This window comes from Xenopus laevis, chromosome 1S (assembly GCF_017654675.1).
Source record: "Xenopus laevis strain J_2021 chromosome 1S, Xenopus_laevis_v10.1, whole genome shotgun sequence".
Classification (NCBI taxonomy): Eukaryota; Metazoa; Chordata; class Amphibia; order Anura; family Pipidae; genus Xenopus; species Xenopus laevis.
In genome coordinates, this window is record NC_054372.1 from 181,326,719 (window position 1) to 181,470,897 (window position 144,179).

At 38.5% G+C, this 144,179-nt stretch overlaps 1 protein-coding gene across 1 annotated transcript; it reads right to left on the reverse strand.

The window, feature by feature from the left end:
* Window positions 1-15,869: 15,869 nt before the first annotated feature.
* Window positions 15,870-99,096, reverse strand: itga1.S (integrin subunit alpha 1 S homeolog). The gene is made up of 30 exons (XM_041580575.1): window positions 98,528-99,096; window positions 73,611-73,731; window positions 71,572-71,678; window positions 69,910-69,998; window positions 69,711-69,825; window positions 67,597-67,724; window positions 64,941-65,089; window positions 64,087-64,237; window positions 63,421-63,586; window positions 52,653-52,726; window positions 51,507-51,651; window positions 48,125-48,267; window positions 46,536-46,679; window positions 45,369-45,626; window positions 44,671-44,801; window positions 43,089-43,255; window positions 42,864-42,997; window positions 40,582-40,692; window positions 35,758-35,843; window positions 34,555-34,690; window positions 32,228-32,308; window positions 28,076-28,152; window positions 27,115-27,204; window positions 26,002-26,104; window positions 25,458-25,571; window positions 24,456-24,557; window positions 21,262-21,366; window positions 19,747-19,839; window positions 17,664-17,780; window positions 15,870-17,126 (listed from the first exon to the last, which is right to left on the reverse strand). Exons 1-30 carry the CDS (start codon window positions 98,604-98,606, stop codon window positions 17,082-17,084), a joined length of 3,561 nt encoding a protein of 1,186 aa, XP_041436509.1. The 5' UTR covers window positions 98,607-99,096; the 3' UTR covers window positions 15,870-17,081.
* Between the last annotated feature and the right edge of the window lie 45,083 nt (window positions 99,097-144,179).

A 144,179-nucleotide genomic window follows, 5' to 3' on the forward strand; every position in this document is an offset into this window, starting at 1 on the left:
CTTCAGTACCTCATTCAGTGGAAGGGCTTTGGCCCTGAAGAATGCTCCTGGGAAGGACACCGTGATGTTCACGCTCCTCGTCTGGTGAGGGAGTTCCATTCCAAGTTTCCCCAGAAGCCAAGTCCTGGTGGTCCAGAGGCCCCCCGTGAGGGGGGGGGTACTGTAACGATCGCCGCCCGGAGCAGGCCCAGGAGCTCCGGGCGGCGCGTCCATCTTCGCCGGCGTCGCTCCCAAATGGCGGCGCCCATGGCCGCCACGTGGGTAGCGGCGCCGGGCGATGACGTCAGCGCGCCGACGTCGGCGCAAGAGCGTCAATGACGTCAGAATGGCGCCAAATTTGAAAATAAAAACTCCAACTAGACGCCAGAATGGCGCCCAAGAATAGGATTACTTTCCTGAAGCATATCCTGGGTTTCCTGTGTGCCTTATTGCCTAATATTGTTCCTGCCTTGTATCCTGACCCTTTGCCTGGACTTTGGACTTTGATTGTATTCTGCCTGCCTGTGAACTCTTGCCTGATCCTGACTATTCTCCGTTTAACCCTTTGGATACCGCGACCTTGTTCCCTCAAGAGGGCTTCCTCCTTGATCCAGACAACCTCCCTGGAGGGAGCTCCCGGCTCCCTGACAGTCTATTTATAATATACAGTTGGTCAGTGATTTAAGAGGGATGTTGGCAGAGCACTCCAGCAGCTATTTATTTAATGGGGAACTTGACTAAACTACAAGTTGTTACTAACACTGAAATTGTATTCCAATTTGCAACTGGTCTTCTTAAATTAGCTTTTTTTTTCATTTTGCAGTTTGAGTTTACCCCATGCTATCTGGTTCCTAGGTTTAGTAACCTTAGCGACTGGCAGTGTTTGCATGCCAGAATTAACCTGGTTGATTTAGTTGATCTCACACCATCTAATTTTTGTCTGGTGTTGTACCTATCACGTTAAACATTGATCAAATCAGTAGAATGCCTTACATGTAGATTTTTATGTATGGTGCAAAAAAGTAGCATAACACAACTTTAACCGTGTAGGTCTTTGAGTGCAAAGTGCAGGGCAGGGTACAAAAGTGCAAACAAAGTAGTTTGAGCCTGTTCTTTGCACCCTGCTCGCCCTTTGTAAATGATACCCATATAACCTCTGCAAATGTCAATGAACTTGAGTGTGATCTGATATGTCACCCAACTTTGCCCTTTGCTTTTGTGAAATGCTGATGTGTCCTTATTTTATCCCTGTGTCCTTCCAAGTCCCCTCTGTTGCTTTACGTGCACCTTTTATCATTGTGTTTCCTATGTTCCCTAATGTGCCATTTGTTGTCCACTGAGATTTTTTCCGTTCCATCCTCCCCTTCCTTGTTATTAAAATGTGCCCCTTAAAGGACCTTGCTTGTTTCTCTGTTATCCTAAATGATCCTCCATTATCACTGTTCCCTCTCATTGACCCTGTTTCTCTTTTGATTTCCCTTGTTACTCACTTCTTATAGTTTCTCATCATTGACACAGGCTTTCTAATAACTATATTCAGTAGGGTTGAGCTCTTTCACTCTGGAAAAACAACTTGTCTCCTTATGTATAATATAATAGATGAGCTTGGAGGCTTCAGTCTGGCAAATGCCAGAGGGGCTGCTATAAGGTCCCATAGTAAGTCAATATTTAGTGGGCTGATGGGGGCTGTTTGGGCCTCTGTGTACCTGAAATGCCAGGGCCTATTTTAATTCTCAGTCCGGACCTGCATGACATGCTACATTATGGATGAAAGCACATGCATTGTTAACCACTCTATCCTTGGAGATTATTTTTGAATAAAATCCACAGTTTCCAAACTTGTAATAAATTCATCATGATTAACTCTGGGCATTTTCTCTGTTTATCAGTTATCAGTTAAAACAAGCCTATCAAAATTCCATTAATCTGTGGGGTGAGGGTCCAGACCCTTTTGGGTAAATAAGAGTAGTTATCATCAATATAATTGACTTCAACAATTGTATTCTAGTAGCTGAAATGCTTTTAAAATAATCTTTTTTAAGCTTTACATTGCCATTGTCACATGGACAACAATGTTCAACACTTTATAAACCAGAACCTTTGTGCTTGTGAGCACTCTCTAGATACAATCTTGACCGTTAGGCAAGTCATACAGTTGCATGTCATACTTATGTAGTACACGCAAATGATCAGTTTTTCAAAGAGAAAGACTTCCTTGCTCAGGGTCACATGTAGTTCTTCAATTCTGAAGAGAGAAATGGCACAGGGAGATCAAATGTAGATGGACATGGTCATGTTATTAATGATGTTATAAATACTCTTTATTTTTGTGGCCCTTGTGGAGTCCCTGAATGCATACGTGCCTATTTCATACGTAATTCCTGCTTATCCCCAAAGTCTAGTTTTGATGGGTTCATCTTGAACCATTTATACTAATAGGAAAGCCCTCTATTGCTCAGGGTTACATGCAGTTCCCCAAAGTCTACTTGGAAATGCTTACAGTAGTAGAAAAGCCCTCTATTGCACAGGGTCACATGTATTTCCTGCTCATTCCCAAAGTCTAGTTTGGATAGGTTTCTCTTAAACAACATTCAAGGTTATAATTGAGCAACAGCTAAAGAGCCACAGGTTGTAAATCACTACACACTACAAAGATTTAGTTTATCTTCTCTTTCTGGTAAACCCTGACATGGGGACATGCAGCCATTGTGAGCCCCAAGGGCTCTATCATAGACCTATAATACTGAGATCAAAACCACAGTATGTGCTATGATTAAAACACAACCCCTTCAACAATCAGTTATAAGGAAATAAATGAGAGTTGGCATTCTCTAAAAATTCTTTCTAACAAATTGGAACAACTCATTGGACATCTTCTGAGACCCAACAGTTAGTTTGGCTGGAACATGCACATAAAGTACACGTCTTTCCTGCATGGATGAACAGTAGATTTAAATTCCCTTAATTCCCTAAAGCGTTTCACTCTGTATAGGTATCAAATACACCATAGTTTTACATACTGTATTCACTGATTTCATTTGCAGACAATTATACACCACCACCTCACTTATTGATATGTACTGCCCTTTTTGTCTGCATTCAGCTCCGACTCACAGTTTCCCATATGTGAAACTATTGCACGCATCAATTGGAGGAGAAAGAAACAAATCAGCTAAAAATATATATATTACAACAGTTCTTTGGCCCTTACCAAAACATCTCACACTAATACTTCATGAACAGGAATATTGGACAGTGAATATATTGAGGAGAAGTGATGGGTGAATTTCTCCCGTTTTGCGGAAAAATTTGCAAATTTCCTGCAAAATTTGCAAAACGGTGAAAATTTTAGGAAAAATTGTAAAATCGGAAAGTTTCACAAAAAAATCGTGAAAATCAGATTTTTTCACAAGAAAATCGTGAAAATCTGACAAATATATTAAGCCCTGGCAAATTGATGCCTGTGTCTGAGCTGAATGTGTATAGAAAATGGATCCGCACACACACTGGTTAAGGGCGAAAATTCCCACGAAAATTCACCGGCGAAAACTCACCGTCATCAGGAATTTTTTGGACGCACGTCAGAAAAGTCACTTGCGTCAAAATCGACACGCGTCAACACTATTCGGACGCCCATTGACTTTAACACCAGTGTCAGCTTAGACACAATGTAATTTCTCCTACCGCACACCTGTAGTTCACCAATCCTGCAACTGGTGGTGCGTTTCTTCCGTTGACACGGCCGGGTCCCTTAGCAATGAATGTGTATAGAAAACGGATCCGCACACACACACACTGGTTAATGCAGTCGGGGAGTATCCCCTTTTATTCAGCCACCATACATTCAACGTTTTGGGGGGAACACCACGTTTTGGGGGGGGAACACCTACCCTTCATCAGGTGATGAAGGGTGGGTTCCCCCCCGAAACAGGTTATAACAGGTATGGATGCTGTAATGAAAAAACCAATATGGGTTCCAACTTTAATTTGCAAACAACTTTTGTTATACAGCTTTTTATGTGTAGGTGACAGGCCCACTTTAAACCAGCCCCTCTATGCAATACAATTATGTTGGTGGCATTTTCAAATATTGTAAATTAAATTTATTTAAATGTGTTTGAACCTGCACATTTGAGTAGAATATGGCACTGTGAATTTATATGTCCATTATTTAAAGCAGTCATTAGCATTGTCATTATTATTATGATTATTATTTTTATTGAGCCCTGGTGTTATTATAACAAAAGTACAAATGTTGCTATTTAGAAACCAACTTCTACATAGTTTCCTTTTATTCTGTTACTTTCAGCCACAATTCCCCTCTCAGAACCAAAAGATTCTCTGCAGAGACTGACTCAGTCATTCCAATGGAACTTTTTCTCCCCCTAGTGGACACATTACATCACACTGTATTCACCAGACTGAAATTCTAGCTGCTTAAATGTCTCCAAAGTCTATATAATTAAGTGATTTATTTAAATGATGAAACAGTGTTTGAATTTTTCTGTGTATGGTTTGCGCACGTTTTTCTTTCTGAAACATCTGCCCCATAAAAGACGCAATTACATAATGATGTTGTACAGCTATTTCTTATTATTGTGATGGAAGAGTCAATCAGGCGGAAAGAAAGAATTGCTCATTTAAATATTGCCCGGAGGGAAATAGCTTTGCCAGTTTTTGAAATATTCCAAACCATGGGTTTTTTGGATAAAGGATTCCAGATTGTATGAGGAGTAATGATGTACTGCTAAATGATGTATCACTGATGAAAGTATTAAACATATATGAACATGTAGTATATTCTCCCATGTTACTAACTTTCTACATGCCCATAATCTGATGGACCCTCTGCAATCTGGTTTTATGGCCTGCAGACTCTACTGAGACTGTGTCGTGCAGAGTTTAAAATGATCTTCAGGTTGCCAAAGCTCTCCTGATGCAAATCATATCAATGTCACTGCCACTGCCACTCTTACACAATTTTGCCAAAATCCATCCTATTCTTTCACCTGCTACAGCTAATATGCTCAAGCCTGCTCTTATACTATCCCAAGAATATTCCTGTAACCTTACACTATCTGACCTCACTACTCCTATAATAATTCTCATAATACCTGAACTGGGAGCTGGCGCTTATAAGGCAGCGTCACCCACTGTAACCAAAACTACTTAAAGGGATCCTGTCATCGGAAAACCTTTTTTTATTTCAAAACGCATCAGTTAATAGTGCTACTCCAGCAGAATTCTGCACTGAAATCCATTTCTCAAAAGAGCAAACAGATTTTTTTATATTCAATTTTGAAATCTAACATGGGGCTAGACATTTTATCAATTTCCCAGCTGCCCCTGGTCATGTGACTTGTGCCTGCACTTTAGGAGAGAAATGCTTTCTGGCAGGCTGCTGTTTTTCCTTCTCAATGTAACTGAATGTGTCTCAGTGAGACATGGGTTTTTACTATTGAGTGTTGTTCTTAGATCTACCAGGCAGTTGTTATCTTGTGTTAGGGAGCTGCTATCTGGTTACCTTCCCATTGTTCTTTTGTTTGGCTGCTGGGAGGAAAAAAGGAGGGGGGTGATATTACTCCAATTTGCAGTACAGCAGTAAAGAGTGATTGAAGTTTATCAGAGGACAAGTCACATGACTTGGGGCAGCTGGGAAATTGACAATATGTCTAGTCCCATGTCAGATTTCAAAATTGAATATAAAAAAATCTGTTTGCTCTTTTGAGAAATGGATTTCAGTGCAGAATTCTGCTGGAGCAGCACTATTAACTGATTCATTTTGAGAAAACATTTTTTTCCCATGACAGTATCCCTTTAATATCCCCTTATTTGTGTCTGTAAGTTACCCTCCGATTTTGATTGTAAGCTCAATGGGGCAGGGCATCCTCTTGTCTGCTTGACACTAAGGGGCAAATTTACATAGGGTAGAATATCAAGGGTTAATTAACCCTCGATATTCGACTGCCAAATGTAAATCCTTCGACTTCGAATATCGAAGTCGGAGGATTAACCGCAATTCCTACGATCGAAGGAAAAATCTTTCGATCGAACGATTAAATCCTTTGAATCGAACGATTTAGGCTAACATTGGCCTCGGTAGGTTTTACTTGCCGAAGTAGGGGGTCAAAGTATTTTTTAAAGAGACAGTACTTCGACTATCGAATGGTCGAATAGTCAAACAATTTTTAGTTCGATTCGAAGTCGTAGTCGAAGGTCGAAGTAGCCTATTCGATGGTCGAAGTAGCTAAATTCGACCATTCGAAATTCAAAGTTTTTTTTTTTCTTCTATTCCTTCACTCGAGCTAAGTAAATGGGCCCCTAAGCTCTTAATTGTAACATACTTTGTATTTAAAGTATTTTATTTTGTACTTATTTGCATTTATTATTATAATGACTCCCTGTTCTACTAACTTATTGTTCTATTGTACAGTGTTCGCTCTCAAGTAGCAAAATATAAATAAAAATATACATATAAATATATATTCTGTACATACAATACTGGTATTGGTTAGAAAGACATGTTGCTACCACTGCACATTGTTATTATTGCTGCAATGATCTCAATTTGTGGGCATAGGAATATACTTGCACTCATTTATATATATGTTATAATAGCAGAGGCCTACCTTTGCAAGAAAATTTCAGTGCCTCATCTGCAATTTTGTGTTGGGAAGGTGTTGCAGGTGCCCTGCGATTTTACTCCTGTTGTGGGTCACCCATGACAACTTCGCCAAAAGGTCGCCTTTCCCCATATACATTCATTACACATTTTCAATTGTTTTTTTTTAATTTTCGTGCACAGATCGTGAACAGGATCCCGTGTTTGGGGGAAAAAAACCTTTTTAAAATAACTTGAGCATTAAATGAGTTCCACGTGTCTTATGTTTCTGGTTTTTGGTTATCACATTCTTGTTTTTTGGACCCCAGCGTGGACTGGAAAACTCCAGGCTTCTTGGGACGGGATTCTGGGAGTTGTAGTTTAATTAGATCAGGGGAATGTGATTCTGGGAGTTGTAGTTTAATGAGATCAGGGGATATACAGGATGCTGGCATTCTCCTATACTGTGCGTCTATTTCATGCCAGATCAACCCCCCCCCCCGGGAATGTTTGTATACCCACCCTCCCAAATGCCATGTGGGGTTAAAGGTCTGGAGAACAGATGCACAATATGAACCGTCTAGTTGATATAGTTACACATAAAAGGCACAGTCAAAAGTCCATGAAATGCTGCAGCCTCTCATACAAAAGACAAGGCAAACAAAAGCACTAGAAGTTTAGCATTAGCAACACAAGTCAGTGAATGAAACTGTACTACGACAGCCAGCATCCTCAAGAGAAATCTCTATTTATAGCTATAACTATAGTGGTAGCGACAATTCAGCCGCCGGCGACAATTAAATGTCGTCGAAATTGTCGCCTGCATCAATTTTGATGCCCGAATATTGCCACCGGCGTCAAAATTTCAGTTTCACAAATTTTTCGACATTTCACGAGTTTCGGGGGAAAGCAAAACAGGAGAAATACGCCTATCACTAGCACTTGATTTTAAATGCACGACATACTTATAATTGTCACGGTCGGCACCCAACACCAGAACAAAACACCAGGCACCCTGGTCTCGGCTCGTGCTTCACCAGTAGTGTGACCGCCTTTGGGCCTCGGGAGGAGCCCTCGGCTTACTTCGATGCCACCTGGACTTAAACGAGAGGTGCAAGATGAGGGTTCTGGATAAGCAGAGGGGCACGACAGTAAAGCAAAGTCTTTGGACAGAAGATCGTAGTACAAGGCGTTTAGGCAAAAGAGTAGTCAGATCAGGCCGGGTCGAGGCAGGCAGAGAATAAACGTTATCAGGCAGGCAAGGGTCAAACCAGGAAGTCAATCAGAGGGTTAATCAGAGGAGGTAGTCGGTAATCAGGCAAGGGTCAGAATCCAGAAGTCAGAATAGTCAAATAGCCAGGCAGGGGTCAAAAACAGGAATCAAACAGGTTCAGAATATAGCACAAGGCTCAGAAGCACCAGGAACAAAATCCTATCACGGGCAATGTGAAAAATCCAAACTGTGCCTTTAATACTTTTAAATTTCGCGCCACTGCGCGCTGAGGTCACACGCCAGCGAGCATGCGCACATAAATCAGGAAGAAATGTGCCGCGCGCGCCCTAACCATTCCCCATTTGCGGCCCAGAGGAGCAACGTGGCGTCCCTGCAGACCCCCTCCCGCTAGACCACCAGGTAAGGTTGTTGCAATAATACTCACAAATAGTGTAGGACTCACTTTTTGCAATAAACACCTCATTTTTTGCAATAAATATTTTTAAAGGCAAACTTTCTCTTTAACTTGGCCGTAGGAGGCCTGTAACCATACTGGTCGCTGGACAGAATCCTCCCATGAATTCCAGTGACAGTGTTGACCCAAAACAACCTTCCCAAACCTAATAGGTTCAATAGTAGTTGTAATAGACCAATATGTGAGACATATATGTGACCAATATGTGAGACATTCTTGAATGTTGACATATAGGCAATGGCGGTGTTCCAACTCTACTACTAACTTCCCAAACTGCTCCATTAGCTACTCCTTTACTTTTAATACTTCCTCTTAGAGTGAACTATTACAAGAGTAGGATGGGCTCTCTGTTGCTGGCTCTCCTTATTATTAAGGCCTTCTGCGTCAGGATCCCAGCTCCACACACCACCCTTTTATGGATTGGAATCAGACATATTTATTTTTTTTCTGTGTTCATATAAGAGAAGATTTTTAAGAGGGTATAATTAGATCAGGGGCCCCCAACCTTTTTTTTTTTTTTTACCTATGAGCAACATTTGGATATAAAAAGAGTTGGGGAGAAACACAAGCATGAAAAATGTTCCTGGCTGATGCAAAATAAATGCTGTGAATGGCTATTTGGTAGCCCCTATATGGACTAGTAGAGGCTCAGTTTGGCAGGACACCTGGTTTTTATGCAACAAAAACTTGCCTCCAAGCCAGGAATTTCAAGGGTTTGGTGAGCAATTTGTTACTCACAAGCCACTGGTCGGGGCTCAATCCTAGGTTTCATTTACCTTCCAGTTCTAGTTATTCTCTTTTTAACAAATCACAGTCGTAGCTAATCCTAGTTAGTTAGGGAACACATGAGCCGTGTTTATATGTACACATGTGAGCTATGAGTATGGGGTTTAGCTTTCAAGTCTTTCTCTCTGAATGCAAGTCCTTGACCAAGTGCTCCTTGCTATTATGCCGCCTGAGGCAGCCTTCTTTCGCTGTCCCCACCCCTCCCCACGCCACTAACCTTCATAGCGCCGGAGAGGGCAGGGGCGGTCTGCGACGCTTATTGCAGAGAGCGCAATAGCTAAGCTATACCCCTGCACCATCAGTCCATTTATTAGACAATGAAACAAAAATGTTCTTTCGAGTCACACGGACCCTTTCTCAAGTGTCACACTTGAGAAAGGGTCCGTGTGACTCGAAACATGTCATGTGTACAATAAAGCACTAATGCAGCAGAGCTCTGCAGTCTATGGCTTCCTTCACTATTCTTCTTTTAAATGTTATTTGAGGTCTATACGGTGTGACCTTTGGAAGGAGTGCCTACTATTGCAAGGATTGGGGATACGCTGATAATTCGTTTGAAGGAGAAAGACTTATTAACCTTTGCCAAACACATAATAGTAGGCTGGCCTGGAGAACAGGAACTTTGGTACATTTATTAGAACATGGCAGGTAACACAGCCCTGCTCCACACTTGCTCTCAGCTTAGACAGGAAGAGGGGAAAACAGGAACAGGAAATTAATCATAAGGCAATGGCAAAACAGTAGGCATGTCCTTAACCAAAATGTCCACAAAAGCTGGTTACTACAGTACATACAATATGTGATCCTTTACCCCATGCAGCCTTCAGCATACCTGCTTTGTCCCCCATCTTAACACTATAAAGGGTTAAAAAAGTTGAAATGTTGAGCATGGGGCAGGAATGCAAACAAGTGAATAAATGGTTCCCCTGAAGTAGTAGCAACCTAAAGTCGGCCATTCACAAGCAAATAAAAGCTGCCAACTCTGCCCCTCCAGACTCTATTGGCAGCTAATCGCCCATATACGAGGTGCTTGAGACTGCCTGCTGATCCGATATCTGTTTGAAAATCAGGCAGATATATTTTAGGTAGATTTAAAAATCCCATTGGGCAAAAACTGCACCTGTGTGTTGATGGGGTCCTTATGTCTGTTTGTGTAGATTTCCAAGTGTGTTTAGGGTCATTGTCTTGTTGGAATATCCAACCCCTGCGTAACTTCAACTTTGTGACTGATGCTTGAACATTATCCTGAAGAATTTGTTGATATTGGGTTGAATTCATCCGACCCCTGACTTTAACAAGGGCCCCAGTCCCTGAACTAGCCACACAGCCCACAGCATGATGGAACCTCCACCAAATTTGCCATGCAAAGTGCTTTTTGTTATGACCAAATAACTACATTTTTGTCTCATCACTCCAAAGCACTTTGTTCCAAAATGACTGCGGTTTGTCTCATTGAGCTTTTGCAGACAACAAGTGACTGTTTGTAGCGTGAGTGCAGAAAGGGCTTCTTTCTCATCACCCTGGCAGACAGATGTTCTTTTTCTGCAAATTGTGCTGAATTGTAGATGTTCTTGCAGGTCTTTGGAGGTGATCTTTGGGTTGTCTGTAACCATTCTCACAATCCTCTGCATATGCCGCTCCTGTATTTTTCTTGGCCTGCCAGACCTGGGTTTTACAGTAACTGTGACTGTGGCCTTCCATTTCCTGATTACATTCCTTACAGTTGAAACTGACAGTTTAAACCTCTGAGATAGCTTTTTGTAGTCTTCCCCTAAACCATGATATTGAACAATCTTTTTTTCAGATCTTTTGAGAGTTGCTTTGAGGATGTAATGCTGTCACTCTTCAGAGGGGAGTCAAACAGAAGCAAATGGCCACCTTAAATACCTTTTCTCATAATTGGACACACCTGCCTATGAAGTTCAAGGCTTAACAAGCTAATCCAACCAATTTGGTGTTGCCAGCAATCAGTATTGAGCAGTTACATGCATTCAAATTAGGAAAATTACAAGGGTACCTGAATGTTTGCACCACCAGTTTTTCCCATTTGATTTAATTTCATACAACTGCTTCCCTAAAAATCTTTGTTTAGAAAACACCCCAGTACTCAGATGTTCCTGGGAAATGAAAGACATATCACTGTTATCTTTTTCGTTGAAAGTGGAGTAAACTATTATGCAGGCTGAAAGGGGTTCCCAAACTTTTTTTATATGACTGTATTACTAGTTATGTCAGCAGCATGAAGGAACCTTTAGTTCTGAAATACAGAATCAGATGAACCCTGAGATCTCTGCTAAATGGAAGACCAGAGAAATAATACAGTATTAATTAGACACAACAGAAATATTTTAAGCAAAGAAAAATCAATGCACTGACCAGATTGTGTCAACAAATATGAGAAACCACTTACTGGCCTTTTTTTTTAGAGTGAGTCCAAGAAAAAAGGCAACTAAGTTGGTATAGGATATGGAAAGTCTCAGAAATGAAGAAAGACCGGCCAAGCTGGGGTTGTTCACAGTGGAGTGTAATAAGGTTTAATAAGGTGGACCATGCTACTGTTTGACCTGTCAAATTTAGATTATTTACTCCCAACTCCTTATATATATATATACATTAACAAAATCCATCTTCATTCATATGCCTTTATTTAGTTACTTACTGCAGTGACACACATTTGTTATATAAAAGATAACACAATATTTCATACATTTAAGTGGTCTCAAATTGAAATTATAAAATAATTCTAACAGTGAATTGCAAACAGTGCTATTTTTTCTTTTTTAATATTTACAGCTTTACACATAAATAATATCATTCAGCTTTGCTGATATCATTTTACTTTGAAGGAACAGTGGTTATTTCTCCCTTTTAATATCTGTTATCCATATACAGTATATATATCCCCTTTTATTACAAACGCCTTCTTTTCCCAACACAAAACTCTCCTCTGCTTTTTTTTCTGGAGACCTCTTCTATTTAAAAGGATCTGATCACTTTGCCTTTTTGCCAATGTAACTGCATTGTAGTTAAAGGTTCAGTAGCATGAGAGATTTGTTTATCATGAGGATAAAATATCTGCCTCTAATGTTGGATCTCAGATTAGAACTCAAGTTCAGACCCTTTCAGCAACTTCTTGGGGACCTGGACACATGCTAGTGTGCTAGCATACTACTGTATACTATAATGCCTGCAACGCACTCCCACAGGAGAAAAGTCTTTGCAATTAGACATACAAATATACATATTTCTGATTCAGCTAACTCCTACATGAAATTCTGTAATTTAAATGTAAGTATGCAACTAAGTTATAGACATAAACAATGGAAAATCATGATCCATAGCTACAGCTCCATGGGTCCTGATACAAAAATTTAGTGTAGGGTCCCATCTAAAGGTGCCCATACACTGAGAGATCCGCTCTTTTGCCCATGTTGTCAAACGAGCGGATCTCTCCCCGATATGCCCACCTTGAGGTGGGCAATATCGGGCTGATCCGATCGTGGGCCCTAGGGCCCAACGATCAGATCCTAACGAATACCAATGGGCGGTCGGATCGCGGGACCGCATCAACAAATAGATGCGGCCGCGATCCGATGGGATTTTTTTGTCCCATCCGATCGAGATCTGGCCGACTTTCGGCCAGATCTCGATCGGTGAAGCCCGTCGGAGGGCCCCATACACAGGCCAATAAGCTGCCGACACGGTCTGTCGGCAGCTTTTATCGGCCCGTGTATGGCCACCTATGTCTATGTCTACGTCCGCTTCCATCAGATTTTGAATCTAACCCACTTGGGTACACATATGCCTCACCAACTGCTTGTTGGATTGGAAAAAGGCCCCTTTACTATAGATGAAAGCTGTTATCATTTCTGCTCAAGGGTATCCCCAATATCCCGGGGATTTGATCCAATCAAGATCACAACCCTGTAGCTAAGCCCATGAAACCCTGAGTTTTACTGTATGTAGATATGTAGGATTGTTGATCTTGCTGAGTCTTTTCAGGCCAATAAGCCTATCTAGAGCCATACTATAAGGAAGTAGTGATCAGCGAATAAATTCACCAATCGTGAATATGCAGCGAATTTCCGTGTTTCACCGCTGGCCAATAAATTGGCAAAATTGACGCGGGCGTCAAAATTTGTATTTATTTAATATTCTAATACTGTTCAGGATTTGAGAGTGCCTTTATTAATGATGGGTGAATAAATTCGGCAGACACTAATTCACCTCGAATTTTTGTGATTCGCCGCAAGTGAATTAATTCGCAAAGCTGCAGCCACAATTCATCAGCGAAAAATCCGGCACATCAAAAAAAAAAAAATTGTCATGCAAATAAAAATCGACGCACCTCAAAATTATTCGGACGCTCATTGACTTTAATGCATTTGGACCAAATAGTCGCGCGTATAAAATCTTTTCGATCGTGTCAAAATTGATGCGCATAAAAATTATTTTGACACCCATTGACTTGAATGCATTTCACTAATTTTTCGACGTTTTGCGAATTTTGTGGTAAATTCGCAAATTTTCCGGCGAAGCGAAACTGCACGTTACAAGCCTTTATTCTTTGGAAGCACAAAACTTTTTCTTAAAAAGATAAATAAACATAAATAAGATTAAAAATTCATCAAATAGAAGATAAATATCTGAATTCACTGCTAAACCTCATTTTAATTGGTACCTTCTGTGAACTGCTGCATTTCTCGCTGTTTAAAAGTGTATGCATAATATTTTCGAATTATTATAGTTTCATATGTATATAAGCTTAAGTGTAACTGGATGGCAACAGAACAGCACCAAGTGGTCACAAGAAGAAGGTAATATTGCCCCAGTCTTAGCAATGTAGCTGGCCTCAACCCAGTGGCTATCCAAGTACTGAATGTAGACCTCCAGAGTATTTTCTATTGTCTATGACTTGCTCTTTGGATTTTTTGCTTATTTTGTTCCACAAATCCTTGGTATAGAAAAATTAAACCATTTTTCTTTTAGTTACATAGCTGTTCTTTTCAACGCTATGTGCCTATATACACAGGAGCAGGAACTGTCATATGAACTGTCATATGATATGGTAACCATACAGTATATATGGCCAATTTTACGCCCAAGAGTTAGGGCTTCCAGGGGTTCCTAGATAGAATCAAGCAACATTTTTAAGGTAAAAAAGTAGTAGTTATGTGCAGGTCGGCCCAAAGCCCATGGGAACTGCGGTTTTACCAACCGGTCAGGTGGATTCGGGCTGACCTCCAAACAACCATTGTGGTGCACGGGCGTTACCTAACTAAGCCCTGCTTTAGCCTCCAGTGATGGCCTTTCATAGTCTTGCACCTGCATACCCCACCCCTTCCATTATGTCAGAAAGGGACGGGTCAGACATGGGTGTATAAGTACCAGCAATCATTGGGTTAGGGACTGGTGTGGGTGCCAAATTGGTGGGTTAGGGTTGGTGCGGGTCAACTTTTTGTCGACCTGCACAACAATAGGGTACAATAGTTAACTTTTATGTTTCCTACAGCATTTAAATATGGTACCTAAGATGCCCCAACAACATATAGCTTAAACATGTCTACAAGGAACACATTTACTGAATGTTTATGCACAACGATAATCAGGCTGGAAATATGCAAATACCCTTTTGGATTGAATGTGTGTTTTATGTAAACAGGCGAGTGAGACAATAACCAAACTATACATTCATCTAAATTTAAACCTATACATTTAAAACCACACATTTTTTATACAATATACTTTATAAGGCAGTTTTTGCCCTGGAGTCTAAATCACTTTGGAAAAAACTGCTACAGCTTCACTAAAATGTTACTTTCTGCTGCTGCACCTCTGTCTTTTCATTTCATCACAAGGGAACGTAGAAAAATACAATCTGAATTGCTGCAAGAGTAGCAAATCTCCAACTTTCCCACTGTTATTCTACAACAGCCAGATTTATGGTGGTCCAAGATCATCTGAAGTTAGATATTCTTACTTGGTTAAATTTTTGGGATGTTTGCCCTTTCTGTATTGCTATGGGCATATCTTTTCCTACTCTGGGTGAGTTCTCTTGTTAGGACCCCAAAACAGATGTGAAAAATAGTGGGTTGCATTATTTTAAAATCATGATGTGATACTGTTCACATTCATCCAGGTCATGGTATATTTATAGTAATAAGTCAAATCAACTGGACTTGCTATATTTTCTTTTTCCTAGAAGGCGTTTCACTAGTCATCCAACTGGCTACGAGAAAGTCGGTTGGATGACTAGCGAAACAGCTTCAAGGAAAAAGAAAATATAGCAAGTCCAGTTGATTTGACTTATTACTATACAGTATACACGATGTGATACTAATACTGTATGCCCCTCGATCCCATGGCCAGAGATTGGGCAATAAAAATAATTGAATTGACTCATCCAGCCTATGGGCTTTCAGGTGGACAGCCTAGCTCTAGATTATTTCTACAGGCACATGTGAATATTCTGTCTATAATACACAAAAGCCATGAATATCTTGTAAATTATATCCTTATAAACGGTGAGTTCTGATGTCATTTCAGTCACATGACTCATTGAAATTTGTGTATTATAATAAATAAAGTACCCCAGTTGTAAAATATGAGGATATTAGAAGTTACTCCATATTAGAAGTATACTCCATATTAGAAGTTACCTCGGAGTTCCATGACCTGTATAAAAACTCATTGAAATTTGTGTATTATAATAAATAAAGTACCCCAGTTGTAAAATATGAGGATATTAGAAGTTACCTCGGAGTTCCATGACCTGTATAAAAACTTCTAATATTAGAAGTATATGGTCATGAAACTCCTCGGTAACTTATAATATCTTTATATTTTACAAGAGGGGGTACTTTATTCACTATATTACACCAAAATATAATCAGTGCAAAATTTCATAATACAGTAACAATATTTGTCACAAAACTAAAATGAGAGCTGTGCTAAATCAGCACCACAAATTAATATTGTGTTTTAGCTAAAGAAATTCCTGGTAATGTCTGGAAGGCAAGATTTTTTTTGTGTTTATATTTATCCATCTCTCAGGAGTAGTGATGGGCAAATTTATTCACCAGGCGCGAATTCACAGGGAATTTCGGCATTTTGACACTGGCAAATACATTTTCGAAATTGCAGTGAAAATTTGCTGGCAAATTTTCGCCGGTGTCAAAGCTTTTTAACGCCGTCGACAATTCTTACACCGACGACAATATCGAATACTTCAAAAATTTACCAAACGCCCATTGACTTTAATGCAATTGGATAAAATAGGCATGTGTCAAATTGTCGCCAGCATTGGAATTGTCAGGTTTCGCAAATTTTTCGCCGTTTCGCCCATAACGGGACAAATTCGCACATCACTACTCAGGAGGGATAGAGAATCTGCCTTTTCCCTAAATTGTTAGCATTCAGTTTCTGATGGGAGTGAGTAGACATTTCACCCCACCCAATTTCAGAACAATCTTCTGCTTATTAATTATGGTGCCACATACAGAACGCAACTCATGAAATAAGTATAAGATCTCCAGTAGTAGTAAACCAATACAGATTTCGGTTCCAAATGGATTCCTCTTAATGACAGTATAACCAACATCCAAAAACAAAGGAAAAAAATTGAAAACATGGTCAACTTTTCTCTTGGCCTTGTATCACATCACTTTCCAATGTTATTTGTTTTTGAAATAGTCCGACATTCATTTTTTGGAGACACGCCTTGATTTTAGCACTTAATATAATATGATGGCATCTTTGTATAAACATTAGGGTGATGCACAAGTAATCTGCAGAACTTGCTACGTGCCACCTCCTTTAACAACTGTTTCCAACAAGTCATTGCTTATGTTGAAGTTTCCTATAGATGCTGATCTAGAATGGTTCAGCAACTTCCAGATTTAATCACTTTCTGTCAATGATCCAAACACTTTTCTTAGATGTCTTCTATCTTTTATCCTTGTCAAACATTAAAATAAATGTAAGGATCCAACTATGTTCAAGTATGACCAAAAAGAAATGCAAAAATGTCATTCTTCCATCTTTTCTTTTAGCGGCCTTTTGAAAAATCCAGCCTACAAAAGCAAACAGAGGAACCCTTTGTTACTGCATTTATGTTAATGAATATGTTATATATAAAAGGATTGATGGTTATTTACATAAGGAATTAGCTTAATCTCTGTAAATGATTGTCTAGAGCAAATTTTAAAATGTGGACAGTGTACAAAATCCCTAAATTGCTTCTTATAACCCAGAGCTGTTTAAGGGGTCTCTGAATAGGAACCAATGTCCTGGATCTATAACATGGTGGCAGGTTTAACAGATGGCAGAAGGATACGATGGTTTGACCATCAGCCCCTCAACTGTTTTTGAAGTACAATTCCCAGAGGCAAAGTAACAATAACTGGTATTGTTCAGATTCATTACTTCATATATCTTAAAATATTTGCCAAATGATTTCCTTGAGTGGATGTTTTCTCATGCATTTCTATCTTATAACGAGAGTCTGACACAAATGCACATTACTGTATATGGAATTATATGATATCGTAGTCATACAATGAGCATGTCTATTCATAGCATATCTGCTTCAAATACAAGAAATGTTTTACCTTCCACATTGCAAATATGATCAGGGCTAATACCAGCAGGCCAATGATAATGCTAAGAGGAATAACCCAGAAAGGCACTCTTCCTTGCTCCAGTTCTTTCGATAATTTAATCATTGTCTATAAAGAATATAAACAGCAGAGTTAATGAACGGGGATGGCAAGAAGCATGGTGCAACGTGAAGCCTCACAATCAGGGAAATTTAATAAAGGGCGAATCTTTGCCTCGGAAGGCTTTGTCACGCTTCGCGCCACTGCGTCAGACATTAATTCATAATTAACCGAAATTCAAAGTTTTGGCAGACGAACGCTGGCAAAGTTTATCAGTGGAAATTCGTCATTGCGAGCATTTAATAGCGACCTTTTGCTAGCGTTCATTTCTGCCTAGCGAAACTTCGTTAACACACTTATGCTTAGGTCAATTTAAATAGACGGGTACTTATAGGTCTTATATATGTCTTTATTAGTGATATAGGTGCAAATGCTTGAAGTGGCCACTTAGTATTAAAAATGTCCAAGGAAGCAAAATAAAGACAAAATAAATCCTTTAATGCCCTACACATGAACCCACCCTAAAACAAATCTGGCATGACCTTCAAATGGTTAAAAAAAAAAAATATATATATATATATATATATATATATATATATATATAGTGGTGGGCGAATTTCGCGAAACGGCGAAAAATTCTCGAAACAGCGCCGGCTGTTTTTGACGCCGGCGTCAGTTTTTTTCGATGCCGGTGACAATTTTTTTTTTGAATTTTCCCGGGTGTTTCGTGAATTTATTCGCTGGCGACGAATCGCGCAAATTTGTTGCGAATTCGCACCTGGTGAATAAATTCGCCCATCACTATATACTGTATATATATATATATATATATATATATATATATATTTTAACAACTTTTAAAAATAACCTCAGACAGCTTTTTAACTTTGTTTTATGACTTTTCAGCATACAGGATATGATGTCCCTGACAAAAGATTGAGGAAGATGTAGCTTCATCTAATCATTTCCCCAGGTATAACCTGGTGAAGGAAACTCTGGCAAAAGGGCTAACGTAATGGAAAATTTAGCTTTTTAGTGAATTTGCATAATGAGTAATGATCGTTCGCCAAGGCGAAAGGGCATGAAACTTCATTAGCGATGAACTCATTTGCTAGCGAATTGTCCTCTACGCCTGTTAGTGAATTAGCGATGTCCCGGCGGCTTGGATTTCTGGAAAATTCTTGATACCAACGGGCACTTTGCAATTTAGTGAATTTTCCCCAATATTGGCTGCAAGAGCACTACTTTATAAATCAGTGCACAAGAGACCTCTAGTGACCAACAGAGGTAATATATCGACTACAAAGAATACTTACTCATGCAACTAAAAAGTAAAAGAAAAATCACATTTATATTACATCAAGTTAAAATACAACTTGAAATGTGTCAGTGTCAAGGGCACAATGTATGTAAATACTGTTACATGTACAACATAGGTATCTAAATAAATGATTATCCAGTAGAGTGAAACTAGGGTATGTATACTTACTGTATTCAAAACTTGCCTTGGATTCTTCACCTGTTATTATTTTGTCTTCTCTGTCTGCTTTCCCTCTTTTCCTTTAATCTTTTTGTATTTAATTTATTTTCATATCAACCTTCCACATGGTCTTTTCAACCCCTTAACCTGTTCAGCAACTGTTCATGATGAATCAATCGCCCCCAGTGCATATACAGTTGACTATATTCCTATTTGCCTCTATGTGACCAAAGTGGAATTTAAAGCTTTTCCTAATGTTTTTAACTAAAGGAAGTCTTACATTGCAAGATCCAGATCCCCTTTATTAGAATAAAGAAATACTGTTATATGTAATTGGACTGCATGAAATCTAAAATTACATTTTATTGTGAAATGTCAGAGAAATTCATTTCATCTAGCTACAACTTGGAAATATCATTGAAACTTTCAGCTCAAAATAAATTTGCCAGAAACTTAAGATCATCAAGCCAAAAAATAATTGTTCAGGTTGGCAGAAAAGGAATAGATGGGCAAATATAACCGTGCATATTAATGAATAGCTGTCAATGTACTTACCTCATAATTCCTGCTCTCAGGGTTTAGGATCAGCAAGGAGCTCTCACTTTTAAGCTTTGCATTCAGCACAAGGTTCAGATTGTGAATACCGGCCTAAAATTATTTAAATTGGTCAATTTTTTTTGTATAATGATATACAATTAGAATTCAGTATATACTCGCCTTAGTCCTTTTACATAACAATTATTAAAGCTTGGGGAGGGATTGGTTGCGTCCTGGCTGAATCCAATGTCCAATGTGGAAAGGTGGAAAGAGGGGCCTCTGTGTACTTGAAATGTCTATTAGACTGGTCCTGTTTATAGTCAAAACTAACACACTTCTAGCTGCCTTTCCTGGTAAATTTGGCTACCTCACCTACCCTAGCAACCAGGTAGCGGTTGGAAAGATAGAATGCAAGATGAATAGCAGAAGAACATTAAACCATAAAAAGTAACAATGCAAATACAGCCAGAATACAGCATATAGTTATTCTGTTTTGGTTTCCTTGTCCTTGACCCCCAACAACCAGATAACAGTTTTTTTTACAAAGGCAGAATGGATCAAGTAAATAATTACCCCCCCCCCCCCCAAAAAAAAATTACAAATATACAAAAAAGGAATAGTAGTTTAACAATTGCTAAATATAAGGGAAAAATGTACCCCCATTGGGTATTATACAAGTTGCGGGCTGAACCCCCTGCTGCTCCCTAACGTACACGGTATTCAGTTGAGCGACTTTGTGCTGTGAAATGAGGCTCAGAGACCTGCGGCCATCCTTCAAGAGAAGGGGTCCCCAACCTTTTTTACCCGTGATCCACAGCCAAATGGAAAAAACTTTGGGGAGCAACACAAACATGAAAATAGTTCCAGGGGGTGCCAAATAAGGGCTGTTATTGACTATTTGGTAGCCTCAATGTGGACTGACCTATAGGAGACTCTGTTTGGTAGTACACATGGTTTTTAGGCAACCAAACTTGCCTCCAAGCAAATAATTCAAAAAGAAGTGCCTGCTTTGAGGCCACTCGGAGCAACATGTTGCTCATGAGCCACCGGTTGGGGATCACTGTTCAAGAGCAACACGTCTATTGTGGCCTTTTTTGCACTGTGCACACTATGTGGTACATTGTAAATGAGCACTGGTTATACAGTGAATAAAGTAGCCCCTATTGTAGTATATATGAATATTATGTCACCAATGAGTTCCATGACCATATAAATACAGGTCATGGAACTCAGAGGTGACTTCTAATATTCTGATATTTTACAATAGGGGTTACATTATTTATTATAATAAACACGTTTTAGTGAGTCATGTGACAAAAAAAACATCACTAAGCTCTTTTTATAACTGATGACATCCCTAAGAGCCGTTTATAAGGATATCATTTATAGGATATTCATGGCTTTTGTGAATTATAAGGGTATATTTTACAGGTTATTCATTGCTGTTGTGTAATGGGAATGTATTATAAAAGTTTCATAAAAATAGTTCACATGTATAAAAATGAAAGATAAGACAGGGATGAGACATATTACCTTTATAAATGTTGCTTTCCATACCCTTAGTGACACATTGACATAAGTTTCATTGGCTGGATCTACAGTGCAGTCAAATGCGCTACATTGGTTTCTTTTGCAGTCCTGTTAAGAAAAAGGTTTTGATCAGAGCAGTGATGGGCGAATTTGTCCTTTTTTTCGCTTTGGCCAAAAATTTCACGTAAAACGGTGAAAAATTTGCGAAAAGCATCGAAGTCAATGGGCGTCACATTTATTTTGATGCGTGTCAGTTTCGGCACCCGCAACAATTTTTATACATGCGACTTATGGCGACTTTTTTGTCTCTGTGACTTTTTGTCCAAATGCATTAAAACTAATGGGTGTTTTTTATTATGGCAAATTTTAAGGAGCCAGAGATGTTTTTTTCCCATTGAGGCCCTGGGCCCCTGAAGTTGCGCCCCTGTATATAATTGGTTGATTGATGAATTAAAATGTGTGTATGGAGGCTTTGAGCATATTGGTGACTACCTAATACACATGAATTTATACTGCATGGAGGAATTAAGTCATTGCTGCTATAAGCCAATGAAAGGAACAATAACATATTAACAGAACCTTTTTAATTTGTGCCTTAAAGTGCTATAATACCTTTATTTTATAATTTTTCCTTCTGGTAACTGTCCAATTGAATTCTTGAGAGTCAAATGTACTACTATTTACCGATGAACTTTTTGCCATTATCTACTTTAATTTCACTTATATTATCATTGCTCTCCTTGTCGTTGCTATGGTTTATACTGGTGAATGAATTTGCTTAAACCATAGTTATATAAACCAATGTTTCTAAAATTTATGTTTAACTTAATTTTATGTACTTATTTATGTATCTGATGTTTCAGTCTGGCAGCTCAATAATACAGGTGCAGAATATGAGCCGTTGCCATTATCTACATTAGTGGATACATTTCTCAGCAGTATCTGTGGAATATCAGCAACTATTGTATCAATTCTAACAGCTGCCTTTAATGGAACTCAGGGATTCTGCTCAGCAGGGACAAAGATAAGAAATGTATCAACTCAGGGGCCCATTTACTTCGAGTGAAGGAATAGAATAAAAAAAACTTCGACCTTCGACTACGACTTCTAATCGAACGATTCGAACTAAAAATCGTTCGACTATTCGACCATTCGATAGTCAAAGTACTGTCTCTTTAAAAAAAAACTTCGACCCCCTAGTTCGCCACCTTAAACCTACCGAAGTCCCCATAGGCTTTCTAAGTATTTTTTGGTCGAAGAAAAATCGTAAGATCGATGGATTAAAATCCTTCGAATCAAACGATTCAAAGGATTTAATCGTTCGATCGAACGATTTTTCGAACGATTGAACAAATATCTCTAAATCCTTCGACTTCGATATTCGAAGTCAAAGGATTTAACTTCGACAGTCGAATATCGAGGGTTAATTGACCGGCGATATTCGACCATAAGTAAATTTGCCCCTGTATGTATCATTTCAAACAATTATAGAGTTGCTTCAGAAAGACAGAAATGTTTTTCTTGATAATGGATCTTTCTGTAATTTGAATCTTCATACCTTATCCATTTCCTATTGGAAAATCATGTAAACATTAAATAAACCCAATAGGCTGGTTTTGCTTCCAATAAGGATTAATTATATCTTATTTGGGATCAAGTGCAAGTTACTGTTTTATTATTACACGGAAAAAGGAAATCATTTTTAAAAATATGGATTATTTGGTTACAATGGTGTCTATTGTTGACTGCCATTCTGTAATTTGGAGCTTTCTGGATAACAGGTTTCTGGATACCAGATCCCATACCTGTATTTGAAAAGTTGCTACATATACTAATTGAAAAAGTTTTTATTTATATTGAACTACAACTGAACTGGAAAAAGTGTGTGAAGGCAGCAATATCAGCCATTTGCAGGCAGCTTTAGATAGAGAGGGGCCCTGATTTCAAATACCTCATTAGAAAAAAAAAAATTAAAAAGTGTACCACAAACAGACACCAGATGGTGCATGGCTGTATACATAGGGTCAGATTTTCAAATGCAATATTACTTCGATTCGTACGATTCTAATTGATCGAAAACTGACCGATTCGGCCAAAAAAAACTTTGATTTAATTTTGGTTGGTCTTTTTAAATTCGAATTTCGACGTTTTTCAAATTCGAAATTCGGCCCTTGATAAACCCCATAGTATATGTAGTCTATAGATAGGAATACATCATTAGCTGCCATTAAAAAGCAAAACAATTGCCTTGGAACTGTTTTGGATTTATATTTGCTTCTGTATAAAAAATACCTTTATAATAACTGACACCTAAGAAAGATATTTAAAATATATATATATATTTAAATATTTATATTCTGAGCAGCATCTCTGGGATGGGGGAGAAATGATACTCAATGGTGGGATTCTGAATAGTGATAGGCGAATTTATTCGCCAGGTGTGAATTCGCAGCGAATTACCGCAATTTGTCAAAAAAAAAAAATTGCTGCCGGCGTCCGTTTTTTTGGACGCCATTGCAATTTCGGCAAGAACGGACCCGGCATCCAAAAAAAACCTGTTTTGCGAATTTCACTGGAAATTCGCACATTTTTGTCAAAGCAAAATGCCCCAAATTCGCCCATCAATAATTCGGAAACACAAATAGGGTAAAAGCCTCATTGACACCATTCAGGTATTTGCGCCCAAACTTGCTCCCTGCATTTGCAAATATTTGTAAAGAGATGAACATATTGAAACTGCTGCCATAACTGCTACAAACTTCCGCCAAGCAATTCACACAATAAAGTCATTATTTAAGCTGCTCATATTGGCGCAGCAGATGTTTTGTATTGGCGTATTCAGTACATTTGCACCAGAAGTAGCGTAGAATCCATCTGCTTTTATATTGGTTTTATATTGTTGGCTTGTGGGACAAAATGTGTCTGAGCTTGGCTCTCTTCTAACTAAGACTCTAGGTTCCACTCTTAGTTGGAGGAAAGATGGCCTTTGATTAGTGATGGGCGAATCTGAAAATTTGCCAAAATGCATTGAAGTCTAAAGGCGTCATTTTTGCGGCAAAAGATTTTGCTCATCCCTACCTCTGATATAATGAGATTAGGATTCATTAGTATGAGTGGTCAGAAGAAGGGAGCAGGGAAGGGAAGAGTGAGTGAGGGACAAAATAAATGGCTAAAAGGAAAATGACTTCTGGACCTACCAATATTGTGTCTCTTAAATTCTCTTTAAACTCCGGCATCACATATGTTTTTCCAGAATTTATGCCCAGTGGGTCCAGGAGGTCAGTGCTGCAATTGACATTCTGTGGACAAGAAAATATTCATGTTATTCACTCGCTGAATCGTGGACATAGAAAGCCAAAATAAACATTAAATAAACCCATAACGAATGTTTTTGAAAAAGTGCTTGAAAATTGAATTCTGGCAAACCATTACACATGTGAAATTCACATGGAATGTCCTACATGGGTCTAGTATCCTTATTCCAAATAGGGATGCACCAAATCCACTAATTTGCATATGCAAATTAGGGGTGGGAAGGGGAAAACTGTTTTTACTTCCTTGTTTTCTGACAAAAAGTCACATGATTTCCCTCCCCGCCCCTAATTTGCATAAGTTTGGATTCGGTTCGGCCTGGCAGAAGGATTCGGTCGAATCCGAATCCTGTTGAAAAAGGCCGAATCCTGGCCGAATCCCGAACTGAATCCTGGATTCGGTGCATCCCTAATTCCAAAACATGATACAGGTATGAGATCCATTATCCGGAAACTCATTATCCAGAAAACTCTGAATTACGGGAACGCCAATATCCCATAGATTCCATTCTAATTAAATAATTCAAAGGTTTATAAATGATTTCCTTTTTCTTTGTATAAACAAAACAGTACCTTGCACTAAGATATAGATATAATTAATCCTTATTGGAGGAAAGAAACTATTGTCTACTGTATTTAATTCACGTTTCAATTATTTTTTAGTAGCTTTAAGGTTTGGGGATCTGAATTTCTAAAATACCCCCTTATTCAGTAAACCCCATGTCCCAAGCATTCTGGATTCCAGGTCTCATATCTGTACCTTGTACTTGATGATAACCAAACTGTATGAATTCATAATAGTGGCAAAACAATCCTGATAGCATTTATTTAATGGTTAAATGGTTTTTAATAGGAATGGAAACCCAAATTACAGTTTACTATACTCACTTGAGAGGAGGACACATTGGTGAGATAAAGGAGAATATTATTGTCTGGTGTTTTGTATGGAAATGAAAGACTGAAGGAAACCTCTGGCATTGGAATAAAATCATTCTTCTTAATCTAGAATAGAAAGTCAGTTATTGCATTTTTTTTAACAAATGCCCTGGAAATGGTCAAGGCAGATATTCTATTCCCTTTTGTTTCCCTGGGAAAATTGTGAAAAAAAGTTAACATTTTTTTAAGTGCAAATAGTTTCCCTATTTGTGAAAAGTCACGGTGAAAAAGGTTTGCTTTGGTGTTTCCATGTTCAGGTGGCATAAACCAGTGGGATAAACTGCTTCTGCTTCTTTTCAAATGTGAAAAAAAAAAAATTTGACAGTAAGAGTAAACTGGGGGAAAAAGTAATTGATATTATTATAATCACTACTACCACTAATATTAATAAAGTGTTGTACAATAGAAGGGTGTGTATATCAAACATAATGAAATACTAATCAGTGCAGACGGTATTTATCTTATAATACGTATTTCAACAGTTTCTTTTACTTACCACATAGTTTATGATCACTTCGGCCCCAATGGATTCAGTGGAATTGATGGCTGTTGGTATAGACTCGTTTGCAGCAATTGGAACATGAAACTCTTTTGTAGAGCTGAGGAGGGAATGGATAGTGTTAAAGGGATACTTTATTTCAAAATGCATCAGTTAATAGTGCTTCTCCTGTAGAATTCTGCACTGAAATCTGTTTCTCAAAAGAGCAAACAAATTTTGTTATGTTTAATTTTGAAATCTGACATGGGGCTTGACATATTGTCAGTTTCCCAGCTGCCCCAGTCATGTTACTTGTGCTCTGATAGACTTCGGTCACTCTTTACTGCTGTACTGCAAGTTGGAGTGATATCACCCCCATCCCTTTCCCCCCAGCAGCCAAACAAAAGAACAATGGGAAGGTAACAGATCCTTGACACAAGAAAACAGCTGCCTGGTAGATCTAAGAACAGCACTCAATAGTAAAATCCAGGTCCCACTGAGACACATTCAGTTACATTGAGTAGGAGAAACAACAGCCTGCCAGAAAGCAGTTCCATCCTGAAGTGCTGACACTTTCTGAAAGCACATGACCAGGCAAAATTACCTTAAATGGCACCTACACATAAATATTACAACAAAAAAAATTACAGTTGCTGGTTCAGGAATGAAATTTTATATGGTAGAGTGAATTATTTGCAGTGTAAACAGTGTAATTTAGAAATAAAAACTACATCATGACAGAATACCTTTACTATCAATGCAGTAAAAACATCAGCGTTACTTTTATTTTTCTACTGCAGGTAGAATAATGTTAGTAATTATCAGTTGCTATGGAAGTTGCACTGGGACTAGTTTGCATTAGTGATGGGTGAATCTGTCCCGTTTCGATTCAACGAAAATTTCACGAAAACATTTGCGGGTGGCGAAATGTGGAAATTCGCCGTGAATCCATGCCTGGAGAATAAATTCGCCCATCACTAGTCTGCATAGTTTCATTGAAACAGCCCCAGAAATGCAGCACTTTAACCTGTGCAAACCCTGTGCCCCGGGTACCCTTGGAGAGCATTTTTAAATCCCAAATATTTTAGTGAGCGGCTGCAGACGGAGCACATACTATGTCATTACACATACCTTACAAATGTCAGCCAGGATTCATATGTCACTGGAAACGTAATGTTCTTCCTATTGTTCATCAGAGTTTCGGTCTTCTCTTCACTGTCACTGAACATAACAAATTACATACTTTAGCTTCAGTGCATATGTACTAAAATAACTATGTACTTGGCAGATCTAGAACTAGGATTAGGTAGAAGAGGCACAGGCCTAAGGCACAGCGATGGGGGGGATGGGGGCTGCTGCTAGACACATCAGCAATTGTGTATTTCTGATTGGTCAGAAGCATTAAGGGTAATGCAAGCAAAATCTGGATTGGTTATGCGTTACTGCTTTTGAATACATTTTACACTAATTTCATAATGGCACATTTGTCCTATTCCGTTCGCTCTTCTGAAATGTTGAATCCAACTGTCCTACAGTATGTCAGGGAGTAAGAAATGAGGGGCCTTGACGTGGCACGTGAGCTTACATATTTTGGAAAAAGTGTGGTACTTACACCTAATTTTTTGTTATAATTATTTTTAAAGGCAAACAATCAGATTACAATGATGAAAATAGATGCCTAATGGATAAGGACCACATCAACTAGCATGTTCTCAATCGGAGGGGAAAATCGAACCTGCCCAATTGATGTCTGGCTGATTTTTGGCAAGATACCGAGTGGGGAGGCCAATCAGAAGACCCCAACACACAGGCAAATAATCTGTTGAATCAGAGGGCTTCCTGTCAGCTTGGCCCGACCCTGTCCAGGCTGCCCACTCTGGGTACCATTCAGGTTATGTTGAGGCCAGGATACTGGACAGAAGGTTCTGATTTGTTAGTATTGATAGTGAGGGGGGGTTATCCTCAAAGGAATGTGAATACGCAAAGATAAGAATATAGATATTGCTGACATTGGTCCATAATTTGGTCATCACAGCATATTGATATAGTGATTGATATAGCGATATTATAAATATTATAGTTGATCTCATACCTTGTTGCACTGACAAATATGAAAGCAGTATCCAAAAGGTGAGAAACGTTGAACTGGAATGTAATTTTAAATGCAATCTAAGGGGGAGGGGGGATAAAAAAGAGACAGGAAAATAAATTTTCAAAACATGACAACATTTGCTTATCCGTGTATGTTTTGTAGGAGCAGATTTGTGTTATTATTGATTAGTATAAGCCTTAACAGTACAAACGTTTATTATTTATTTTATCTGGAATCTATTCATCCACAATGATCTCAAATCAGTTCAATCCCTTTTCAGTATGCCCCCTTTATATAGTGAGAGTCTCTTGAGCTAAACAGGACATCTGAAGCCCCTCCATGTTTGGTCCTTGCAAGGTAGGTAATTAGATCCCCAGTGCCCAGATCAATAGAAGGCCATCATGCAGGAGAATTGCCTTTGGAACAGAAGGTGGCAGGTGCTCCTCCTTATTTCCTTGGTCACGCTAGGCTGGGGGTGCAGCAATCCTTCCTAAATTGGAGTAAAAATGAAAACAATACTCTGGCCTTTACTGTGGGCATTAAGCAGAGTTAAGGTGGCCATACACAGAGAGATCTGCTCATTTGGTGCTGTCACCAAACGAGAAGATCTCTCCCCAATATGCTCACCTTGGGTGAGCGATACTGGGCTGATCCGATTGTGGGCCCTAGGGCTCATAATGAAATGTATACGGGTGGTCAGGATTGTGGGGCAGTGCTCCAACGGGATTTTTACCCCTGCACAATTGAAATCTGGCCGACTCTCAGGCAGATATCAATCGGAGAAGCCCGATGTTGGAGGGCAACATACACGGGCCAATACGCTGCAGACTCAGTCTGTCGGAAGCTTTTATCAGCCCGTGTATGGTCACTTTTAAAGTGTCAGCTGGGATGGTTTGGGGAGTTACTTTTCAAAAAAGGGATTCTTTTTTATTAATGTTAATATGTCCCTTAACACAGCATTGTGTCAGTATCGATATATAAAGGGGAAGTATAACCTGTGGGCTGATGGTCAGACACTATGCAAGGTCCGCCCATGTGAGAACACCTATTCTAATAATACCATCACTGGAACTTCAAAAAGCAAAATACAGTTTTTTAAATTTTCCATTAGACAAAACCATGGAGAAAATAAAAATTCAAGGTAAAAAAATTGAAATAATGACTTAACATTGTTCAACTACTACATAACATTAAGTGGGAAGAATCGCAACATGGCCCCTCCGCGTGTACTGAAACGTTTAATCTGTGGTTCATAAGAAATTTTTTGGCATAGTAACTACATTGTAACCTGGAATAAGTCTACATTCATCAGTTCCAGAAATATTTGGAACTTGCACAAGTAGAATAACTTCATGTTACAACTCTGTCCCCCTGCCAGAAAATTCCTGCTCAGGAAATACAGAGCAAAGTGCTCAGCTCACAAGATAAATCTTCCCTCTCACTGTGGAATGATAGGGAAATCTCTTTCTAGGCAATGGAACATATCTTGACGCTCCAAGGAAAGGAAAACGTGTCAAGTGTTTGGAAATGTTTGGAAGGCTGCTCTCAGCAAGAAGTATTTCATCAGAAATTCAATACTTGTTAGTCATGTACTATTTTAATTAAAGGGATCATTTATATTTAGCACTTTGGGGCACGTTTGTTAAAATTCATTATCACATTTTTTTTCCACACAATCAGAGAAATTCACAGGAAAAATCTGAAATGTTTTTTCGAATTTTCTAAATCTCAAAATGAAAATAAAAATTGACATCCAAAACCTAGCGAGCTTCTATAGAGGCCAATGGCAGGTGTAAAAGAAATATGTTACTCTTTGGAGTTTTTTTTTAACAATCGAATTTGTAAAAGTGAAGGGGGCAATGCGAACCAAGGAATAAAAATCACCAGTAGAGTAATTGTGATGTATTTTTCCTTTGATCAAGTTTTGAAAAATGTTTAATATAAGAATTAAATCAGTCTCTTTGAGTAGTGGTTATGGTGGCCATACATCACACCATGTGCTGCCTAGAAAGATGTTTGTCCCATAGGACAGCACGCTGGTAATGACATAGTTTCTATTATCTATTCTATTATCTATTGAACTTAAAGGGGAACTAAAGTCTAAAATAGAATAAGGCTAGAAATTCTGTATTTTGTATACTAAACATAAACATGAACTTACTGCACCAGAAGCCTAATCAAAAAAATGATTTATGCTTTAAAAGTTGGCCACAGGGGGTCACCATGTTGTAACTTTGTTAAACATCTTTGCAAGACCAAGACACATGCACATGCTCAGTGTGGTCGGGGCTAAGCTTAAGGATAATCATAAATTAAAGCAGCACAAGTCAAATAATTTCTGCCATAGAAGTAGATACAGCAAGACTGATTAATAATCAGAAATTTCAGATTGCACTGGGTTGTCATGTAATCTGTGGATTTTTATAGTTTTTGTAATGTTTAATACAAGCTCTCTCCAAGTCTCCAGAACCAGTGGCTGCAGCAAAAAAATCCTCCAAATAGAATCTCAGTTTATCTGTTTAAACCTGGCTCTGTGATCTTTGCCCCTGCAACTGGAGTTGGAAATAGTGATGGGTGAATTTATTAGCCAGGCGCGAATTCGCGGCGAATTTGCGCGATTCGCCGCCAGCGAATAAATTTGCAAAACGACCGCGAAAATTTGCCCAAAAAAATTCGCCGGCGTCAAAAATGAGATGCAAATTTTTCTGCCGTTTCGCGAATTTTGCGAATTTTACGGCGAAGTGTAACGGTGCAAATTCGCCCATCACTAGATGGAAACATTAAAGAGAATGTAAAGGCAAAAATAAAATACAATTTTTACTTTATTAACTAAAAAATAAACCTATCCCCAATATACTTCAATTAAAAAATCACAGTTTTTATAAGAAACCTGACTGTATGCAGTAAAATGCTCCCTTCATTTACTTGCTCTGACTGCTACAGATATGAATCTCTACACAGTCGCTGGCTGCTCTACAGGGAAACAAACAAAGCTGCTCGTGTTCTGGGAAGTAAGGTGGGGGGCTCCCACGGCTGTTTGAAAGTATGATCATTTCCCTGCAGAGCAGTTAGGGACCGTCTGAAGTTTCCTATCCACAGCAGTCAGAGAAAGTAAATAAAGGGAGAATTTCACTGCATACAGTAGCTATTTTTTAATTAAAGTATACCAGAGATAGGTTTCTTTTATTAAGGAAAGTAAAAATTGAATTAAAACTTTTTGCTTCTACATACCCTTTAATGGGTTAATAACTTTAAAATCCCATTCTGATAAAAAGCCATTTTCTAATGGGAGTGTTGGTGGTTGAAGTTTTGGATTAGTCCTCCTTGGACTTAGACAATATCATCCAGATAAATGGCTTATAAACCACAGAAATTTATGTCTCATAGTGTATTTTTTATTTTATTATCATTTACCATTTCCTGTACATGACATTTTTGCAGTTGCATATTTATCTAGGCCCTTCCAAAACATACATCTTATAAAATGCTAGTGCTAATACTGCTTATAGAAGTAAAAGGATTTTGTAGCACGTTCTGCAATGATGGTGCAAATCTCCCAGACATAAACGCCATAAGATCAGAAACAATAGATAGTAGTAAGGACTAGTAAAGACTCCACAACTGATGCCAAAGGCATTGGGTTTTCAACAAGGATTTGGCAAAGGGAGATACACTATTTGGTATCAATCAAGAAGTTTTTTTCTACTCTTTTCTACAAACTACAGGTATGGGACCTGTTATCCAGAATGCTCAGGACCTCGGGTCTTCCTAAAAACTGATCTTTCCGTAATTTGGATCTTCATACCTTAAGTCTACTAGAAAATCATGTAAACATTAAATAAACCCAATAGGCTGGTTTTGCTTCCAATTAGTATGAATTATATCTTAGTTGGGACCAAGTACAAGGATCTGTTTTATTATTACAGAGAACAAGAAAATGATTTAAAAATTTTGCATTATTTGGATAAAATGAAGTCTATGGGAGACACCTTTCCATAATTCAGAACTTTGGATGACGGGTTTCCAGATAACAGATCCCATACCTGTAATAATAATTACTACGCAATTAATTATGTGAGCTTGAAATATAAGGGTGTAATACCTGCTCTAACATTGCTTTACAAAGCAACACTGGACAAGGCATTGTCTTACCTTTTCATTCTCCTTTAAGAAAGGATATCCTATTTTGCATATAACATCGTGATCCGATTCACAGCTCACTTTCTGCTTATCCTGTAGAACACAACCATGCTCAGTGAGTGACAACATCCCTAAACCTGTAAGGTACAGTACAAACCAGGGGTACACAGCACAGACAAGACCAGTATATGGTGCAGGATCACAGGGAAGAGCATTGGGTTTCCCTGCACCTTTAGTGACAAATACATTAGTACACAAATCAAACTACACACAGAGGCATTTGACATGGGATATTTGACTACAGCTATAGGCAGCCTAGCCTGGTAATATAATGTAGCACCCACAAATCTTAGTGACATGCAGAAAAAACATTGTTTTCTTCTTGTTCCCATTTGTTGCACTGTATTTTCTGCTGGTATTTAAGCATTTAGAAGGAATCATATGATATGCACAGAGATGCCTTATGTCTGTACAGTCATTAGTCACAGAAAGGGTCAATGCACCTTTATTGGGAAGACATGTTGATTTATTTTAGGTAACAGCTGGATAAAGACAATTAGAACCTTAGATCAGTACCAGCTGCAAAGACATAAAGTTGTGTTTGGTTTACAGTGTAAATATACTGTATTAAGGGTGAAATTGAAAATTCGAATTTGAATCTCTTTGAAAACTCTTAAATTCGAATAGTGCATAATATTTGAATTTCAAGGTTTATCCAATCTTGGGCCTTTAAAAATTCAACTATGGTGAACAGTTTACCCATTTCAAACCTAATGATCCATTTACGTCTTGGTAAATGGATCATTAGGTTTGAAATGGGTAAACTGTTCACCATAGTTGAAATTTTAAAGGCCCAAGGTTGGATAAACCTTGAAATTCAAATATTATGCACTATTCGAATTTAAGAGTTTTCAAAGAGATTCAAATTCTAATTTTCAATTTCACCCTTAATATATCTGCCCCTTAGAGTGACAAAGAAAAAAAAATTTCAAAACAAATATTTTTTTGTTTCTGAGTTGATTTCAACCTCCATGGATATAGGCAAATATGAATGCCTGAGACCAATAAACACACTAGGAAGTAAGATTTGGCAATACACGAGCAAGATATGTGGACAGTCTGCTTACAATAATATATGCATTATCAGTCATTATCAGAGATTGTGTCTACTGCATTAAGTTTAATGTAATGGATTGACATAATCATTGACTGTAGGATGAACATTATCTCTGCCTTAACTCCCACCCTCCCTAGACGTGTACGGCTTTCCTTAGAGCTGATGAGTTGTATTATTGTTCATTGTTATATCTGGGTTATAATTTCTTGGTTGCCACAGCTTCATTTGGGGACTGGTGAGCTTTTCCCAGCATGGGAGTAGACTATGGAATGGGGAAAAATTCTCAGTAGCCTACCATTATGGACAACCCTTAGAGACTACAGGATCTGTAGCTGGAATATGTTGTTATAAAGCAGTGATTCCCAACCAGTGGCTCACGAGGAACATGTTGCTCACCAACTCCTGGATGTTGCTCTCTATGGCCCCAAAGCAGGTGCTAATTGTTAATTCCTGGCTTGGAGGTTTTGGTTGCATAAATACCACATGTACTGCCAAATAGAGCCTCATGTAGGCCACCAGTCCACATAGGTTTTACCAAACCACAACACTTACTTGGCACCACCCCAGGTACTTTTTTAATGACTGTGTTGCTCTTCAACTCATTTTACAATTGAATGTGGGTTAAAAAAAAAGGTTGGGGACCCCTGTTATAAGGGATTTGGGATGTATTCATAAATCCAAATCACCACTCTGGAGAACCAATATCATCAATCAAGTGATCATTTATTTGGTGGCACTACATGTTTCGGATCTATCTGATGCTTCCTCAGGTGCCAGTGTTCACACACTGGCACCTGAGGAAGGATCAGATAGATCCGAAACATGTAGTGCTACCAAATAAATGATCACTTGATTGATGATATTGGTTCTCCAGAGTGGTGATTTGGATTTATGAAGACAAGGAGAAGTGGCGGCTCCTATGCTCTGTTTGAGGAACCTAACACAGTGAGGATAAAAAGAGGGTCCTTTACCTACACCTGATCTAACGATTTGGGATGTATCGATTTCATCATGGAGTGGGTTGCATGGGTGGCCACAGCCCTCCTTGCTCATCTAGTCTGGCAGCCTTGGGAAAACACTTGCTGGTAAATGCTTTTAAGCAACGTAAAGGTAAATTGCTCACATTGCCTATAATTGGCAATCCAAATCAAGAGATTACGGAATTCTAGGCATTCCTATTTGATTGAGATAAATAAGCTCAAAGTCATTTTAAATCACTTACCTCAGTTGCAGCCAATATAATGTTTTGAGAATATTTCACAACCACCCTGGCATTATAAGCACTCTTCTTCATATTCTTTATCGTCAGAGTCAGATTGAACTTGTCCTTAGTGGATTTCACAATGGCTTCATTAAAGCTGTGTAAATAAATGACACTTTTACGATGCTTTGAGGGAAAGCAGCTGTACTATATACATGTATACATATATACATATATACACATCATGCAAGCAATCACTCCCAATATGGATATCTGGCAGAACTGACACATACCAGAGAGATCAGTGCTTTAACGGCAATGTCCTGGGAATCACAGTGATTGATATTCAGTAGTATAGAAGCAGAAGTTCACTTTTACTTATCTTATAGATGGACCTATTCTAAGCAATGTTTTATTTTGTTGCTAATTATTGTGTATGTTTTTTTAATCAATAATCTTCTGGTTAGTGAAATTTTTCCCCAAGTTTCGAAAATGATGGGTGAAAAAATTTGTCGCACAAGATTAAATATTTTTTCGCAAATTTTCGGCAAAGTGAAACAGATCAGATTCACCCATCACTACTTCTGGTTTCTTCCAAACTGTGGCTGGTTCCTGTGGTTTTTCAGGATCACTGTTTCCAACAGCTAAAAAAGTAAACAAGTCTTCATTGGATCATCCAGTTTGATTTCAAAATTACTGTATGGTTGTCAGGGTAATTAACCCCTATCAACCAGATAATAGTTCAATGAACAGTTTAATGTTTAAGCCTGAGGGCTGCAGTACAAACAAATGGGCCTGTAACCCATTAGAACCAATCACATACTTTCTAATATTTCACAATTGAGAACCAAGTTTTAGGCAACGCCCTCTGGTCTGTCCAAGCATCTGGGGCCCACCAGGAGTGAGACTGAAGGGCCCTCTTTCAGACGCCCAGCATCCAAATTAGAACCAATTACGCGCAGTATATCTCCTCTCCTTTGCCCTTATAGGGTCTGGGCAGGGGAGAGGTTGGGATGGGTTGCCAGGGCCAACAAAGTTTTTATTCTGGTATCCCATGGGCCCATTTCAAAAGTGTGTCCAGGTCCCATCCAGTGATACCTAAACACCTACTGATCCACCCACCTGAGAAATTACCAAATTACCAAATATGTGCAAACCATGAAGTTAATAACAAGCCCATCACAAGCACATCCTCTTCAGTGTGTGTTTAGCCAAATATATTACCTGTTTCCATCTATATGTATTTCTGCATCTAGGACTAAGTCAGTAATACATTTTTGTTCTAATCCGCAGTCCATCGTGAAAGGAATCTATTAAAAGAATAAAGATACATTTAGAATTTAGAACTGTAAATGGTTCTTCACAATGGAACCAACTGTAATGTTTTTTGACTTTGGGATATAACCCATAGAAAACATCAACAACACACATAATTCTGAAAGAATATGAAGCTAGCAACTTGAGGCAGGATATGTTTATGGTGAGTCAAATCGGGCTGTCCTATTGTTTGGACCACAACAGCTCCATTTGACCTTGACCCCACATCATTTTCAAACCTAAACCTATATATATATATATATATATATATATATATATATATATATATATATATATATATATATATATATATATATGATTGAGGTGGGTGATTACATAATCACATTTACTTTACAGTTCTACGCAATATGTTGGCGCTATATAAATACATGTTAATAATTACATTTACGCCAGTAAATTGTGCTATAAATCTAATTTATTTATTAAATTGGAAAACTGGACTGCAAACTGGAAAATGAGGTTCACTGTTGATAAATCCAAGGTTATGCACTTGAAATTATTAGAAATAATATAAATGCAAATTCTAACTCGGAGTTTCCTTAACTGAGAAGGATCTATGGTTTTTTTTGTAGATAACAAGTAGTCTAATTCTGGACAGTGTCATTCTGTGGCTACTAAAGCAAATAAAGTTCTGTCTTGCATAAAAAAGGGCATTAACTCAAGGGATGAAAACATAATTCTGCCTCTTTATAGGTCCCTGGAGAGGCCTCATCTGGAGTATGCAGTTCAGTTTTGGGCTCCAGTCCTTAAGAGGGATATAAATGAGCTGGAGAGAGTGCAGAGACTAAGTGCAACTAAACTGGTTTGAGGGATGGAAGTAGGTAGACTGAAGGTAGACCTGTTAAGGTTGGGGTTGTTTTCGCTAGAAAAAAAGGCGCTTGCGAGGGGACATGATTACACTTTACAAGTACATTAGAGGACATTATAGACAAATAGCAGGGGATCTTTTTACCCATAAAGTGGATCACCGTACCAGAGGCCTCCCCTTCAGACTAGAAGAAAAGAACTTTCATTTGAAGCAACGTAGGGGGTTCTTCACAGTCAGGACAGTGAGGTTGTGGAATGCACTGCCGGGTGATGTTGTGATGCTGATTCAGTTAATGACTATAAGAATGGCTTGGATGATTTCTTGGACAGACATAATATCCAAGGCTATTGTGATACTAAAATCTATAGTTAGTGTATGAGTATATATAGTTTATGTGAGTGTATGGAGGGGTCAGTGTGTGTGCGTATGGATGCTGGGTTTTATTTGGATTGAACTTGATGGACTTTGGTCTTTTTTAACCCGATCTAACTATGTAACTATGTAAAGGCAATTGTTTAAAATGCTCTAACTCCTTGCACTTTCATATACAGTAGTTGTGCTTGTGCTTGGAGTACCGGTGCACTAGTAATTAGGACACGAGAGAGAAATTTGTAGCCCTCTCATCATCTTATTTTCCTGCTTTTTTGCACAAAATTGGCCCAAGTTAACAATTGTTTTTCTTGTTTAAACCTTTATTTAAAAACAAGCCGACTTGTGCACGCGGAGTTAAGGAAACAGTTCTGCTTTGTTTTTTTTCCTGTGCACAGTGAACTGAATGTTAGCTCAGTACAAATGAGCGACATGACTTCATCCTGTGCATTGGTTCTAAATATTATTTTAAATAATTTCCTCCAGATTAAAACAATGTCTGGCTGAAGGAAAATATAAAAAGCACTGGGGAATTTCTTTAGGATATCACAACATATCAACATTCAGTGAAAGAAACTCTAATGTAAACTCTTTGCACAGTACTCTTGGGAAGTTATTTATTAATGTCCGATTTTTTCTGGTCACACTTTTAAAGGGGAAAACACAATTATTTTGTAGAAAAAAAACCCTCAAATTATTTGCGATTTATTAAACCCCGATGGTGTTAAAAGTCTGAATTAAGAATTACTCCATCTTAGACCTGCTGAGTTCATGTAAAAGTCAATGGCAGATGTTCTGTTTACAAATGGAAGATATCCTGAAATCACTGGGTTTCATTTAATAATTTCATGGTTTTCAGGTGATAATCTGAAAAAGTCGCAGTTTTCAGCGACAAATCCCAAAAAAATGTTACGATTCAGATTTTTTCACAATTTTATTGAGTCTTGAGTTAGGTTAAAAAAAGACACGTCCATCAAGTTCAACCTTTTATCTCTATCTTTATCTCTAGTCTTTTCCAGCACCAGATTTTTTTCAGGAAAATGTATTGCTAAATACGACAATAAAGTGTGTGGGTGTTTGGTTGGACTGGCTTTAAGGAAATAGTAAACATTTTCGGAGTTTAGTAAATAACCCCTCTGGTTTTTGTTTTACTCGGCCCAGATGCTAACTCAGAGGTCCGCATATATTATTATATATTGTGCTTTTGACTGTGGCAATTCCCTGGAACATTTAAATCTTAGGGAGGTCCATTTTTTAAAGGTTGAGTGTTTATTTGAGCAGGATCTTTTCACTGTATACCTCCAGTCTGCAGCTGCTCTTGCTGTACACTTTTTTTCCTTTGAAAAGTTCAGTTTCTTGTATCCTTGTACAAGTAATTACAAGTAATTTCAATTACTTGTAATTGAAATTGCCACTGGTCACTATGCTATGAATTCCTGGAGGTATTATACATGGAATTGCCTCTGTGCCATCCTGCTATGAGTTCTGGCGTATTTATTAGTGATGGGCGAATTTGCGGCGTTTCGCCGGAAAATTTGTGAATTTCCCGCCAAATTTGCGAAACGGCGAAAGTCCATTTTTTCCGACGCCGGCGGTCGTTTTTGACACCAGCGTAGTTTTTTTCCGAATTTTATTTGACGCCGGTGAATTTTCGTGGGCGTTTCACGAATTTAGTCGCTGGCGGCGAATTGCGCAAATTCGCCGCAAATTCACGCCTGGTGAATAAATTCGCCCATCATTAGTATTTATACATGGAATTGCCTCTGTGCCATCCTACTATAGGTTCTGGGGTATTTATACATGGAATTGCCTCTGTGCCATTCTGCCATGTGTTCTGTGGATACTATATATTATACTACATTCATTTATATTTATATATTCACCAAGGGTGTATCTGTAAAATGGGGAGTGGTTATTTGAGGGCATGGGCGTGGTCTAAAACTACTCCCTCCCACGTCCCCGGATTTCATTCTGAAAATCTGGTCACCTTACACTAACTACACTAACTAAATAAAATTTTAAAGATATAAAAAAAACATGATTTTTTTTTTACAATTTGTGAAAAAAATAGAAATGCAAATTTTAGTAAATCGGCCCCTTAGTATTACTCAATAAACTGAGCTGTCAAAATCATATGAATAAATTAAAAAATAAAAATAAAGGTAATTTTTTTGTTGCTGTTATTTTGTATTTTGCAGAATGTGTCATACTGCAGCAGTGGTTATAAATAAGAAGAGCAATGTAGTGTATTTCTGACTTAAATATTGTATACTTTCTCTTTTTAGAACTGAAGGGTTACATGCAGGGCTGCCATTAGAAATCACGGGGCCCCATACAACAACATTTTTGGGGCCCCCTGGGTCCCGCCCACACTGGTGCCCAAGCCCCACCCCAGACCCGCCCACTCCAAACCACAGTTACAAGTTACAAAAAACATTGGGGCCCCAAAAAACATAGGTGGCAGGGGCCTATAGAATATTAAAATAATACATTGGTGGCAAGGGGATTGAAAAAAAAAAAAGCACAAACTGGTGTTCAGTAGAACTCATGGCTTCAGGACTTCAATTTCAGCTGTTTTCGTGACTTTGGGTCTTTTCGCCACTTCAGCACTTCAATTTCGGCTGTCTTTGTGACTTCAGGTGTTTTCGCCACTTCGGAACTTCAGGTCTAGGGATGGGCGAATTTTCTCACCTCGATTCGCCGAAAAAAATGACACCCATAGACTTGTATGGCGCGTGAGTCCAAAAAAAAAAAAGACGCGCGTCAAAAAACAACATTTTTTTGACGCCCATAAACTTTAATGGGCGTCTGCATCATTTTGCCGGCGGCAAATTTTTGGCGAAACGAAACGGATCAAATTCGCCCATCCCTATTCAGGTCCTTCGGCTGTTCGGCTTTTCGGCACTTCCACATTTGGGACTTGCGAAATGGCCGCACTGCTCGGGCGCTCGTAAGGGGGGCCGGCTCTTTCAAAACTGCAGCACTGCCGGGCCCCCCTTCATGCCTGGGCCCGGGACACTTCTCCCCCCTGTCCCCCCCTGATGGCGGCCCTGGTTACATGCATTCGGATTTGTAGAAGGAATACATCTCACTTTGCTGTGTTTAAAATTCCTTTGGAAATAACACTCACCAGAACATGGGCAATCTGGATTTTCCCATTCAGGAACAGTCTCTGGGATATGTCACATCTGATTATTTGCAAATTATTTCAGTATTATTAGCAGGGATACAATGAGCAATTATTAAAATCAATGACTCTGTCTCAAGAGTACCTCAAGACCTCCAGATTTCCCTTGCAGGTTACATTTTGTTCTATGGGGATAGTGAGTTGCCTTGTATAAAAAATAAAAAGGCTGCATAGATTTCACATGCTGATTCTATTTTTCAAAGATTGAGCCTCATGGTTTTACTTCCATTGACTTTATTTTGCATGTCCACTTCTGCCTTCTCCCTCGCTTCAATCTCTAGTTCAGATTTCTGTTTCACTCTAGATTTAACGTTATCATTGTTAGTGGTATAACAAATTTACTTACATATGAGTTATAAAAGTTTGGAAGTTCGCTGCTGAGAATTGGACCCTTTTCGGGGTCAGGAAAATTAAATTCAACCGAAACGTTAATGGAATTCAAGAAATCAGGTTTTTCCTGTATAGGGGAGAGAGAAAGAACTTATATATACAGTATGTTTTATGTTATTATTGTTTATCATTCACCTATAGCTCAATAGAAATAGTATTTCCAGGTCATTGCAGGCTTGAAGCTCTGCCTTATGGGTCTATACTCCAAACAAATTAAGCTACAGTATGTGAAGACTGGGATGCCTTTTTCCATCTACATCTACACTCTTTAGGCACAGACACACTGTCCATACACACACTCACACACTCCATACATGTTAAGAGAAAAAAATAATTGACATAATAATAATTGTATTGCTCAGTCGTTGGCACCCTGTGTCTGGAACCTGCAGGTTTTACTAATACTTCTGTTTTTGCAATGGGCCTGTGCTGCAGCTCCATCCATCACATTTAGTAATCAGGGCCTGCATATATCTATCCATAGGCTTGTCTACAACAAAGGGCTACTATTTGGTTCTCATGAAGAATAGTTTTATAGGAGAACTAAACCCTAAAAATGAATATGGCTAAAAATGTCATATTTTATATACTGAACGAATTGCACCTGCCAAAAATTTCAGCTTCTCAGTAGCAGCAATGATCCAGGGGGTCACCATCTCACATGCTCATTGGGCTCTGAGCAGCTGTTGAGAAGCTAAGCTTAGGGGTCGTCACTAATTATCCAGCAGAAAATTAGGTTTATCTGCCATATAAGCTGATGCTACAGGGCTGATTATTAAATTCTGACACTAATTGCTCTGGTTTCTGTGCTGCCATGTAGTAATTATCTGTATTAATTACTAATCAGCCTTATATTGTGACATTTCTATTCTATGTGTACTGTATATTGTGAGTGGCTCCCTAAGCTCAGTAAGTGACAGCAGCACAGAGCATGTGCAGTGAATCAGCAGAAAAGAAGATGGGGAGCTACTGGGGCATCTTTGGAGACACAGATCTTTACTGCTAAAGGGCTGTGGTTGCCTTGGGCTGGTACAGAAGCACAAAACATAATGTACAACATTTCTATCTACTTCTTTAGTTAAGCTTTAGTTCTCCTCTAAAACATTTTTCTTCTTGGTTTACCAATGTGCCTACAACTGGAGTCAGAGCAAGAGGCCATTGACTGCCACGTGGACTGTCCAAATGAGCTGGAACTCAGATGGTAAATGGATAGGATAAGTGTACCTGTACACTACAATACATAATGATTGTTATACAGTATCTGCATCACTATGTGCTTCATTTAAAAACTACAAATCCAGCCTGCAGGGGATGCTCAAAGCTTTCCATGCTTAAAGGGGTTGTTCACCTTTATATTAACTTTTAGAATGATGAGGAGAGTGATATTTGTGGTTTTTGAGTTATTTAGCTTTTTATTTAGCCGCTCTCCAGATTGCAATTTCAACAACATGATTGCTAGATTTACCCTAGCAGCCATGCATTGATGTAGGAATAAAATAGGCATGGGCCTGAATAGAAAGATGAGCAATGAAAAGTAGCAATAATTTTGTAGCCTTACAGAGCATTCACAGATCAGTGACCCCCATTTGAAAGCTGAAAAGAGCCAGAAGAAGAAGGCAAATACAGGTATGGGACCTATTATCCAGAATGCTCGGGACCTGGGGTTTGCCGGATAACGGATTTTTCCATACTTTGGTTCTTCATGCTTTAAATCTACTAGAAAATCATGTAAACATTAAATAAAGCCAATAGGCTGGTTTTGCTTCCAATAAGGATTAATTAAATCTTAGTTGGGATCAAGTACAAGCTACTGTTTTATTATTACAGAGAAAAAGGAAATCGTTTGGATTATTTCAGTATAATGGAGTCCATGGTAGATGGCCATTCCGTAATTCGGAGCTTTCTGGATAATAGGTTTCCGGATAAGGGATCCAATACCTGTACTTTTAAACCTATATAAAAAAAAGTAATGAAGGCCAATTAAAAAGTTGCTTAGAATTAGCTTTTCTATAACAAACTCAAAGTGAACTTAAAGGTGAACCATCCCTTTTGAAATGTGGCTTTATAGGTTAAATGGGTGGAAATGCACACAGATCACCCACCATGTTACTGTGGACCCAACAAGGTCATTGTCATTGGTTGTTTATTCATCAGCTTTTGTTATTCACAGTATTTTGTGTGTCCATTATTTTATCAGCCCTGATATTAGAGATAAAGATTATTTAAAAATTTACTTGCCACCATATAAAAGTTATGATTGTGACAATTCGCTGTGTGTCCAATGACCCCTTGGAACTTTCTATCCTGAGAGTCAATGAAAAAGGCTCGAGAAGTGTAGCGGGGTGAGTCCAAGGTGATGGTATAGTTGATATCTGTAGGGATGAAAGCAGTAATACTAATGTGTAGATATCTGTACAGTAAAGTATCATCTTCGTGCAGTTTTAGCTTTGCCGTTTCACTTACTTGAGCTTGTTAGTTTGTTCTCATCAGACTTGAGCAGTAAATTAAAACAAAACCTTGCTTCAATGCAGACTGTCGGTCTGCTGTTGATATCGCAGTTCTTCTTTTCGATATTAATTGCGTTTGGGGTAAACTCTGTGGTTACTGTTATTTCAGCAACGTCCCGAGACCTAGAAATAGAACAGACACATTTGCTTTGTAGCAGGAAACTGGATGGTAAAAGGGATGGTATAATCAGTAGGGGTCATTTACTTTAAGGGTCATTTAAATGGATACTGTCGCAGGAAAATCAGTTAATAGTGCTGCTCCAGCAGAATTCTGCACTGAAATTCATTTTTTTAAAAGCGCAAACAGATGTTTTGCATTCAATTTTGAAATTTCGCATGGGGCTAGACATGATGTTCATTTCCCAGGTGCCCCCAACCATGTGACCAGTGCTCTGATGTCACTCTTTACTGCTAAACTGCAAGCTGGATGACATCACCCCCTCCCATCAGCAGCATATCAACAGAACAATGGGCATCTAACCAGATGGCAGCTCCCTGACACCTCTGCTGCAAGATTCACTTGCATAGGTACAGGTAAGTCTACCATATTGAAGTACAATGAGAAGGGGAGAAACAAAAGCTATCTCAAAGCACAAGTGATGGCTCCTTCTCAAAGGAAAATAAAATATTAAATGGTAGAGTGAATTATTTGCAATGTAAACAGTGTAATTTACAATTAAAAAGTAAACTATAAAAATCATCACATAACCCCTTTCAAGGAGAACTAAAGCCTAACTAAAGAAGTAGCTAGAAATGTTGTACATTATGTTTTGTGCTTCTGTACCAGCCCAAGGCAACCACAGCCCTTTAGCAGTAAAGATCTGTGTCTCCAAAGATGCCCCAGTAGCTCCCCATCTTCTTTTCTGCTGATTCACTGCACATGCTCTGTGCTGCTGTCACTTACTGAGCTTAGGGACCCACTCACAATATACAGTACACATAGAATATAAATGTCACAATATAAGACTGATTAGTAATTAATACAGATAATTACTACATGGCAGCACAGAAACCAGTGCAATTAGCATCAGAATTTAATAATCAGCCCTGTAGCATCGATTTATATTGCAGGCCAACCTCATTTTCTGCTGGATAATTTGCGACAACCCCTAAGCTTAGCTTCTCAACAGCTGCTCAGAGCCCACTTAGCACTTGTCACAGACACTTTCCAAGATGGTGACCCCCTGTGACAAGTTTAAAGTCCTGGATCATTGCTGCTATTGAGAACCTGACATTTTAGGCAGGTGCAATAAGTTCAGTGTATAAAATATGGAATTTTTAGCCACATATATTTTTAGGGTTTAGTTCTCCTTTAAAAATATTTGTGGCTGTATTGGGAGTTGTGCCTGCTTCAGATGTGCCTGATGGGTCATAACAAACACAACTGTGTTGCCAAATTGAATGCAAGTTGCAGCTAACATTTTCAAAATTGGGACTGTGTCAATTCCAGTTTGTGGTGTTAACACTTTATTAGTGTGTGATTCTTGACACAACCCGCTGTGGGAACCCTGGAATTATTGCTATAAACACACACATACCAAAAAAGAGAAGCTCCCCCAAGTCCTCCAATAGTGACATCAGTCAGGCCATCTCCATTTAAATCCATTTCACCATGAATAGACTGTCCGAAAAATCTGACTTTCTTTCCATCACCGCCTGATGGGATACGCTGTTTATAAAAAAAGAAGATATTCCACGAGTACAATTAAGTTCTGCTCATTCAAGGAACAAATTATTTTTATTTTGATTTTCCTAATGTGGTAAATAAATTGTTGTTTTCCTGAAACATTGATGTATGGGTTGGAGTAAAAAGTGATCGACCGTCAACAAAACAAGGTAGGGAGCAACACCGGGTGCAGTCCACAATGGAGTCCTGCTCTTACCACCTTCCCTATGGCAGGCAGCAAACCCAGAGAGTCTTGTGCCAGATTTGTCTGATGTAAAGGGATTTTATTTGTTTCCCTTAGTGCTCCTTGCAGCAGGGCAGTAGTAAATGACCCCCAATGTGAGGGAACTAGCTAAACATCATATCACTTGCTCCTCAAACTTCTGCCGGCTTAAAACATAGGCTAAAGCTGCCATTGTAAAAGTTATTTAGGTACTCAGTGAGAGATGTGAGCATAATTCCAAACATTCATTAATAATAATAATTATAATAATAATGTCTCCAGGGCACCTTCTTCTACAAAAAAGCATCAGTCCTTAAAGTTCTTCAATAAAGCTACAGAAGTCATACCTGGGCAAAGTTTCCTTTTATTGAGTTTCCATTCCCATGATAAATGTAAACAGCCCCCTGATGATCCCCTTCTAATGGGGCTCCTATAGCGACATCATTGAAGCCATCCAGATTTAAGTCTGTTACAGCTGCTATGGCCGTTCCAAACCGAGAGCCACATGGCTCGTTCTTGTTCTCATTCTGGCAGCTGATATCTTTCTGCTGAGAACAGCAAGTCTGGTTTAATGGCTCCAAACTCATCTGATACTGCATTTCTTTCTGCCAATAGAAAATGTAAGCATGCAGTTAGTTTTGTATGGGTCACATAGTTTTAGCTACTGGGAAAAGTTCACATAAGCATCCTCTATATTAACTAAAACTGAGAAACATGGTTAAATGTACTGCGTGTGTAGAGAGAATATTGTACCTCTTATTGTAAAATCTTAGGATCTAAATGAGAAGCTCCATGACCTTATAAAGGCACGAGATCTTAGGTTTAAGTGTTTTATACAGATCATGGAACTCCAAGGTGACTTCTAATATATAGGTATGGGACCTGTTATCCAGAATATTCATGACCTGGTGTTTTTTGGGATAAGGGGTCTTTCTGTAATTTGGATCCCATACCATAAGTCTGCTAAAATAAACATTGAAAGAGATATACTCAATAGGACTGTTTGCCTTCAATAAGGATTACTTATATCTTAGTGTGATCAAGTACAAGACACTATTTTATTATTTCAGGTACCTTCCCTTTGTTCTGTTGATAGGCTGATGGGAGGGGTGATATCATTGCAACTTGCAGTACAGCAGTAAAGAGTGACTGAAGTTTATCAGAGCACAAGTCACATGGCTGGGGGCAGCTGGGAAACTGACAATATGTCTAGCCCCATGTCAGATTTCAAAATTAAATGCAAACCAAAAAAATCTGTTTGCTCTTTTGGGAAATGGATTTCAGTGCAGAATTCTGCTGGAGCAGCACTATTAACTGATGTGTTTTGGAAAATTATTTTCTTTAAATAGTTATGTATAAGCATCCAAAAAAATAGCACTTATGGATATATAATGCATGAAAAATACATTAAAAAATGTCATTAACATTGTGCCACTACATCAGCGCATTTTAATCCTCAAGGGACAGTCGTCAGGATATATGTTAGAAACATAGCTATTGTTTTCTTTTCTTACCTCGTGAATTCTATACACGTACACTTTTCCTTGCTCCTGTTTGGCACTTCCCATGTACATTGGAGCTCCAACTAGAAGAATGTCGCTAACTGAATCTCCATCCACATCCACAGTTGTTAGCACACTGCCAAAATATGACCCAATCTGCAAAATAGAATCTGTATTAAACATCTATCTATCTATCTATCTATCTATCTATCTATCTATCTATCTATCTATCTATCTATCTATCTATCTACTTATCTATCTATCTACTATCCATCCATCCATCTTTTTATCCATCTATCTATTATCTATCTATCTATCTATCTATCTATCATCTATCTATCTATCTATCTATCTATCTATCTATCTATCTATCTATCTATCTATCTATCTATCTATTGTCTCTCTATCTATCTATCTATCCAGGTGCGCTCCGACAATGAGGCGAGCTGAGGCGCTCGCCTCAGGCGGCAGCGCCAGATAAGTTTCCAGGGGCGGCAAAAAGCCGCTCCTGTCACTTTAAAGAGCCGAATTTCCGGTTTTGAAACCGGAAATTCGGCTTTACTAGTGCGAGAGAGCGCAGTTGCGCTCTCCGCACTAGTGTTTCTGCGAGAGGAGGGGCAGCATTTAAGGAGCCGCCTCAGGCGGCGTCTTCATTAGAATCGGCGCTGTATCTATCTATCATCTATCTATCTATCTATCTACCTTTCTTTGAACATATGCTCACAAAAAGGTATGAATCCCAGTTGTCTAAGGCAGGAAAAAAGGACAGTCATAACTGCCATTACTAGGGGTGGATGAATAGGCTACCATTGGCTATAGTCTAGGGGCCTATCTACAGAAGCTTTTTAAATTATTATTTTTCTTTTCTTTTATTTAAATTTTAAAAAAAAATGTTGTGTGCTACTGAGCCTGGGTCCAATTGGGATGGGTGCACAGAGAAGATTAGACTGTCAGATAAGGCAAGGCATGTACACCTGAGTTCTTTAAGACGCGTCGGGTTCAGTGTGTGTCTATGACGTTACCCGTCCCAACCAGACCCAGGCCCATCAGCATAGATAAAAAAATACATTTAAAAGAAAAGAAAATACAAATAACAATTGTTGTATATTTCTAAGCTTGTGGTAGTGGGAGTAGCCCAGAAGGGGAGGCCTTTGAAAAGTGTAGCCTTAGGGTCTTACATCTCATTAACATCTATCTCTGGCCATTGCCTAGGGGTCTGCAACTCTGGGTATAACAGAAAGATCATAAGAATCACCAATAGTTGTTTTTTCCAGCATGTTTAAGTGACATAACAAAACAGGAATTAATATCAATCCCACCCAAGAACCAGGGCTATGAGTCAACTTCATTACAATGCCCAAATGTTAAGCTGCAAAAAATTATGACTTTGACCTGTGAAATAATGGGTAAAAGATCTGATTTGACATTAAGGGAATAAACCGTGGTAAGCACAACCAAAATACGTGACATCATTAACTAAAAGCATTCCAGGATTATCTCATGTTTGTTCTCATGAGTCACTATGAAATATCCCCAATACAATATGAATGGCGCACAGGGAACATTTAGAACACTTGGAACATTTAATGGTAAGCGCTCACCTGTTCTCCTTTCAGTGTCTGAAGTATCTCAATTTCCTGTCCATTTAGTTTAAAAATAATCACTTGGCCAGTATGATTATATCGGGGTTGGCCTGCAATGTAGACCTCTCCTCCGTGTACCGATGCAGAACTCAGGGTGTAACCTAATAAAGAGTCAAATATATGTCTCAATTGCCTGAATATGTTGGTTTTATGGTGCCATACAGTTTTTATTGTAATTGTTTAGTTCACACTATATGAAATATTATATTTACTGTATATGGCATAATGACATGTGAGCTCCCTAGTTAAGAGAAAGAATGTGAAACCTATTTGAAGATAGGTACCATCTAGGTTAAGGTGTCCCCATATGACTGAAAAATAACACCCCTAGTATTATAAAAAGCCCAGATAAAGTGCATCCAGCCTCTGAATCCTAAGAATATTATGTGGAGCAAGTGCATCTTGGGATTTTGGACCTCAGAGAAAAAGGACTATCTGTGTTTAGATTAAAGGAATTGTTCAGTGTAAAAATAAAAACTGGGTACATAAATAGGCTGTGTAAAATAAAAAATGTTTCTAATATAGTTAGTTAGCCACAAATGTAATGTATAAAGGCTGGAGTGACTGGATGTCTAACATAATAGCCAGAACTCTACTTCCTGCTTTGCAGCTCTCTTGGTTTACCAGGCAGTAACCAATCAGAGACTTGAGGGGCGGGGGCACATGGGTCATATTTGTTGCTTTTGAATCTGAGCTGAATCTTTTGAATCTAAACTGAATTGATCTGAGGATCAATTGCAAACTCACTTAACAGTTATATCCCATGTGGCCCCCTTCAAGTCACTGACTAACTCAGAGTTAGAGAGCTGAAAAGCAGGAAGTAGTGTTCTGGCTATTATGTTAGACATCCAGTCACTCCAGCCTTAATACATTACATTTTTGCCTTACTGACTCTATTAGAAACATTTTTTTTTATTTTGCAGTGCCTATCTAATTACACAGTTTTTATTTTTGCACTGATTTGTTACTTTAAAGGAGAACTAAACCCCCCATTAATCAAAAATCCCCATCCCCTCACATGGCCCCCCTCACTGCTTTCTCCCTCCTTAGTAACTAAGTGGAAAAAGTGACCCTGTCATGTACCTTGGCATATTCATGCAGAGTAGCGCAACTGAGCTCTCCGGCGCCATTTTCTATAACTTCTGGTTCCTTGTGGAAGTGAGCGCCGACACAGAGCTTTTTCGCACCTGTGTAGTTGGGATCACTCTGGTATTCGTGCCTACTGTGGATGCGCAGAAAGCTCAGAAGATTGCCGAAGGAAAAGAAGAGAATCCAAAGATACCGAATATGGCGCTGGAGAGCTCCGCTGTGCTACTCTGCATGTATATGCCAAGGTACATGACAGGGACACTTTTTCCACTGAGTTACTAAGGAGGGAGAAAGCAGTGAGGGGGGCCAATGGATGGAAGGAGATTTTTGATTAACGGGGGTTTAGTTCTCCTTTAAGGAGATGCTCCAGAGATGATCCACTGAGATACTCAACTGTATTTTTTGTATTGAATTTCTGCGTTTCGCCACCGGCGATAATTCGAAGCGTCAAAAAAAATTTGGACGCACATAAGAATAGTTGCGCACATAAAAACTGTCGCGCGTCAACACTATGCGGATGCCCATTTTGCCCAAAATTTACACGGGTGTCAAAAATGTGCCATTCGCAGATTTTTCACTATTTTACAAATTTCGCCTGAAATTTGTGAATTTTTCGGCATAGCGAAACAAATTCATCCATTACGATCCACTATACATAGCGCATATGTATACTTTAGTACGTCACATTTCTTTCTATTTTTATATGAGAGGCCTCTAGGAAATGTCCCTCATAACCTCCTGAAAGAACCAATGTTATTGTAAAGACATAATAGGATGTCCAGACCTCCAACAAATAAAATCCATGTGCACCACAAAGGGGCCCGTATACTTCGAAAATGCACTTAATAGTCTCAGTTTAATACAACACTTACTAACAAGAAAATTTACAAATCCCCCACACGCAGACACATACATAAATACACACGCAAACATACATGCGCATACTCTAAACCTGACGAATGCAAATGAATGGAAGTATAAAGTCCTGGGCATTTCCATATATATATAGTACATAATACTCTGTATGAATGTGCCGGCTGCATTGCTATAACTTATTTCTAACAGAGAATTCTGCATCTAATACATGACATTTGCCCTGGTTGGTTTCCTCTTGAAGTTGATCTGTCGTGCAAGAGGAAATGGGTTTAAATATCTGATTTGACCTGACAAGTTTCCTGGGAATTATAACTTGTAAAACAAAACAGCAGTAATTGTGTCTTGAGTATATACCCAGGGGAGGATTTATTGTGGAACAATCTGGAGAATCTAGTAACAAAACCAGATCTACTTTATAGTTTAACAGCAGTTTATTTCGAATCATGAAAGTCTTCAGGAATTGTCCAGTTGGACGCAAATTGCCATTTTCCTTTACTCTTTAATCGTGTGACCAAACCCTGTGAATTTTGCACCTGGGCCACCTCATGATGTCTGGCTGTCTTCACTTCTGATTAGTTGGTTAAGCACAGGATCTTGCCTATGTTATTTTTACTTGATTTACGTAGTGTGTATATACTGTCTTCCCTGGATGAGCGCAGCAATTATTTAATCTGACAAACATTTCACGGTTTCAAATAAATATTTTGCTTACTTTCTTTATATTTCTGTATAAAAGCCAGAGAGACACAGAACTGCCAATTCACTGCCTTCTTGTACACACCTCCCTTGTTGAACAATATGAATTATAGAACTGTTTTCAGGGGTATGGCAGGGGGTTTCGACTAAATACATTCACCAAAATGTTGGAAACCCCCAATATTTTCTAGTTGATGTTTACAGTGTTGTTCCATCTAGGCAGAGATTCTGGTATAATGTCTGTAGACTCCCAATGAAAAGGAAACACAGCAGAAAGATTTCTGGGAATAGCTTCCAGTAAACCTACAGAAATAGCAGAGGAATGAATGTGCCTGAGTATGAGATAAACTAAATGGAGATTATTTGGCACTGGCACCTCTCTGGAGAATTGGGAATACATAGACACAGAAACTGAATGGAAATCTGAGAAAAAGGAGCACCCACCATACTCAGAAGATATGGAAATAGGTCTTGTCAGAAGAGCTCTAAACCTTTGACCACAGACTGGAAAGTGCTTGTTGAGGGAACTGTAATGATCTCTTTGCCATCAGTAGATAATGCCCCTATGAAGAGTTAGCCCCCTAGACTAGTAAATATGGTGTCTATATGTGAGTGAGGCTTCCAAAGTAAAGAAGTCCATTGTATGGTTCACATAACATCTGAGTAGACTTACACTTACCAAGGTAAGCTGCTAGAGGTTCATTCTTCTCATCTGCCTTTGTTCGAAATGTATGGTTATTGGGTGTTAAAATGGCATCAGAATTCACCATTACCACGGTTCCATTCCAGTCATATGCTCCAACAGCACCAAGCATTGCCCAATCCTAGGATACAGGAAAATATTCTAGTTATCAGTACTATCTCGCAGCCATGTTGGGATAAGGATCGAAATGGCAGAAAGCTGTTTTGACGTATCTTCATGTACTGTTTATGTACTGCACACTATTGTTGTGAGCTGTGTTCTTAGTAAAAACAGACTGTTCTCGTTAAATATACAGAGAAAATGGCAGCACAAAGGGGGTTATTTATCAAAATCCAAAATGTTCTCACTTTTTTCTGAAAACAACTCCAAACAAATTCGCACAGACTTTACCCCCAATTTATCAATACATTTTCCCGAAAAGTTCTTGTATGATTTGGGAAAATCCAAATCGTACTTTTTCGGATTTGACATCCAAAACCTGCTACTTTTTCAGATTTGACACCCGAAACCACGAAATCTTTGGATTATTGAATGAAACCCAGAGCAGATCAGGATATCGTCAAAATTTCAACGGGACATCTCCCATTTACTTCTACATGAACTTGGCAGGTCTGCGTTGGAGTACTTATTAATTTGGACTTCTGACACCATCGGGGTTTAACGAATCTTGAAACATTTAAGTTTTGTTTCTAAGAAAAAAATGGTGGCTTTCCCCTTTAAAAGTCTGACCAGAAAAACAAATCTGACTTTTAATAAATAACCCCCCTAATATTAAGCATATGAAATACGATATTCTAATGTACTATAACGTCTAATCAAGAGAAATGTGATTGAAAGAGAAATACTAACAAAAGGCTTTATCAGACGTTGGTAACGAATGAGAATGGTGACTCAGTGGGTAGCACTGGGGTCCTGAGTTCAAGTCCAGCTTGGGCACTATTTGCAAGGTGTTAATATACTATCCCTGGACTTTAGGTTGTAGACTTCACTTGAGCAGAGAATGATGTGCAATCTCTGTGAATGTGTTGGCACAATACCAGTAAATAATTTCTAGCTTTCATAAATATTTGGTAAAAACATTTCCAGACCAGAAATATAGTAGAAACAATAATAGAATCTTACCTTTGAGTAATGAGCACTCAATCCAGTCTGTGACATTTCCATTTGAAAGGATGATGCCTGATCTTCATTTGTAGCTACAAAACACACGATAAGTATCTATTGTGAGTATTTTTTGGAAATATATAGATACACAGTAGTTGGGTTGGTCAAAAGCAGTAGTCCATGTAAGATCCTAATGTCCTCCCTAGTGATTGTTTTTCCAGTCCTGAGTTTGACCTGTTTCTAATCATGATTCTTCTTCTTCCTCACCTCTATCTAAATACTTGTCTGAAGTCACAAGTACAGTATAAGTTGCAAAAAGCATGACAAGAGTGAAAGGACATGTAAATGAAAGGCGCTGCACTCTAGATATTTTTCATTGTTGTAATATATCATGCTTTTTTGTATATTAAATCAAAGCCACTTTTATACCAGTGAGTCCAGAGCAAAGATTGCAATGGTGTGTCCATGCAACTTTCCCAGGTCATTTCTGGCAGATCTACCCTCAACAAGGTGAATGTGAACATAATAAGGAAGGCAGATATGTAGCAATTGTGGCAAAGGAAACTAAGAGAACCTTAAAAACAACTTCTACATAAGGCAGCACAAGAGAAAAACAAAGTGAAGGTTAATTCCGAAAGATCCTTTTCTTGCAAGAATATTTATCCCAAATATTTTTGTTTATCTCTTGCTGATGACTAAAGGAGATCCTTTATGCAAAAGCCTGGTGGACCCTGGACAAATGCCCCTTTTTGGCCATTCATTTAATTGGCCCTGTATTAAATGCTAGATAAGATGAAAGGCTGGAGGTTGTATTAATCAAAGCCTGAATCTCCATATATATTTCTAGACAAGTGCCCAAACATTGTTGCAAAGGTAACTGGAACACAGCATTTCATATGTGTATTTTAGGGATTTCCTCATTACTGTATCCCAATAACTGGCTTCAGACTTACATAAATATTTACTGCATGTTGTGGTGCTTTCATCTTGTACTCAAAGCAGAATGTTTCCTTGCTTTTCTGAGAGTTTTTGATACCATCATAAACATAAATTTCCCATAATCTTTGGTTTATAGCGTGTCCCAGGGAAATGCCTTGTAGCTCTAAAAATAAACAACTCCCACTGCTGTTACATACATTAGCTAGCCATTTACTATTCCTAGCAAATGTGGGAAGAGAGAATGAAGCAAATACTTATATGTAAATACGGTAGATGCACAATATTAGAAGATTTAATCCAAAGAAATCATTTGGATTTCCTCCTTCACACCACAGATTACCATGTAATACTGTGAATATTACCCATACCAAAAGTAATGCTTAGAAGGCAAAGCAGCATTATTCACTACAACAGCAATTGTTTATTTAATTGATAAAAATAATTCCTTCAATATTTTAAATTATTGGCAGCCTAACTGAGCTCATTTGGCGTGATGGAATGAAGAGACCTGTGTGTGCCCCCTGAATACAGTGTTTCTTGCTTTTAGCAGCTCTGTATTCATGGGGGTGGGTGGGGAAGGCATGTAGGTGAATCAACTTCAGTTTTCTAACTACGGTTGCCCCCTTTCCTGGCACTGAAAGCCAGACAAAGGTAGCTGGCAGATGATGTTGGTGAGCAGGCTGATGATGTGGGTACGAATATAATGTCGAGGGGTAGGAATATGGCAGGGCACCCTGGTGATATTGGGGGTGAAGCTATGATATCACACAATGCATGCTAAAAACCAGTAAAAATCAGACAATGTGTTTTGAATTGGACTGCCCCTTTAAAAATGCACTGTATTTTAATAAGATTAACTATTTAGACCCCTAAACAGTTTGAACTTGTTCAGCCTCTTCAAAAATGTCACTGTCCTTTACAAAAAAACCAAACACTGTTTAGACCCCTCAACATTATTTTCACATTGCAGTGGTAGAACCTTATGCTGCATCTGTACATAGGCACAAATTGGTTATTACTTCTGGTACTTACGCTTCATTAAGTTGTTGAAACCATCTAATCAAACGCTGATAGCAATATTATCTACTCTATTCTTAGCTTTTCTGGTGCATGGCGAGCATGTTAAGAAGAATCTATCCCATTTTGGTAATGAGTAACAGCACCAGATGCAGCAGGAAACATTTTCCAGGCTTGGAAAATACCTGCAATGTATCTGGAGATGATGGACACTCTGTATATGATGACAGGACTTTATTACTAATGGCAAGTTCACATTCATTTCTTCTTCTTTTTACAATTATATTTATTGTCATTTTAAAATATCCAGTGTGACAAAAAGCAACATCGTAAATAAGACTGCATCAAGAAGTAAATCTGGGTACATCACGTGTAAAGAAAATTACATTCCAGTCCAGTGTAAAATGGAACATAGAGTACATTACAGAACTAACTGTAAGGGGGTTATTTATTAATCCGAATGCTAAAAACTCAAAAAAATCAAGTTTTTTTTACTATAAAATCAGAATTTTAAGTGGGAAAAAAACCTTCAAATTTTTCGATATTTATTATACTCCGAGACTGCAAAAAGTCTGAATCTGAAAATCCGCCATCTTGACCTGCCGATGTTGTATATAAGTCAATAGGAGAGGTGCCTATGCCACTTGGAAGTTTCTGTGGTCTACTCTGGAATTAGTTCAAAAATCATGCAAAAACCTGAAAAAATGTGGGCTTGCCAGGAAAATTGGAGTGATTCGGGGGAAAAAACTGAAAAAAATCGCACAATTCGGATTTTCATTCGATTTTATTGAGTTTTTCCCAGATCCGCTTAAATCAAGTTTTTTTTTTCTTATAATAAATAAGGTCAAATAGTGGATTCTAGTTTGGTCAAACTTTTTTTTAATAAAATAATCTGAAAAATTCAGATTTAGATAAATAACCCCCTAAATGTGCACAATTATTTCAATTCAGATGTACATAAGCAGTACACCAATTCCCCGAAATGTTAATGTCACTAGTGATGGGCGAATTTGCGCTGCTTCGCTGAAAAATTTGTGAATTTCCTGCAAAATTCGCAAAATGGCTAAAAGCTTATGAAACTACGCGGCGTCTCGGTTTTTGACGCCGCTGTCTGTTTTTTGGATGCCGGTGACATTTTTTTTTTCATACTGGCGAATTTTCGCAGGGAATTTTCGTGGCCGTTTTGCAAATTTATTCGCCGGCGGGAATCGTGCAAATTTGCAGCAAATTTGAGTCTGGCGAATAAATTCACCCATCACTTGGGGGCTGATTCACTATGTGTCGATATTCGACTAGGAATTGAAATCCTTCGACTTCGAATATCGAAGTTGAAGGATTTAGCTCAAATTCTGCGATCGTACGATCGAAGGATAATTCCTTCGAGCGAACGATTAAATCCTTCGAATCGAACGATTCGAAGGATTTAAATCCAACGATCGAAGGAATATCCTTTGATCAAAAAAACTTAGGCAAGCCTATGGGGACCTTCCCCATAGGCTAACATTGACTTCGGTAGCTTTTATCTGCTGAACTAGGGGGTCAAAGTTTTTTTTAAAGAGACAGTACTTCGACTATCGAATGGTCGAATAGTCGAACGATTTTTGCTTCGAATCCTTCGATTTGAAGTCGTAGTCGAAGGTCGAAGTAGCCCATTCGATGGTCGAAGTAGCCCAAAAAATACTTCGAAATTCGAAGTTTTTTTACTTCGAATCCTTCACTCGAATTTAGTGAATCGGCCCCTAAATGTCACCAACATCCTTTAATTTATCTTAAAACTCCTAATTATGTGTATATGTCCAGATGAGGATATAATATGCAGTGGCTAGATATCCGTGAGCTCTAGTGCAAGATCGGAGCCTGTGGACTTCCCACACAAAAAGCAAACAGCTATTACAAACCCTTTTAAACTTAACGACCATCATGATTTCTTATACAAACATTGAAAGTGGACCTTGGTTCTGATCCCATTGACCTGAAGGCAATCGGCCCTCACTAGAGCTGGAGGAATCTCACACAGAAACAATTATGAAGTGCCTCTTGAGACCCAAGTCAAATAAAACATTATGCATAAAAAACGAAGGCTTTAGTGATCCATATACTCCAGCAGCAGTTATTATAGTTATCACAGGAATGTTACCTCTGTACTGTTTAACATTCTTGGCGTCTGCATCATTATGGTAAAAGAGCAAGTGTTCAATATCCATTTCCTTAAGCAATGTCATGACATATTCCTCCAGAAATCTGTCCAGGAATGGAATGTTTCCTATCTGCTGCTCAGTATTAGAGGAATGATGCTATTACAATGAAACTATTGTGTCCATGGCTGAAAACCATGTGGGGCGTTATAATTGCATCATGCTACACGTGGGATTCAAGTCTGACAAAAAAAAGGCAAGATCGATATTCTATTTATTCTATTCTATTTAGATTGTGAGCTCTACAGAGCAGGAATCTCTATCCTCTTAGCTCTTTAACACAAAAGCATACATTTTTGCATTGCAAAGATATTTGCAATGCAAAAATGAATGCCTTTGGCTGACCAATTTTTCCTTTCCTTGTGGGAATTGTTGTTGCAAGCTTTATTACAATTCCCCCTAAAACTTCAGGATTTCTGTTGACACCAAGATTTGTCACCTGCGATACATCTGTCCTAATGCAGGTAACAAATCTCCCGAAATAACCTTTCCATCGGCAATGCCGTTGGTAAAACCAAAGCAACACTTAGATTCTTCCAAAGTTACCTAGGCGGAAACTTTGGGTAACTTCCCAATGTGTAGGTTTTACCACTGCCGATGAAGAGGCATTTTTGGGAGATTTGCCGCCCTGCATTAGTGCAGATGTATCGCAGGTGACAAATCTCTGTGTCGGCCATCGCCCTTAATCTTTATTGTAACAGTACTTTCCATTTATTTGTTTTTATTTTTGTTTATTGTAGTTTTTATTTGCTGCTGTAATGACCCCCTGTTATTTTAATTCATTATTCTGCTGTCTGGTGCTGCATACAAGTAGTGCTATATAAATTAAAATATCATACAAAAAAATGTACATACCGTCTAACATATCAAAGAGAATAATGGTTTATATTGTTTCCATTTACACTAATAGAATGTATTAGTGACCCAAGCGAGTATGGGGCAAATTCACTAAGATTCGTAGTTGCGCCAGGCGTAACTTCGCCGCACTTCGCCAGGCGTAGTTTCGCCAGCGCTTCGCAAATTCACTAAAATCCGAAGTTTAACTCAAGGGTAGTGTAAGGTTGCGAAGTTGCGCTAGTGTTGATTCGCTAAGCAAAGCGAAGTTACGCTAACGATGGTTAATTTGCATACGGCTCCAAATTCAAATTTCAATGGAGGAATATGTAGCATCACTACACAAGCCTGGGAAACCTTCAAAACAGCAAATAAAATTTTTATTTTGCCCTACACATGTGTCCACTGTATAGTTAAGTTGCCATGAGTTAGGAAATGTAGGGGGGAAGGAGGGGAGCCCCAAAAATTTTTTCGATCTTTTTCAGCCTATCACCCATAAAATAGAAAAAACACTAGCATTTTTTGGGACTTAGAAAAAATTTGAACTTTTTTTGAAGAAATCCCTATCTACTCTATTGCGCTTTGCCTGGTCTGAGGTGGCGAAGGAAGTCTAGCGTAAAAGGTAGCGTTCAGAACAATGCGCGCGTTAGTGAATTTGCGTAGTTACGTCCGTTGCGCTAATTCGCCAGGCGTGAGGGTGAGAAGTTATGCTAGTGAAGTTACGCTAGCGTCTGTTAGTGAATTTGTGAAGTAACGAAAATGGCCAACGCTAGCGAATTGACGCTAGTGTTAGGCGCTTCGGCGCATAGTGAATTTGCCCCTATGTCTTCAAGAAAGACATACTAAGGTAGACTTATCAATGTTTCAACCATGTTGTTAGGGAAGAAAACTGTGTCAGATATCATGGAGGGCAACAAATGGCCAAGCTAAAAATAAAATGTACTCTTGTTGAGTTTATTTCATATAAAATGACCCCTTTCAATGATATAGCAGTTAGGAACACAGGGAAGTCTGAGACAAAAGGCAGGACAGTCACACTGTCATATTGATGAAAAACCCTTGTGTTCACATAAACAAATAACAAAACACAGACTAAACCCATTTCTAAGCCATGAATTCCACTGTCTAGAAATGTGCAAAAATAACTACAGAAATAAAACGCTTAGGTCCTGCCAAAAGCAGCGCTGTATAGCTATATACCTCCAATGTATCGAAATACCAGCAAGGTACTGACATTAGCTGCTATCAGGGAAAGATTATCAAAAGATAAATAGATGAAAATCGATATGTTCCACATCTTTAGAAGTCACAAGGAGACAGGTGAACAGCAACAAAGCTTCTGAATCAGGTATTGCTGCCCTACAAATCAATAACAGCCCATTTTGTAGAAGTATGATCTGCTTGGGAACTTTAATCTCCAATGATTGAGATCCTGGTCTGCACTGATAAACCCCCACTTAAATATTGCACACGACTTGAAGGGCAATCTCAGGACTAAGCAAAATGTATCACCTCCTTCATGCAACTTCTTTCTATTTCTCTTTAATTGTTTAGTTACTACCCTCTCAATTGCTTGTTTACTTTGTTTTAATCATTGTTGAAATTATGTGTTATTGATAATATTCTGCAAAGCATGTCACTGTATTTGCCTGCTGTAAAAAAAAACTCTTTACCTAATATTAATTTAGGGTAAGGCCACACTGGGCGTTTTGGGGAGATTTGGTCACCTGGCGACTAATCGCCTCCTTTTTGTGGTGACCAATCTCCCCAAACACCTTCCCTGACTCTGCGCCGGCTAAAATGAAAAAAACGCCGGTGCTAATCACACGCGACGATTCGTTTTCCAAAGTCGCCCAAAGTTTCTTCGTGAGGCAACTTCGGGTGACTTCGGAAAACGAACTGCTGCATGTGATTAGCGCTGGCATTTTTCATTTTAGCCGGCGCAGAGTCAGGGAAGGCGTTTGGGGAGATTGGTCGCTGCAAAACAAGGCGATTAGTCGCCAGGTGACCAAATCTCCCTAAAATGCCCAGTGTGGCCTTACCCTTAAGTTACAAAAAAAGTTGAAGAAATGAATTCTCTACAAAATCCTCAGAAAAATGTTCAAAATGAATGTAGAAATGAATTGAGTGTAAAGAGCAATTTTTTTCTAAAAAAGTATCTTTTGACCCTTAACCATATCCAATACCTTCAACATAACCATAACGGTGTACCCAAGTGGTCTGTAATCAGGGAAACATGAAAAGATGAAGAATAACCCATGAAGGGATGATAGGCAAGAACTGCTGGTTAGTTTAAAAAGAACCTTCTTGTATGAAAACATTTTCGGAACAATTAACATGCAAAAGTTAGACATCCTATCAAAAGTATTTTAAAGCAAAAGGATGACTGATATGAAAGAGAGGATAGAAAATGCTGATGAAGATATTGCAGTTGTATTTTTAGATCAGAGAGGAAATACAGATACAGATCTGAGTGAGATGCTGAATTGCAACATCACCAAATGTGCCAGAGGGTGAATTGCTGCATCAGTATATATTTTTAGGGTTGATAACCACTTTTATTTTTAGAAATGGAGACGGAAGTGAAATCATCTGTTTGAATGTTAGTAATTGCAGTTACACTTTGCACCTACACCGGTACATGCCTTTCACAAGGCTCCACTTATCTCTCTATATACTGTACATCTAAAGACCTCATTTATAGCTTGTCTCTATAAGTGTAAAACATGGTCACATGTCTATTCTAGCGACTGTCAACTTTGTTATACAAAACATTATTATCAGAAAACAAAAAGGGGTGTGAAACACAGGGGCAGGTGTTTAATACCTTGTGTACCGATATAAATGCAAAGTGGGTGGAAGCTACTTTATCTGACAGTGCTTGCTGTGGGATGAATTGCTTGTAAACTTTTTAGGCTTTTTTGGCTTGAAACGTTGTAACTGTCCTGATCATTAAGCCTAAGAAAAGCAAAATAAAGGCTTTTTAAACAGATATTCCTGTTGGTGCTGTCTGCTACAGTGTGTTTGGATATTCAAAGTCGGTTGGAGTAGACACCGAATGACGTGCACCTAACTACTAAATGGGAGATTTGAGTTCCTGGTGAGTGCTGGCTGAATTGTATTTTTCTGTAAACTTTTTAGGGTCAGGGTACACGCTCAGATTGTGGGAGATAAATCGCCCAGCGACAAATCTCCTCTTCTTCGGGACGACTAATCTCCCCAAACTGCCTCCCACCTGTGATTTACATTCTAGCCGGCGGGAGGCAGTTCGGGGAGATTAGTCGCCCTGAAGAATAGGAGATTTGTTGCCAGGCGACTAATCTCCCTGAATCCTAAAAAGTGTGCCCTGACCCTAAAAAGTTTACAAGCAATTCATCCCACGAGGAAACTTTGGAAAACTAAGCGCTCCGAGTGCCATCCCGCCGGCAATTTACATTCTAGCCGGCGGGAGGCAGTTCTGGGAAATTAGTCACCCCAAAGAAGAGGAGATTTGTCGCCGGACCAATAATATCCCCGAATATGAGCGTGTGCCCTGACCCTTACAAATGATAAAAGACACCACAAAATGTCATTGCCAATTTTTTCCTGAGCTGAGACAGTGCACAAGAGAAAATCATAGAAGTAGATTTCACAGGAATGACTAAGGTGCCAGCCATTGAAACAAATACATAAACTGTACTGCAGGAAAGCCACTAGACTGGGGTGTCAATATAATTAGAGAGAGATATAAATAGGAGATTATACTGGTCAAATAACCCTGCAAAAAATCCTATTGATTTTGTATTTGTATTCATTTTGATACACAAGCTGGAACTGCAGTGTGTGCAACATTCCACTTACCCAAAAAGCTATAATTATGGGAAAATGATGCCTTGATACCTGTGATGATGATGCCTTTGCCCACTGTACTGTGTTCTTACATGGCCACTGACATTAATGTCTGCGGTATTATTTAAGGAAACTGCAGACAGTGAAAAAATGTTTATTTGTGGGTCACCGCTTCTCATTATAGAACAGTATAAGTGATGAAAACGACTTAGGGCTCAGCAAAGCAAGGAAACCATAAATGATGAAAGTTTTAAATGGTCTCTCTTCAGTGTGGGCACTGAGTATGTTACACCCCTAACCCCCTAACCCCTTTTTCATTTGAACTTTTAACAAAATGTTTATACGAAAACAAGATTCATTAAAACTGACAGCTGCATCAAAACTCCCTCAATATCCTAGTAGGATGCTGAAAGAAGCGCTGCCTGCATTCATTAAAGTATGTGACCACTACAAGTCACTAAGTAGTTCCTGACTCTTTTTCCTGACATATTTAGAAAGTCGAGGAGCACAGGAATTCTGCAGCACTTTGTAATTCTTATTGTTTAAATAAAAGATGAGGACATTTTTTTACATGACCATGGCTTCAAAAAATAGGGTGCGTTTCCCCTCTTTCAACTTTTAAGGTGGACACTTTAAGGCTGACAGTAAAAACTGAATTAAATTGAAAGCCAATAACAGAGAGGAAATGCTAAATTTGAATCCATTATCAGTCTTTATTATGAGATTTGCTTATCTATGTTCTAAAAATATCCCATTGGTTATCCCTTTACATACATGGTTTTACTTTAGGGAAACATCCATTCATCAACTTGCAGAACAATCTGAACAACTGTCTTAGCAGAAAAACACTTGGGGGCCGATTCACTATGGGTCGAATATCGAGGGTTAATTAACCCTCGATATTCGACTAGGAACTAAAATTAGAAGTCGAAGGATTTAGCACAGATAGTACGATCGAACGATCAAAGGATTATTCCTTCGATCGAACAATTAAATCCTTCGAATCGAATCGAATATCCTTCGATCAAAATAAGTTAGTCAAGCCTATGGGGACCTTCCCCATAGGCTAACATTGACTTCGGTAGCTTTTAGATGCTGAACTAGGGGGTCGAAGTTTTTTTTAAAGAGAAAGTACTTAGACTATCGAATGGTCGAATAGTCGAACGATTTTTACTTCGAATCCTTCGATTAGTAGTTGAAGGTCGAAGTAGCCCATTCGATGGTCGATGTAGCCCAAAAAAAACTTCGAAATTCTTCGAAATTTTTACTTCTAATCCTTCACTCGAAGTTAGTGAATCGGCCCCTTGATGTTAATACATTCTTTTATAAGGGTAAGGGCACATGGGCAGATTCAGGGAGATTAGTCACCCCGAAGAAGAGGAGATTTGTCACCGGGGGCGACTAATCTCCCTGAATCTGCCCATGTGCCCTTACCCTAAATGTTCAGGCAGATAAGTAATTTATAGGAATAACAAAGGGTATATATATCAAGGATTAAATTTAAGGTTTATGGGAGTTTATAAAAACTCCCATAAACTACCATAAACTCGAAATTCGAAAAAAAATGACCAATCAAAATCTATTAAAAATGTTTAATTTTTTAAATTCGGGTGAATAGGATCGACCTGCAAACTTGGATCAAATTTGAATCGAATTTGAATCGAATTTGATTAGAGTTTTTTCACCAAAATTTAAAAAAAAAAAAAATGTGATTGTAGGAGGGCCCCCATAGGCTAAAACACCAAATTCAGCTGGTTTTAGATGATGAATAGTCTAATTTGAATTCTTAAAGGAATAGTATATGATAAATTTTTAAATTCGAATTATTTTTAAACTCGAATCAAATTGGGACTATTCCCTAATCAAATTACACTAAAATAAACTTGAAATTCGAATTTTAAAATTTGAAGTTTCAATTTGACCCTTGATAAATCTCCCCTAAGGGTATAAATTGTGTGAATATAATAGAATACCTTCAAGGGCGAATATCCTTTCTCCCAGAGATCCGACAATATTTGAAAGAGCCAGCTCATCCGAGACATTAAAGAAATGTTTCTCCTTAGGTTCACTGGCAATGGATCGTATCTCTTCTACAAGGGTTTCTGTACTTAAATTTCCTCTGTTGTAGCTTCCAAGAATCTAAGGAAAATATAACCAGTTAGATCCAACTAACGGAAATTCTTCATTGTGCTATACTACAGTACTTTTACTCAGTATCTATGTAGATAGGTCACTGACTTCATATATCTCAAGAATTATTTCAACACAGAACTGAACAGAACAGAGATTTACTTTGCAGAACAAATAAGGTACCTAACCTACTTCCAGTGATTGTGCTGAGTTTTGTGCAATAATCCAAAGATTTCATGGTTTCGGGCATAAATCCAAAAAAAACTGAGGTTTTGGGCGAAAAAATCTGAAAAATTTGTATAATTTGAAGTTTTTCATTGATTTTTCCGGGAAAATGTATTGATAAATAAGGGGAAACAACCAGTGCGTATTTGGTTGGAGTATATTTCAGAAAATAATGATTCGTATTTTGATAAATAACCCCTCATATTTGTAAGTGTAAGTTATTATGCATGGAGCTCTTTTACTGACAAACAAAACATTGATGGGGAAAGTCACAGGATACTCACTGCAATCGAAAATCTTTGAATGTCATCTTTCTCACACTCCTTGATAACGTTGTTGAGTCTGTAATTGTCATGTGACTCCCCATCTGTTACAACCACCATAAGCTTTTTCACTCCTTTTCTTGCGCCCCTTGCTTCAGTGAATGCTTCCTTTCTATGAAGTCACATGAGCCGTTCAGTAACAAATGATGTTATTGGTTACCAAGCTTTTTAGAAGCCTCAGGGCCATTATGTTATATACTAAAGTTACAGTGTAAATTATAAAATAACTAATAATACATTTTAATTTCCTCTGTGTTCAAAGTACTAAACTAAATTGTTGATTATTTGCATTCATAATTAGAAATACAATAACTATATGAATTGTGTATGGAAATGTTAAAAGAGAAGGAAACCAACCAAGGCAGTTTATTGCCAATAGATTAGCCACAATAGTGAATGCTATATATATATATATCTATATATTTTGTAGAATGCTTTACCATACCTGAGTAAAGAAGCTCTAGATGCTCTAGAAGCTCTCTCTGTTTGTTTAAGATAGCAGCTGCCATATTAGATTGGTGTGACATCACTTCCTGTCTTACAGCAGGGAGGGGAGGAGGGAGGGAGAGAGCAAACTGAGCATGCTCAAACCCTTACCCTGGAGGTTTAAGCTGAAAGAAGGAAGTCTGATACAGAAGCCCATGTGTACACAATAGAAGGAAAGAATAGAAGGTGTTTCCTTTGATAGAGAGCAGCATTACTTTGAGGGTTTACTGGTATATTTATATAGACCTTTCTTACTTAACCTTTCCTTTCATAATGTGGGTGCAAACCCCTGCCTTATACATATGAATAAAACATAATGAAGTAGATACCTTGCTGTGTCAATACCAAGAGCTGTCATTGTCTGAGATCCCCCTCTTTGCATAATTCCCATTGATGCCTGTAGCACTTTGGCCGTTGAATCATAAGTATTCAGGTTAAATTCATGAGTTACATTTTCTCCATACTGAACTATGCCAACCTAGAATTAAAAGCACGATCGATAACTTTCACCCTATAATAACATATGGAAATAAGAAGTGACTAAGGACTGTTTTGTCTTACTTCTGCCTTATGCTTACAGGCCAAATGGCCAAATGGCTCATTGCAATTCAGGTTAAAAGCTATCAGTTGTAAGAACTGCATCAACAAGCAGTTTATTTACACTGGAGCATCTACTGCTATATATATATATATATATATATATATATATATATATATATATATATATATATATATATATATATATATATATATATATATATATATATATATATATATATATATATATATATATATATATAAATAAATGTAGAGCTGGCATTAAAAAACACATTCACAGGCTCATTTTGCATGTCTAAGGGTCGAATTGAAAATTAGAATTTTTAAATTGAAATTTATCAAGGCAGATTTATCCAGGGTCGAATTTAGAAGAAATGGGAGTTTTTTTGAACTCCCATAACTTCGAAATTCGAATAAAAAAGACTAACCGAAATTTATTTAAAAAATCAATGGTTTTTTTTTTGTGGGTGAAGAGGCTTTATTCGATTGTTCGAAGAGGCCACCCCTTTAGACTAGAAGAAAAGAACTTTCATTTGAAGCAACGTAGGGGGTTCTTCACAGTCAGGACAGTGAGGTTGTGGAATGCACTGCCGGGTGATGTTGTGATGCTGATTCAGTTAATGCCTTTAAGAATGGCTTGGATGATTTTTTGGACAGACATAATATCAAAGGCTATTGTGATACTAAACTCTATAGTTAGTATAGGTATGGGTATATAGAATTTTAATTAAAAGTAGGGAGGGGTGTGTGTATGGATGCTGGGTTTTCATTTGGAGGGGTTGAACTTGATGGACTTTGTCTTTTTTCAACCCAATTTAACTATGAATCGAAGTAAGATCGAATTTGATTCGAAGTATTTAAAAAAAAATTTGAAAAAGTCCACCAATTGATTCCAAAGTGGTTCTAGGAGGTCTCCCATAGGCTAAAACAGCAATTTGGCAGGTTTTAGATGGTGAATGGTCGAAGTCAAATTTTTAAAGAGACATTACATGATAAATTTCGATATTTCAATTTTCAATTTTTTTTAAATTCGAATCAAATTTTGACTATTCCCTAGTCGAAGTACACAAAAATAGCTTGAAATTCGTTTTTTTTCTTAAAGTTTTCAATTTCGCCCTTGATAAATCTGGCCCTAAATTACTGTAATTCGACTAGGGAATAATCCAAATTCGATTCAAATTTAAAATAAATTTGAAATTCGAATTTTGAAATTTATCATGTACTAATAATTCAAATTCTACTATTCACCATCTAAAACCTCACAAATTGGTGTTTTAGCCTATGGGGGCCTCCTACAATCAATTTGGAGTCATTTGGTGGACTTTTGAAAACATTGTTTTTAAAAAAACTTTAAAAAAAAATTGGTGAAAAAACTCGAATCTAATTCGATGGAATTTGATTTGAATTCGATTCAAATTTTCAGCTCGATCCTATTCACCCATTTTTTTTAAAATAAAAAAAGTTTTTTTTAATAAATTTTGATTTGTCATTTTTTTCGAAATTCAAGTTGATGAGAGTTTTTAGAAACTCCCATAAACTCGAAATTCGACCCTTGATAAATCTGTCCATTAGTGTATATAGTGATACAGTCATAAAGCAATTTTTCCAGTAAATCCTGGAATGTAAACAGGGATATTTTTGGCTGTATATATATACAATACATTACTGTATTTCACACAGTTGAGAGGACACATAGAATGATACTATATTACATACTGTTGTCTGGGCCTTTTTACTAAAATTCAAATGTCTATTTTGTTCACGAAAATGCATGTTTTTTCTATATTTCTTTAAAATGTTAGATTTAAAAAGTGTAAACATCACCAAAAACTCCAATACAAAAACTTGCCAAGTAAAAGTGATGTCCAAATCAATAACAGATGTCCCTTTTACTATTTGAAGATGTTTTTTGCCTTGGCTGTTTGACACTGGCTTTCGTTCATAAATCTGAAAATTGTGTGGTTTTCGGGCGACAATTCAAAAAAGTTGTACAACTTAAATTGTTACATGATATTGTTGAGACGGTTCCTGTATGTACAATTTTCGGTCTAATTTTTTAGTAAATTAAGCCAAATTGTGGTTGGGAGTTAGATTGAATTTTTATTTTTTAAATGAGAAAAATGTGAGTTTTAATAAAAAAGCATATCTCATCAGATACATGAACAACTGCAGAGGCAGGGCTGGAGCTAAGGGTAAGCAGAACAGGCACCCAGGGGCTCTGGGCAGATACCCTTTGAAAATCATTCTGCCCCATAGTCTTTTAGATTGTTAGCTCTATCATTTACTTACTTTCTATATCATTCAGTATTTCTGTGTAATCTGTAATCTTTTGTAAAGCACTGCTGAAAATATGTCGCCACTTTATAAATGCATATTAATTACAAGAACATTGACGAATACAATGTAATACAATAAAGAATTTTTTACCTGAGTCTGACTAGGATTTATATTCATATTTTTCAGAAGCTTCTGTAAGAAATCAGTGACACTGTCCCATGGGTAAACACTATTTGAACCATCAAGGACTATCACAATATCTAGTTGGGAACTGCACTCTGAAATGAAACCATTCACACAGTCACAAAGCAGCAACTATACAGGTAAAATGTCCACCCCTTCTGCGCCTTAGTTTTTCTATAAAAAACACAAAAATGGGTTAATGGTAACATCAGCAAAACTATTTGAAATGTTGACTGTTCTTAAGGGTTAAGGGCAATTGTGAATAAATCAATGACTAGGGACCAATATTTTTTTTCAAGATTGCCAAACAGCTTGTTAAATGTAAACCATGTATTTGATTAGATTTAAAGTCCTATTTATGAAAATTCTGCTTTGTGAAACGTTTAATTTTTTTTCTATTTCGAGTAAACGCTAAAGCTTTTACCAAGCTTTTACAAATTCACAAAATCGTATTAAAAAATCAGAATATGAAAACTTGATTGAATGAAAAAGCATGAAAAAACACAATTCATCAAACTATTCTGCTCATATTTTTAGCGGGTCTATAAACTCTTGAAAAAATGTGAAAGATTTGATAAATTTGAATTGAAAACAATTGCTAAAAATGTTGCCTTGGACAACTTCCATTTACTTTTACATGAACTTGAAAGGTTTTAGATGCCCACGTTTTACATTTGAGTGTTTCAAGTTTTTTCTTTAGCTCAACAAATACGGAACATTCAAGGACAGCGTCAAGGACAGCGTCATGACAAAATGAGCCTAGTGTTGAGTCTAAATATGCATTAAGTTTTCATTGGTAAATGCTAAACCATGTCCTCTTGATAATATATCTTTATTTAATAAGGGGCTGATTCATTAAGGGTCGAATATATTCGACTAGGAATTGAAATCCTTCGACTTCGAATATCGAAGTCGAAGGATTTAGCTCAAATTCTGCGATCGTACGATCGAAGGATTATTCCTTCGATCGAACGATTAAATCCTTCGAATTAACCCTCGATATTCGACTGGGAATTAAAATCCTTCGACTTCGAATATCGAAGTCGAAGGATTTTAGCGCAAATAGTGCGATCGAACGAACATTGAGTTCGGTAGCTTTTAGATGGCGAACTAGGGGGTCAAAGTTTTTTCTTAAAGAGACATTACTTCGACTATCGAATGGTCGAACGATTTTTAGTTCGAATCCTTCGATTCGAAGTCGTAGTCGAAGGTCGTAGTAGCCCATTCGATGGTCGAAGTAGCCCAAAAAACACTTCGAAATTCGAAGTTTTTTTACTTCGAATCCTTCACTCGAAGTTAGTGAATCGGCCCCTTAAAGATGGCAGAACACAGAAGAGATGATAACAAACCCATTGGATTTAAAACCAGGACTTCTACTTAAACTAAAACCATTTTAATCAGTGCCGGATAGTAATAAACGTTATTTCAAAAAAATTTCATCAAATGGTGTAACTCAGGGATCCCCCAACCTTTTTTACCCGTGAGCCTCATTCATGTAAAAAAAGTTCAGGACTAACACTATCATGAAAAAAGTTCCTGAGAGTGCCAAATAAGTGCTGTGATTGACCATTTCCTAGCCCCTATGTGGACTAGCAACTTACTAGAGACAGAACACCTGGTTTTTATGCAACTACAACTTGCCTCCAACCCAGGAATTCAAAAATAAGCTCCTGCTTTTAGGCCACTGTACTACACCCAAAGGGTTGGTGAAGAGCAACATGTTGCTTATGAGCCACTGGTTGGGGACCACTGGTGTAACTGGTCCTTCAACATTGTGTTAATTTCTAGGTATATATATATATATATATATATATATATATATATATATATATATATATATATATATACTTTAATTTTCTTTACTGGCAAACTGCACAAGGTCACACGAAGTAGTGAAGTCACATACAGTATATCTGAATATAAACTGTCCCTTGCAAGAAAGACATGCTTAGTCCCTAACCAGTAAAGCTTACAATTTGAATGCTAAAAATGATGGTCCATGCTAAATAATAAGGAATTTCAACAACTTTTGTTTAAAATTACAAATTGTGCCATTCAGGCAAGAACACAAGATACTGCACCTTGGACTGATGGAGCAATGGAATTTAAAACTTTAAATGATGAACTGACATTGGAACAGATTCCAGTTGTATAATGCATACTTCCACATCTGTAAGCATATAGGGGACCACATGCCTAGGGGAATAGACAATTTCATAATGTTATCATTAATAATATTCAGAACTGTTTACATGCCTTGTTTAAATAAGGATCACTTACCAGAAAACCTCCTTTTGGATTTTTCACTAAAGTTGATCCCATGGCCATATTTTCCTTTACTTCAATAATGTCGGGGATGGTGGTATAGCCTATTAAATCAAAATGCTTATGACACAGAAACAAAGTGAAACATTACAGCACCTCTTCCCTTTCACAACAGGAAAATGTATCACAGGTGTATATATATATATTTATATAGGTAGCAGGTGTTTTCCGCCATGCAAAGCACTTTTTTCGTTATGACCGAATAACTCAATTTTTCTCTCATCAGTCTAAAGCATTTTGTTTCAAAATGACCATGGCTTGTCTAAATGAGCTTTTGCATACAAAAAGCGACTGTGTTTGTGGTGTGAGTGCAGAAAGGGCTTCTTTCTCATCACCCTGCCATACAGATGTTCTTTGTGCAAATTGCGCTGAATTGTTGAACGATGTACAGATACAACATCTGCAGCAAGATGTTCTTGCAGGTCTTTGGAAGTGATCTTTGGGTTGTCTGTAACCATTCTCACAATCCTCCGCATATGCCTCTCCTGTATTTTTCTTGGCCTGCCAGACCTGGGTCTTACAGCAACTGTGCATGTGGCCTTCCATTTCCTGATTACATTCCTTACAGTTGAAACTGACAGTTTAAACCTCAGAGATAGCTTTTTTTAGCCTTCCCCTAAACAATGATACTGAACAATCTTTGTTTTCAGATTTTTTGAGAGTTTCTTTGAGGATCCCATGCCGTCACTCTTCAGAGGAGAGTCAGAAGCACAACTTGCAATTGGCCACCTTTTCTCATGATTGGACACACCTGCCTATGAAGTTCAAGGCTTAACAAGCTAATCCAAAATTTGGTGTTGCCAGTAATCAGTATTGAGCAGTTACATGCATTCAGATTAGCCAGTTTTACCCATTTGATTAATTTCATACAACTGAATACTGCTTCACTAAAAATGGGAAATGAAAGACATACCACTGTAATCTTTTTTGTTGAAAGTGGAGTAAATTTGTATGCAGGCTGAGAGGGGTTCCCAAACTTTTTCATATGACTGTATATACCAAACATTGCAACCTAGATTTGTATAGCTAAAGCTGGCCATAGACTCAAAGACCTGATCATACGAATCGAGGATTCGTACGATTTTCAGACCATGTGTGGAGAGTCCCGACATTTTTCGTATGGCAGAGATCGGTCATTTGGTCGATCAGACAGGTTAAAAGATTTCAGTCGGCTGCTGATAATATCTCTGCATGTATTGCCGATCGTACAATTTTCAGTGGGAGACTGTCACCAGCTTTGTCAGACATAACTTTCGTACAATTGCTGTCAGGGGCAGAATATCGACTGATCTGTTCTTTTGTACTTTATTTGATCGGAATGGTTAGTGGCAGGTCGCGAGATAGGGAAGTCCGATCGTACGATGATTCGTACTATCGGATTTTTTCATCTATGACCAGCTTTAGAGTATTGAAAATTTGAAAAACCTTACAGTATATATTTCCAAAATCCTGTTTTGTGTTTTATTCTTCTATGCATTTAAAAAAAATAACAAAATATATTAAAATGCAATACAAAGAATGAAAATAATGTACTATACGTTACATATATGCTTTTAAGAATTAACATCTGTATAATTTCAGAAAGTATCAGATGCAATTAGTTTGGTTTGAACTCACTTGGTAGGTTAAGTTTGGAACAATTTGATGGCATGAGAACTGGACATTTGTAAACATCTCCCATTCTGTGTTTTGGTTGTCCTTCCAGAGGAGACCCAATAAGTACCCTAAAGCAAAATAACACAAGTTATTTAGCTGTTCAATACATTTATTTATTCAAGGATATAAAGTTTTCATATATTTGGCAAAGTTTCCCAAGTATGCCAAATTGAATGATGAGATATTATGGTGGATCCATTGCATCACATTATACAAATGCCACATCATTGTAAAAAGTTTGAGTTAGAAAATGTTGAGAGAAAGAAACTCTAATTATGTATAATGTTTCATATCTAATTTTCAGAGAATTACTAGTGATACAATTCTGAAAACCTTTAAAAGTCAGAATTGATTAAAATGGTCCAATAGGATCAGTACAACTATTGTTGACTGATATTGGACCTCGACAGGGCCGGATTTCAGCGGCATGGGATTCCTCTGATTCTAAACTGCAAATTTTAAGATAGGGGCATGGTTTGTGTGTCTATAGTTGAATGTATAGTGTAATAACTGCAAAATTCAGAGATGCACCATCATCAGGAATCCAAATAAGATATTATGGCTTGTGGGTCCTGTACATATTTATTGCACTAAAAAAGAAAACACACAGGTAAATCATAGTTGGGGGCCAATTTAATAAAATTCAGATTTCCATTTTTTGTATGAATCTTATCTTTTCTCTTAGAATTTGTTTTCTTTTGTATTTCTGTAAAACTATAAACATTCAAGATTTAGTAAGTGTAAAAAACATGAAAGCTCTAATACAAACTCTGAAAACTAGAATTTTTGGAGGTTTTAGATATATTCTTTATAGCATTCATATATTCAGATCTTTTAATACATTTCATGGCATTCATGATTTTATAGGAATAGAGTTTAATCAACCTCTAAAAACCACCAAAATTCAACCATTAATAAACAGGCCTCTAGGTTGTAAGAATATGCATTTTATATATTTTTAGTTTTAATCTCTTATATATAGTGAGAACACATTACCTTGGTGGTCAGATTAGACTAATCAGTGTTTGACTTTCAGGCCATTTGTACAAAACACTAACCAGATATTGATTGGGAATATGACTGTTAGGGGTCATAAAATTAATAGGTCCAATTTGCCAGCTCACACCCTGTCCATGTAACCAAGGTTTGACCTTAGTATTCCATATTTATTATACTCTACCAAGGCAGAACACAGTATTAGCACAATGATTTTTTTAGCACATATTATAATACTACGGGGCAGATTTATCAAGGGTCAAAGTGAAATCGAGGGAATTTTTGAAGTAAAAAAAATTGAAAATCTAAGTAATTTTTTGGATACTTTGACCATCGAATAGGATACTACGACTTTGAATTTACTTTGACTTCGATTCAAAGTAAAAATCGTTTGAATATTCGACCATTCAATAATCGAAGTACTGTCTCTTTAAAAAAAACTCCGACTTCGATATTCAAAGTCAAAGTATTTTAATTCGATGGTCGAATTTCAAAGTGTTTTTTACTTCGAAATTTGACCCTTGATAAATCTGCCCCTAAATGTTTTTAAGGAGGTTATTTATCAACGAATTTGAATTTTTTCAACAATTCACATTTTTGTGCACAAAAACTTACAAATTCAAAATATATATTAAAAAACTGAAATGTATTGTTTTACTTAATTAAGCACGAAAAACTTGAAAACAAAACTTAAGCATTTAAATGCTTGTAGTACATGTAGAAGTCAATGAGAGCGGTCCTAGGCATAGTTCAAGCTATATTTTTTAAATTTGAGGTTTGATTTTTATTTCAAGCTTGTAAACTGACAAATTTTGAGTTTTCTTCAAAATTGTATTCAATCAATTCAGATTTTTTAATAAATGAATAAACATTCAAGTATTTTAAATTGTCAGTTTATTTGAAGTAGGAAAAAATTAAAACCTCAAAACTACGTTTTTGATAAATAAGCCCATGAAAGTTTATTTTGCAACACACGAAAAATCATGTAGAAAAACACAAAATACCATTTGCCATCATCATTTTCAAACTGTTGAACTGTGTATCCAAACATATCTTCAGCTGAGCCACTGAATGAAAGTCCATTCTTCACATCCACGTTAAATGCTTCTGTAAGCTTCAGTAGTACTGTAATTGAGATAATGGAAATTGTTTTTAGATTTTCTCATTTTTTAGTTTTCATTTGTACTGTATAGATAGATAGATAGATAGATATAGCATTTGTTTCCCTGAATTTCACATTACATTATTAATCAAAGGAAGTGACAAATATCGGAATAAAAGTAATAGTGTTATTAGAGTGTAATAACTTTAAAATCAAAAACAGAACAGTATACACACTCTGAAGAATATCAAATACACTGTTTCATGAAACTCCAATACTTATTTCATCACATTTTTTAAAATTATAGCTGAGTTATAAATAACTTTTATTAATTTCTTTCTTGCTCTTGGGTTGATTTTTCTTGAAACACTATATCACATCTAAAAATATTCTTTTATATTACCATCCTTCCAATAAGATGTAATATCTTTTTTCATACCAGTTTCAGTTGTTCAGCCCATAATGTGTCAAGCTGTGTACAGTTAATGCTGGAGTGCTAGGGACACGCATTGCTAATAATAATAACCATTCCACAGATCAAAGAGCACAGATTGCCTTCTGATGTCTGAGAAGAAGGAGGACTCAAAGCACCAATTTATGGTCAGTTCTGAAAGGCAATCACGTGTTGAAAGCAAAGTTTACAAAAGTAAATTAAACAGAAAACTTTTTTTTATGAGTTGACTTTAATGAGGATGGGTCTGTGATGTTGTCAGCTTAGGCAGAATCATATGTTATTGCTATTTAATTAGCCATGGCATAAAAGAACAATTAACTGCCTAAGTGTAAAAATGCACAAAAGGCCTTCATTTATAGGGGTTTATTTATCAAAGTCCGAATTTATCTCAATATTTTCTGCTACAAACTCTGATCAAATCTGCTCTTTTTTTAGGATTATTTATTATTACATTTTTCCAGAAAATTTGCTTTGTGGGAAAAAAATCCGGTTTTCACAATTTTTTCGAATTTTTCATCTGATTTTCATGATTTTTCGGATTTTTCGTGGGTATTGCATGAAACCCAGTGCACATCAAAAAATCATTGGGACTTCTGCCTTCAACTTATATTCAACCTCGACAGGTCTGAGATGCCGGATTTTTTGATTTAGACTTTTCCATCCTCAGGGTTTAATATATTCAGAAACGTTCGTGATTTTTAAAAGTCCGAATTTTTCGCGATTTTTGCATTTGTAGTTAAGTAAATAACACACAGAAAATACTGTATGTACCTGAGCAAGAATCACATGTTTGCTTTCATGGTCTGCTTGCAGCTGCCTGCAATAGCTAATCACTGATTGGGTGAAAATTTGCCTATAGCCCCCTTAGTTCTATTTTTTGGCATGTAATTAGCTAATTTTAACTGAAATTCATATTTTTCATTAATTGTATTTTTTTCTCTAAATATTTTTTAGAGTTTAGAGTTTTGCATTTCTCTAAAACTCTAAGGGGCCGATTCACTAACTTCGAGTGAAGGATTCGAAGGTAAAAAACTTTTTTTTGGGCTACTTTGACCATCGAATGGTCGAATCGAATCGAACTATTCGAAGTAAAAACCATTCCATAGTCGAAGTACTGTCTCTTTAAAAAAAACTTCGACCCCTAGTTCGCCATCTAAAAGCTACCGAAGTCAATGTTAGCCTATGGGGAAGGTCCCCATGGGCTTGGCTAACTTTTTTTTTTTTTTTTAAATAAAGTTTTTTTTATTGGTTTCACACAATCCACAGTACAGAATGAAAAGCATAATACAAGCAACAGATCACAGCAGTACATAAGATAACATAGTAGCGTGTCTACAATCAGACCAGTTTCCGAGCTTCCACAAAGACGTGACAGCAGCTACAGCAAAAGGGAAATGTGCTCGGAGTTATCGACACAATTATGTCTAAGACAGTCCTAAGTTCTACAATCGACCCTTCAAACGAGAAACGTCTGGTCAATATCAAATAAGTACAGATATGACAGTGTAGACAGAAGTTAGTGGTGTGGAAACCAATGAGTATTTTTGCATATCAAAAGCTATCGTAACAGAAAAACAAATAGAACGGAAAGGATAGAAGAAGTCAAGAAAAGAGAAAAAGATCAGAAGGGAAAGAATGGGAAATGGGAAATGAGGAGAAGAACTGTCCAGGATTATTCACAGAAAAATCAGTAAACGTCCCTTAGCAAAAACAAGACCATTACCTGAGTCAGCGTGGCCGAAGTCCGGGGGAGAGAGCTAGTAAGAGATATCACATAGAGATAAAAAGAAACATTTGACGGCCTGGAAAAGTCACCTTTGCCTACTCTGACTTCAGGTTTGGAGAAGCCGCAGGTACTGGTCAGAATGTACGTATTGGGTCCAATAGAACCATTTTTTAGTGAAATTCCTCATTTCTCTTTCCGAGGTAGGTCTCAGCAGCTCAAATCTATAGACTTCCATCACCTTGTTACACCAGTCTTTAAGAACTGGAGGGTCGGTCCGTTTCCAGTGTAGTGGAATTAGCGCCTTGGTGGAATCTAATAATATAGGTGTCAAAGATTTTTTGTAAGTAGACCAGGGAAGATGTGTATTGTGTAGTAAGGCTACGAGGGTTGGCTAACCTTTTTTGATCGAAAGATATTCCTTCGATCATTGGATTAAAATCGTTCGATCGAACTATCTGCGCTAAATCCTTCGACTTCGATATTCGAAGTCGAAGGATTTTAATTCCTAGTCGAATATCGAGGGTTAATTAACCCTCGATATTCGACCCATAGTGAATCGGCCCCTAATAGTTTGAGATTTATTAAGTCCAAACTCTACAAAAAAAACTCAATACAATACAAAACTGTGCCAAGTAAAAGCTCTTGCGGTCCCTTTGAAGTCAATTAGCTGCAAAAAAAAAAACTCTAGTTATAAAAACTGGAATTTGAATAAATTTCAAATCACTTTTTGCAGAAAATTTCTAATAAATTTGCCATTCATATTTGGTTTAGTATGGTGCCAAATATTTTTGGCTAAGCTGTTTCTTTCCAGCAGTGCATAAACTTTTGTTTATTTATTTCTAGCTAAGGCCTATAAATATTGTTATTCAGTACACCTGAACTGTTTTGATGGTCACTTTGGTAAGATCTAAAACCGTTAATCACCATCTCTGTTCTTCAAAACTTGATTTGTACTTGATATTTATGTTGTTATTTAATTTTATTCATTTGTTATATTTTACTTCATAAGTAAAATGTTGTATTTTACAAGCATAATAAAATAAAAACATTTTCGAAAAAAAAATATATATTGTTATTCATTATTAAACATAATAATCTTGTAGATATCATACTGAGGTGCTGAGCTGTTGGGTCACTAGGGGGGTTATTTACTAAACTCCGAATGGCAAAATCCCCAAAAAATTTAGATTTTTTTAAGTATAAAAAAATCATGAATTTTTCCGAATTTATTATTTCCCAAGGATGGAAAAAGTCTGAATTAGAAAATCCCACATCTTAGACCTGTCGAGGTTGCATATAAGTCAATGGGAGAAGTGCCAAAGTTTTTTTGATGTGCAATAGGTTTTGTGCAATATCCCAAGTTTTGGGGGTTTTCGGGCAAAAAGCATAAAAACCATAAGAAATTCCCCTCAAAGCTAATTTTTGGGAAAATCTAATAATAAATACAGAAAAAAACTCGTGCAGATTAGATCTGAGTTTGTGGCTGGAAATGCTGGACTTTGATAAATATAGGTCTCTTCATGGATGCCTAGACAGTTAGGGGCAGATGTATGAAGGGTCGAATATCGAGGGTTAATTAACCCTCGATATTCGACTAGGAACTAAAATCCTTCAACTTCGAATATCGAAGTCGAAGGATTTAGCACAAATCCTACGATCGAACGATCGAAGGATTATTCCTTCGATCGAACGATTAAATCCTTCGAATCGAACGATTCGAAGGATTTTAATCCAACGATCGAAGGAATATCCTTCGATCAAAAAAACTTAGGCAAGCCTATGGGGACCTTCCCCATAGGCTAACATTGAGTTCGGTAGCTTTTAGCTGCCGAACTAGGGGGTCAAAGTTTTTTTTAAAGAGACAGTACTTCGACTATCGAATGGTCGAATGGTCGAATAGTCGAACGATTTTTAGTTCGAATCGTTCGATTCGTAGTCATAGTCGAAGGTCGAAGTAGCCCATTCGATGGTCGAAGTAGCCCAAAAAACACTTCGAAATTCGAAGTTTTTTTAATTCGAATCCTTCACTCGAGCTTCATGAATCGGCCCCTTAAAATATTTTGTACCTTTTTATCAGCAATTTTAGTCATGAGCAGAATTCTTTGCCAGGTCAAGGGGCAAATGTTTCAGAAAATCATACAATTAAACAGATAAATGCGCACTTATTGTAAATGTCCAGTATTAGAAAAAACTCATGAGTGAACAATTGGAAAGACGATGTGTAAGTACTAGGGGCTACTTGCTTTTACTTTCTGTTCCTCTACTTTAGCACCATAGTCTGTCCAGAAATCATACATTGATGAAGCCAAACCCTGACTCAAAATCCCAGCAACTTTAACCTGATAATACCATTTGAGATCAAACAAGAAGGCATAAATAAAAGCAGGTGGAATTTTTTTATGAAGCTATAGAGTTGGGTAGGCTTGGGTGAATTTGACCTGTTTCATTAAAAATTTGCCACTACAACATTTTTTTGATGCACGTCATTTTTTTTTTTTTGACGCACAACACCAAAGTCTATGGGCATCATTACCCGATTTAACTATCTAACTATGTAACTATGGGGCAAATTTGCTTACCTCTGAATTTGCGCAAGCATTGACTTCGCCGCACCATGCTGCACTTCACAAGGCGTAGATTCGCCAGGGCTGTGCAAATTCCCAAAGATCCGAAGTTGCGCACAAGTTAACGATCGTTTGCAAAACTGTGCTAACGATGTTACGTTTAGCGGTTCGAAGTTACGCTAGCGATCGGAAATTTGCATACGGCGTGCAGTTAAAGTACAATGGCCGTATATGCAGCAAAAAAACACATTACACTACACAAGGCCAGGGAACCTTAATACATTTTTTCTAATACCCCAGACATGTGCCCACAGTATAGTTTAGGTGCCATATGTTATCAAATGTAGGGGGGAAGGAGGGTACCCTAAAACTTTTTTTTCTTTTTTTCAGCCTATCACCCTATAAAAAGTAAAAGACGCCAGCGGACATAGAAAACATTTCAACCGTTTTTGAACCATCCCTATCTACTTTATTGCACTTCGCCTGGTCTGAGGTGGCGAAAGTAAAGTCTGGCGCAAGAGGTAAAGTCCACGAAAATCCGCAAATTAGCGAATTATCATAGTTACGTCCCTTCGCCATAGCGCAACTTCGCCTGGCTTAAGGGTGCTAAGTATCGTTAGAGTAGGTCCACTGCACTAGCAAATTTATGCCAGCACCAGTTAGTAAATCGGCGAAGTGCCAAAATGACGTGGCAGAATTTTCGCTATCGTTAGCCACTTCGCCCTTTAGTAAATTTATTTACATGTTCCTTGAGAGTTCCTTCAAGACTCCAAAATCCATGTAAACTCCACAAACCTAAAAAAAACTGGCACAATAAGAAGCAAGACTATTATCAGTTGCTCCTGAACCTGTGCCTGTTTAGACCTTATTTATGATATTGCCATTCTACTGCCTTTTCTACTGAATAGAAGTAAATATATTCTTCATTCTATAAAAAAAACAATATTAAAAATCACAGAGCTTTATTTTGCTTTATAATAAAAACTAACCATGATTTAGGGGGTTATTTATCAAAATCCAAAATGTTCTCACTTTTTCCTGAAAACTACTGCGACCAAATCCACACGGACTTTTCACGAAAATTTCTTAATGGGAAAAGACTCAATAAAAAAAAAGATTCAAATTTGTCGCCCAAAACTGTGACTTGAGGAGGAGAGAAGGCTGAAGGAACATCAAAGCCTCAGAACCCTTCCACATCAGGGTCACTTAAAGGAATTGTTCACCTTTTGATTAACTTTTAGAATGATGTAGAAATTTATATTCTGACACAATTTGCAATTGGTTTTAATTTTTTAATATTATTGTACATTTGCAGTACAATAATATCTGGTTCTTTAAATAGGAAACTGGAATATGAATAGGAGAGGGCCTATAATACAAAGTAGCATTAACAATACATTGGTGGCCTTACAGAGCATTTCTTTTTTAGACGGGGTCAGTGACCCCAATTTGAATGCTGGAAAGAGGCAAAAGAGCAAGTCAAATAACTCAAAAGATATAAAATATAAATAAGGAAGACCAATTACAAAGTTTTTTACCAAAGTTTTTTTATCAAAGTTTTTTTTTGGTTTTGATGGTAAATTAAGGGAATTTAGATTTGGGAGTTTTTTTCATTATAGTGAGAAAAAGTCACTTTTTAGTAAATACTAGGGATGCACCGAATCCTCTATTTTGGATTCGGCCGAACCCCCGAATCCTTCAGGAAAGATTCGGCTGAATACCGAACCGAATCCGAACCCTAATTTGCATTTGCATATGCAAATTAGGGGTGTGAAGGGTAAAGAATTTTTTACTTCCTTGTTTTCTGATAAAATATCACGTGATTTCCTTCCCCACCCCTAATTTGCATATGCAAATTAGGATTCGGATTCGGTTCAGCCAGGCTGAAGGATTCGGCCGAATCCAAATCCTGCTGACAAAGGCCAAATCCTGGCCGAATCCTGGATTCGGTGCATCCCTAGTAAATAGCCCCCTTAGAATTTCCAGACAGTGTGTAGAGAAAGGTAATTTGTCTGACGAAGGGGCCTGGGTGCTCAGAAGCTATAAAATATAAATAAGGAAGACCAATTGCAAAGTTCTTTATCTTGCTCCAATTTTTTTGGTTTTGATGGTAAATTAAGGGAATTTAGATTCCCTTAATTAAAAGAAAGCTTGCAATTTTTACTTATTCAGTCAACAAAAGGTATCACCAAACTTTACATTTTCTAAAGAGAGTGTGTAGTACCCTCCATTCCTCTGGCAATCTTCCAAATAAGTAAAATGGTTTAAAATTAGAACAGAAGAATAATAATTTTACACACAGCGACATGCAATAGGCAAAACACCAGCCTTGCACATAATGATCTACTGTTGGGCTCGCGCAGTTTAGCAATCTAACAGGAGCTTATATTAAATTGAAGCATAACTGGAATGTATCTTGCTAACTAAGTCTTTGTTACCAAAAGGTTAAAGGCCACTGGCAAAAATAAAAGGATTCTGAAAACCGACAAAAGCTGTTTTATTCATTGGAAGAAAGCAACAGGAGCTGGACACTGCAGACCGAATGTGGCAAGTGCAATTGAGCTTGAGCCAAACAGCTCTCACATTTATTAGAAAAGGAATATTTAGACCGAAATATCATTCCTTTCCCACTCGGTTTCTAAGAATTCAGAAATGTATATGTAACATGTTCTTTATGGTGTCAGGATGAAAATACTGGCTGTGTTACGTCTCTATGAATGGATAGACAGGATAGCACTTTACACTTGACAGCACCCACAAAAGCTCATTATAAGTAAATAACCGGGGGCAATCCGCCTGAGACAACAAGGTTAATGCTGCCCCACCCCAGCTCTGTGCTTAAAACTATAGTGTCGGAGTGGGTCAAAGCGTGGGCTGGATCACTAGTGCAATGAGCATTTTAGCTCTCTATGCTAGAAGAAAACTGCTGCAGCACTTCTTTGTTGCAAAAGTGAGTTGTTTTTGAGAAAGGGCGAGATTTAGCCCAAAACGTTGCCTGTTTTTTTCTGACCAAATAAATACAACTTCTCACTTTTGCAACAAAGAGGTGCTGCAGCGCTTTTCTTCTACTGTATGTTTTGCCCTTGGCAACGGCTTCCGGACTGCGTTGCACCCTGCCCGCAAGGTGGTTGAAGCACACACAATTTACATTACTAGCTCTCTATGGTAGTTTAGAAAAAGTGAGACAGGAAGTGGTCATCCTACCTGCTAGCCAATAACATCCATATGCAAACTAACTTACTAAGATACATTCCCTTCCTCCCAGCAACCAAGGGAACTGAACCTGTAAGGATTTAAAGTCATAGGGGCTGTTAACCCTATTGGTCCCTACATTCATCATTCAACACAAATGGTAGAGACATAAGAAAAGGTTGACCTACATTATGAACCAACAGAGCTCTCAGTCAGGTAAATGAAAGCAAATATATGGCTGGTTACTATTAGTTTCTGGAACCATGTGATTATCCATACAACTGCATAGCCACATAGAAGCATAAGTGTTAATAGAGCTTTTAGCGTGTATCCCATGTCTCTCACACATACTGTACAGCTGTTTGTATGTTCTACAGTTTAGTGCTGCAGAATGTATGGCAAGATAATAGACATACATTTCCAGCAAATGAATTTCTGGAATGTAAAGTGAGTGACCGGCTTGACAATCCCTGGGAAGCATCAGTTCTTATTGGCAGGGGTGTTCTAGTGTGACTGCACAGTTTCACATTTGCAGAAATGTACCAGTCAACCTGCAACAAGAACTCTCCTAAAAATAATAAGACACACAGCTCCTTTTACAGTCAAGGATGAGTTTATGATGGATGTGCCTCCTTATGACATATCTACTCTGATTGATTGTGATGAAATCTTATCTCTGATTGAATCACGCTGTATCACTTTCCATCTTACATGTAAGCTATGCTATGCCATAGCACTTAGCCTTCTTAATTGAGTCGCCCAACACCATAAGCAATGAAATATGTTTTACTGTCAGGATCAGACTGGGCCATTGGGGCACCGGGAAAAAACTCAATGGGCCCAAGCCCTCATGGGGCTTGGTCCAGGTGGGGGGGCAGGTCCAGGTGGGGGGCAGGCCTGGTTCACTGAGGCAGTGAACCAGGCCTGCCCCCCACCTGGACCTGCAGCTGCAAATTTTTAGGAGGAGAAGGAGGCAGTACAAGCTACAGAGGGTCTGGTGGGGGAATGGAGGTAGCGGCCACACAGCACATTTGGAGTGGGCGGATGGACATGTACAGGGGAGTTTGCCACTGGGGTAGGAGGAGTGGGCCCTTAAGGTTGAGGCCTGGTGGGCCCTGGACCCCCCAGTCAGACCGAGTTTACTGTACATTTCCAATTCTATACATGAATATTATTCTAACATTTGTCTTGTAATAGCTGACCCATATCCAGATGGGGCTCTTAGTCAGAAAATATTGGTCTTCCTCCTGTAGAAAGGTAATTGTAAGTGAACAGCCAGTGTAGGGCTGCAAGCAGCAAAAGCAGCAATTACATATTATAATATTTATAGAACACATCATTTATGTCAGGGATGACAGACATTTCTACTATGGCTTTGCTGCTAAAAGCTAAGGAATGTGACAATTTGTTATAGATGCCCCTCCAGTTAGGTAGGTCCATTCCCAACCCCTCTGGTGATCAAACTGCAATGTATCACCTTGATGTCCCTGATGGCAGTGGATGGGCACAAGTTTAAAAAAGCAGAATGTTGGGTTGGTGATGATTAGGGATTAGTTAGGTTGACACTTGGATCATCAAAGCATAGAATAATATTAGTGTATTTTGCATGTGTGTAGAACTAACACATGAAGTTGACTGGCCAGGCCAAGAACCAACTAGCAGTCAATTAAACCATTATAATGTTCACAAGCCAATACCAACTTGTATTCAATCATTATTAGTACATTAATAAAGCATTAGGTCACAAACCATATGTGAATTAACCTGTATTTAAAAAAACCTGTATTTCCTTGCAAGAACTACACCACAATTGTGTTCGCCATTCATGGACACATTCATTCAGCTGTTAAACAAACAAACAAACAAAAAATTCAAGTATTTATGCATGACATATATATGCATGTTTTTCATGACGTACAGTAGATTATTCTGGGTATTATGTAGAATGATCTTTGAGCGGTGGGCTTGCAGCAGGGGTCACATCACTGAGCTTGGACTGTGATATTATAGTGAAAGATGGGTGGGGGAAAGGTTCAGAGGGCACCATGTTTAGAAGGCTACTCATTGGAGAACCTTCTTGCAATGGAAATTAACTTTCTTGGAGAAAAGGCTTCTTTGTCTCAAGGCTGATTATTTAAAAAAAATAAAAATTAATTGCAAACTTAAGTGCTGGTGTGAGCATTTTGCATATTCAAGTAATTTTGTTAGACAGGCTTTTTGTGATCTTTGAAGCTACTGTTGCCACACTAAGATGAAAACAAGCGCCTCAAGGGTGTTTTTCATTACTTTACAATGATGTATCCGGGCCTTGACTTTGCCTTTTGATGTTGCTTAACAGGATGTTTAATGTCTTTAAAGAATTTGACATGAAACTCATTCTGAACCCTTTAACTTTTCCCCTCAACCAATTCACAAAATGTTTAGCAGAGGATAACATTTAAGGCAGCGCTAGAAAAAATAGAAACATCTAGCAAAATCAACATGGAGTAGTTTGTGCTAAATTGCATTACATTAACTTGTATGATCATTTGTTTTCCTTTTTTATACATTATTTAAGGCTAAAATCTGTGGACATGCTGTATTTGTGAAGGATATTACCTGTATTGGGCAACTAAAGTGCATAAAGAATACATATATTTATGAGGTAAGTAAGATGCTGGACATTGGGGGCGGGGCAGTAGATGTGATCTATTTGGATTTTGCCAAAGTGTTTGATACTGTGCCCCACAAACGACTGCTTTCTAAACTAAGGTCTGTTGGGCTTAATGAAGTCATTTGCACATGGATAGGAAACTGGCTACAGGATCGGGTACAGAGGGTGGTTGTTAATGGTACATTCTCTACTTGGAGTAAGGTTCTTAGTGGGGTCCCTCAGGGCTCAATATTGGGTCCACTTTTATTTAACTTGTTCATTAATGACTTAGGGGAGGTTATTGTAAGTTATGTATCAGTGTTTGCAGATGACACAAAACTATCCAGCCCAATTAATTCCATCCAGGATGTGGCATCCTTGTAACACGATCTTGACAAACTGGCAATCTGAGCAGCTAAGTGGCAAATGAGATTCAATGTTGATAAATGTAAAGTCATGCACCTGGGATGTAAAAATATCCACTTATACCCTTAATGGGACTGCACTAGGTAAATCCATTATGGAAAAGGACCTTGGAGTCTTCGTAGATTGGCTGTAGCAAGCAATGCCAGTCAGCAGCATCACGGGCAAATAAGGTCTTGAGCTGTATTAAAAGGGGCAGAGATTCAAGGGAGGAGGGGGTCATTCTTCCACTGTAGAGCACTGGTAAGGCCCCATCTAGAATATGCCGTACAGTTTTGGCCCCCATCACTCAAACAGGACATTATTTTATTAGAGAGTGTGCAGAGAAGGGCAACTAAGCTGGTAAAAGGTATTGAAAATCTTAGCTATGAGGAAAGACTGGCCAAATTGGGGATGTTGACGCTGGAGAAGAGGCGCTTAAGGGGAGATATGATAACTATGTATTAATATATAAGGGGATCATATAATAATCTCTCTAATGCTTTATTTACCAGTAGCTCTTTCCAGCTGACATGAGGTTACCCATTCCGATTAGAAGAAAAGAGGTTCCGCCTAAATATTTGGAAGGGATTTTTTACAGTGAGAGGTGTGAAGATGTGGAATTCTCTCCCTGAATCAGTGGTACAGGCTGATACATTAGATAGCTTTAAGAAGGGGCTGGATGGCTTTTTAGCAAGTGAGGGAATACAGGGTTAAGGAAGATAACTCATAGTACAAGTTGATCCAGGGACTGGTCCGATTGCCATTTTGGAGTCAGGAAAGAATTTTTTCCCCCTCTGAGGCAAATTGGAGAGGCTTCAGGTGGGTTTTTTTTTTTGCCTTCCTCAGGATCAACTGGCAGATAGGCAGGTTAAAAAAAGTAAAAAGGTTGAACTTGATGGACGTGTGTCCTAACTTGCTATGTTACAAGCTGTCATTGAAAAATGCAGGGCTAATATCTCACCTTAATGATTATACAAGTGGTCAATAATAAAGAGCACAGCCTTAGTGCTCATTCATGAATCCCAAGATGAAGTGGTTCCACCAGTGTGCAACATCAGTTTGGTGTCGGGTGCAGTCAGGTGTAAGGCCCAAAGCTGCCAAAGGCCCCAAAAATGTATCCAAACAAAACTAAGTACCTATGGCACAACTGATGCAGTTAAATCAGTGATAGGTGTTTATTAGCTCAAAAACAAGTGGCAACATTTCTTGCCTCTACAGGGCCCTTTGTCAAGGCTTCACAAAGGGCCCTGTAGAGGCGCAAAACGTTGCCACTTGTTTTTTAGCTAATAAACTCCTATCACTTCAACGGCATCAGTTGCGCCATAGGTACTTAGTTTTGTTCATACAGGCAGCAATTTTGCCTGTAATTATGACTGTGCACCTTGTGCCTAATAAAATAATCTGCCACAGGGTACATAGACCTCCTATGCTATTCTACCTGCTTACAAGTGGTGAGGACAGAGCCCCCATTATGACCTTTAAAATAACTTTAAATATGTTATAGAATGACCGATTCTAAGCAACTTTAATTATTTTCCTTTTTCTTCTGACTCCCACTTTCAAATGAAGTTTTCTGTCCCCATCTAAAGAATAAAATATTCTGTAATGCTACAAATTTATTGTAGTCTTAGAAAATAAGCCCTCGGGTACTAATATTTATTTTCATCCTGTATTAGTATTCTTACTATGAAACATTTACATTTTTGGAACTGCTATAGAATTTGCTTTGTAATGAGGAATATTTCCTCTGAGCAATTGTTCCCAATATCCTTTGCGTCTGAGTGACAAGGTCTCTTTGTGTCACTGTGTCTCTCTCTGTTCCTGTCTGTCTGGACTGATATTTTCATGCAACCATCTCTTGGCACTATATTGTACCGAGGGACTGGAAATTACAATATTACAATTTTTCTTTTAGTGAAAAAAGAATTCCTGGTTTCCAGTTCTGTATGACATTTTGGAGTTTCTATCATTCCTGAAGTGGGACTTGTACAGAACCAGTGTTTCAGCAAAACACCAGTGCTGGCTAAGTGGAACACATTAGGAAACCAAATGAATGTATCACATTGTCAAACTAACAAGATTACTAAACACTTGTATGCAGTTTACTGTCACACGCACAATTTATGCCTAAATGCACAAGTAATACAAAATAGCAATAAGTATACATTTCTAGCCTTTCAGAGCATTTGTTCTTAGAAGGGGTCAGTAACCCCCATTTGAAAGCTGGACAGAGGCAGAAGAAGACGGCAAATAATTGAAAATCAAACAAAAAAAAAAACCTATAAAAAAGAAAACATGAAGGCTAATTGCAAAGTCATTTGGAATTAGCCATTCTGTAACATACTAAAAGTTAACTTAAAGGAGAACCAAACCCCCAATAAGAAAACCCCTGCCTACTACCCTAGGTAGTCCTCCTTCTCTCCTTCTTCCACATAGTTAGTTACCCCTGAAAGTGCCCCTAAGAGTTTGCTCATGTATCAGTGCAGTGTAAGCGCAGAGGAGTAATTGGCGCCATCTTCCGGATCTCCGTCTTCTTCTGTAAGTGAGCACCGTATTGGTGCATGCACAGTTGGGCAGTCTTCTGGTTCGTAGCAATTGCACATGTGCCAAAAGTGCCGGAAATTGCCGAAGGGAAGGAAGACAGCCCGAAGAAGACCAGAGATCTGGAAGATCTGGCCCATGAGCCCATAAAAGCTGGAGAACATTTTTAACAAAATGATGCCAATCACACAAAGAATAATTTCCTATTGTTTAATATATAAATAGATCCAATACACACAATTCAACATTACAATACCAATACATAAAGGACTCCTTACCCAGATGTATCCAGAGCTCTCATTATAGCTCATTTAGTTGGTAGGGGATAGCCTATACACATATAGAGGCTTTGTTGCATGCAATGGTTTTTGCACTTTGCACCATGCCTTACCATTAATAAATGAGGTTTCCTTCTACTTCAGCTCCACTTCCACATTTCATCTTTACTTCCTCTGGCTAGTGCAAGGAGTTCAAACGTCCCATCTCTCTTCTTCTTTTTTCTTTATCTTCCTGTGCTGTCATGTTTTCCCCTATTTCATTTTAACTGAACAGTCCTTCAAACTGAAGTCCAAAGTAGTACAAAAGGAAGGGTTCAGTAGAGTACAGTATCTGTCTACTTCAACATGCTTCTTTATCCTTTTCTTCTAAGAGTCAAGAGTGCGTTTATTGTCATTTCATCCATATACGTTTGTACAGTACACAGTGAAACAAAAAATGTTCCTCTAGGACCATGGTGCTACACACCATGATGTACCGGACAACAGACAAAAAGTACAAGTGCAAAAATATGCAACTCCTGCAAGACAGGACAGCACAGTGCAGGGACAGGACAAGACAGTGCCCACTCAGCAGATGTAATAAGTAAATAAAGCTAAACGTCAGACATGATGGGTGTATCATTGTGATATGATAGTAGAGAGAACATAATAAAGAACATGATAAAGTGCAGATGTGCTCATAGAGAACACTTGTATCCAATGGCTATTTATTTATACAATGGTGTACAGTGGCTGTAACGTTGTGGTATATAGTAAGGTCAGAGGAAGTATGTGTGGGCGAGAGATCTGTCCAGTCCCTGAGTATTCAGGAGCCTTATGGCTTGGGGGAAGAAACTGTTACACAGTCTGGTAGTGAGGGCCCTAATGCTTTGGAACCTTTTTCCAGATGGCAGGAGTGTGAACAGTGAGTGTGAGGCGTGTGTTGGATCAGCCACAATGCTGGTGGCTTTACAGATGCAGCGAGTGGTGTAAATGTCCGTGATGGAAGGAAGAGAGACACCTATGATCTTCTCTGCTGTCTTCACTATCCTCTGAAGGGTCTTGCGCTCCATGACAGTGCAGTTCCCAGCCCAGACAGTGATACAGCTGCTCAGGATGCTCTCAATAGTCCCTCTGTAGAAGGTTTTGAGTATGGATGGTGGGAGATGGGATTTCCTCAGCTTGCCCAGGAAGTATAGGTGCTGTTGGGCTTTCTTGGCTAAGTAGCTGGGGTTGTGGGACCAGGTGAGGTTCTCCGCCAGGTGGACACCAAGGAATTTGATGCTTTTGACGATCTCCACATTAGAGCCGTCGATCTACAGTGGCAGGTGGTCAATCCTCGTCTTCCTAAAGTCAACAACCATCTCCTTTGTTTTGTCTACATTGAGAGACAGGTTGTTGGCTCTGCACCAGTCTGTTAACCACTGCACCTCCTCTCTGTATGGTGACTTACTTACGTTGTGATTTTACAGATACTGTACTTTACTGAAACCTTCCTATTGCAATACTATGGATGTCATTTATAATCTCAAGGGGAAACGTCTACCAGAGGGTTGTCCAGCCTAAGACCTGGGGGCTAGTGTGATCTCTGATGGATTTTCTATCCAAAGGCTCATATACTTCTTTGTATACAGGTAAGGGACCTTTTATCTATGCTCTGGACCTGGGGCTTTCCAGATAATGTATCTTTTCGTAATTTGGATATTCATACCTTAAGTCTGTCAGAAAATGATGTGAAGATTAAATAAAACCAAAAGGCTGGTTCTGTTTCCAATAAGGATTACTTATATCTTAGTTGGGATTAAGTACAAGGTACTGTTTTATTATTACAGAGGAAATCATTTTTAAATATTCGGATTATCTGGATAAAAGGGAGTCTATGGGAGACAGCCTTTCCGTAATTCGGATATTTCTGGATAACGGGTTTCAGGATAACAGATCCCATACCTATATCATTATACATAAATGTTTTATATTATAGTGATCCCTTTAAAAGTTTAGCAATGTAAAAGGACTGAGAAAATTCCTATAAAATACTTTATAAATCAGTATTGTGTATCTGAAAACAGTCAAGGACACTTTGCTTCAAGGTTTATTACTGTAATACATTACTATTTGACTGATGAGCCTATTTCTGGAATTAAACCACAGAGCACAACTGAGACTTCTGTATAAACATATGTCACCCAGGCTTATTAGCCTCTCCGTGGTATCATGTGCAATACTCTTATGACGTGTTTTCTTAGAAAAGGTTGCATTCCAGTGATATATCCACTAAAGGCATTAATCTGTTTTATATAATACTGTATCTGAAAACTTAATGCAACCCACACATTAAACTGACACAATATGGTTCATTTACAATGGGGGCACAAGGTCCAAAGATAAGTGCAAAATGCCACTAACAGTTATCCCCCGATGTGTATGCAACTCTAGCAGCTCCCTGCAATATGAAATAGATTTTAGATTGTTCATGCATGTTACAAAATTGATCTTTAATTGTATGTCATTCACGGCCATGGAAAGGACTGTGAGAGGCCACCAAAGCCCAGACCTAGGGCGGCAAGATTTTAGGGGGCAACATGCTGCCCAACCACACCGACATTGGTTCAGAAACACTTGGGGATGCACAGGAGGTACAAAAGTTTTTTAAGTTTCCCGTGCGCCAATCTCTATAGCTCCAGTCCGGATGATGAAAATTTTAGCAAATAAAAGGGAGGGGACAGGGGCAACAAACAACAGCAGGTGCCCATTATGTAAATCCGGCCATGATCACTTGTGCCCCTGCCTGTTGTATGAGACATTACCTTGTGTGGCACCATTTTTCTTAAAGGGGATTTAAAGTCTAGAATAGAATAAGGCTAGAAATGCTGTATTTTGTATACTAAACATAAATATGAACTTACTGCACCAGAAGCCTAATAAAACAAATGATTTATGCTTTAAAATTTGGCCACAGGGGGTCACCATCTTTAAATTTTGTTAAACATCTTTGCAAGCCCAAGACTGTGCACATGCTCAGTGTGGTCTGGGCTGCTTAGGGATCGTCATAAATTATCAAAACAGCACAAGTCAAATAATATCTGCCAGAAGCCGATACAGCAAGACTGATTAATAATTAGAATATACAGACTGCACTGGGTCCTGTGTTGTCATGTAATCTAATGTGGATTTTATAGTTTTTGTATTGTTTAATACAATCTTTCTCCAACTCTGCAGAACCAGTGGCTGCAGCAAAATAATCCTCCAAATAGAATCCCAGTTTATCTGTACACAGTCACCGACTGCTCTACAGGGAAACAAACAAAGCTGCTTGAGTTCTGCACGGCTCAGAAGTAAGGCGGGGGCATCAAAGAAAGTATAAATGGGATTTTATTTTTTTCTTTACATGCCCTTCAAATACTATCCTCACATTTGTACCTCCTGCATTCATTTAAGCATAAAAAGTAGAGAAACATTACATGAACTATTAACTTTATTGATGCACTGAACTATACATTTATGGGTTGCTGCGAATCCCGAATCCAGGATTAGGGATTTGGCAAAATACCAAACTGAATCAGAACCTGCCCGCAGCACTGGAAATATAGAGGTGCAAGCAGAAAACCCCACAATTAGATAGGGTTAAGATTCAGTTAGATAATGTACAGAAATTGGAGTATATAGCACCTTCCACCAACAAGAAAAGCACAAAAATGGTGTGCAGGGTCAAGGATTAATGATAAATATTTGAAGGACAGGAAAGAATGACCCCCAATTTGCACCACCCCATTTATTATTCAGTAAGTCCCATGACAGGAAGTGAAACGTAAAACGTGACCTTTATTAAATTAGTTAAAATCGACCAAGGTGAAAGGGTTAATTTAAAAATACAAAAAGGAGGAGCACATCATTAACTGCATGCAGTAATCGACCCCCCACAAACAGCTCTAATAATTGATCATATTCAGCCTATTGAGATCATAAAGAGCATATCATTCGTGGGATGGATTGCATCATGTCCTGTATATAATGACAGCTATAGTGGTACTCAGTACCCAAGGGGTTAACACACTAGTATGTGCAGAAATTATAATATGAGCAAGAACTGTGGGCAATGTTATAATTGAACCTCCACAGTATCCGCAACACCCTGTATATGACAGAAGTGTGAAAGCCAAAAGTCTGTCCCAAAGGGTTAACTAATCGGCGTTGCCCAAGTGTGACCACTAAATTGTCTTTTAATCGTCCTACCATGGTACACCCCCCAGTATTACTGGCGGGTCCGCGGTAAGGTCAATTGCGACGCAGGAAGAACTTTAGTTGCAGTAAATGTGCTGCCTGCCTAATTGAGCTAAAAGAACTGAGAGGCGCCTGACGCGCGTTTCACTCGCACCCGCGAGCTTTGTCAAAGGCAAGATTGCTAGTGTGTTAACCCCTTGGGTACTGAGTACCACTATAGCTGTCATTATATACAGGACATGATGCAATCCATCCCACGAATGATATGCTCTTTATGATCTCAATAGGCTGAATATGATCAATTATTAGAGCTGTTTGTGGGGGGTCGATTACTGCATGCAGTTAATGATGTGCTCCTCCTTTTTGTATTTTTAAATTAACCCTTTCACCTTGGTCGATTTTAACTAATTTAATAAAGGTCACGTTTTACGTTTCACTTCCTGTCATGGGACTTACTGAATAATAAATGGGGTGGTGCAAATTGGGGGTCATTCTTTCCTGTCCTTCAAATATTTAAGATTCAGTTAGTCCAGGCTCTTGGATTCAGCTGAAACGGATCTGGCAGAATCTCAAACCGAATCTAAAATTCAGTGCATCCATTAATGAACTTAAGGAGCTACAGTAGCATAAATACTTCTAGATTTTACACCTCCAAGCAAGAAAATTGTAACCAAATGCAGGTCTTATTTGCTATATAGGAAGCCTTCCCTCTCTGTTGCCAGGCCATCGCCATGTTTCTTCCTTTGTGATAACATCAGACCACTAAGTTGTGGTTTTGTGAATATGTTACATTCTCCCCTGCAGGTTACTTCCGTTAGATAGCTGTAGTTTTCATGCACCTTTGTTTCATTTATATGAAAGGGCCAGAATAGAAAAAATAACTATCATACATTTAACTTCATAGTTTTTGAATAATATGCCTTGTCTTCTGCCTCTTTCCATCCTTTAAATGGGGTCGCTGACCCCATCAGCCAAAAATGATTGCCCTGTGTGACAACAACTTTACTGTTATTTTTAGTTTATATTATTTCTCTTTCTATGCAGTCATCTTCTATTCATATTAGAAGAAGAAAAAACAGCGGAGCACCGTAGGAGTCCAGTAAAAGTATTAAAAAATTTAAATTTTATTTACTATACATATAAAAGCAGATTACAGCAGCAGTGAACCTTGGCTGCCTGCTTTACGCGTTTCGTGGCGTCCTGCCACTTCATCAGATTCATATAAGGTATTGGATCTGTTATCGGAAACGTATTATCCAGAAATCGCTCAATTACAGAAAGTCTGTCACCCATAGACTTAATTTTATCCAAATAATTCAAATTGTTAAAATGATTTCCTCTGTAATAATAAAACAGTCCCTCGTACTTGATCCAAACTAAGATAAAATTAATTCTTATTATGGAAAACCCCAGGTCCCAAGCATTCTAAATAACAGGTCCCATACTTGATCCTTCTCTTACTGGATTAAGGTTAAGACCATAGTCACCAGGCAGCTCCTAAAATACCAGACTGGAAAGCTACTGAATAAAAAGAAAAATAACTGAAATAGCATAAAAATAAAAAATGAAGACGAACTGTAAATTGGCTCAGAATATCATTGTCTAATTCACGGGTCAGCAACCTTTACTAACAAAAGAGCCATTTTGCCCCATCTTCCACTAAAGAAAAATAGTTTGTAGCCGCAAAACATAACACAGTTTATAAACTTTTAAAAGTTTTAACCTTTTTTAATTGTAACTGTTGCAACAACAGAATACAACAAACAGAAGTGCAGTGTGTATGTGTAGGCCTACTTTGAAATAAATTAAACACTGAATAGACCGATTAAATGCTAGTGTTCTCATCTGTTTAATGTGACTTCTGTTTCTGAAGCTCCAACCTGATCTTCCCTCTCTTGTCTTGAGTGTGTGACCGCGATACAGACCATGATGAATCATCTTGCTGTGGCCCGGTCTTGCCACTCCTGGGATGTCTATACAGTCCTCGCACACTCAAGAAGCCACACTCAAGAATCCACCAGCAGGTGTGAGGACAGTATAGACGACATGACAGATAAAGCAGCCAGACCGAGCCGCAGCAAGCAGGAGCCGCGGGTTTCCTAAAGGTGAATTTAATTGAAACCTTATGCATCTGGCACAAGCTACAAAGTGCAGCTATGCCCTAGACACAAGTGGTGGGTAAATAAATAGGGATGTCGCGGACTGTTCTGCGGCGAACTTGTTCGCACGAACATCGGCTGTTCGCGTCCGCCGCAAGTTCGCGAACGTCGTGCGACGTTCGCCAATAGGCGTTCGCGTCAAAATCGTTCGACCATTCGACCATTCGGTCGCTAAAATCGAACGATTTTCGTTCGATTCGAACGAAAATCGTTCGATCGAACGATTAAAATCGTTCGAATCGAGCGATTTTCGGATGTTCGAAGTTCGCGAACTGTTCGCGAACTGTTCGCATTTTTTGCCGGTGTTCGCGAACGGCGTTCGCGAACACATTATCGGCGGTTCGCTACATTCCTATAAATAAACACTAAAAGCTGTAATTTTGTCTAAATGGCGCAGGCTACAAGGAATACTTATAAAATGCATGTTAGTTATAAACCAAAAATATCCCCAATTCACTATAAAATGAGACATATATATTAAAAGGGAAGTTCTCCGTTTTGGGGACTTCTTTCATGGTCAACTTTCTCTCTGCAAGTAAAATATGTAACGCTCTGTGCAAAGCAAAGCTCTGTGGGCACAATGTAGCCCTATACTACGGGGCATATTGATTATGCAGTGTAAAACGCTAGAAATTTCTCTAAAAAACGGTGTAAAAAGCTATGTAAAATAAATAGCAAATTTATGTAGGCGTGTGTACTTTTATGCCATGCAAACGCTAGGTTTGTCGCCATTATTTTACATTGCTAATGGCGGAAGTCACTCTAAGAAAAAATGCATACAAAATTTAATAATAATTTTTTAATGGCTGTTTTACACAGCAAAGCCTAGTGGTGTGCGGTGTATTATCCCACTGTTTTTTTACACAGCATAATAAATATGTCCCTTAATGTCTCCCATAAGCAGGTGCAGAACTGTCAACCTGAAGGGAGTCTGACCTGGGGGGAAGGGCCAATCATTTTTTTAGGCCAGTGATTAGTGATGGACGAATAAATTCACCAGGCATTGATTCACAACGAATTTCCGCATTTTGATGCCCACGAATACATTTTCAAACTTCTTCAAAAACTTGCTGGCGTAATATCTGCCGCGACAAAATAACGAGCGTCAAAATTATTCGGACGCCCATTGACTTTTAAACATTTGGACAAAATAGTCACACATATAAAAATTGTTGCTCGCGTCAAAAATTACTTCAATGTCCATTGACTTCAATGCGCTTCACAAATTTTTCTCACCGTTTCACAGTTTTTTTCATTTAGTAGATTTTTCGGCAAAGCAAAATGGGACAGATTCGCCCATCACTACCAGTGATGTCACAGGAAGTTGTGTCATCGTGGCTGCGACCAACTGGAAGTGATGTCACCACACATGCTCGCTTGCTAGCTTGAAGCCGCTAACTCCCTCTCTGCTATTGCGCAACCACCTCGATGGCATCGCTGGATGGGTGTGCTCATGCACAGGCCTGGATTTGTGGCAAGGCCCACAGAGGCCCAGTCCATGGGCAGCAGAATTTCAGGGACGGCATGTTGCCCAGCCACATCCAAATATGAGCACTGGAAACTGGTGTGCAGGAGATTTGAAAATCGACTTTGTGTCTCCAGTGCTGAACCAGTTCTACGTGTGCATTTGCGCATGCGCGCATGTAAAGGAAATGGAGGAGAAGTGGAGGAGGAAGCAGGGAGGGGACAGTAAGGGGAGGAAAAGGAGACAGGGAAGTTAATGGGACTGGGAGTAGAAGGAGATGGGGAAGGGGAGGTAATGGGAAGGAGAAGGAGATGGGGAAGGAAGGGATGGGGAGGAGATAGGAAGGGGGGGCAGAGACGGCCCAGGGGTGCCTGGATAGAAAATCTGGGCCTGCTTGTGCACACTCAAATTCTCGGGTTAAGGCTAAAATTTTGGGAGAATGGCTTAAGGTTAGTGAATAAATTTGCCTGGCGCGAATTTGTGGCGAATTTCTGCGTTTTGCCTCCGGCGGATAAATTCGCAAAACTCCAGTGAAAATTCTCCAGTGAAAATTCATCTGTATCATAACATTTTGGATGCTCGCCTGAAAAATCGTTAACGAAAATTTTCGACTTTCGCAAGGTTTTGTGCGTTTGGCGGGAAATTCGCGAATCACTAGTTAAGGTGACAGTAGGCCAGGGGGAGGCAGGCAAAATTGTGTATGTCCCAATAAAATGTAGGTTGCATGTCTAAATGACTAAAAAGCTGTGGAACATGCAAGGGAATACCCACATACCCCACTCTACCTAATGCAGGCAGCAATGTAATCCTTCGAGAGGGGCAGGTCTATGTGCAGGACAGTGTACACAAGTTTAAGCTTACTATATTTGTTCTTATTCAGAAACTGAGCATTTAGAATCTGTAAGACACATAAATCTGGAGGATTTCAAAAGTTGGGCAATTGTTTCTCTCTGATATGAGCTGCTGCATTCCGACCGGTCTCATCTGGCTGAATATTTACTGACAATTTGGGAGAGAGCAGAGAGGATCCTGCAATGTGAGTGTGAATCTGTTTCTGGTTATTCAGCATCTCCCCCATGGGAGCCGTTGATTACATCTCGTGTGACTTCCCTCAGCATTTAATCACTGTGGGAAAGTTGCCCAGCACAGTTCTAGCCTTATAAGTCGAATGTGATCTCCTCTTATACCAATATTGGCTAAAGCTTCAGTGATATTACACGTCTCTGTTATGACTTATCTCTCATAAATATCAGTTATTTTTTCCTCAGATAGCAACGATGTTCCAGTTCACAGACCAAACAAAAGAGTAACAAAAGAAGCTTTCCAACATTATTAACAACTACACTCATTTCTGTATAGTTAGAAGATGTTTAGATGAGCTTTCTTTTATTCCAAAACTATCAGTAGAGCTGTCCTGGTGTGTGAACTACTGCCCAGGCAGCTCAGCAGCATCTATAGTAGCAGCACCTGTAAGGACCAGGATAATAAGGAAGAAGCCCCATTAAACAGCTGCAGTTGGTATAATCTCTGGGAAGTGACTGTGCCTGCAGGTAGAGCAAGGGAATATAGTCACCCCACTACTGCCCAGCCTGTCACTTGTGGGAGTTGTTAAAATACAAGACCTCCACAATGATTAATACTATAGGTAGTGCAGCCCTAGTGTATATAATGGTTGCCAGTGCCTCCCCCACCCTAGTTGGTCCACTGCCACTGTTAGACAGTCCTCATGGACCCAAAGTTCCTACAGATGCTCTCCGTTCTTGCCCCTATCCAGTTGTACCCCCATTAAGCCCAAGGAACATCCATGTGCTCTCTATGCTCTAGTACCAGCCTTGATTGGTGCCCAAAGAGTTTGTCACCATCAATTACAGGGCTTATCACCCTTTCACAAGTAGTAAAGTGGTACAAGTAGCATTATATTAGCACACACGCTGCAGCAATAAAAAAAACCCAGTATTGTAATGTAGCTCCCCCTTAGCTCAGAAGGAATACAGGAGCTCATAGCACATTAAAGCAAATATTAATCAAATTCAATGTTGGTCTCAGAAGCTGGTACTTGGCTGCAGATAATGATGAAGAAACTACAGACATCACGTCACTTTCCCAAGCTCACAGAAAGTTGGCAAGGGAGTCAATAACAATATCACCCATGTTTGTGTGCCCATGTAGGTGTACAATGTACTTAATACAGTATACTAAAGGCATAAGCACAACTACAAAGAATGCACTAAGAAAAACCTGTCACAATAGGACTTTAACAATAGGACTTTAATATATTTAATGATGGGTGAATTTGTCTCTTGAATGTACTGCGAAATGGCGAAAGATTTGTGATACACATTGAAGTCAATGAGCGTCCAAATAATTTTGACGCACGACAATGTTTATGCCCGCAACTATTCTGACACTTTAACGTGGCAGTTTTTTTGTCTGTGAATATTCGCCACAGTTTCGCAAATGTATTCACTGGCAGCGAAATGCAGAAGATCGGTGCGGATTTGCGTCTGGCAAATTTATTCACCCATCACTATATATGGTGGATTCCTAGATCGCTATGGCCCGGCGTTATTCACACATTTTAGGAACAGATATCCAGGTATGGGATCTGTTATCCAAGAAAGCTCCAAATTACAAGAAGGCAATCTCTCATTGACTCAATTTTAATCAAATAATTCAAATTGTAAAAGTGATTTCCTTTTTCTGTGTAATAATAAAACAGTAGCTTGTACTTGATCGCAACTAAGATATAATTAATCCTCATTTGAGGCAAAACATTAAAATTAGATGTATTTAATGTTTAAATGATTTTTTAGCAGATTTAAAATATGGTTATTCAAATTACAGAAAGACCCCTAATTGGGACAACCCCAGGTCCAGAGCATTCTGGATAACAGGTCCCATACCTATATATAACTAATACACACCAATATGAATGCTAAAACCTGCAACATCAATGAACACTTCTTCCCTATTATATCTACTGATGATCTTATGACTTTGGGTATAGTCAGCTGCTAAAATCTAAACCCACGGAGCACACAGCACACATTGAAACAATCTCTAAAAATCCTTATCAGAGACCTGCAAAAATGATGTAGAAAATCTTCCCTATGTTTCCCTCTTGAGAGAGAGCCCCCCAGTGCTAGAGAAGATACGAACAGACAAGAGGTTAGTGTAAGATAGAAAGGAATGGATACTCTCACCTGTAAGGAGATACAAGCACCCTGCAGAGAAGCAGCCCATTGTTGAAAATCCCATGGCACCTTTCCAATGGGAACTCATCTTCCCCGGTAGGATTTTTGTTTTGGAGCTGAGCTCAAATCTGCCACAGAGATGTAACACTTTAAATGAACTTGTGCAACATATGAGCAGTGCAGATCTCCAGCCTCCAGGAAAAAATGTAAGGGTGTAACATATCTGTGAGAAAGTCTACTGGAGTTTATCTACAAATTCCTCTCCATAGCTCAGTAACTGTTCCATTCAGCTACGGCTGATTCTAGGCTGAAAATGAACTGGAGATAACATCTTCACTGCTTTCCTGTGCAGATTCGGGAAGCTTTTAACTTTTACTCCAAGGTTTCCTGTAGCCAAGTCCCCAAAAGTAGAGCTAATGTTTTCTTTTAATTTCCAAAAAAACAGACGATTTAATATTTAAAAAGTGTGTGAAGAGTGAAGCAAGTAAATGTGGTTAGTGCAGATCAAGGCATCCCTCCAAAACCTCAGCCCCCTTCATTTGCAACCACACAACATTTCCTGTTTGCCGCCCAAGAGGACTGACAGTTGGACTGTGCCTATCGCTGAATTATTCCTTGCAGTTTATTAACCTCTGGGAAATAGCAAGTGCTTGCACTCACCACCACGTGGCCTTAGCTAACATGTACAAATAAAGTAAGATCTTGCAGGCCACGCTGTTTACAGTAACCCTGTAGATAGTGTAAACCAAAGGGACATCTGCACTTCATATAATAAACGATAAGGCTACAATGCGTCCAAGATATATACAGTTTGTTAGCATAGACTCACTGCTTAGCGACAGCAAGGGTCACAATGTCCCCTCCCCAAAGATCTGAGAATAAAACACCCAGATTATTTCAATAATTAAATGGAAATTCATTTTACTGCTATTCTTCATACTCGTGTGACAATAGGAATATGTTGCCTGTGCTAATATATCATGCCTGTAGATTGGCTAACCTGTGACTCCCCTACCTAGCATGTCTCAATGGTGGGCAAATTTGGGGGTATATAGGTGGGAGGGGTGATGCCTTCAATAATTATCTTCACCTCTCCTGAATACCATGCTGCTGTATGCAGGCAGCAATGTATTCATGTTGTGAATGCATGTCCTTGCTCTCCAGTCAATAGAGGCAATTTTGGCAGGGTAGGCTAAGTATGAAAAACAACAGCCCCTCAGTCGGGCCCCATAACCCTGCTCCAGTTGTATGTTCCTGCTGCTGAATCACCTCCGCTTTCATGTACATTTAACAGGGCAAGGTCGGACTGGGCCCCCACTGGTCCAGACCTTCTTCTCACAGCCCTACGCTCCTGGACCTCCCTGATAGATATGAGAGTCCAACCCTGAAAAACAGAGATGTTGTGGTTGATCTTCTGCATGTGTAGCCCACCATCAGAAGGTTGGCATTGCCTAATTAGTGTGGGGTTTGTGACCTCCATAACATCACTAATGACATCACTGCATCTAAAAACAGTCCCGTCTCCACAACTCCACTTTGCACCCTGCTCCACTGTCAGTAAATGACCCCCCCATGAAAGAAAGGATATGTCAGTTTGATAAACTGTTTTTGTAATACAGTAGAACCCCCCCCCCCCCCCCCCCGTTTTTCAGGGAACCAGAATAAAAATTGTGTAAAATCCTGAAAAAATGCAAACTTTTGTGAAATATATTAGATATATAGATGGGAGCACAAAAATTATTGTTTATTGTGAACAATCTGAAAACAATTCAACTGAAAAAAGTATTTGAAAGGTGAACAAAAGCTGTTGGGTTTAATGAGGAAGAAGTTTGCCATGGGAAAGTTGGCACTTGATGGACATGTGTCTTTTTTTAAACTGACTTACTATATTACTATGAGTATGAGACACATAAGTAGAGTAGGGCAGGCAGAGTATGGCACACACAGGCAGAGTTGGACAGACATGGTAGGGCACACACAGGTAGGGTAGCAGGCACAGTAAGAGCAGGTTAAGAGACAGGGTAACCTATGAAGGCCACTCTAAGATGAACCCTACATACCAAAGTATGTACAGTGACACAGTGCCAGTGCTTCTCCTATAGTCTGTCTGAGATGTGAACAATGTGGGCACTGACAGTCTATTCTGACTCCAATTGCTGTAATAATGGCTGAATCCCCGTGAGACCTCCCTGCTGGGCCTGTATGGAGCTGTAACAACCACTGAGGACAATCTTTGCCAGATAGCTGAACTCACCAGACACTTGCAGTCCACAAAGCTGCTTTATTTGAGGTAGATAAACAATGTAGCAGTGGATGAATAAGTGCTGCAGGTCAAAAAGAATATTTCCTTCCTAACCTCTGAGCTGTAGCTCCTCACTCATGGAAGGCATGAACACAAGAGGATGATGGGAGGAACTGACATCACACATAAGGAAGGAATAGGAGGAGGGTTTACAAACAAGGAAATACAGAGCTTGCAATACAGCCTTGGTCAGCAGGTGGCAGCATAACAATGGGTATGCATATAAACATAAGCAATTAAACATATATTTTCTAACCCTGACAACTAACTGCTGAGACAGCACACAGTCTAAGGCTTGATCAATGCAGGGTCTTAAAGGAACAGTAATGTCAACAATAAAAGTGTTTTTATAGTTTAAATAATGGTAAAACTGGGGTGTTTGCTTCAGAAAGACTACTATAATTTATATAAACAAGCTGATGTGTAGCCATGAGGGCAGCTATTCAAGCACAGGACACATGGTAGATAACAGTTAAGCTATGTAGAATCCTATTGTATACTACAAGGCTTATCTGTTATCTGCTGTGAATCCTGTGCCATCTGTCCTTTTTCTGCTTTGAATGGCTGTCCCACAGCTGCCCAGCAGCTTGGTTACATAAACATAAGTAGAGTTTATAAGTAAAACATACCAGTTTTGCCAGCACAGGGCAACAGTACATTACATTATATTATAATGACTTAAATGTTTTGGTGTGAACAATGCAGGGCTTTCACAGCCTGAATCTGAGGTGTGAACAATCCAAGGGTCAATTGATCTCAGTTATGATACCTTTGAAGCTTACATAAAGGTAAGCAATTAAAGCAGCCAGACTTTAATGGCGGGCAAAGCAAGGGGGCCAAGGGCCACCAGTTGGACAGCACTGTGCTAAGTGACCACCACCAGGTCCAGTCTGACAATTATTCTAAGATTCCCTTTCGCCAATGCATGCACTTGCATGTAATTAATAAAAGAGTGCTAAAGAAGAGCACTGCAAAGGAACATATCATATGTAGACACAACTACCTTTATTTAATTGATTTGCCTGATTGTGTATATATATATATATATATATATATATATATATATATATATATGTGGTTTTCAGGGGTCTTTGTACTGTTAGGGGGTCTTATGACACATGATATATAGTCAGGGGGCTTTGTTCACAGAAGAATTGGTAGCCAAGAAAATTCATATGCACTATTTTCATATGGGACCATACACGACAACTGCTTTAGTATATCTATGCATATTGAGCATCAAACTGTATTGTAGACCCTTGGAAAAAACATTTTTTTTCATGTTTTTGACACTTGGGGCCCAATTCACTAAATTCGAGTGAAGGATTCGAAGTAAAAAAACTTCGAATTTCGAAGTATTTTTTGGGCTACTTCGACCATCGAATGGGCTACTTCGACCTACGACTACGACTTCGAATCAAAGGATTCGAACTAAAAATCGTTCGACTATTCGACCATTCGATAGTCGAAGTACTGTCTCTTTAAAAAAAACTTCGACCCCCTACTTCGGCAGCTAAAAGCTACCGAAGTCAATGTTAGCCTATGGGGAAGGTCCCCATAGGCTTTCCTAAGTTTTTTTGATCGAAGGATATTCCTTCGATCGTTGGATTAAAATCCTTCGAATCGTTCGATTCGAAGGATTTAATCGTTCAATCGAAGGATTTAATCGTTCGATCGAAAGAATAATCCATCGATCGTATGATCGCAGTATTTGCGCTAAATCCTTCAACTTCGATATTCGAAGTCTAAGGATTTTAATTCCTAGTCGAATATCGAGGGTTAATTAACCATCGATATTCGACCCTTAGTGAATCAGCCCCTTAGAAGACTACTTCTTTTTACAGAAGTGAAATTACACCAACATTCTAGCATATTTTGAAAGCCTATTTTGTTCTGAAAAAAATGATATATTGTTTTTCTGGGTAAACTAAAAGACCCCCCTGGAAAGGTCCTTAAAGTGAAAGAGTGCAAAATGTTCAAAAAATGGTCTGGCAATAAAAGTATCAAATTGGCCAAATCATCTGGCAGTGAAAAGGTTAAGGGTGTAAGTGACTTGCATATTTTTGTATCCCAAGTGCGTAACCTTTTATTTAACAACATTGAATCTCATCTGCCACTTAGTTAAGCAATTTGTTCAGCTCATTCCCCCACAAGGATATGAATTTACATTTTGGCACAATCTCCAATTCTTGAAGAGCAGCATGTTCCCTGCCTGAGATAGGAACCTAAGCAAATTCCATACAGTTGAGCAGTTGAACAATGTAGATCAGCTCAGGAATTTCTGACCATGGTTGCAAGGAGCATACCAAATAAGTAACATGGGTGTTTCAGGTCACGTAGAAGCAGTTTTTATGCTCATCATTTTATTTCCATAGTCATAAAGTTGTCAGGTGATAATAATGGTGCTAATGGCTTCTCACAGTTTGGCACCATATGTACCATAAGTATAACCACAACTGTGCAACAGAAGACACAGAATCCACACACTGGGGAATTGTTAAACCAATTAATTTATTTTCTGGTGGATGGAAGTTACATGGGGGGGGGGGTGAGAAACAGAAATAGGAATGGTTTGCTATTTTTGGATAACTTTGTGTATATGTGATCATTTGCTGTAGAGAACAGTAAGATCAGTATTTCACTAATTGTATCTACTTGGGTACAACATTATTTAGAAAATCAGCAATTAGTGCAGGAAATATTCGTCAGTTAATTCCTCTAAACTAAATATTTGCATTGAAAATTTTGTGTACGTGTGTCGTTTGTCCAAGAAAACCAAATAACGAAAATTCAGAACTATTATTAAAATGGAAAAAGAAAATGCTATAAATAGTGAATTGAACCATGGCACCACCTGCAGGGCATACTCTTTTAGTCTTTGCCTTAAGTCTGCTGCACTTGATCGATTCAACCTAGTGTGAGCAATTTGGAATTAAATTACTTTCCGGAAGGCAACAGTTGTAGGGTTCCTTGGGGTCAATAATCGTGCTTGGCCATGAAAGAGCAGAAGAGACAGGATGGAAGCAGTGGCAATTAGCTCAACTACGAGGAAGTGCTTGTTTGGATGCATGTACCAAACATGGGGGATGTACTGGGGTACCTGGAGTAAAATACCAATCTTTGAGCCCTAAAGTGACAAAACACCTTTGTGAAGTTGGGGAGCAGGGACCCTGTGAATGAGGTAGTGGAAGTCAGTTTTCTCTTAGCACACTCCTAGGAAATTGTGAGATAGACAGGCCAGCTTAGAAAGAGCATCTTCTAAAGGGAAGTAATATGGAGTTAGAACTCCCCAGGCCTGGGCCGCTCCTGAGGTAAGGTGAGAACCTTGATTCAGGCGGCATGGATCAGCCATTTACCAGGGGAGACAAAAAGCCATCTCTGGTAAGTTTAAGAGCAGAATTTCCATTTTTAACATGGGCATTTGGCTCAGCTAGTGCAGTCAGTGTCGGACTGGGACACCAGGGGCCCACCAGAAAACCTTAGACCAGGGTCCCACCAAAAGTTTTTAGACCAGGGGCCCACCCTCAGTACTATTTTCTTCCTCTCTTCACTCAACCTCTATTTTCCTAGTCTCTTTTCTTTACATACTATAATCTATTATTCCACCTATTTAGCTTCTTTGTTCTCATAGAAATAGGGAATGACCATGAAATAGGCCAAATGTTTAGAAGCAAGAGACCCACTGACACCTCGGCCCACCGGGACATTTCCTGGTATCCCTGTGGGCCAGTCCGACACTGAGTGCAGTGAGCGCAATAATGTTCACTGCACTAGCGATGTGCCCCCTCCTGGACCCGTTCCAACGCTAAAAGTTTAAAGCGTGGAGCAGGGGGGGTGGCATCGGGCTGCTGCCTCAGGCAGCACCAGCCCCTGAAACAACACTACCCCAGGCATCACGTGCCTAAGCATAAGCACGAGAAATGGAAAGAGACTCAGGCTATCATGTCTCTCTCTTACTGGTAATAATAATATAATATAGTAATATACATCTATGGAAACTGTTTATTCTTTACAATACCACTAAAGACTCACTTGGATTATTATAGGTGTACCTCACTTTTTTTACATGCAAGACTCTTCCTTGAACATTACTGCAAGGACCAGTGGCGGAACTACCGGGGGAGCAGGGGGTGCGAGCGGGCCAGGTCCCGCACCTCCTCAGGGCCCCCCGGCAGTCCGCGCGCCGATGTGCGGCGCATATTCCCGGCCAGTTCCGGGTGTACGGAGGGGGGCAGGGGCCCGGCTGCGCGTCCTGCGCCAGGGCCCGCCCCCTCCAGTTACGCTTCTGGCAAGGACCCAGCTGTGAAAGGAAGTTGCTGTGCAATACTGTGTAACAGCAGGGGTAAGATGGAATTCCATGTAACCCCCTCTCCACAGGATGGGCCTTTGCTACAAGAAAGGGTGAAGGAATGTACAGGGACCTAGTGCTGGAAATTGGCTCAACACATACGGCATGTTCAGATGTAGAGCTACACGATGCCTCACATGTGAACATGTCTAGAAAACACAGTCCTTTACATCTTCAGTTAAACACAAGAAGTATACCATTAAGCAATTTATAAATTGCAATACAACTTTTGTGGTTTATCTTCTGGAGTGTTCTAAATGCCATATACAATATGTGGGACAAACAAGTAGACCCCTAAAAAACCGCATTAGGGAACACGTTCAAGACATAAGGAAGAAAATCCCTGACTCAAATGCAGCAAAACACTTTGACCTCTGTAATAGGGGTGTCATACACCGATTAAAAGTAGTAATGGGCGAATTTATTCACCAGGCGCGAATTTGCATCGAATTTCATTGCTGGCGAAAAAATGTTGCGAATTTGCAGCGAAAATTCTTTTGATGCATCGACGGTATTTATCAATGGGTGAAAGTGAAAGTTCACCCTTTGATAAATACGCCTATAAAAATCCAATAGAAATGAATGGAGAGTGGCGGAATTTCACTCTAGTGGCGGAACTTCACTATTAACTTCACTCTTTGATAAATATACCTCATGATAGGATAAATGCTTTCAGAGCGGTATCCCAAAACAGTTCATAATATTTCCAGCCATCTGCATTCAGTTAGGAATCCAGCTTTGAAAAGCAACACCATTGCAATTAATATAACTAATTAATAACAATATAATTTTTACCATTTTCGCCAGGGAACAACCATGTTTATACACAGTGTAATTAGTTGCTGCAAAAAAAAAACAAGAACTATCAATAAAAGCGAAAATGATTTAAGAAATCTGCAGGTATAACGAACACTAATAACGGGTACGGAGAGCCCAAAAAAATGCTTACATTGACATCTAGTGGAGAAAGTAAATTACACAGAGAAATCAAAAATATGCAATTTTGTGAAAAATAAGGCAATTATATGCAATTATGCAGATTCCCTGTGTTATTAAATATTATTGAAATGTTTGTAATTTTTTAATGGAATTCACTGAAATTAACCATTTTTTAAAATTTACATTATTTTACATTAAAAAGTTTTGAAAGAACAAATAAATATACTGTTTGGGGCCGATTCATCAAGAGTCGAATATCGAGGGTTAATTAACCCTCGATATTCGACTGTGAACTAAAATCGTTCGACTTTGAATATCGAAGTCGAACGATTTTGCGCAAATCCTTCGAATCGAACGATTAGAAGGATTTTAATCCAACGATCGAAGGAAAATCCTTCGATCAAAAAATCACAGGCAAGCCTATGGGGACCTTCCCCATAGGCTAACATTGAGTTCGGTAGCTTTTAGCTGCCGAACTAGGGGGTCGAAGTTTTTTTTAAAGGGAAAGTACTTCGACTATCGAATGGTCGAATAGTCGAACGATCTTTAGTTCGAATTGTTCGAATCGTTCGAATTCGATCGAATTCGAACGAATTTAACCAATTCGATGGTCGAAGTACCCAAAAAATACTTCGAAATTCGAATTTTTTTTCATTCGAATCCTTCACTCGAAGTTAGTGAATCTGCCCCGATGTGTCAGTACCCCTTCCTCACTCTATAATATTTTATGGTGCTGCCTTTTGCAGTAAAAACAAATGTAAGGGTCTCATTTACAAACGTTACTGTTATTATCTTTTATTTTGTATATAGCACCTTTATATCCCCAGTGCCTTACAGGGATTATACAACATTCACACCAGTCCCTGCCTCAGTGGAGCATACACATAGTATGGGCAATTGTATAATGAGTCTAAGGGCTGAAACGTTCAATAAACCACCATTTTTTTTTGGAAAAAGACCTGTGAGTGCAGTCTGTTTATGTGATGATTATTAAGATGTGTTTTGAAACTGGCACCCAGGCATTCCTTGTTTATTTTTTCGTTGTGCACCAGACGCGATTGTTGATATATATGTTGTTATATTTATATTTTATATTTTAGAAGTTCTTCTATGCGCTAGTGACTGCATCTACTATATATATATATACAGGTATGGGACCTGTTATCCAGAATGCTCGGGACCTGGGGTTTTCCGGATAGCGGATCTTTCCGTAGTTTGGGTCTTCATGCCTTAAGTCTACTAGAAATTCATTTAAACATTAAATAAACTCAATAGGCTGGTTTTGCTTCCAATAAGGATTAATTATGTCTTAGTTGGGATCAAGTACAAGCTACTGTTTTATTATTACATAGAAAAAGGAAATCATTTTTAAAAATTTGGATTATTTGGATAAAATGGAGTCTATGAGAGACAGCCATTCCGTAATTCGGAGCTTTCTGGATATCGGGTTTCCGGATAAGGGATCCTATACCTGTATAGATTTATATAAAATAAATATAACGCTATTTTGGACTAAAATAGGCTTTGTTCAGCTAAACAGTAGAGCAAGGGTTACCCTTGACTCTAACACACAAGGCATTGCTTTAGCTATGTGGAAGGTAGGAAGGAAATGTCTAGTTGAATTACAACTCACATAGGCTACTGTGCATAAAAACAAAGTAAAGGACGCCAGGAGGTTCTTGCAGCAAACAAACAAAATAACTTTTATTGTCCAATACAATAGATCCACAAGGTTAATACCCACAATCCATAGAGACAATGGCAGACAAGATGTTAAATATGCCAGGACAGTTCAGGCAGGGCAGGAGACAGCAAGATGTGAAACCATGTGAAAGTAATAGGGTAGTTGAAGGTGCAACTCTAGGATTAAATGCCCAGGCATGGTCCATACAGTGGAATAATGAGGGAGAATAAATCTAAAACTTGATTCCCTATCCAGCTACCAGCTGAGGTCCCTTCACTATAGGCAAACTCAGAGCCTAGGGGCGAGCTATTCCCTACAATAATCCTGGTAGGAGCAGAGGCTCAAAACCAGCCCAAAACTTGCCAAGAGGCACTTCAAAAGTAGCCCAAAAATAGCACAATATTTGCAGTAAAAAAAAAGTCTAAAAATTAAAGAATATATTTGAAAATACGCCTTTTTTTTAAAAATTTTTCACTGTTTTGCAAATCTTTCCATGAAGCTAAATGGGATTCTCCTGTCACCAGGGACTTAATTACAGAGCTGCCCAGGGGCCCCTTAAGACCTTAATACATATACAATATCAATATTGGTAAAACAGGTCAACCTCTAGACATTTTGGTGACCAGCAGATTTTTGGCCCAAAATGGTTTGAAATTGAGGAAAGTCACCAGGAAATGGGGTACAGAGCCCAAAATCTTCCATATGTACTATATATTTATTATGATAGCTATAGAATGCTCCTTACAAGACCTATATGTTTTATATAAATAAATACATTTTAAATAGTTATTTTACTGTGAACTACAGTCAATGTTTTTTTTTTTTTTTACATAAAAACTGTAGTTGTTTTGAAGTCAGCAATTTTAGAGACAAGATGATAGCAGTTTAATACTAAAACTCTTATGTAGGCTGCTCATCTGTCAGCCACTAGATGGAACTATTATATAGAACAACGGCTCAATAGAAATTTAGTTTGATATTATTTTGATTGAGTTAGTGGAATTTTAGAATTAATGTCAAACTAAATAAAAAATGATGAAATATTTAGCAATCCCACCTCTATGGTGATATAAAAAATAAACAGAATTTGCTCAAATTGATAACTTTAAGGAACATCATTATGAACAACAATAATCGTTTATCAACACTTTGGGGCCGATTCACTAAGCTCGAGTGAAGGATTCGAATGAAAAATACTTCGAATTTCGAAGTTTTTTTGGGTACTTCGACCATCGAATTGGTTAAATTCGTTCGAATTCGAACGAAATCGAACGAATCGAAGTAAAAATCATTCGACTATTCGACCATTCGATAGTCGAAGTACTTTCCCTTTAAAAAAAACTTCGACCCCCTACTTCGGCAGATAAAACCTACCGAAGTCAATGTTAGCCTATGGGGAAGGTCCCCATAGGTTTGCTAACCTTTTTTTGATCGAAGGATTTTTCTTCGATCGTTGGATTAAAATCGTTCCAATCGTTCGATTCGAAGGATTTAATCGTTCGAAGTATTTTTAACTTCGAAATTCGACCCTTAATGAATCTGCCCCTTTGGGTGTTATTTATCAATGGTAGAATTTTAGAGTAATGGGAATTTTTTACACCCGAATAAATTTGATTTTATTAACAAATCGAATGGTATGTTATGAAAAAAATTCAGCGTCTAAAATGCGACCGAATAGTCTCGACACTCCAGATTTAACAACAATTTTTTTCTCCCATTGGAGTCTATGGGGAGTCATTTTTGCAACAAAACTTGGCAAAAATTTGGCTCATCATTACTCTGCCATTGGCTTCAATATGAACTCGGCAGGTTTTAGGTGGCTAATATTTGAAGTAGAACCATCTCCAGGGTCGACGTGTGATAAATCTCACATTTGAATTCAATGTGAGATTCACATTTGAAATAAAATTCCAGTTGGTGCTTTTTTATTTCGAATTTGTGAGTTTTGCCAAAAGAGAATCGAAAATTCTAATTTGAATTTACCTTTCAACCTTAGTAAACCTGCTCCTTTCTGTAGTTGTTCTTCTGGTTTTTTGGCCCATGTTTAAGTTATCAAATGTACTCATCTGCTCTGTAGTATGAAAGCACAAGACAATTTTAAGATGAAAATACCTTTGATGAATGCCATCAATATGGTCAATATTTGTGTACTCACTTGTGGTTGCATTTGTAATGAGGCTTATGAGAGTTACCATATTATCCAGTGGTTTTCTTTCAAGGCAGAGCAGATTGTGCTCCTAAAAGAGCTCCGCCTCACCCTGAATGAAGATGAGCTCTGTACTTAATGACACAGACCTTGTGGATCCTAGTGCTCCCTAGCACCTGCCCTCACTGAATGCAAGCTCTGCAGAACACAGGCAACCAGTGCCTGGCTTTGGGCAAAGTGTGGTTTAGAGCTCCGGTCCTAAAGAAGTTTATAAATTTGCTGGAGTGCAACTTATCGGGTCAAAGGCCTAACTATCAATCGTGTTTTCTATGTAGAAAAGGCAGTTACATGGGAACTTGATTACTTTTTACAATATACTAGATGATATTATAGAGAGATAGTAAGGGATCTCAAGGAACTGAATTGCAGAGCTGTCAACTTTGGCTAAGGCTTATCTGTTGGATTCTGTGTGGCGCTCGCAGTGAGGTTGTGGAATGCCTTTTTGTGTGATGTAATGGCACATTCTAGTCATGCCTTTTAGAGTGGCTTGGATGACTTTTTTGAAGTATAAAATCCAAGTTTTTTGTAATCTTTTTGTAATATTTCTGTAATCGGTGAGTTATTTGGAGGGGTTGGACTTGCTGTACCTTCTAACCTTTTCAACCAAACATAACTATATAACTGGGCAACATATCAATATATATTAATCCTATAAACCTCTTTTGTGAACGCTGCCACAAGTGTGGTTGTTCTACAATGGGCACAAATGTTGTACAAGGTACAGTGATAAATTGAAGCTAAACTTAAACACCAGTCCAGGTTCTCACTGTCCACCTTTTTGTGAGTCTACTGTTCTCAGAGGCCCTCTTGGCTCAAAAAGAGTAAACTCAAACCACTCTATGCAGATTAAGGTCCTTCCTAGCCCTTTAATTCTGAACCTATACCACTGACTAGTAACCACTGCCAGGAAACGTAACCCTTCTTTGTTTTCCTTCAATGGAGTTTCAGCTGCTCAACTAGCTGGACTACTCCTATCTCTCAAAAAAACTGGAACAACAATAAAGCCTCAGTAAATTTAAATTGATATATAATTGTAGCACCTCTACCAGAACAATTATATACTCTCATGCACAATTAAAAGTTAAAATCAATAGACTCTTTAACTTTAGTACATGTTAAAACGTATTCAGTACACAAATAAATAGCCTTTCATATTTCATGTTTACCAGCACCCAAGGAGAGATACTGCACAAAATTATATGTTCATACCCATTAAACCACACCTTCCATTCACTGAAAACCAATAGGGTTAAAGTATATCAATTGCTGCATTAATAGCTACGTTAATAGCAAACAATTCATTCACATCAACCATATTCTGTATAATCCATGTTTCAGGGTAGACTGAAAAATACACATCTATTAAAAAAAAGTTACAAGTTATTACATACATATATCAAATGAATACCATGCATGGTCAATACAGTAAATCATAACATCAATTAATGTTTAATGCTAAATGTGTCTGTAAATAAGACAACTAATAGACCTCAGGTTTATACAAAAGAGTTAAAAAGTCTCCTCCTCTAATGTCTGTTTTGATCAAAAGCATATTGCAAAAAAAGTAAAACGTTTATGTAAAGTGTTTATAAGGCTCCAAACTACTGGTGCTTTTTATTAAATCTCCAGTAGTGATGGGCGAATTTATTCGCCAGGTGCGAATTCGTGGCAAATTTGCGCAATTCGGCATCCGTTTTTTTCGCCAGCGAATGTGCGCCATCGTCCAAAGAAACGGACGCCAGCATCAAAAACAAGGCGCTGTTTCACGATTTTTCCAGCCAATCTCCATTAGTGATGAGCGAAATTCATTGGGCAGCCATGGATTTGTGGTGAAATTCCACATTTCGCCATGTGCAAATTTTTTTGTGAAACTGCGGTAAAAATTTACGTCCAAAAGAAATAACGCCCATTGACTTTAATGCATTATGACAAAAGTTTGCCAGAAGGAAAAACACCAATTGACTTTAATTCATTAGGAGAAAAAAAGGTCGCCATAAGAAAACATGCCTAATGACTTCAATGCGTTTTGCTAATTTTTCAATGAAAAAATTGTGAAATTGTGAAAAAATTTGCGAAATAGCAAAAAATTTGCGAAATGCATTGACAAGGGACAGATTTGCTCATCACTATTCTCGAGACAAAATCAAAGCACATTTTGAGCATTTTCTCAATTGCTATGTCCCTGTGTTTCATTTCTAAATAGCCATTTTGCAAAAAAATGCAAATGAAACCAGAGAACAAAAGATATACCTAATGACCATTGTGTTTGGTTGTGAAATGTACGTGTAGGCAGGACCGCCATCAGAAATCACAGGGCCCCAAACGACAAAATTTCCTGGGCCTCCTGGGCCCCCTGAGCTGCGCCCACTGCAAGCCCCACCTACAGGTCCGCCCTCCCCACCCCACAGGTCCACCCCCACCACACAGTGAAAAAAAAAATATTGCTGGCTAGGGTTCCCACATGTTAAAAAAAAAAAAAAAGATATTGGTGGTCAGGGCCCCCCATAAAAAACATTGGTGGCCAGGCCCCCTCACCACATTATAAGAAAATTGGTGGCCAGGGCCCCTTAAACGTCCATGCCTTCCCGAAGTCAGCAGCTCAAAAAGATAGGGAGCCCAGCTAATCAAGTAAGTGTGGCGTGACCGGGACCCTCTTACCCTCGGGGCCCCCTACAACTCTCCCCCCTGTCCCCCCCTGATGGCTGCCCTGCGTGTAGGGCAATATAAAAGTGGATCGGTAATTTTTTCTCCAGAGCTTTACCATGTTTTTGCCTGAATAAGACTCTTTATACTCAGGAGTGAGCCCTCGCAACAATGTTGAGGCAGGGTGTTGCTGAATTACAGTGATTATATAGTACACAACCAGTAAACCCCCGATTCTCTAAAGAATCGTTAATGAAAGAATGGTAACAACAGTGAGGCAGCAAAATGCGATGGGTGCTGATTCACTCGGCATCCCCAGGCAGCAACTGGCGACGCTAATTTGTGGGGATGTAGAGTGAATCTGTGCCTATTGCTTGTTATTACCTATCTGCTATTAGAATTCTTAAATTTTGAGTTTATTGGTAGTAAAGTGTTACTGAAAAATTTCTTTATAAACAACATTTTTTGTGAAAATGTTCTCCTGTCCTTGAATGAGTTCTCCCTGGTGAGCTGTACTTAAAATCTTGACTTTAACATCAGATGAACGCTGCACTCTTGAAAATGCAACATAAAGTTGACCATGACCAAACACAGGCTCAGATAGGTAAATGCCGACTTTATCCAATGTTTGTCCTTGTGATTTGTTGATTGTCATGGCAAATGCAGCCTTAATGGGGAATTGTCGTCGTTTAAGTTTAAAAGGTAATTCCTGGTCAGAACTGGTAAGGTCAATTCTGGGAATCAAAACAGTATCACCGCTATGGGATCCTGTAAGCACTTCTGCCTTGATAACATTTTGTCTCATGCTCTTCACAACCAACCGTGTACCGTTACATAAACCTTGCTTAGTGTTAGGGTAGGGGCACACGGCGCGATTTCGCCGCGATTCTGCGCTGGGCGAGTTGTCGCTGCGTTTTTTAAGCCGAAATAGCTTTGCTAACTTTGGCGCTGGCGTCAATGCAAATCGCGGCGAAATCGCTGCGCTAATTCACACGCGGCGATTCTTTTTCTACTGTCGCCCGGAAACGCTCAGCGAGGCAACTTCGGACGACAATAGAAAACGAATCGCCGCGTGTGAATTAGCGCAGCGATTTCGCCGCGATTTGCATTGACGCCAGCGCCAAAGTTAGCAAAGCTATTTCGGCTTAAAAAACGCAGCGACAACTCGCTTAGCGCAGAATCGCGGCGAAATCGCGCCGTGTGCCCCTACCCTTAAGGTTTCTTAACAGCATGACTATTGTTCCTACTTTGAGTATAAGATTGTGTTGTGGTAATCCAGCATTGTTGATAGTGTTTAAATATTCTAATGGGAAGTTAAGTTTCTCACTTTCGTCTTCAGAATCAATACAGTCAGTACTAAATACAGTCAGTTGCTAAAAATGGCCACCCACGCAGGTACGCAACCGGTTCCCCTCCTAGAGTGACGCTAGCGCCGCCATTAGACAAACTTGCAAAGGAGTAGCAAGATGGCCGACGCTTATACAGACTTTAGTGGGCGGATGACAAACTCGCAGAGGAGTAGCAAGATGGCCGACGCTTATACAGACTTTAGTGGGCGGATTTGGCAGTGGGCGGATGACAAAGTCGCAGAGGAGTAGCAAGATGGCCGACGCTTATACAGACTTTCGTGCAGGTACGCAACCGGTTCCCCTCCTAGAGTGACGCTAGCGCCGCCATTAGACAAACTTGCAAAGGAGTAGCAAGATGGCCGATGCTTATACAGACTTTAGTGGGCGGATGACAAACTCGCAGAGGAGTAGCAAGATGGCCGACGCTTATACAGACTTTAGTGGGCGGATTTGGCAGTGGGCGGATGACAAAGTCGCAGAGGAGTAGCAAGATGGCCGACGCTTATACAGACTTTCGTGCAGGTACGCAACCGGTTCCCCTAGTGTGACGGTGAGCGCATCTGCCTCCCTAGATCCTAACCTTCCAGCGGTCGCCGCCTGAGTGAGCAGGAAAGAAGAGGCGGCGGGAGGCAGAAGGAGACGGTGAGCGCATCTGCCTCCCTAGATCCTAACCTTCCAGCGCATCTGCCTCCCCGATCCTAACCTGTTCTGATCCTAACCTTCCAGCACATCTGCTAATCGAAGGCCGCATCTATGTCTTTCGGCTGAAGTTGCGCGCGCATCTCATAGATCCTAACCGAAGTTGCGTGCGCATCTGCCTCCCCTCCACTCGGGACATAGATAGGCCTTCGGTTAGTATATAGGATAATGGGTGCCAGTGGATCTTAACTTAACCATAGAACTTATTCATTGAACACAAAGTACACATAGGAGTTTATCAGAATAAAGCAAGAACATAGAGCATTTGTGCATAGGCATATATCAGATAGGCACAGTACCAATGGTCAGTATATATCCCCGCAGGCTAAGTAAAGAGAACAAAGCAGCTTGTACACAGGCACTTTTAGGTCTTATAGTGTTTGTGGAACACAAAGGTAAAGGTGCTGCCTGTTTAGTTTTGACCAAGACAGCCCAGTTTTTGGAAGAGCTATTCGGGTCAAAACACCTGCTTAGGAAAACTGGGCAGGATTCCCTGAAATTTGCACAGCAATCGGCCAGTCACCAATTGCCACATCATAGTTGGACCTGCTGAGGTCAATGACCTGCCCCCATGACATCATCATCCCACCAGTAGTTGGGGAACGTTGGCAACCCTACCCAAAGGGTATCTCTCTAATATCTGCTTCTACACACTTAGGGGGTTATTTAACAAAATCTGAAATTTCCTCACTATTTTCTGAAATCCAAATTCGAACAAACTTTTCCCCCCTGTTTGTCAATACATTTTCAAGAATTTTTCTTGTGCAGAAAAAGTTGCAATAAAATAGATTTTTTTTGTAAAATCGTCCAAAAGCTATGATTTTTTGTGGAAACCCAGCACCACTCCAATTGTTATCAGGACATCTGCCATTGACCATTGCCATTGAGTTGGAGTACCTTTTTCATCGGACTTTACTAAATCAAGTTTTTTTTCTCAGAAAAAATTGTATTTCCCCCTTTAAAAGTCTGACTAGAAATATTTGGAACTTAATTAATAACCCCTACTCACACTCCTGGGTGGAGCCTGTGCTGCTCAGCTAAATAGCCCTGACTGTCTAGCACTCCTAGAGTGATCTATTAAAGTGAATATTATTCAACTTGACCACTCTTGATTCCACTCTTGACTTCGTTCCACTGGGGAAGTCGTTGGTAAAAGCCCTTAGGACCGCATGGCTTCCAAATATATATTATTATACAGTGCCAGTTTGTGGCTAAACTACTGAACTCTATGGGGCAGATTTACTAAAAGCTGAAGTGGCTAATGCTAGTGGCAATTCACTAGCATTACCACCCGCAGGGACATTTACTAATGGGCACAGGCGCCAATTCGCTAGTGAAAGAGACTGGCACTAGCGGTCATTCGCACTCTATCCCCAGGCAACTTTTTGCTCTGTCGAACAGCCGTTACTTCGCAAATTCACTAAAGTGCAGATTTTACTGAACGTTACCAGATTGCCTTCGCCACCTCAGACCAGGCGAAGTGCATTAAAGTAGCTAGATCTTCCGCCATCTTCTGTCACTTCCATTATTTTCTGTGAACTGAAAATGCATCAAAGTCCAAAAAAACGCTGGCGTCTTTTCCTTTTTTCAGCGTGATTGCCTGCAAAAGACCTAACTTAAACTTTTTTTGGGTGACCTGTTTTCCCCAATACATTTGCATACTTATGGAACATTAATTTTACAGTAGCCACATGTGTAGGGTATTAGAATAACGCTATTGTATTTAATAAGCTTCCTTGGACATGTGTTTTAAAAAGTGTAATTTGTAAGTATATGCACCAACATTTAATATAAAGACGTCCATACAATGTTAAATGTCCCGCCCTATGCAAATTGACCTCGAGAAAGAGAAGCATTACTCCTTCATAAACTAAGGAGCCCTTTAGTGGACAAACAACAAATGACATTAAAGGGCATGTAAAGTCTAAAATAGACTTAATACTAAATATAAACATGAACTTACTGCACCACAAGCCTAATCAAACAAATACTTTATGCTTTCAAAGTTGGCTACAGGGGGTCACCATCTTGTAACTTTGTTAAACATCTTTGCAAGACTAAGGGGCAGATTCACTAAGGGTCGAATTTCGAAGTTAAAAATACTTCGAAATTCGACCCTCGAATTGAAATCCTTCGACTTCGAATATCGAAGTCGAAGGATCTAGCGCTAAACGTTCGATCGAACGATCGAAGGATTTTTCGTTCGATCGAACGATTAAATCCTTCGATTCGAAGGATTTTAATCAAACGATCGAATGAATATCCTTCGATCAAAAAAAGTTTAGCAAGCCTATGGGGACCTTCCCCATAAGCTAACATTGACTTCGGTAGGTTTTATCTGCCGAAGTAGGGGGTCGAAGTTTTTTTTAAAGGGAAAGTACTTCGACTATCGAATGGTCGAATAGTCGAACGATTTTTACTTCGAATCGTTCGATTTCGTTCGAATTCGAACGAATTTAACCAATTCGATGGTCGAAGTACCCAAAAAATACTTCGAAATTCGAATTTTTTTCTTTCGAATCCTTCACTCGAAGTTAGTGAATCTGCCCCTAAGACTGTGCACATGCTCAGTGTGGTCTGGGCTGCTTAGGAATCGTCAACAAACAAACAAAGCTGCTTGAGTTCTGCATGGCTGGGAAGTAAGGCGGGGGCTCCCCCTGCTGTTCATAAGTATGATTGTTTCCCTGCTCAGCAGTTAGGGACCATCTGACAATTCCTATCCACAGCAGTAAATGAAGGGAGAATTTCACTGCATACAGTCAGGTTTCTTATAAAAACGGTACACATTTTTTAATTAAAGTATATTGGAGATAGGTTTCTTTTTCATTAATGAAAGTAAAAATGGGATTTTATTTTTTTCCCTTTACATGCCCTTTAAGGGAAACTGTTTATCAGTCCCCCATATATGAATAGCAATTTTTTAAATAAAACAACTACTTACAGGGATGCTATTGTACAGTGTGCTGACTCTCATGAGTACCTCCTATATTGGTGGTGATATGGTTTTGACCAGTCAGCATGAGAGGGCTAACTGCAAGATGAAACACCGTCATAGAAGAAAGAAAACAAAACCAAACAAGAATATACATAAACTATTTCTATTAGACAAAACCTTGAGGAAAAATGCAATAAATCAAGGTAATGTTAGACTCCAAATAGGCTCGGAGTTGACGGCATTGAGATATTATGTACATTTTCGCTACATTCCATGGTGTATCTGCTGAGTGCCATTCGCATTTGGAAACCTTGAAATAATTTTAAGCTAATGTCAAATTGCTTGAAAACCTTTAATCAAACCCAGTTCCCAACTCTGCTATTTGCGCATAATATATTACTAAGCCGTGTTTCAAGACAACATATTTACAGCCCAGAATGCAGATTGTTTGTAATTTATAGGGAGTGCACAATGCACACGCACTGTCCTTCTGTTTACAAGGCTGTCAAATGACTTTAAGCCCTTTACGACTAATGTCGGGGTTTAATATTCAGCGAGCGCAGAGCAAATGGAATTCTGTATGGAGAACAACCTAACCATGAATTAGCAAATGGAATAAATGCGTTGTTGCCTCGAAAATGTAGGACGCTTTAAATAGTTGTAATTGAACTTTACTGGTAGCACATTAAGTACAAACAATGGTATCTAGCCCTCGTTGTTCAGTATATTGCTGTGCTGATATATGGCTGCTGTGCCAGAGGATTTATTGTGTCATTCTGTTTGGAGGAAATGGAGATGCCTTTCAAAGATTTCAACATCCACATGCATTGCACAAACAAACCCTTTTAGATTATAAACTCTAGTGCAAATCACAGTCTATCAGCATAGAAGAGATGGAGAGGCCTGATAATAACAGAGTGATATCTATCTATCTATCTATCTATATATATATATATCTATATATATATATATATATATATATATATATATATATATATATATATATATATATTAAATGAATTTCTAGTAGACTTAAGGTATCAAAATCCAAATTACGGAAAGATCCGTTATCCCAAAAACCCCAGGTCCCGAGCATTCTGGATAACAGGTCCCATACCTGTATATATATATATATATATATATATATATATATATATATATATATATATATATATATATATATATATATATAAAATATATATATATATATAAATATATATATATATATATATATATATATATATATATATATATATATATATATATATATATATATATATATATATATATATATATGCAGTCACTTGCACATATACTGTATCTATTCATCTGATCTTGATTGATCTGGTGTTTGGGGGTGTTTGCATTTACACTTCATCTTTGGGGCAGATTTTCTAAAGGGCAAATTGTCGCCAGCGACCGCTTCACACACTTTGCCAGGCGCAAATTCATTACCGCGATACGCTAGTTCACCAAAATGCGAAGTTGCATCATGGGAGAGCAGGTGACTATTTGCTAGCGATTCTTTTTCATAGCGAAGATTCGCTAGCGTTCTTTTATGCCTAGCGTCGCTAGTTGCTAGTTATCTTACGCTTAGGTCAATTTGAATAGGGCGGGTACATTAAAGTTGTATGGACATGTTTATTAGAGATGTTGGTGCAAATGCTTGAAGTGGCCACTTTTTAGGAACCTTAATAAAGACAAAAAAGATCATATAATGCCCTAGCCACGAGCCCTCTGTAAAATGAATGTCCCATGGCCCTCAAATGTCTGGGGAAAAATGTTAACCCAAAAAAAGTTTACGTTATGATATTTGCAGGCAATCACACTTAAAAAAGGAAAAGTCGCCAACGTTTTTTTTCAACTTTAATGCATTTTCGGCAGACAGGATATGATGTAAGTGACGTAACATTGAGGAAGATGTAACTTCATTTTAGCAGTTCGCCTGGTCTGAGGTAGCGAAGTCAACTCGGTGGAAGAGATGACGTTCAGTAAAATCCGCACTTTAGTAAATTTGTAGTAATGGCCGTACGCCAGAGCGAAAAGTCACCTGACGATAGAGTGCGAATGACCGCTAGCGCCAGTCTCTTTCTATAGTGAAAGTTCAGTTTCAGGAGAAAAAACTTTGCTTTTATTTCAGTTCCAGTTTTTTTCCCATAGACTTCAATAGAGTTTTCACGTGATATAAGTTTTTCGGAATTGAATTGGTTGCTATTGTGCCATATGCAACTACCCCTCTTGGCCACAATTACCCTGGAATTAAAATTCATGCATTGTTGGCTGTGGCATAACTAGAGTGCACTGGAACCCCCTGCAGAAAAGCTTCAGATGGACCCGTCATACTCCGATCCCCATCCTCCCACCGACTTACTGGCCACGTCTCGTCTCCACCCTACTCACGCCACACCCAACTCGGCCCACGCCCACCCTGACTTGCGTCCTCTTCCTCTTGCCAGGAGAGAGAGCGGCTGGTGATGATGGAGTTTTCTTATTGGCTATAGAGGAAGCAGACCCCACAGTCCTGGCCATGCAATTGCACATGCTTTTGAGCTTGGACACCATTATTCCAAGTGGAAGAAAACCTCTATATGAAGAATTGTGCCCGACATTGCACAATGAACTTGCCGTCATGTGGAGGTGTAAGAGTGTGTTTGGATGCAAGTACCTTAATACATTTTGGACAATAATTTAGAGCACTCACATTTGTGGGTGCCTTTTCAAATTCCCCCATGGTCATTTTAAATATTGAAAAAAAGCAATATTAATATACTTCCTCTTTAGTCGTGTCTCCCTGCAACGTTTTTGCTTCAACTTTATATTTTTAGAAAAAGATTTAGTTCTAAGGAATAGTTCAGAATTGGTACAAACTCCCTTTACTTCAGTGGCATAAATGAAAGATGTAACATTGCTTTTCCCAGTCAGGTACGCAGCTGGCAATACTGGATGAAAATATATATATACCTTTCAAAACTAAAATGACAGAAAAGCACTTCTTCGGTCTTTAATCTGAGAATCCGAGTCCTCATGCTTTGTTTATGTCCCATTTAATGTTTGTGCTTGCATCTACCACCTGCACTTTGCTTCGTGTCTTCTTCCATTAGCAGAGATACTTCTGATGTCCATCGAGGGAAAAAAAAAGGCAACTACACGTTATAAAATCCTTGTAGTGGCACAACAAAGGCTATGTTATAGGGGCTTTCTACTTTGTTCAATTGTACATCATGCCATTATATCTCCCGCCTGAAGCTCTGCCAGGGTGAAAGGTTTCCAAATATACCAGCTGGGATTTTTCTTTATTCCACTAGCTTTAGATAATGGAGTGCTTGCTAAATATGATCATCCCCTCAGAGTAGAATATATCTACATTTACCAGAATAAGACACATTTAAAGGGAAACTATCATCAGATGTTTAGCTGAAAACAGTGTGAATTAGAATTTTCACTTTGACCCTTAATAAATCTGCCCCTTAACGATAATAATCATTTAGGGGCCAATTCACAAAGGGTCGAATATCGAGGGTTAAGTAACCCTCGATATTCGACTGGGATTTTAGCGCAAATAGTGCGATCGAACGATCAAGGATTATTCCTTCGATCAAACGATAAAATCCTTCGAATCGATCGATTCGAAGGATTTTAATCCAACGATCGAAGGAATATCCTTCGATCAAAAAAAGTTAGCCAAGCCTATGGGTACCTTCCCCATAGGCTAACATTGAGTTCGGTAGCTTTTAGATGGCGAACTAGGGGGTCGAAGTTTTTTCTTAAAGAGACAGTACTTCGACTATCGAATGGTCGAACGATTTTAGTTCGAATAGTTCTATTTGAAGTCGTAGTCGAAAGTCGTAGTAGCCCATTCGATGGTCGAAGTAGCCGAAAAAACACTTCGAAATTCGAAGTTTTTTTACTTCGAATCCTTCACTCGAAGTTAGTGAATCGGCCCCTTAATGATTAGTAAAACAATAAGATTGCTACACGTTATGGATAAACTACATCTGGATTGTAGTTATGAGTCCATATTAGACAATGCTTTCCCGATTAACAGACACTGGTTATTTTGAAAGGTAAATTCAAATTTGAATTTCCTAATTGTTTTTTTTGGTTGAAAATCACAATTTTGAGTTTAAAACCACCGGCTCAAATTTGAGGGTTTTTTTTCAGAGGGAAAACACGATTTGAATTGGATTCAAATTTTCTGTTCCTATTGAATCGATTGAATATTAGATGTTCCAGTTTTTTTGAGTTGCGAGTACATTCTAAAAAAAAATTTCACTTAACTCTAAAATTCGAACTTTGATAAATAACCCCCTGAGACTCAGCAGCAAATGATGTTTGTGAAACCTGCAAAAAATATAATATCTAAACATTAAGGGGCACATTTACAAAGCTCGAGTGAAGGATTCGAATTAAAAAAACTTCGAATTTCGAAGTGTTTTTTTGGCTACTTCGACCATCGAATGGGCTACTTCGACCTTCGACTACGACTTCGACTACGAATCGAACGATTGGAAGTAAAAATCGTTCGACTATTCGACCATTCGATAATCGAAGTACTGTCTCTTTAAGAAAAACTTCGACCCCCTAGTTCGGCAGCTAAAAGCTACCGAACTCAATGTTAGCCTATGGGGAAGGTCCCCATAGGCTTGCCTGCGTTTTTTTGATCGAAGGATATTCCTTCGATCGTTGGATTAAAATCCTTCGAATCGTTCGATTTGAAGGATTTAATCGTTCGATCGAACGAATAATCCTTCGATCGTTCGATCGCAGGATTTGCGCTAAATCGTTCGACTTCGATATTCGAAGTCGAACGATTTTAGTTCCTGGTCGAATATCGAGGGTTAATTAACCCTCGATATTCGACCCTTAGTAAATCTGCCCCTTAGTTGTCTCCAAACCAATTATCCAAAAGGAACCCTGAATACATTTTTCAGCAATGTACAGTACTACATACAGTAAACTCCTGAATTTTGACTTTGTTGCTTATATGAATAGGCATCGGCGAAAACTTACTAAGTGGCAAAAATTCGCCCGTGACTGCTTTGCAGCCATCGCAACACTTCGCCAGTCGAAAATTTGCTCAGACAATGCTAATTTACTAAAATGCAGAGTTTCATCCCGGTCGTCGGATGCTTGCGAATTTTCACTAGCTTTACTTCGTCAATGAGAGCAAATGAAGAAGCGCTTCTTTTCAATTCTGCTAGCGCAACTTCTTTGGAGGTCTTGTGCTCAGGCTAATTTGCATTCGGTGGGAAATTAAAAGTTGAATGGACCTCTTTATGTTACATGCTGCATCTAATACATTACATGTAAACTAATAATTAGACATGCCAAGGGAACCCTAATAAAGACAATAGAGTTGTTACAATGCCCTACACAAAAGCCCAGTTTAATGTTCCCATATGTTATAAAACGTATGGGGGGAAAGCGGTTACACAAAAAAAAAATCTAAACACTTTTGCAGCCTATCACCCTGAAAAAAAAGGAAAAGATGCCATCGTTTTTTGGACTTAGAAGTTTTTCCACTTAGAATATATGATGTAAGTAACAGAAGTTTGAGGAAGATCTATGCACTCCATTGCACTTCGCCTAGTCTGGCAAAAGAGGTAACGTTCAGTAAAATCCGAATTTTAGTGAATGTTACGGAGTAATGTCCATTCGTCAGAGCAAAAAGTCTCCTGGCCTTAGAGTGTGAATCTCTCCTTCGAATTGACGCCTGCACCCGTTTGTAAATCGGCAAAGTCCCTGAAAGCGGTAATGCTGGCGAATCGTCGCCAGCATTAGTCACTTTGCCCATTAGTAAATCTGCCCCATAGAATCCACAGGTCCTTAGTTATTTATTTATTTAGATTACAATGCTTTTATAAATCTATATCATTGGACCAATGAGTTACTACTTTCCTACTTGTAGTTCTGATGGCAATGTGAAATTCAATGGCTAGCAGCCTTTAGTAGTTTTGTAAAATTCATATGACCTTTGGTGAATATTTTTATTATCCTTTTATTGGGGTATTGATTAATTCATGCGGGGTGGGATAGGAGAAGCAATGTATGTTTCCCATAAATTGTGTGTCATTCGCTGTACCTAGTATGATTTTGAGCCCCATAATAATCTACATAATCTATGTGGAGTCCCATGTCTGGGGTCACAGTACATCAGCCCCATTTATGGTATTGTAATGGAAATGGAAGTCGCTACTCACATCCAAGATGGCGACTCCCTGCCTCTCCATGTGGATCCTGCTGGTCACAGTGCTATGACGCCAGCGTCTTCCCGCCTGCCGATTGGTTGCGGGCGTCAGAATGGATGCCGGCGTCAGAACGTGCGTCGGCGTCAGAACGCCAGTGTCGGGACAACAGCGTCAGCGTCATGATGCCATTGTGCCCAAACTTTTGGCGCCAAACCTGGCCTATATAAAGCAATCTGGGCATTGCCCAAGTATAGGTTTAACTTCGTGTATTCCTGGGTGTGTTATTGATTCTTTGATTCCTGTGTACCGATCTTGCCTGTTACGTATTGACCATTCTCTGCCTGGATTGAACTATTGCCTGGACTTTGGACTACTCTCTTGCCAAGACCTACTGATACCGTGAACTCTGGTCTATCTACCTGCCTCCTCCTTGGTCCGCACTCCAACTGTGCCTTCGGGCCCTTACAGATATGGCCATACAAGCACTCCACTTGTAAATATAAGATCACCAAATGGTGTATCACATACAATAACATCTCAGAGACATCAACCTCCACCAGGATTCAAATCCAGGTGACACCAGGGCTACAAATCCAGTCACTGGGGTCATTGTCTCTAGTAACCAAACAGTGGATTTGATTTCAGAATTGAATAGGCAGGGACTGAACAGAACGTCAAGCAGTGAAATAATTGTTCAAAAATGTATAAAATAAAAAATAAAATCATGGACAAAAAGTTCTATGGGCCAATGGCACACTTTTATGTCCTTAATTGAATCGTTGTCTTAATCAGTTTCAATCAGAAGGTCACCAACACCTACCTCCACCCCATGCCACAAATGATCTCTGCAGATGGATAATTTATTGTGACTAGTGATGGGCGAATCTGTGCAGTTTCGCATCGGGAAACGGTGAAAAATTTGTGATACACATTGAAGTCAATGGTCAAATAATTTTGACACGAGCGTCAATTTTTATATGTGCTACTATTTGGTCCAAATGCATTAAACTCAATGGCCGTCAAAATAATTTTGTAAATTTTTTTGACGCAGATGATTTTTCACTGGCGAATTGACGCTGCAGTTATGCAAATTAATTCACTTGTGGCGAAATGCAGAAATTCTACTCAAATTTATGTCTGGTGAATTTATTCGCCCATCACTAATTGGGACCTACAATAGCAATGCTGTTGAAGCACCTTGAATCTCAATCCTTTCATAAAATGATATTCAGCTTCCAGATGAAGTGGGCTTTCATATTGCAATATATTTTACATGGTGTTGCATGCTGCAAATGTTCTACAATCAATAAAACCAACACATTGCAAATTGCGCTATTTTTTAATTTTTTTTAAAGACATTTTGTAGCCTTAATAGGACCCTAAAATTTAAAGTTTATTCCTTTCCACCCTCACAACTTCCTCTACCTACTCATTGTTGAATTTCTTTGGGGTGGCTATGGGGGAGGAACAAGATAGCCTAAAAATATTATTATATGGTGCTAATGCTGTTTATTGGGGGGGGTCATGGCTCCAAATCTAGGGCAAATGTGTGTGAAATTGTGGGTGATGGTAGATAACGAAGTTTATTTATTTCAAGAGATACAAGCACATTGTTGCAGAATAGAACATGACAATATTAGCACTTTATAGAGTTTATATACATTTCAGTGAGAAACGTAAACTGGCTTCTTCCCTATCATTTTTCTCTATTTCATATTTGTCCTGACTATGAACAAAAATATATATATTTTACCCATATTGGCAAGCTTACAGATATATTTTTCAGTATCAACCTAAAAGCTGGAGAGAAGTGCAGAAGGGATAACCTTGTTGCTATTGGAAATAGCTGAAACGTAGCCAGTAACTCACTAGGCTTGTCTTATTCCTATTGTAGTGTTCTATGTTACTATTCCTTTCCATTGCTTTTATGTTAAAATAAAAAGTGTGGTGCTGTATTGTACAATGCCAGAGTGCCATTTTCTTTAACAGAAAAAAAAATCATAGATAACAATAAAAATCTGCAGAAATGGAGCAATTACAACTAACTGTTGTAAAGTATGGCTGAAATAGATGTTATATCCAGTAATACAAAATGGTATGTACAGTAGAGCTGGATAAACGAAGCTACTCTCTCTAATGGGCTAAATTGGCAGAAACAATATGACCTTTCATTCTTACCGCTGTATTGGGAGTTTGTACAAAGTCTTCTGGTGCACCAATCTTACAATTCCAACAAGACATTGCAATTATTATAAAAAAAAAAAAAACATTTCCCCAGCATTATCGGGCTACATTTCGCCACTGCTTGTAAAGAAATCATTTCAACAAAAAATGGGCAAGTATGAAAGTGGAGTGAAAAGAAGGGAGTAGTTTGGTTTCCATAGAGGGCAGGAGTAATCAGCGCTGATTGCTGAGCAGGAACATAATCCCAGGATAGACCATTGTGTCCAAGACACGTCTATTATATTGTACTAGAGCAAAACAAAAATCAGTAGCTTCTCTGGTATACAAAACATTATGTTTTAAGACCATGCTAAAACTGAAAGTTTTATAGCATTTTTTTTAAATTGTGCCTTTTTGGATTTTAGCCATTTTTTTTAAATTGTGCCTTTTTGGATTTTAGCCAAAAAAGATAAGTGCGTGGAAAACAAACAGTTTTGTTGACTGCAGAGGCAAGCTAATCTCATAATAAGCAATAAAATGAAGAAAGCAAGGGCAGGCCAAATTCATGATAATCAGTAGAATTAAAAAACAGAGCAAAAAAGTAATAACCTTCAATTTTGTGATAATAAATGTTTGAAATTATAGGAAAAGCAGTATTTCAAAATGGCGGCCTAACTTATTTTTCGCTTGACTTTCATACGTAAAGGAGAACTAAACCCTAAAGTTAAAAAAACCCTACCCTACATAGACCCCCCTCCCTCAGCCTAAGTGTTACCCCGGGCAAATGACCCTAATGTTTTACTTACCCATCGGTGCAGGTTCAAGCATCGGAGTTCATGGGCTCTATCTTCAGCCGATTTGGAAATCTTTGTAATGAGACTGGCTCTTCTGCAATTTTCTTGAGTTTCGGCTCATGCGCAGTTGTTGCAAAAAAGAAAATTGCTCCAACTGCGCATCCTGTAACTGATACTGAGCAGCAGAGAGGATAATTAGTCACCGTTGATATTGATATCTTCCAGTGTTGGGTCCTTGGTTTTGATTCCATCTGGGGAAATCTCTACAAGTTGTTTGTAAATTTCCACCCTTTTGTAAGACTATAGTAAAATGAGGGGCACCATTACTCTAACTTTTAGCTTTACCCCAATTTTTGCTCCAGATGAGACCTCTTGCTCTCAGGGGATGAGCCCTCACAATGGTGTGGAGGCCGGGTGCAATACACTGTAATCAGTATAAATGAAGAATCTGCGCTAGTGGTTCTTGCAGTGTAACCATAGAACTTGTTTTTAAAGAATACAATCCACACAGTTCAATTAGAAATAAGCAATAACATGGAACATCAGTGAATAGGCATACTCACAGTATAGCCAATGGTCAGTATAATTCCACACAGGGCAAAAGAGAGAATAAACAACATACATAGGAGTACTCTGCAACTGGGATAATGAGTGCTAGTAAGATTTTTGGTCTGATCCAGTGCATAGTCTATGTACGTATGCAGATTTGGAGCTTACCTCTGTCACAGTTGTGAGCAAATCACCACTTTAGAGGCTTGTGTTGAAGCCCTAGAGGAATAAATTGCAACACTGTGGTCTTGAGAGGAATCTCTTGCTCAATGAGCAGGCCATAGCAGAGATAGATAATTTGGGGGCATGAGAAAAGCAGCAGGATGATGAGGCAGTTAGCTGGTGACAGGAAAAAGGAGGCTGCTTCAGGGTTTATACATCTCAACAGATTTTCCAGATTGTGTGAAAAAGGTGAGAGTGTGAATTCAGGATTGGCAGTTGTAGATTGGGCTAATCTCTCTAACAGCAGCGAGGTCAGTTTGTCTAGTAGTGGTGGGGAGGACAGCAGAGCCAGGCCTAACAGATTGTGGTTATATGGGCTCAATTAATAGGAAAGTGGATAGGGGAATTTGTTGTCCAGATCACTACAACCTAACAGTTTTTCAGAAATTTTGACTGTGCCATTTGTTTAGAAAGACAGCGGGAGTTTAGGGAGTTAAAGATGTGGCTAAAGTCTTGGTGTAGGAAGGAAGGGTTTAGGCTCCTAGAGCACAGGGATGATTTTTCCTTAGGGTACAATATATAGTCATGACGGAATGCACCTCAATGGAAAAGGTGCTGTACTTGAGGAAAGAATGGTTAAGAGGAGTGTTTACACTATGTAAGGGGGTGGGGTGGAAAAGCCAGAGTTTTATGGGAAGCTAAGGTAGACTGGGCAGTGGGATTAGTAAGGGGTCATGGGGGAGGAGTGAGGGGGCATAAAGTTAACCAGCTAAAGAGATCCCTCTGTTACTAGATAAAGTGGCTAATAGTAACTTCAAATCTAATCCTCCAATTAATAATGTAATTATCAGCAGGAAAAGTAGTAACCTCAGATGTATACTGCAAATGCACGGAGCTTGTCAGGTAAGATGGGTAGAGCTAGAGTTAATTGCATGTACTAAAAATTATGATATAATAAGAAATAAGTGTGAGCCAATTAACAGACAGTGTTCTATTTTTTGCTTCCACACTTCTTCCTGTTACAGTTGTAGTATTTCTGGTCAGGTGATCTCTGAGGCAGCACATAGACCATCACAAAATGGTTGTTCAAGGCAAGAGATGTAAAGGGCACTAATCACTTAAATATATATTCCAGTTTGATAAGATCCTTTAATATGCCACTTAATTTGATATAAAATCTGTTGCTCAAGTATTCATTTTGGGGGAATTGTTTTCCTTTAATAAATATGCACATCAATATATTCCCCTTTGTTAGCAAAAAACTTAATTGCAAAGCAAAACCTTTGTGGTTTGACAAAAGTGTTGGTGGTAAAGTCGGTAAGAAAATACGTGCTTTTAAGGCTTCAAAGTTAACTGGGACAGCTGAAACATTTCTCAGGTATAAGGAGTTATAAGGAGTTCCATGCAGGATGCTACCTTTTTGCAGAGTGGTTTGACTAAATTGGAAAACCAGGCAGCAAACCGAAAAGATTCAATGTTGATAAATACAAGATCATGCGCTTTGGCAGAAATATAAATATAATATAAATGCAAATTATACACTAAATGTAAGTGTCTTGGGGCTTTCCTTAATTAGGATCTAGGGGTCTTTGTAAGTTGTCTAATTCTGGGCAGTGTCATTCTGTGGCCATTAAAGCAAAAAAAGTTGTCTCGCATAACAAGGGCATTAACTCAAGGGATGAAAATATAATTTTGCCTCTTTATAGGTCCCTGGTGAGGCCTCATCTGGAGTATGCAGTGCAGTTTTGTGCTCCAGTCCTTAAAGGGATACTGTCATGGGAAAAAATTTTTTTCCAAAATGAATCAGTTAATAGTGCTGCTCCAGCAGAATTCTGCACTGAAATCCATTTCTCAAAAGAGCAAACAGATTTTTTTATATTCAATTTTGAAATTTGACATGGGGCTAGACATATTGTCAATTTCCCAGCTGCCCCAAGTCATGTGACTTGTGCTCTGATAAACTTCAATCACTCTTTACTGCTGTACTGCAAGGTGGAGTGATATCATCCCCCTCCCTTTCCCCCAGCATTAGCCAAACAAAAGAACAATGGGAAGGTAACCAGATAACAGCTCCCAAACACAAGATAACAGCTGCCCGGTAGATCTAAGTACAGCACTTAATAGTAAAAACCCATGTCCCACTGAGACACATTCAGTTACATTGAGAAGGAAAAACAGAAGGAAAAACAGAAGCCTGCCAGAAAGCATTTCTCTCCTAAAGTGCAGGAGAAAAAAAATCTGTGAAACGGCGCCGGCGCTTGTTTTTCCATTTTTTTTTTACGCCAGCGAGAATTTTTTTTTATAAAGCCGGCGAACTTTCACCAGCGAATTTTCACGACCGCTTTGCGAATTTATTCGCCGGCGGCGAATCGCACAAATCCGCTGTGAATTCGCGCCTGCCGAATAAATTCGCCCATCACTAACCAAGAGATCTGAAAAGCTGGAAGTTGTGTTCTGTTAGACATCCAGTCACTTGGGCCTTTATACATTACATTTTTGGCTAACTATATTGAATTTTTTTTGCACAGCCTATCTATTTACCCAGTTTTTATTTTTAAACTGAACAATTCATTTAAGAGAGACTTGGATGATTTATTGGACAAGCATAATATCCAAGGGTATAGTGATACTAAAATCTACAATTAATATAGATATTGGTACAGTATATACGGTGCGTGTAAGTATGTGCGCTGGGTTTCATTTGGAGGGGTTGAATTTGATTTGACTTTGGTCTTTTTTCAACCGAACTTAATTATATAACTATGTAACTATTTAATTAGACATTTTCATTGGTACATGGCAGCAAGGTTAGGGTCACATGGGCTGCCTGGTCACCCAGAGCATCCATATTTGTTATGGTTATCTTTTGCAGCACTTCACATCAGTGGAAGTACCAAGTGACAATAAGCAGGCATATTAAATTACTGCTCAGATTGGCCCTTATGGTGTAGCACTACTGGAAAAAGTTCTAGTTAAAAGAAATAAATTATTAGAAAATGCCTTCTTCAAGTAGCTGCAGTTTTTGTGCTTTATATGATACAGAATAGCATTAAGTACATTAGGAACATGAAATATTATTCTAGTCTGCAAATGAACCATATCCTCTAGAATGCATTGATACCAGAAGGTGTTTGTTATCAAGTGAAAGTCTCTAATGAGAAAGGTTATTGTCTCATCATTAGGCATAGTCTGCTGAAAGACACACAACTGTCAGGCTTGTTGAGCTTTGATGTTCCATTAAGCAATCAATATAGATTACTGATGTTCGCCTAAATGTTTCCCAACTGCAAAAGGTCAATATTTGTTAGTTTGTTGGTAGAATAATTAATCAATCGATGGTGAATGCTTGCGCTTCAGAAGAATTATAGCTGTTTATGCCCTGAGCCTCAGAAGGTGTAAATATTTAAATACATGCTTCATTAAATGAATGCCTGATGATGCTGACAATTGTGAACCATTATTTTCCCAGTTAAAGAACATATCCCTATGTCACACCCCACAATTCAGTGGTAAAAAGTACTTTTATACTTTGACACATTCTACTAATTGATATTGGTAGTTATTCCTAAAACACAGCACCCAAATATAATCCATGTATGTTGGGAATATTTCTGATTTCTGATGGTTTTAATAAAAATAAACTGCCAGTTTCGTTGCCAGAAAGGTCTGTGTTTTCACAAAGAAAAAAATATTAATAAGGGTCAATTGGAAAGTTGCTTAGAATTAGCCATTTTAGAAAATACTTTACTAACAATCGAATTTCTATTTTTTCGAAACATTTTTCTATATTTTTTAAAAACTTTAAAAATGTGAGATTTTTGACTGTAAAAGCCATGAAAGCCTCTGATACAAAAGGACTGGACTTTTAGAGGTTTTCAGTTTTTTTTTGCTAGTAATTGTCCGAAACACAAACATTTTTAGAAGTTTTAGTGGTATTTGAATTTTTTTGGCCCATTTCTCTTTTTTTTTTTTGAATTTGTACTTTTTAAATTCATATCCTTACTGAATTCAATTTGTGGGTTAAGAGAAGGGGAGTTTTTCCTATAAAACAACTAAAATGGAACAGTAACATCAAAAAATTAAAGTGTTTTAAAGTAACATTAATGTAATGCAGTGTTGCCCTGCACTGGTAAAAAAAATTGAAAATAAGTCATGGTACATGATGTGTAGTACCCCCATAATTTACACCTCATATCAATCATGGACATCCGTTTGCACTCTGGAAACATGCTGGTGGTTATCCCCAGGGTGACATTTGAGGGTGATTTGTAAAGTTCAAGTTCTTTTCTAAACTCAAATGCTGCATACTTGAGATAGAATTTGTTATTAAGTGGAAAAACATTTGTTTGCCTTGAAAATCACATTTCATTCTTTAAAAACAGAAAAAAGCTGAAATCGTAAAATAGCTTGTATGTTGAAAATTCACTTCTCACCAGGTTTTAGCTGCCAAGGTTTTTCATTCAAAAGCATCTAAATTGGAAATGGTAGATGTGCAATTTATTTTAGTCCGATAAGAATTATTTCGAATAATGCCTAATCAGTTTATCACAGTGTGATTTCAAGATTAGCAATTCATCAATATTAGCTTGTTTATTCCGTTTCTCAATTTTATTTAAGTGTGTATTAATAATCTTTCCCAACCTACAGTAACTTTCTATTTTCCTTTTAAATTTCTGTGTCCACAAGAGATAAAAGGGTTCATGTATGTCTGCAAGTGCAGTTGCACTTTCCCTGCATTTTCAAAAAAATTTCGGCAAAATTATTCGGATGCCCATTGACTTTAATGCATTTGAACCAAATAGTCGCGAGTATAAAAATTGAAGCTTGCGTCAAAATAATTTTGACGCCCATTGACCGCTAATTTTTCGCCATTTTGCCCATCACATTTGATCAGTCCTTACTGCTGCAGGTATACCCTGAAGATTCCGCCACTAGTGATGGGTGATTTTTTCCCCGTATCTAATGTGTGCGTAAATTTTGATGCCGGCGTTAAAGTCAATGGGTGTCCGAATAATGTTGGTGTATGACGTTTTTGACACGAGTGCTCCAAAAATTTTTTGACGCAGATGAATCATCTGTGAATTTTCGTGGCAATATCGTGCATTTATACGCCAGCGACGAAACGCAGAAATTCATCACAAATTTGTGCCTGGAAAATTTATTCGCCCATCACTAACCGAAAGAATCCTTTCTTGCGGCTATATATCTTCAACTAACTCACTGGTAAACAATTCTGTAGAGACCTGCATAAGGAATTCCCCTAAAATGTGTAGTAGAAAATGCAAGGGATGTGTAGGGCTAAGTTCACACAACACTGACTTAATCAGGTCATCTTTTCTAGTCCAGATACCTGAGTGACTATATTCACATTCAATTTGCTTATTTATGTGCAAATGCAGTGTTTAATATGAAAGGGTTTTGCCGCTAATGTGCCTCACTATTTCTCAAACAGTATTGAATTCTGATGGTTGACCAATTATTTTACTAATGAATTAACACAATATTGACTTGCATTGGTCAAAAGAATTAGGCTAATGCAACGGAAATTGGCTGCTGGCAAAACTAGCCTCAAAACCAACTGCCCTTCTCTGCTGCTTTACTTTCTGTACATTTACTACACTTGGCATCTATAATATTTATCTGAAGGTATTACTGAATATGCACTACATACTGAATATGATTGGAGCTAATAGGTAAAAAAGAGATCTGTATGTCTAGTTATAGACCTCAAATATTGCATCTTCATATCTATAAATTTTCAACTTTATATATGTTCCAGACATACAATCTAAAATCAAAGCAACTATTTAGTCGCTCTACACTCAGTATGTAACTAAAAGCAACAAACCATGCCAACCCTTTTACAATGGTATAATTTACCCTACTCTTCACCGGTTGCTGAGAAAGATCTGTATAGCAACTAACCTTCAATTTCCTGGGCCTGGCCAATGGAGACCATTTTTTACTATCTCAGCTGTCACTAAGGGGGTTATTTACAAAACTCCAAATGCAAAGGTCACGAAAAATTAGATTTTTTTTTTTACAAAATCTGACTTTTAAAAAATCAAGATTTTTTCGGAATTTATTAAACCCAGAGGATGGAAAAGTCTGGATCTGAAAATCCGGCATTTCAGACCTGTCAAGGTTGCATATAAGTCAATGGGAGAAGTCTCAATGATTTTTTGATGTCTACTGGGTTTCGTGCAATAGCCCAAAGTTTTTAGGCAAAAATCTGAGTTTTTGGGTGAAAAATTCAGAAAAATCCAGAAAATCTGATAAAAAAATCCAGAAAATCTGTAAATCGGATTTTTTCCTGCAAAGCAAATTCTCGGGAAAATGTATTAATAAATAAGCATAAAAAACCTGAGCGAATTTGATATGAGTTTGTAGCAGAAAAAATTGAGATAAGTTTGGACTTTGATAAATAACCCCCTAAAAGGGGTAGAGCTGGGTAAGCTGCGTTCATGCTAAGGTGGTTGCTGCAGTGTATTACAGAGTATCACACACCAGTGCCACCCATGGGATTTCTCTCGCAGTCAAAGCACCTTCCTCTCAGAACACGGATTCCCATATTTCTGCATATACAACTAGTGAAGCACAAGCACATATACCAGATCACTATAACAAGGCCAAGAATATCAATATGTCCTGAGGTTGGGTATTTCATTTCTGAAACCGTTCCTTGATCCCATGCAATATTAGCATTACAATGACAATGATGTCTACTGCAGGAATGCAGTGATCTGTTTCAAAAGGTAAAACTTTGTCATAACCATATTGTTTTTATCAATGCCAAATGAGTGTTAAGAAGATTTATGGAAAAGCAATGGAGTTCAGATCTAAGCTCCTCAGAATTAAAAGGCTTTGTCTTAAGCTTATCAATGTACATCTTGACTTTAAGATCTATTTACTGGTGAATAATAAGAATATTATCAATATATCTGTTATAATAAATGATATTGTGATTGTCATGATTCTCCCATATGTGTATATCCTCCCATGATGTCATACAGAGACTGACCTATGAGAGGGCCCACATGATACCATAAAAGATCCTAGGTTGTAAATAAAACGTATCATTCAATTTGTACAGTATACATAAAAAATAATAAATAAACATAAATTCCTGTTATTTCCCTCCCCAGCCTTCCTTGTATTTCTCTAAGTTGTTGTCAGGGCTCCATGTTTGGAAGAAATTGGCAACCTGGGAGCCCCTTTTTTTTGAAGAACGGTTGTAGCATAGTGGAGCTTCTTTAACAATATAAGGCAATGCACTGTACAGTAGTATAAGCTCAAGGTGCCTTAACAATAACGTAGCATTGCATTTCCTTTGACTCCAATACATTTCGGGAAGATCTAGTGATTTTGCAAAAAATTGTCCACACAAAATGAAAGGCAGAGAGTTTACTCATCACTAGTGTTGATATAATTTGGTAAAATACACGTATAAAGAAATGAGACATGATATTAACCTAGTGTAAGCATTGCTGCATTCCTAAAGATATAAATATACCAATTACAGCAAATGGTTTGTTAGATTATCAGCAGTGATGGGTGAATAAATTCAACAGGTGCAAATAAATTCGAAAAACTGCCACGAAAATTTGACAGAAGAATCTGCCGTGTTGAAACAATTTGAAAATAGTCGGGCTCATAAACCTTGTCGCACGTCAAACTTATTCGGCCGCCCATTGACTTTAATGCATTTGACCAAATTAGGCGTGCGTATAACAATTGTTGTGGGAGTCAAAATAATTTTGACACCCATTGACTTCATTGCATTTCGCAAATATATTGCCATTTCGCGAATTTCCCGGTTAATTCTTTTTCGGCAAAGCAAAACGGGACAAATTTGCCAATCACTAATAAGAAATAATTCACTCATATACCTTTTTAAACAATAAGGCCATTATCTTTTATCTGACAAATGTGAATTGTCTTTCATTTAAAGGACAACTGAGAAGTCAAAAACTGAGTAGGTGGGACATATAAACTTCTGTTGGGCCATAACTCATTTTATTCCTTTATAGGATCAATACCTACATTTTTGCTAATAAAGCAAAACCTAGACTTATTTGGTGTATGTGCCCTGCAGTCATATGTGTCTTTCTTGGGTTTGGTAAGAAAATCCCGCCCTTTTATTCTAACTGGAGACCATCCTCTGAAAGCGACCAAACAGCCCCCTCAACTCCCCAAATTCAAATGATTATGTTAAGAACTTGAATGTACAATATTAATTGCAAAAAAAATTTAAAAATTAATGTAAAATGTTGGCATTTAAAGCTCATGTAAAAAGTCAATGGAGTGTTTTTTTTTAGTGCAAGTTTTTCAAATTTTTTGAAAATGATAAAAAGCATACAAATTCAAGGTATTCAAGTTATTTTTTGTGATTTTATTCAACTTTTATTTTCAGATTTTTAAAAATAAGCAAACATTCAAATTTGTTAAACATGGAAAAAAACCTTAATTGCCCCTGATTAGTTACATGTGATTTAGAAATATATGAATGTTTTTGGTCTGGTGTGAAAAAAAGGATCTAAATGATTAGTGCAATACATTGAAGATGTTGAGAGGTAACATGATTGTCTATCATTGACATGTATTAGTGCAAACCTATATATCTTCAAGTTTGGCTTGTGACTTTTGTGACAGTTCCATTTCGGACATTGGCTCATTCAGTCTATCGTATCAGGTTACATATAAACAGTATGGGGGTTATTTACTAAACTACGGATTTTTTTTCATGAAATTTGACTGTTAAAAAATCACAAATTTTTCAGAATTTATTAAACCCCAAGAACGGAAAAGTCAGAATCTGAAAATCCGGCATCTCAGACCTGTCGAGGTTGCATATAAATCAATGGGAGAAGTCCCAATGTTTTTTTTTGCTGTGTGCTGTGTTTTTTGCAATACCCCGAAGTTTTCTGGGTTTTCTGGCAAATTTCTGAGGTTTCAGGTGAAATAATAATGAAAATCGGATGAAAAATCTGAAAAAATCATGAAAACCGTATTTTTGACAATCTTTTCCGTTTTTTTCCCGGAAAATTTTTTTTTTCAATTTTTTTTATTTTTCATGTATGTATTATTTTTTTCACTGCATGCCTTTCCTTTGAAATATTTAGACAATTACTGTAGATGTTTACAAGGTCTTTGTCCTAATTGCATTTCAACTTTCTCTGGACTCGCCAACTAGCCATAATTACAGGATATTGATAAAAATATCCTAGATTGCTTATAAAGGTTATGGATAATTATCACATTAATTCTTGGGCTACTGACTGAACAACAACTACATTTTTTATATATAATTCAAACTTTAAATGACATGGTCAAATTTTTTTTGTCTATTCCTACTAATGAAGGTATTTGGAATTTGCGCTAAGTAGTGATGGTGCAGACTTAAGGGGTCAATTTAAATGAGCCACGCAATGTGCAGAGTGCAAGAAAAAAACATAATCGTAATTTTTTTTGTATTTTACACACTGGTGCTTATGTTGTAGGTAGTCAAAGGCTGCTGGGCTTTTGGGAGCACAGAGAACTCTGATATGCACCTTGATTAAAGTTCTTCCTTTGTTAGGGCTCTTACTCACTGGCGTTCTGACCTGCGCTCCCCTGCGTTCCGTTTTTTGGCGTTCAGCCGCAGGGGAGCGCAGGAATAGACGCATGTCATTATTTCAAATGGGGCTGTACTCACTCAGGCGCGTGTAGGCGCCGAACGCAGGAAAAATGCAGCATGTTGCATCTCAACCTGCGTTCGGCGCCTACACGCGCCTGAGTGAGTACAGCCCAATTTGAAATAATGACATGCGTCTATTCCTGCACTCCCCTGCGGCTGAATGCCAAAAAACGGAATGCAGGGGAGCGCAGGTCAGAACGCCAGTGAGTAAGAGCCCTTAGGCCATCCATCCACTTGTGTCTCATTTAGATGGCAATAGAGATTAGTGAATGTTTTCACCAGGCATGGATTCGCAGGGAATTTCTGCATTTCACCATCTGCAAATTTTTTATTTTTTTTTGCAAAACTGTGGCAAAAATATGCCATGAAAATTTTTGCTGCAACAAAAAGTCGCCAAGACAATTGTCATAAGAAAAAAATGGCCATTGACTTTAATGCATTTGGACAAAAAAGTCGTCAAGACAAAAAAGTCGCCACAAGAAAAACGCCCCTTGACTTGAATGAAATTGGAGTGAGACATTTTTTTTGCGTGTGTAAAAATTGGTTGTGCCCCTGCCAATGCGTTTTGTGACTCTCTCGCTGTTTTGTGAATTTTTTGCAATTTTGTTAATTTTTTTGGTGAAGTGAAATGGAAAAGTCAAGGCTTGCCAGAAGGAACACAAGGAGCAGAGCACAACTTACCCTGGGACGCAAGTGCTTATGTGATCACTAAGGGGCATACACTTGCACCCCTTAACACTTTTGCACTTGTGCCCTGGGGTATTCTAAATTAACCCTCTACTATTTGCAGAACAGTAGGGGTAGAGTATAAAGAATATAGAAATAGATTGCACTGAAAAAGAATTGACTTAGAATTACACTTCTCAAAATACCATTTAACAACCAGTAACCATATTACAATAGAACAGGTACAGTATATGAATAACCAACACCGTATCTCCATTTAGACTCTCCAGTTCTATTAATTTTAGAATAGTGATGGGCGAATTTGGGGCGATTCGCTTCGCCGAAAAATTCACAAATTTCGCAGGAATGGTGGAAAATTCGCAAAACGGCATCGGCATCTTGTTTTTGACACCGCTGTCTGTTTTTTTTACGCCAGCGTCTGTTTTTTGACTGGCGAAAATGGCGAATATTCGCGGCGGTTTTGCAAATTTATTTGCCGGTGGCGAATCGCGGTAATTCAAGTCTGATGAATAAATTCGCCCATCACTATTTTAGAATGTTTTCCATGTTCCATGTTTCCTTTGAATGGATGAAATCTTTGGTGACCTCTAGAACGTTTCTCTCTGCAGTAAGTAATATATCAGGTTAAAGGAATACTGAACATTTAAATTTTTTCAAAATGAATCAGTTAATAGTGCTGCTCCAGCAGAATTCTGCACTGAAATCCATTTCTCAAAAGAGCAAACAGATTTTTTTATATTAAATTTTGAAATCTGACATGGGGCTAGACGTATTGTCAATTTCCCAGCTGCCCCAAGTCATGTGACTTGTGCTCTGATAAACTTCAATCACTCTTTACTGCTGTACTGCAAGTTGGAGTGATATCACCCCCCTCCCTTTTCCCCCCCAGCAGCCAAACAAAAGAACAATGGGAAGGTAACCAGAAAACAGCTCCCTAAAGCTGGCCATAGACGCAAAGATCTGATCATATGAATCGAGGATTCGTACGATTTTCGAACCGTGTGTGGAGAGTCCCGGCATTTTTCGTCCGGCGGAGATCGGTCGTTTGGTCGATCGGACAGGTTAGAAAATTTCTGTCGGCTGCCGATAATATCTCTGAGTGTATTGCCCATCGTACGATTTTCAGTGGGAGACTGTCACTAGCTTTGGTTGGACATAGATATCTTACAATTGCTGTCAGGGGCAGAACATTGCTGATCTGTTCTTTAACTAATCTGACTGGTAAGACTTGATCTGAATGGTTAGTGGCTGGTCGGGAGATGGGAAAGTCCAATCATACGATGATTCGTATGATCGGATCTTTGCATCTATGGCCAGCTTAACACAAGATAACAGCTGCCTGGTAGGTCTAAGAACAACACTCAATAGTAAAAACCCATGTCTCACTGAGACACATTCAGTTACATTGAGAAGGAAAACAGCAGCCTGCCAGAAAGCATTTCTCTCCTAAAGTGCAGGCACAAGTCACATGACTGGGGGCAGCTGGGAAATTGACAAAATGTCAAGCCCCATGTAAGATTTCAAAATTTAATATAAAAAAAACTGTTTTCTCTTTTGAGAAATGGATTTCAGTGCAGAATTCTGCTGGAGTAGCACTATTAACTGATGCGTTTTGAAAAAAAAACGTGTTTTCCGATGACAGGATCCCTTTAACTGAAGATATAGAGCAGGCCTGGTGGTGTATTGTTTACTTTGAGGAGAAGTCCGCGTTGCTACAACATAACTAATGCAAAAGCTCTGTATTTTTATACATTTTAAGGATTTCTTTAAGCAGAATTGCACTTAGAATACCTGTAAAATGATGGCAGAGAGTAGATGTACAAATCATGTATGCAAGTTGATAGGCAGCCTAAAACGTTCCAAAGGGCTCAGTGTGAAATGCTTTGACTCAAATAGATGGGAATTTTCACGAGGATCATATTCCATGCTTCAGAACACCTACCATGGATCAATAGCTGAAACAAAACATCTGTTCTGTGTTTCCAACACTCTGTGGGATTACACAGACAACTACTTTATATCATTTTTTCTTTCTTCATCTTGGTAGTTTTCCTCTCTCGTTTTTTTTTTTGCAGACTCATAAACAGCTGCATGCAATTAACACCTCTTTATTCTAACAGTCTCGCTAGCTGACTAAAATTAACACCTAGTAATTCAAATTTTACCTTTAACCCATTGACCATCTAATTGGGGTGTTATCTTGACCTAATCTTGGCCCTCACATGGTTGAAATTTATCTTACCTCAACAGGTTTTTTTTCCCCTCCATCTAGATATATTTTAATTCTTCCTCTGAATGTGACTGCATCAACATTCCTTCTGTTATACAGTAAAGCAACGCTGGTGTGAAACTGAACGCTAAACACATGTATGGACTGGAAGAGAAACTTAGAAATAGGAACGCATCTTTGCACAGGTCTAGTAATGGTCCAAAACAACATTATTGTGACTATTGACAGAGAGGCATTATGTTAATATATTTTTTAATATATTATAGAATGTCCAGGTTCTTAGCAACATTTCTAATGGCCTTGATTTTTTATTTCTATAGTTCTTGAATTGTTTACCTTTGTCTTCTGACTGTTGACAGTTTCAAATGAGGGTCACTGACCCCAGCAACCCATAAACTATTGCTCTGAGAGACTACAATTTTATTGTCATTTCTGATTACAGGTATAGAACCTATTATCTAGACCTCAGGACCTAGGGATTTCCAGATAAGGGCTCCTTCCATAATTTGGATCACCATACCTTAAATGGGTTGTTCACCGTCCAACACTTTTTTCAGTTCAGTTGGTTTTAGACAGTTCACCAGCAATATAGTTTTTTTCCAGATACTTTCTATTTTCTATGTGTGACCATTCTTCTATTATTGAAGTGTAAATCAAAATTTTCACCTTTCTAAAGCAGCTGGGGGGGGGGGTCGCTGACTGACTAAACTGATCTAAATTGATACATTTAGTTGATACTTTTCTTATATTTGTCCCTGCTCAAATGAATCCCTGAGTTTCATTACAGGCAGCTGTTAGAATTGATACACTACTGCTAATACTCCAGAGATGCTGCTGAGAAATGGATCAACTAAATGTTGAAAAATTGTTTAGAATCTGCACCTGAATTACTGGACATTCAACTTTTAACTTAGATTTTGGAAACACGGTAAAAAATAAAAAATGGAAAGCAGTTGAAAAAAGTCTTTATTTCTGGAGAACAATCTGAAAACAATTCAGCTGAAAAAGTGTTTGGAAGGTGAACAATCCATTTGTCTACTAAATAATAGTTTAAACATAGAATAAACCCAATAGGATTGTTTTACCATCAATATGGACTCATGATACCTTAACATTAATCAAGTACATTGTACTGTTTTATTATTGCAGAGAAAATGTAAATCATTTTTTTTAAAAAAACTTTTATGCTTAACTCTTATTTAAAATGGAGTCTATTTGGAGCTTTCTGGATCATGGGTTTCCGAATAAGAGATCCCAATACCTGTATTTATCTTTATACTTTTGAAGGCCAATTGCAAATTGTCTCAGAATATCTCTCTCTACATCATACTAAAAGTTAATTCTAATAGGAACAACACTTTTAAACCTTGGGCAGCCCACTGGGTGGTGTCTTTCTTTCAACTGAATTCATATTAAAAAGGAACATCGGCCCCTTTGATAAAAGATGTATTTATTTATTTGCAGATTTACAGTTGCAGATACATGATTTTAAATTTTAGAGGAATCCAGATTTATGAGAAAAGGGTCTGGACATTTCCTTGCCCATATCAGGGAGGAAAAACACTCATGGGCATCTCAAGCAGATCAGCAGGACAGGCAAGAATGAACAATGAGGATTCCGGCAGTAGGGAAGGCAATGGAGAATAGAAACTAGTGGCAACAAACTTTATATGAGCAGAGGATAGTATAACAAGCTCCATAATTAATTCCATAATTAATTTGGCAGGACATTCCACAACCTCACTGTGAAGAACCACCCACACTGCTTCAAATTAAAGTTCTGTTCTGTAAAGTTCTGCCCATCTCAAGGGTTGGCCTGTGGTCCTTTGTTCTTCAAAGATTTCCCACTATCTGTCTATAATGTCCTCTACTGTAATTGTGGTCACAGCCTCATTGCACCCCCGCTTAATGGTTTTAAAAATTAGTGGTGAGCACAACTTTCCCTTGTTTGTTATTGTTTATACAGGAACAGCTCCATGTTGTAGCTCCCACCCTTCCCAGCTATAGTCAGGTGATCCCAGCGGAGGCCAATAAAAGAGCAACCAAGTTTGGGAGTTTTAAACTTGAAAGCAGCTAGTAAGTTGCAGGTAAAACTTAGTCCCTGTGTAAAATATATAATGAAGCAATAGAATTCTCAATGAATCAGATGCAAGTTGATTGTAGGACTGGCCATACCAGTAGTCCTTTTCACTCGCAAGTGCCTTCAGAGAAAACAACCCCAACCTTGGTAGTCTTTCCTTATAGTTTAATTATTTCATTCCACTTGCCAGTTTAGTTAGATGTCTCTGCACTCTCTCCAGCTCATTAGACTGCATAGTCCAAGTGAGACCTTACCAGAGGTTTATAAAGAGGCACAATTTGTCAAGGTAATATCCTTTTTATGCAAGACAGCATTTTTTTTTCTTTAGTAGCCACTGACTGACAGTGCCTAGAATTACTAAGCTTGTTATCCACAAAAATTACCAAAATCACACTGCCATTTAATATATAAGTAGCATTTATATTATTTATGCTGTATTTGTGTTTATCAGCACTGAATCTCATTTCATGTTTGGAATTTCACCTGCTGCTCTGTCTTAAAGAAGCATTACACACTTATTCACACCTTTTCTCAACTGGAAGACAATAATTATGACTTATCTTTGGTAGGGATGCACCAAATCCACTATTTTGGATTCGGCCGAACCCCTGAATCCTTTGCGAAAGATTTGGCCGAATACCGAACCAAAACCTAATTTTCATATGTAAATTATGGGTGAAAATTGTTTTCTCGTGAGGCAACTTCGGGCGCATTTGGAAAACAAGTGCAATCGCGCTGGTGATTTAGATTCTAGCAGGCGTGGAGGCAGTTCACCTGAAGAAGAGGCAATTTGCCGCCAGGCGACTAAATCTCCCCGAATCTCCACGTGTGTCTCTGACCTAACGTTGCTTGGATTTCTTACTTAGCTTTAACTCCAATGTGTTTCTAACCTGATTTGCGCCAGAGAGGTGGAGAAGTCTAGGCCACTAAACACCCAACTGAGACTTTATGTTGCATTCTTATTTTTTTTTTCATCTACATCTTTAGAGCTAACAATGGAAACCTTAACTACTATTTTTCCATCAAGAATGCAGCTGAGCTACAGCCAAGAATGACCATTATATTTCAGTATTGGTAAAATGAATTGGGTGTCTTTAGTTAGTTTTGTAAAGCTGCACATAAGTGAAAACATAAAATTGGTGCTTGAATGTGATGAACATTAAGTTTCTAGGGTTTATTTACTAAAGTGTGCTGTTTGTGTGTAGATTACTAGTGATGGGCGAATTTGCGCCGTTTCGCTTCGCCGAAAAATTCGCGAATTTCGCGAAAAATTAGCGAAACGGCGAAAAATTCGCGAAACGGCGCCGGCGTCTCGTTTTTGACGCCGGCGCCTGGTTTTTCGACGCCGGCGCCCGTTTTTTGCGCCGGCGTCCGTTTTTCGAAAAAAAAAATTGACGCCGGCGAATTTTTTTTGCGTTTCGCGAATTTATTCGCTGGCGGCGAAACGCGCAAATTCGCCGCAAATTCGCGCCTGGCGAATAAATTCGCCCATCACTATAGATTACCACAGTAACACACAAATCATTCTGTAGTCAATGGGTCTTATAATGGCATAATTTCTGGCATCATGATGCACCCGTCCCTGAAATAACTGTTGCACCAGGTGCAAGTTAGATTTTTGTATAGGCATCAAATGCTACAGGAACCCTAGAGATTACACCTTCTCATGACAATTTTTGATTTCATGTCTTTTTTTTTCTTTTCAATAATATTTATTAACTTTTCCATCAATACAGAATGAACATTAATACATGAAAATGATAAATGATTCAAACGTGCATTGAAAAATAAAAGGAAGAGAAAGAATACTGGTGATTTCAGGGCTTTTTGAATCAAATATCAGCAAAGGCTTTAGGTCATAATTTGCTCATCTGGTTTAGGAATATGTGTTACCTAATCTTACTGGTTTCTTCTTGTCGGAGCCCGAAGGCTCCGCTTAGGAATTGCGGACCAAGGAAGAAGCAGCAGGTCCCAAACTTAGTTCACGGTTAAGAAGTAGTGAAGTCAATCCAGGCAGAGGTCAGTTC

Bases quoted from the DNA above. Each gene is read 5' to 3' on its own strand.
- itga1.S (XM_041580575.1), bottom strand. From the start codon at position 98,606: ATGAGTTCCCATTGGAAAGGTGCCATGGGATTTTCAACAATGGGCTGC. The intron at 26,105-27,114 runs GTATGTGTAATG...TTCCCTCCTCAG, and splicing joins TCCTGGCTGACATTTGTAAG to CTCTACAAAAGAGTTTCATG. The intron at 17,127-17,663 runs GTAAAACATTTC...TTGCTTTTGTAG, and splicing joins TCATATTTGCAATGTGGAAG to GCTGGATTTTTCAAAAGGCC.